Consider the following 144,179-nt stretch of genomic DNA (forward strand, 5'->3'; position numbering starts at 1 on the left):
TGATTAAGGTTAAATGACATCATGTGGGTGGGGTCCTAATCCAATAGGACTGGTGTCCTTATATGAAGAGACACCAGGAGCACATACACACAGGAGAAAGCCATGTGAAAACAAGGTTGCCATCTGCAAGCCAAGGACAGAGTCCTCACCAAAAAACAACCCTGCCAGCACCTAGATTTTGGACTTCCAGACTCCAGAACTGTGAGAAAACTAATTTCTGTTGTTTAATCCACCCAGTCCATGGTATTGTTATGGCAGCCCTAGCCAACTAATACAAAAGGGAAATTCGTATTTTAAGAGGGAATATTGTACCATGTTTATTTTCTGAAGTAAGCAATCTGGGAGAGGGGGAAATTACTGAAGCAATGTTTTTAGGCAGTGACTACAGAATGGGATTTAGTACATGGGATAGGAGTTGGCTCTTGATGATAGGAATTTAGGTAGATGTGTACATGTGGTAGGGATGCTAGGGAAATTCTCCTCTGAATCCTTTTATATTCTTGGTGAAACAGGAAGCAAGGTCATAAGTGCAGAGTAGAGGTGGGGTAGAAATTGGAGTTTGAGGGGAAGAAAGTATGAATTGTCTAGAAGCATGGGAGAATAAATGGACTGGGGAGATGTTTCAGGTTATTGGGCAATGCTAAGAGCCCACTGAAATTAGTGGTCATAAATTTAAAGTGAGACTAGTCATCACGCTTTTGTTTTTTTTGCAGGATCATTCAGTTGGGTTAGATGGAAGGTTGGATCTAACCTGGGTTGGAGTTTTGCCAGGCAAGAATGAGAGGGAGACTATGCAATAGAGTGACTATAGTGATGGTCTATAGAATCTAAGCTGGGAAGGATGAAGGGAAGGACCTGAGGTGGGTGAGAGAAACAACAGGAAGGTGGCAGAATCACTGCATTGTGGGTTCCAAAGAGGTAGAATTAGTAGTCAGGTTATTACAGTGGGTGAGCTGGAAAGGTGGGAGGTTGTGGTTGCAGGATGCCTGAAATTGAGACTATGCAGAGGGTGAAGTTGGAATCAAGATCTAGGGTATGTAAGGCTAAGTAGGGAAAAAATAATACTGGGGAAATGATCACAGAACTAAGAAGTCTGTGTAGACAATGAGTTATCCCAAGATTGATAAGGAGTTGTACCAGAGTCACAGCAAGCTCAATGCTGTAATCTTCAAGGAACGAAGGGGAACGATTTGGGGCTCAGTAGATGGCTGACCATGGAGGAATAGCAAGCTGTATAGCTGAAAGGCATGAGCTCCAAGGCTGGCCATTTTCAGAAAAAAAAGTAGGGCTAATGCTCTAGAACAGGGTTTCTCAACAGCGGAACCACTGACATTTTGGATTGGATACTTCTTTGTTTCAGGAAGCTGTCCTGAGCATTGTAAAATGCCTAGCAGCATCTCTGACCTTTACCCACAAGATGCTAGTAGCACCTTGCCCCGGTAGTGGCAACTAAAAATGTCTCTGAGACTTTGCCAGATGTCCTCTTAGGGGCAAAGTCACTCCTGGTTAAGAACCACTCATCTTGGCCAGTCACGGTGGCTCACACCTGTAGTCACAGAACTTTGGCAGGCCAAGGTGGGCGGATCATGAGGTCAGGAGTTCGAGACCAGCCTGGCCAACCTGGTGAAACCCCGTCTCTGCTAAAAATACAAAAATTTGCCGGGCGTAATGGCACATGCCTGTAATCTCAGCTTACTCTCGGGAGGCTGAGGCAGGAGAATCACTTGAATCTGGGAGGCGGAGGTTGCAGTGAGCTGAGATCGTGCCACTGCACTCCAGCCTACGTAACAGAGCAAGACTCTGTGTCAAAAAAAAAAAAAAAAAAAAAACCACTCATCTCAAAGCAGCAGTAATAAGCTAAAAGGACATATACTTCTGGGCTGAGTGACAGGAGTGAGGAAGAGCAAATAGCAAATAATTTGAGAGGGTGACAGGCAGGAATGTGTTTTGGGAAGATCAGATTTGGGTTACAGAAAGAGGCTGAAGGGAATGTTTCCAGAAAAGGGTGAGAACGCAGAGAACATCTTAGTATTTATGGCTATAATGTAGCACATGTCTGTCAGCCTCAAGGAGGAAATGTATTCCACAATGATCTGACAGTCATCATCTAGTTATTTCACTTCCTTTGCCTGACCCAATTCGCCAAATGAGTCATCCACTTCTTAAGGGATCTTACATTGCAGATTTCAATAATCATATTTAATACATGCTGAGTTTATTGCCATATAAGAAATCAAGAGTTTCAGAAGAACACACAAAATATATACAGTGAAGACCTTGGCAGGGCTGAGGCACCAGTGCTGTGTACATCCTCTCCCCAAATTCTCCAGCAGCTAAGAAGGCACACTATGAGTGAAGGCACAGTAAGAGTCAAAGCTCCCAGTTAACTTTCTAGGTATATAGATAACAGTGAAGACTACTCTAAAGACTACTCTACTAAAAAACAGAGCTGTGAGAAGGATGAAGGTGTCTAGATTTTCTGTATAAGTAGAACTGTAATAAATGTATGAGGTTCTATTTCAACACCATTCCCCTTTATTAACTTTCTATTTGTATGCGCTTGACCAAAGAGTAATCTTCCAGGCTTTGGGGCAGAAGGCTGACATGGCATAGAGACGGAGGAGGGGGACACCACCAAAACAAGATCACATTATCATGATCACAAAACATGTACCAGTAAATCCACTGAAAGTATGCTAACAAAAAGTGGACAGGATGAAAGGAGGTTTCTAAATATCTAAATATCTAAATAATGTGTAGCTCAGAGAAAAATTAAAAAGGTCATAATAGGCCAGGTGTGGTGGCTCATGCCTGTAACCCCAGCACTTTGGGAGGCCGAGGCAGGTGGATCACGAGGTCAGGAGTTTGAGACCAGCCTGGCCAACATGGTGAAACCCCGTCTCTACTAAAAACACAAAAATTAGCTGGGCGTGGGGTGGGGGGCACCTGTAATCCCAGCTACTCGGGACACCAAGGCAGGAGAATCATTTGAACCGGGAGGCAGAGGTTGCAGTGAGCCGAGATCATGCCACTGCACTCCAGCCTGGGTGACAGAGTGAGACTCTGTCTTTAAAAAAAAAAAAAAAAGAGAAAAAAAGGGTTATATCAGAAAGGAACTAAACTACCTAGACCCTTCAGTTCCAATGGAATAGATACCTCCATACTGTACAAAATGAAAAGGAGTATCCTGTGGTAGAAAAAGAACGTTGCCAACCTACCTTTAAGAGAAATGTAGAGGTGGTTTTTTGTGCTCAACCATCCACAAGTACAATCAGTGAGTAACAAAAGAGCACTTGAACTCCAGTGCAAGATAAGGCACTTTGTTTTTAATTCTATCAGTGTCTTTAGAATGAACGAAGGTCTGGGTCCTCTGGAAATCTCAAGTGGTGCTGCCTGCAGCTTTAAAAGGCTGAGCACAAACCCATCAGAGAGCCACAGTCCTAAGTAGACTCCTCGGTGCGCTCTGCCCACCTGTCCATGTGCATTCAGATTTCTCATTAAATTTTCCACAGCATGACCAGTGGGGATGACCTGGGTGGCCTTTGTGTCCATGGCCACAGCCTAGGTACCCACCTACATGCGACAAAGAGGAAAGAACAAAAATCAACCATTAGAGTGGAGTCCAGCAGTTACCATTATCATGGAAATTAGACCTCCTGGCAACATGCAGATTCATGGGAGTGAAAATATCTAAGAAAATCTTGGCAAGAGGAACAAGCTATCTGACCGTTGTGCAGTCAGGAGGACCCTGAGAATTGATCACAGCAAATCAACTCATGTTAGCCGGAGTTCTAAGAATGCTGTAGTGTTACCACCTGAAGGAGGCGAACTAGTTTGCACATTAACTGTAAAATAAATTGGTTTGGATTTTAACTGTAAAATCATTGAAATAAAAAAGGATAGGTTGGTGGACATTAAAAAAATAGAGGTAGATCCTCAAGTGTTTATACAGAAGGATGCAAAAGCCCATTTTATGGCCCATTATTAGAGTAAGGACACAGTAATTTTTTTTAAAGTAATTAGATCCCTTACCTAAACTGACTCCCTATCCTTTCTGTCCCCCTGAAAGACCCAGACCTTGTCCAATTGGTTTAATCATCCACTCCCCCAGCCATGCCTCATTTGGAATTTATTTAAGGTTCTAAAAGGAATAAGATGGGTCCATAGTTTTCACACTGCTTAGGCCCCTGGAAAAGGACAGACAAACTGAGAATCCTACATAGAAGCACAGGGCTCATAGGAGCTGTACCAAAACTAACAGAACTGAGAGCTTTTAAGTCTGCTATTTCAATTCAGAACAAGGAAGCTTTAAGTGACACTTTTAGAACAGTGGTGTCTCTACAATCACAGACTGTGCTTCCTAGAAACAGAACCTAAGTCCAAATGTCTAGTGGCTGTGTGGTAGGGAAGGGCCCGTCACTTGATTCCCACTGCTGGCAGAAAGGCCCAGAGGGTAGTGCTTTCTCCTTACCTGGCATGGTGCCTCCACAGGCGCAGCGAGCGGTTTTCTGGCCCCCGCTGGAGCAGAAGGTGCAGCAGTGAAACACGCCTGAGTGTGGGCGGTGCTTTCTCCTCACGGTCACAGTGAATGGCGAGCCCTGCAGTGTTCAGACCAAAAGCAATGAAGAGCATCTTATGAGTTAACAGGATGTGCTGAGCATCACTATGTGCTAAACAGAGTCTGAGGCACAGGGCCTGTCCTTGGACGGACAAGGACAACAGGAAAGAAACAGATTAGAGGACAAGAACCCTGCTCAGCTGAGAGGGGGCAGACACAGATGCAGTGGAAGCATCACAGGGTCTGTGCAGCCCTCCTACCATGCTTTTCACCGCAGATGCTAAGTACTAGACGTAGGTACTGATTTATTCCATGTAGCTGAACCTGCTGGACACTGACAGGAGTCACACGGTCAGCTCCATTTTCAGTGACATCTGTCTTAGCTGGGAATTGTTCTGGCAAGATGGCAGCAAAAGCAGAAGCCCATGCCACAATAAGCTTAAGCTTTTCTTAATGGATTCTGCCTCACTCTATCCTTGTATGAAGTATAAGTACCTAGGTCATTCAATACATTAGTAATCTCAGACTGACTTTTCTCTGGGATTCTCAATCTCAATTCTTAAGGAACCTCAGGTATAATAAGTAGAATGTCACAACCACAAAGATAGGACATTCTGTGGTCCCTTCTCCAATTTCTCAGCCATGTACCTCTTCTCACATACCAAGCTAGCCTCTTTCCTTCCATCCTGGACATGACTTATCTGTTTACTCACCCACTTATTCTGGGATTGTAAAGACATACGGAAGGGAGAAAGGTTAAAATGTGTACAGCTAATAATTCTCAAATTAGTAACTCTCCCATCTGCCCCCTTTCCTTTAAGGATAACTTTCATTCTCTAATTTATATCCCATGTTAAACAAAAAATATTTATTTATTTTTTTAAAGATGGGATCTCACTCTGTCACCAGGCGGGAGTGCACTGGCACATCCATAGCTCACTGCAGCCTTGAGCTCCTGGGCTCAGGCAATCCTCCCAAGTAGCTGGGACTACAGGTGCACACCATCATGCCCAATTTAAATATTTAATAAGTTGCAATGTGCCTATCCTTATGTGAGAGCCACATTGTTTGCGAAAATGCAAAACAGAGAACCTAGCACCTTAGAAGTCTTTCAGATGTTAAATTTCCCATCTTAAAGAGTTTACAATCCAGTTAAAAAACAACTTGGCATTCAAAGAAATGGGTTCAAATTCCTATTTTGCTACATTTGCTGTGTATTTTAATGCAAGTTTGGTCTCTCAGTCTAATTGGACACTGATCCCTGTGCCTGAAGGGTTTTGAGGAAAATTGAAATAATGTATGTAAAAACACCTAACCTGTTCCTGACATACCATAATTAGGTAAGCAATAAATGGCTATTAAATATGAGTGTTCCTTAGTGCACAAATCATAAGCCTAATATATCATGATGCTATATGGTATTTTACTGTCCCTGTCAGTGTTGATTTCTGTGGAGGGAAACCTCTGACTACTCCAATGTCAGCAGAGAGATTCTGCTCGACCTGTTAGTATCACCCAATTTTTAAAAACTCATACTCTCTAAAGCAGAAAGTGCTCTACTTGTGTTATACTTGTTTGTAGAAACCATGGTAACGTAACTTGTTTGGTATATTTGTTTGTTTATAGGAACCATAGTAACAGAAAAACCTATATGTAAAACAGAGTAGAAAATTACATGAGCAGATGGTTAGGCAGATAGATGACTAGTCAATTGTGAGGAGGGGGCATAACCCTCTCAACTGTGTTCATGTCCAGACACAGTCTGGACAAAACTGGAAAATCCTGAGCTAGATTATATTTTTTGAATATGCATGGTTGTCTGCTGGCAGATCACCCCCTGTGATCAAGACATCTTCTCCATGTTAAGAATCCTAAGAAACCGACTGGGAGAATGATAAACTATAAGCATAAATGCCTGGAGATGACACAGGGATACAGGGTTCTTATGGTCAACAGCATCCTCCAGGAAGAATAAGAGTAGCAAAATCTGGGCTGTTTCTAAAGTGAAGAAGATGACATGGGGATTCTATTCAATCTCTCTGTATAGCTGATCCTATGTGAAATGTCTCCAGATCCTAAGACAGTAGAATCCAGGGAGCTCAGGGAAGCACATGCACCAGTCTTACCTGCACATGCTGTTCTTTGATGCAGACCCACACAGTATAGACGCCAGGTTCCTTGGGGGTATAGGAAATGTAGTATGTCCCATCCTTGTTATCCTGGACCACTGTTCTGACTGGGCTGAATGGAGATAAGAGTCAAAACACCACTCACTCCCACAAGCTGGCTTCAGTTGCTACTATTTCAGAATGTAAACTCTACACCATCCCATTCAGTATTAATGTTAAATATACCCAAACAGGATGCTTCTTCCATTTGCTTCAGAAGTTAATTTTACAACAGAAGGTAAACAGCATAAATTCCAATTTAGTCTGATATTCAGACCAATTCCTTGAATATATTATTGTGTCCTTTTCAACAGGCTTCTGTTGAACCCTCTTGCTCTGTTGTCCCTCCTCCATTCTCCAATTCCAGAGAAATATAAACATGCTCCAGGCATAATTTAGTACCAAAGGGAGACTGAATTTTGAAAAGGGTACCACTCAGTCTAACACAGAATATTTTTCAACTTATTCTAAAGCTTGAGATGAAAACAATCTGAGGGGCAGACCATAGCTTTGAGAGAGAACTGAATACAAAACCCACACAAGAAAACACATTTGGTCACATAACGTTTCATAGTATTATGGGGAGGTAAGACGTAACTAGTGAGTTACACTCCAATATCTTTTTTTTTTTTTGGACCTGGGGTCTTGCTCTGTTGCCCAGGCTGGAGTGCACTGGCACAATCACAGCTCACTGCAACCTCGACCTCCTGGGCTCAAGGGATCCTCCCATCTCAGCGTCCTGAAAAGCTGGGATTATAGGCATATGCCTCCACTCCCAGCTAATTTTTTTTTTTTAATTTTGTAGAGACAGGGTGTCCCTATGTTGCCCAGGCTGGTCTTGAACTCTTGGGCTTAAGCGATCCTCCTGCCTCCACTTCCCAAAGTGCTGGGATTACAGGCATGAGCCACTGTGCCCAGCTCCAATATCTTAAAGGACCTCATGTTTCCAGTTTTCTCACTGCCTGTTATCCATGACACCTAATTGTGTCATACAAACCTGTCTTTCTTATCTTTAGGGACAATGGCAACTTGAACGTTGTCTCCTCCCCTGCCCATGATTTCTCCTGCGGCATCCTTACAAAGCAGGGTGAAAGAGGCTGTCTGTTTCTCCCGGGCTCTGTGGAGGTCTGAAAAAGATAAACACTCGGTCCTCACGTCAAATGTAAACTGCAGTGACTACATCTCCATCTTGCTTTTTCTCTTCAGAACAAAGGGTTGTACTTTCCTGTTTACTGTAACCACCCTGGCTCCCTTTCTTTTCTCTTCCCCTTCTGCCTCCCAGAGTACGCCTCTTGGGAGTCCTTCCTGGTTAGCCTGGTTCTCCCAGCTAGCAGCTGCTTTGGATCACACAGGATCCTGGACCTTACCTTCAGTCCTAGGATGCTTTAAAAATACTCAGGACTGACCGAGGTATTTAAAGAAAACCTCTAGACCCTGTGAGAGAGGATAGTAACCCCAAAACCACCCTCCCTAAGCTCCAGATCCTGCTGGGCTAGGCAGGGAGTACAGCTGACCAGCCTCACGACCCTCCATGTTTTGAGATCCTCTGCAACTTGGTAGCTCATGCCAAGGTACTGGGGGGATATCCAGTAGCTACAGCCCCTACTCCAGCATTCAGATGAAACAGGGTTTCTTAACCTGGGGTTCATGAACTACTATGAGTTCTATGGAAAGGCTTATGAAGAGTCTAAAAATCTGGAATTGTATGCACAAGTTACTGGGTGTTTCCGTAGGAGAGAACATTCTCAAAGAGATCTATGGCTTCCAAACAGTTAAGAATGCCTGTGTCATTAAGATGCAATCTTCCTATCAGGACTGACCTACTGACCTGTGAAACATATGTTTTAATAACATGCTTCCATTAGAAAGGGAACACTCGTTAAAAGAAACCATTTTTTCCCCCAATTAAATGAAACACCTACCATATCCTTTTAAATGCCAGTAAGGTTGATGTGAACCAAAAAGGGCCTAAAGGAAAGGAAACCGTAATCTCGTCTTCCTCATTCCTCTGAAACTTCCTTCAGAACTTGATCTAGGAATCCAGGGCCTGCCATGCTCCTCTCTGAGCAGGCAGAATTTCACCTGACCCTAGTCACTGCTGTTAACCTCCAACAGGCACTGTCTCTGTTCTGCCATCTGATAGAAACAAAACATGATCTGTGTGTTTCTCAGCCATTATTACTTCTCTGAACTGGAAAAGGGTCAAGTCTCACTCCTGTATTAACTGTACCCTAGCCAGAACAAACCACAAAGGGCAAAGGTGGGGGTCACTGTCTTTCAGATCAGTTTATCTCCCCACCTTTGGTAACCTGGTCAGTAGGGCATGCTTCCTAGCAGAACAAGCCACCAATCTTCACACACCATCTCCCTGTCCACTGCCCTCTCAATGTCAATGGGAAATGCCTTCCTACCTTCTCCTTGTAGGACACATTTGGCTGGATCAAGCTCTTTGGTATTAATGGTACCATAAATTTCATAGCCATGGCACTGGCCTGCTTTCTCCTGAGGACAGAAGCGTATCTCATCATTTACTCCAGGACGGGCGCTATATTGAACTTTGTTCAGCTTCCTGAGCCGTTCTACCACCACCCCCTTGGTGATGAGGATCTCCAAGTCTGAGCCGCTGGTCAGCAAGTGCTCGGTGAACTCCACTCCAGTCCGCATGTCTGCCAGTAACTGTTCCAGCTGGGCCTTCTGCAGCTGCAGGGAATTTTCCTTCTGGGCCCGTATGTCTTCTAGCTGCTTCAGCAGCTTGTCCCGATGCTCCTCAATGGCCTTAATGTAGCCCTCCGAGAATGTCCGGACATCAGCTGCCACTGCCTCCACTCGCTTCTGGAGGGCACTGTTCATTATGTGGATCTGAGCCAGGGCTTCCTCCAGGGCCTCCACGTGGGGCTGAGTACCTTTGAGGAGCTCCCGCACAGAGTCCCCATGCTTGTGGATGACATTGCTGGTGAAGTCGCAGGGGTGTTCCCGATGCTCCCCCACCACACAATCCCGGCACACGGGCCGGTCACAGAACTCACAGAACAGCCTCAGTTCCTCTGCAGGGTGAACAGGACACAGGATGGGCTTCCCAATCCGGCTGTAGCCTTTCAAGTCTTTTAGGTCCACCATGGTGTGGTAAGTCGTTTTCTTCTGCCGCCTAGGGGCAAACAGAAGCAATAACAGGAAATAAGGGGATAATTCTGTTGGGAATAGTTGGGCAGAAAGATTTTAGAGCACAGGATCTGAAGTTAAACAAACCTGATTTCAATTCCTTGCTCTAATCTCTACTTGCATGATCCTCTCTGATTCCAGTTTCTCGTCTGTACAGTGGGGACAATACCTACCTGAAAGAGCTGTTGTATAGAATAATGTGTGAACAGACTAAGGCTCTGGCTGGCTACATGCCTATGCAGAAGGTTGCAAGACTATGACTGCATGCTAGAACTTTCCCAAAGAGTTTAGACAAGAGTCACAGTCGGCTTCCTAAGGTAAGCTAGCAGTGAGGGCATGGCAGAAAACTAGCACCAAGAAACAGAAACCATGCCAGATAACACAGCAATAAAGTCCAAGCAATTAAAAAGCAGACACCAAGTCTCATCTAGCTTGCATCTAAGATTTTGGTGAAGCATTTCTGTTGACCTGTATCACCCAAATCAGCAAGCTAGAATTTTTTTCAAGAGACATCGTCAACATCATTAGAAAGCGTGAAACCGGACGGGCGCGGTAGCTCACGCCTGTAACCCCAGCATTTTGGGAGGCTGAGGTGGGCGGATCAACTGAGGTCAGGAGTTTGAGACCAGCCTGGCCAACATGGTGAAACCCCGTCTCTACTAAAAATACAAAAAATTAGCCAGGCATGGTGGCATGTGCCTGTAATCCCAGCTACTGGGGAGGCTGAGGCAGGAGAATCGCTTGAACCTAGGAGGTGGAGGTTGCAGTGAGCGGAAATTGCGTTATTGCACTCCAGCCTGGGCGACTAGAGCCAGACTCCATCTCAGAAAAAAAAAAAAAAAAAGAGAAAAGAAAGTGTGAAACCAATGGTTAATAGAATCAAAGCTCTCTTTCTAATTCCTTTCCTATAGTAGCCCTCTAGAGATGCAGGGAAATCCTTAGGAAAACATGGTGACTGTTCAGAGTTCCTCCATTAGCATTATATCAATTTGAAGCTTATATGCCTATTCTGGCACCAGAAGGGTGGCTGCAGAGAAAATAGGGTTAGCTGGTTTGGCTGGCAGCAAGACAGTCGCAGGGACTATCACATAATTACAAGTTAAAAATAGAGTGAAGTCTACAAACTTGTTCTGTTAGTGTAGCCAGAAAACAAATGGAAGTAGAACCCGAAATCTATTTTAGGCTAATCCTAAAACTGTGGTCATTTTATATTCTGGTGTCCTAGGATGGGGTAAGGTAGAGTAGGAAGGGACAAAAGTGATCCATCTGACAAACTATTCACCAAATGCCATAAAAGACATAGTCTGCACCCCCATTAACACCTACCAGCCCACCTCACCAAGCTCCAGAGTAACTCTAAGGTACAAAGCAACAGCTGAGGTCCGGCCAATCATCATCACCTATTCTAGGAGCATAGCATGGGTTACTGGAATGTAGTCAAAATGATCTGGATTTAATACTCAGTTCTGTTACACACTTACCAACTGTAGGACCTTGGCAAATCACATAATATTGCTGAGCTTGTTTTCCCAATTAATAAATGGGGGCGAAAACAGGGCCTGCTTTTCTGTAAGAGTTGCAAGATCGAAGGAGATCAAGAACAGGATCTATGCTGTTATATTCATTCTCCTGTTTCTCCAGCACCCAGTACAATTATTCACTACACGAATGACTGAAGGAAACTGTAGCTGCACTTTGTAAATTGAAAGGGTTTATTGCTATTGCTATATTAGGCACCATATTAGGCTAACCGGGTTAACTGTTGTACTAGAGTATTTGCTATTGCATCGTTATATTGCTCTTTGACCTTCCAAGGTATTTGAGAAGGCTTTCCTTTTCATCTGCTCACCGAGGGATTTGTCTTGACACCTCTTTGTAATCTGCTCTCAAGCTACACCTGATGGAGTGTCCCATCTTTACCTATGAGCCTGGCAGCAGAAGTGGCAGAGGTTGGCTTTGCAGGTCTGACACCTCTTCTCTACTTCCCTGTCGTTGCACAGGTCACACACCAGGCCCTGGCCTTCCCCACGTAGGCTCTCCAGCATCACATCATTCACGGCCAGGTGGTCTATGGTTAAAGCCTTCACTCCACCCATGGGCAGGTCCACCTGAGCATCACATACCGGACAAAGGATGCCGATCTGCGACTGCAGACTTCGTGGCTTGAGTTCCTGGAATATTGACCCCTCAGAGCTTGTGTCAGAGTCTCCCCCTCGGATGTCCACTACTGAGAAGGGCTCCAGCTGCTCCAGACACGTGGTGCAAACTGTATGCAAACAAGGCAAGAGCCTGGGGGCTTTGAAAAGCCCCAAGCACAAGGGGCAGTGAGTCTTGCCTGAGTTCCCAAGTGCAGTCCCACTAGGGAGTTTGCTTACAATGCCCAGCAGCGGTTTTCTGTTTTCTGACATACTCCTCACGTTTGTGACCAATATTAGAAAGGGCCCTGGGCAGTTCTACGATGTAGTAGCAGGTGATTAAGTGCACCCAAAGAGAAAGTTTCCAGAACTTGAACAGAGACCATGGGGACTCCCTCGCTGACAAATAAAAGGGCAGACGGGAAGACGAGGCTTCCTCGAAGGAATCACCCACAGATCTCCTCAGGACGGCCCCCTCCTTTCCACTGCATCCCATACCAGACACGCCCACGCCCTCCTCTGCCCCGCAAGTCCTCCCCGGATGCGCTTCCAGGTCTAGCTCTCCAGCTAGTCCTGCTGCCAACAAAGTCACCCCTGCACCTCTCGCTCCCTCCACTGCCACCCCCCTCCCGCCGCCCGCCGCCCGCCCCACTGCGCGCCACACGCGACAAGCGCCGACCCTGCCCGCGCACGATGAGGTAGGGGCCCTGTTGCTCCTTCCCTCTGCGAAAGGCGCGCGCCGGGTGAAGGAATTGCAAGCCGCCGGCGGGCTTCTGGGTGTCCACCGCCTCCCCCTCGCCTCGGCCCGGGACGCCCGCGGGCTCTGGCCCCTCCTCACACCAATCCCAGCCCGGTCTACTCCGGCGAGTCCAATCACCGTCCGAGAGGGGCGGCCCTCGCCTCTCCGGGCCCCGCCGCCCTCCAGAGTGACGCCACTAAGCATCCAATAAGTTTTGGTAATTCCACATCTTCGCCAGTCCACTCACGCGGGGGGCGGGACCTGACAAGGCCGTGGGCGGGGCGGCCGAAGGGCTTAGAGTGCGGCGGGAGGAAAAGGCCAAGGCTCGGAGCGAGCGGCATAGTGTAGTCAGCGTCACCGTTTCACAGGGACTGTCCCTCTTTCTGTGGTGACCAGAGAGGCCTCAGGACCTCTTAAAAAGCCACGCTGATTTGGCGCCGGGACGGCCTTCTTTCTGCCCTCGGACTCGTCCCACGAACGCAGACTGGGTTCTCCCATTGGTGGATGGCACTGTCAGTTGGCTCTGCGCTGGGCGTGGGAGACGTTTTTCGGGCTCCCGAGGCCTCGGCCGCTCGGGGGCGCCAGACGTTTCTCCTCCACGCGGGTTTGAGGCTGCGAGGCTCCCCTCTGTCCTCAGGCGCTTACTGTAGCTCACAGGTCCCTCAGGCCTAGCGTGCTGGGTACAAGTACTCCCGCGGCTCCCCGACTTTGGATATTTTTCGGGGGTGAGGGCATCTCAGGCTCGCGTTACGGGGACCGGTTCGGGAGACCGTGGAGCCGAGGTGTCGAATGGAGGGCTTACTTCGGCCGGGCCAGGGAGCGCCACCCTCCTTGTCGGGCTCGGGAAGGCTTTGTTTTCCGGTCCGGGGAGAGTGCAGATGACCTAAGGAGTTGAATGTCACCCGGGATTCCACAGTCCTGTGTAACAGAAACGAGCTGAGCGAGTTGGACCCGCTGTTTTTATCAGTCAATGACGGAGGGCTCCTGCCTGGTCACAATGGGACAATGGACGGTGGCAATGAGGGACAAGCCCTTTGTGGGCTCAAAACTAATTGGGAAGATGAACACGTCCGAACCCTTTAACTTTATAATTACACGGCCGCCTTCTCTGGTCTTACCAGGCGTCTCCTGATTCTCCAAAATTCCAAAAATGGAAACAGCTGCTCCCTTCACCTCCACCTGCTCTTATCTCCAGTTGCGTCAGCCTGTCTACTGGGCCCTCACTGCTTTCTTTGTTCATGACCTTCCCTACTTAATTTGGACCCAGTGGGCGACTGTTTCACTTGATTCCTTCATTATCTGTTTCATGCTATAGGCATAGTGTCTGGAGCCTAAGCTTTTAAAAGTATGGAATCTGAAAAAAAGTTAACCCCAAAATATGAAAAAAAACCACTATAAAATATAAAAATGAAATGTTTGGTCATTTCCAAAATATAACACGCCAATGAGTCAAATGCCACCTTTATATAAAATGTGCAAGTAATTTCCAAATGTTAAGCATATCTCCAAAGATTTTTAAATAGTCCTTACCTAGATTTTTTTCAGCCTCTTGTCCTTCTTGCATCTACCCTCAAAATCTGCATTCGCCTCTCCAGTAGGCTGGAGGAAGTCACAAAAACTGTGTGGACTTGGGTTTGCTATATATTCTTGCTTTGAACTTCACCTTTACCCTCCCTGCTGCTTGGCTGTGCTTTACTTCATCTCTTGTTCATGCTGTATCACATTTCTTGTGGTAGTAGTTTCAAGCTTCTCTTGTTTCAGAAGTACTTTATAATTTACACGTGCAATATCTCATTTAGCAGTATCTCGTTTAACCTTTAACAATATTGTAAGGAAATGGCCTTAAAGAGGTCTTGCCAGGTCTTGGATGGCCAGCCCAAGTTAACATATCTGGAACTTGAACACAACCTTATGATGCCATATCTAAGATTATATCCGGGCTACCTCTACCTTTCCCTTTTTTTTTTTTTTTTTTTTGAGATTGAGTTTTGCTCTTGTTGCCTAGGCTGGAATGCAATGGCAGGATCTTGGCACACTGCAACCTCCACCTCCAGGGTTCAAGCGATTCTCCTGCCTCAGGCTCCCAGGTAGCTGGAATTACAGGCATGCACCACCACACCTGGCTAATTTTTTGTATTTTTAGTAGAGACTGGATTTCACCATGTTGGGCAGGCTCCTCTTGAACTCCTGACCTCAGCTGATCCACCCGCGTCTGCCTCCCAAAGCGCTGGGATTACAGGCGTGAGCCACCGCGCCTGGCCACCTCTACCTTTCCTTTCTCAGTTTCTTAAGCATCAAATCCCTCACACATGCTGCAGCTAATTCCCTTCCATTGATGAGAAAAACAAGGTTGTCTGAAGAACTGCCTCGCCTTTCTACTTAAAAAATCCATGATTCCTCACACCTCCTCTCGTACCTCTCCTGACTGCCATTCTTTAGTGCCAAGATTAGTTCCTCAAGATTTTTGTTTTTTATCCCAACCTCTCCCGCTTCCTGAAAACCTTATTCCTATGTTTCAGTCAGTCAGTTTTTCTGCCAAGAGTTCTGATGAAGTCCTGAAAGGGGAAGCAAATCGTCTTTTGATCTAGCTCCCCTTCAACGTATTAATAGTGGTGGTTCTCGCCCCTATATTTCTCAGAAGGGTGGTCTCACTGTCTGCTTTCATCATCTTTTTATAACCATCACCACCCATTTATTCCTCCCCTCTTTCCTATTGAGACTTTCTTGTAGATCATGAGTGACCATATTGCTGGCCTTTTCTCAATAGGCAATCTCTTTAGTATTTACAATTTTTTGTACTTCCTCATCCTTAAAACTTGCCTCCTCCTTGACTTCTGAAATACTCTACTCTCCTAACCTTCTATCTCTTGGGCTGCTTCTCACACCCTCCATCCTCACTAGTTCCCCTTCCTCCACTTTATCTCCTACCTTTGTGTCTACATTTCCTCATGTGGATGATTCCCAGACCAATGCTTCCAGTACTGATGTCTCCCCTGAGCTTTTGACATAGATTTCTAAATCTGCACTCAAATATGTTCCTATCACCAAGTCCCACATAGCTTAAACTTCACTGAACTTCTTTGCTCACTGAACTGCACTCTCTGAATTTTCCTATTTGATTCTCTCCAGAGTATCATCATTCTCCTTTCCCTCCTGCATGAAACCTTATAGTGCTGCTGGCCTCCTTTCTCTTGTTCCATATGCAGGCAGACACCGATTTCTTTCCATCCCCACTGCCAACACCTCACTGCATACACTTTTTAAGATGCTATAGCTCTTTATCACCCTCACCTTAAGTATCACAATAGTGTCTGAATTATCCCTGCCCTTTATTTTTTTTGATCTACACAGTTCTTCCAAATTAATTGTAAAAACATATAAAAACATGATACAAGTCAGTCTTCATTCTAAAACTTTCAGTAGCTCCCCATTTTTGTAGGATAATATCTGCATTCTTCAATAGATTCATAAAACTGCTTGTTTAGTTATTCCCTAAACATTGCCAAGCACGTTTCTTGGTGTTTGCCAAGTTGTCGGCAACATTCTCCTTCCTTTATTATTTAAACCTACCCTTCCTTCTATGAAAGGCCTACTTCACACTACCCCCTTGAAGCTTTCTCTTATTTCAAGGCTCCAGATTCAAGCCTAATGCTGTTTTGCCTATATTATTCACTTTGCAGTTTGTGCTACCTTGTGGTATTGTTTTTATTTATTATGTGTGTATATATATGCATGTGTATATATTTACATATGTGTATATATTTACATACTATATGTATCACATACATACATGTATACTCTCTCTGTTAAGATGGAAAATCTTGGCAACCTAGACAGTAGTCATTTAATAAAGACCTGTTATTGATGAAGGAGAGAATGGTGATCTCAAGTAATGGGAGGACAAACAGGACCACCTTCAACCAAGAGTTTTATGGATAGTGCAGACCATAAGTGATATGGGGTGACATCACAGGACGAGAGAGGATTTGTTAAGGATGCTCCCTTCTCAGAATTAGTTCGGTATCTTCTTCCATGCTCACACATTGCTTCATCTGTCTGGGGAAGCAATAGTCATGGGATGAGAGGAACAGGACTGATGAAAGTGACCAGGGTTCATGAAAGTGTCTATAAGACTTTCAGCCCACCCCTGTTTGCCCAAGACAGGGAAGATACTGAAGGCAAGAAAGCCAGGAAGGGAGAATGACCCATCAGGAAATCAGGCAAGCCTGGTTTGGGCACTATGCTTGATCATTACCATCAGACATTGAGTGGATATATGGAAAGGGACCAGAGAGTTCTGTCAGACTTATCTTTCACCATTCCATCTGTCTCTGTCGCCATCCTTCCTTCTTTCCTTCAAAGGAAGGAGACTCCTTTCTCCTGCGACCTGTGCTCTGAAGTTTAGCCCTGCCTGCCTCCTCTCTCTCTTCTGTCTTTATCTTCTTTCTGGTGGATCTTTCTTTCCGCTCATGTCCATGCTTCAGTCTCTCCTTCTACCCTATGCCCCTCTCTAGCTCCCAATCTCTCTCTACTTCTTTATAGCCAAGCTGCTTGACAAGAATAGTCTACATTTGCATCTCTTCTTCTCCTTGCATTTTACTCCTAAACACAGTGCAATCTGGCATTTGCTCTCACCATTCCTCTGAACTTGCCTTTGCCAAAGTTACCAATAACTTCATATTTGCTAAATCCATTGGATACTTTTCAGTTTTTAACTAACTGAATTCACTATAGCTTTTAACACTGACAGTTTTTTGTTTCAGTTTGTTTTCTTGTTTGAGACAGGGTCTCACTCTATTGCCCAGGCTGCAGTGCAGTGGTGTGACCACAGCTCACTGCAGCCTCAATCTCCTGGACTCAAGCGATCCTCCCACCTTAGCTTCCCAAGTAGCTGGGATTATATGTGTGTGCCACTATGCCCAGCTAATATTTTTATTTTTGTAGCAATGAGGTCTCACCATGTTGCCCAGGCTAGTCTTGAACTCCTGGGCTCAAGTGATCCTCCAGCCTTCCTTAGCCTTCCAAAGTGCTCGGATTATAGGCATTAGCCACTGCGCCTGGTCTGACACTGACAACTTTCTTCTTGAAACTTTCTTCTTCCTCAGTTACCATGTGCTATTCTTGATTTTTCTTCTACCTCCTGCCGCTCTGACCACTTCTCTTTTTCTCTACAGGACACTGCTTCACTATGTTGGTCAGGGTGGTCTTGAACTCCCAACCTCTGGTGATCCACCTGCCTTGGCCTCCCAAAGTGCTGGGATTACAGGCATGAGCTACTACGCTGGTGGCTTCTTCTTCCTCTTCCTCGTCTTCCTCCTCTTCTTCTTCTTCCCCTTCTTCTTCTTCTTCTTCTTCCTCTTCCTCGTCTTCCTCCTCCTCTTCTTCTTCTTCTTCTTCTTCTTCTTCTTCTTCTTCTTCTTCTTCTTCTTCTTCTTTTCTTCTCCTTCTCCTTCTTCCTCTTCTTCTTCTTCTTCTTCTCCTTCTCCTTCTCCTTCTTCTTCTTCTTTTTTAACCTTTTCATCCTCCCTTGATTGATGTGGGATTTGGAGGTGATTTATAAAGCATGAGCCCACTTGTTACATGGGGGCTCTTTTTACTGTATTATTACCTCCATCATCTCTGAATTCACTCCCTGTTTTCAATTCATTCTCTATAATCCTGTTAGTGATCTTTCTGCAATTCCAGTTTGATCATGCTCTTTGGTAGCTCTTCCATGCCTATGTTTACTCATTTAATATCCTTTGAGTATCTGGAATATGATTTTCCCAAATGTCTTCACAACTTACTCCCTACTAAAATAATAAGTTCCTTGACAGCAAGGACTTTTGACTATGTGCCAGGCACCAGAGATGTATTGTTAAAACAAGCAAAAATTCCTGCTCTCATGGAACTTACCTTCTAGTAAGGGAAAGCAGCCAATAAACAATAAATATGCTGGGCACGGTGGCTCATGCCTGTAATCCCAGCACTTTGGGAGACTGAGGTGGGCGAATCACTTGAGATCACTGGCCAACATGGCGAAACCCCGTCTCTACTAAAAATACAAAAATTAGCTGGGCATGGTGGTGCATGTTTGTAATCCCAGCTACTCGGGATGCTGAGGCAGGAGAATCACTTGAGCCCGGGAGACGGAGGCTGCAGTGAGCGGAGATCATACCACTGTACTCCAGCTTGGGTGACAAAGCGAGACTCTGTCTCAAAAAAAAAAAAAGAATAAATATAATAACTGCAGAAACTATACAGTATGTTAGAATGTGAGAATGCTATGGAGAAAAATTAAGCAGAGTGAGGAGCATCCAGTACAGGATGAGGGTGTTGCAATATAACTGGAGTGGTCAGGATAAGTATTATTGAGAAGGTGATATTTGAGCAAATACTTAAAGGTGAAGGAGGGACCCATGGGGAAAAGGTAGTTCAGATGAGGGAAGAGTTAGTGCTTGCTGAGAGAGGAATGTGCCTACTCATGTTTGAGCAACAGTGAGGAGGCCAGTGTGACAAAATCAGAATGAACTAGGGGGAGAGGAGTAGGAGGTGCCTTCAGGAGAAAACTCCATATGTCTTAGAGTGATATATATAATCTCATATGTATATATGGTTTCCCATGACCGTGCCTCTGCCAGCCCAGTCAACCTCATTTCTTGCACTGCCCCATCCAAACCCAAGCATGCACACTGGGCTTCAGCCTTCTTTTATGATTATACAAGCTACTACTTATTCTGCTTCGGACACTCTGCCCACTCTTCTTTGCCTAATGAATTCCAACCCATTCTTGAAAGCTCAGTTTAGACATCAACTTCTTTAGGAATCCTCCATTCACCAAGTCTTCATTAGGCATCCCTCTGTGTGTTACCCATGGTACTGTGATGATCTCTATCAAGTCTTTAACATTCTGCATTTCAATTTTCTACTCGCTTGTCTGATTCAGCCCTCTGTTCTCACTGTTCCCCTCCTCTTCCACACTGGGAACTCTTAAGCACAAGGGACCTTGTCCTGTTTCTGCATCCTTAATACTGGGCACAGTGTCTGAAACTTAATATGGTTTAATAAATGTTTGATAGTGAATAAATGGCCAAGATTCATGTTTCATTTCTAAGAAACTGATCATTAGGACAGATGACTGGAGAAATTTATTGTTTATTTCAGACAGATCATTTTTGTCTTCTGATTTTCTTTTTTAAAAGGGCCTGATTCCTGAAACACAGAATCTTTAGTGCCATCTAGTGGAAACAGCTCAATAAAAATGCTATACTATGAATAAAACTCAGTTTCCTTTGTTCTATTTTATTTATTTTGAACCAAGACGGACAGAGAAGGGAGGACTAGGTTGCATAGACTCCAGGGCACACTGCATGGTGGGCGTTTTTATTTTTATCTAAAAGTTCACTTTACCCGAGAGGACTCTAGTTGTGAGATCTAACAAGTATAAATAGTCCCTTATCATTGACATTTTGTGAAAATGGGCAACTCTTCAACTTTGAGAAGGTAAGAAGGAAACAGCTAGAATAATGTGAGCTTTGGAAGTCTCCTTGTGTAACTGCTTTTAGGTCAAACTAGAAGTACACAAGATATCAGTTCCATTATTAACAACTATCCTTTTAGAAAAAAATTCTGTACTGTTTTATCCAAGACAGACTCCTTAGCTCTTCTCAATTGACTCCTAGTTGTCTGATCAATTGTCTGTCATGACCCCAAACAATCTGTAGTTGATGTAGTCAGGACAGGAAGCTGCACCCAATCTTAGTTGGTCTGATATAAATATAAGCGTTTCTTAGACATTTACACTTTATTCCTCTGTTTCTCTGAGCTCCCTTGTTTATGTTTATTACATAATAGAGCTCAATATTAATGTTGTTTGAAATACATGTTTTAAACATTACCTGCTACATTCTGTTAATGTATTTTATTTTTAAAATGTGGATAAATGTGTTGTGATTATATTATTTTTACATAAATTTATCTTCCATATAAAATATTCATAAGTAAAATGAGTAACAGTAAGAAAATGGCACATTTTAGAGATTGAGTTTCGTGCTGCATTTGGCAATGATGCTTGTGATTAAAATTAGTACAGTGCTCATGCTGCTGTGTTAGAGAATTGATCATAAATGCTCTTGATAATATTGCATTATAATTTAACACTTTTTTCCTTTTAGGATTCTTTCATTACTAGTACTTATTAAACATGACAACTTTAAAGATTGATTTTGAATGGAAAGTTTTGGTTTAGAAGGGGCCCTTTGTTTGGAATATGTTTGCCCCAGTTATCTTGCTCTCTGTCAGAATGCTAAGTCAATGAGGGCAATCTGTTGAGTTTTCTGTATATCCTCAGTGTCTAGTTGGATGTCTGGCTCATAGTTGGAGCTCAATAAATATTTATTAAATGAATATATGAGAAAATTGAGGTGCAGCAAGGTAAAGACACTGATTTAAGGTCACGTATGACATTACTGGCAGAATTAGGGCAAGAATCCATGTCTTATGACTCCCACTCCATTGAGTGGTTCAATATAATACTTTGTCTTGAATCAGTACTGCTTTTCGATTCAGATGCCTGTGGCACTTGCCCTGGACCCTTTGCTTTGAAAGAACCCATCCTGGCCCTTCTCCAGCCACACCTCTTCCCATGGGCCAAGGAATTCCAAGAGTACATCTCTCCCCTCACCACCCCACCCTCACCTCCTTCAGACTAGGTTCCAGCCACCTACAAGCCCGAAATTCTTTGACAAATAGCCAGAAGCCCACTCCCAGGCCCATGCAGTTGTAGACTGCAGGGTAAGTGTGCACACACTTAGGCCTCAGGAGTGGTCAAAGGACAGCTTTTGGGGATGGTGGAACTTGATCAAGCCTGTTGGAGTGTCCATGCACATATGCAAGGGCCTCTGGTAGGATGGAGAAAGATGATAACAGGCCATGGGCTGGATACCCCTGTTTGTCCTCTTGCTCATGGCCACTCAAATATTAGGGGTAGGCCTGCCTCCTATATTAAATCTAGTTTCTCCACATATTTAATATCATTTAAACCAGCACTAAGTGAACGCCAGTATTATGCCAGACACTGTGCTGGATATTTTCAAATGCATTACCTCATTTAAGTGTTATTCTTCCATAAGAATGCTCAGAAGTAACTTACCCAACTTACCTAAGGGCAAGCAACTGAGAAGTTAAATGCATAACCCGTATCCTCAGGCAGTAAGTACAGTACCAAAATACTGGTGTGTGTGTGTGTGTGTGTGTGTGTGTGTATGGTATGTGTGTGTATACATACATATATACACATACTTTTTCTTGAGTAAATAATGTATCTGATAAAAACATGCAAACAATTTACAAGAATATAAGTAAATAGTAAATCTCTCATGCCAGGCCTCGAGTCAGAGACAACCAGTTAATAATTTTTTTTTAATTAAAAATACCCACATATTTTAAAATTTATCATCAATAGTTTTTAAACTTTTTTATTTGGGAAACTTCAGATATATGATATATACAAGCATAGGGAAAAGTATAAATAACCCCTAAGTACCCCTCACTCAACATCACCAGTTACAGCATTCTGTCACTCTTGTTTAATATACTTCCCCAACTTTTATGATGTTTTCTCTGCTGGGGGTTTTCAAAGGAAATACCAGATATCATGTCATATTATTAAGTTATATTAAAATATTAGATACTTAATTTATAAAGGTTTTGATGTAAAGATGGAAAATATTTTGAATTTTCCATGAAGACCTCTTAATTTAAAAAATGCCACATAAGATTATATATGCCATATAACATTTTACCAATGTTATTTAAATTTATTTATGTATTTATTTAGAGATGGAGTCTTGCACTGTTGCCCAGGCTGGAAGGCAGTGGCGCAGTCTTGGCTCACTGCAACCTCTGCTGAGTTCAAGCAAGTCTCCTGTCTCAGCCTCCCAAGTAGCTGGAGCTACAGGCACACACCACCACACCTGGCTAAATTTTTGCATTTTTAGTAGAGACAGGGTTTTGCCATGTTGGTCAGGCTGCTCTCGAATTCCTGACCTCAGGTGATCCACCTGCCTCAACCTCCCAAAGTGCTGGGATTACAGGCCTGAGCCACCATGCCCAGCCCTAATTTTTAAATATTTAATATTTCCTCCTTTGTTCCAAAGGACTCAGGTGGGAGTTAGGCAATAAATAATAATTTTGTGACTATAAATTAAACATGTGCATTCCACCTCATGCCATGCAGTTTTCTTTGCAGAATTCTGTGAGACTGTGTCTCTTTTTATTTTATAGCCCGTCCACTTTTTATCTTTCTTTCCCTCTTTTGGAAGAGCTGTTGAAAATGGTAAGCAAATAAATGCCCTTTTTTCCTCACTTCTCTGAGTGATAAAACCTGAAAATGATGAATATATAAGGGCAGACTATGATTTAAAGTAGTGCCTTTTCTAATTCAAATGACAACTAACTTTTCTGAGCTAAAGTGTGCCCACGTCGTGATAATAATATTTAGAGGATGAGTAGGTTATAATATATCATGGCATACAGAGAGGTCTATACATTAGTTCCAGGAATGTTGCTAGGAAATATAAAAAAAAAATGTTCCTAGATGCAAGGAAATATAAATAATCCCCACCAACTAGGGCAAAGCCTAGGTATTTATTTCTATATTGATAGCAACTACTTTTTTCTTAAGTACCTATTTTCTAGATGGCATTTAAATCTGCACTGCATTTTAATAAATTTTTCACTTTTTTGCACAGTGTTCAGGACCTGAAAGCTCCTTCTCCTATTATTAATGAGGAGTATATGATATCTTCAGGAAATTCTGAAGTAATAAAAGCCCTTCTATTCTTCAGTGTTCTGTGCCCCTCTTTTAGACAGAATCCCATCAAGAAAATCTTTGGAACAGTACTGTCTGGAGCACTGGACTGGGGAGGGCTGGGTGAATCTCTGTGTTTGAGGAGCTGAGAGGCAACACTCTGGGTGGAAAAAAGGCTCAGAGACTTGTTTGGAAGCTGCGTTTGCAGAGTAAAGCACTTTTTCATATATGCATCTAGTGTGGCCTGGAGCAATGCTGATAGAGATTGTGAGGTAGGAAGAGTCGAGGTGTATAAAGTCCCTCCAAGCCACCTTTGGTACTGCCATTGCTCTAGACCTGTGTTGTCCAATATGAGGACTTCAAATGTAGTTGGTCCAAATTAAGATAATGCTGTAAGTGGAAAATGCACACTGGTTTTGGAAGATTCGTTATGGAAAAAAAAGAATGTAAAATATCTCGTTAATAATGTTTTATATGAATTGCATGTTGAAATGATAATATATATGATATATTTTTATTTTTGTAGTTTTTAAGGTATAGACTATTTTTAGAGCAGTTTTAGGCTCACAGCAAAATCAAGCAGTTTTCCGTTAGAAAATTTACAACTTATCTTACTTTACATTTATATGTTATTACTATATTAATATTCTTTCTAAAAACTAATTGTAATAGGAGTTTACTCTATTATATTCTGATTTATTCCTTCTTTATGTTAGATCTGTTTATCTCAGACATTCTAAGTGGGAGCAATATTGCCCCTAAATGGACAGAACTTGGTTCTTGGATTGTTAAAAAAATCCTACTTTTAAAAAACATTTTTTATTTTAGATGGGAGGTTACTGTGTCACTCAGGCTGGAGTGCAGTGGCACAATTATAGCTCACTGCAGCCTTGAACTCCTGGGCTCAAGCAATTCTCCTGCCTCAGCCTCCCAAGTAGCTGGGACTACAGGTGCACACCACTATCCCCAGCTCTTTCTCTTTCAGTGTACAAAGCACAGATATATATGTAGCACAAAACCAGAGATAGATGATAGATAGATAGATAGATAGATAGATAGATAGATAGATAGATAGATAGACAGCTAAATAGATAGATAGATAGATAGATAGATAGATAGACAGACAGCTAGATAGATAGATGATAGATAGATTAAAGTTTCCTGAGGGGTGATTAGGAAAAAAAAGAGTCTAAAATTGTTCCTTGGGGGTGGGTCATGAAAGGCTGACTAACACTGGTTTATCTACACTAGATATTCTTAGAGTGTGTGCACATAACAATGGAACTTTTTAATGAACTATCAATCTCCAAAGTTTCCTAAGGAGGGAGAAAAGAATGAAATAGATGAAAGATATAGAAAGATTTACATTTGCAGATTAGTGGGAAGGAAGTATCTGAGGAGTGTTAGAAATCTCTACCACTGGCCGGGTGCAGTGGCTCTTGCCTGTAATCCCACCATTTTGGGAGGCTGAGGTGGGTGGATCACCTGAGGTCAGGAGTATGAGACCAGCCTGGCCAACATGGTGAAACCCTGTCTCTACTGATAACACAAAAATCAGCCAGGTGTGGTGGCATGCACCTGTAATCCCAGCTACTCGGGTGACTGAGGCAAGAGAATTGCTTGAACCCAGGAGGTGGAGTTTGCAGTGAGCCAAGAGTGTGCCATTGCACTCCAGCCTGGGCAACAAGAGTGAAACTCCTTCTCAAAAAAAAAAAAAAAAGAAAAGAAAAAGAAAAAAGAAAAAAAGAAATCTCTACCACCAACTAATCACCAGATGTTAACCTTTTTGCCAATTCATTTCTCTCTCTCTCTCTCTCTCTCTGTGTGTGTGTGTGTGTGTGTGTGTGTGTATGTATGTGTGTGTGTTATCTAGGTGAAGCAAACATAAATGTTCTTTGCATTTATTTTTTCAAATGTTTTCTAGGTGTGAAATTTTTCCAAATGATAGTTGGGGAAAGGCTGGGCACGGTGGCTCACGCCTGTAATCCCAGCACTTTGGGAGGCTGAGGTGGGTGGATCACAAGGTCAGGAGTTTGAGACCAGCCTGGCCAACATGGTGAAATCCCGTCTCTACTAAAAATACAAAAATTAGGTGACCGTGGTAGCTGGCGCCTGTAATCCCAGTTACTCGGGAGGCTGAGGTGGGAGAATCGCTTGAACCCGGGAGGTGGAGGTTACAGTGAGCTGAGATCGCACCGCTGCACTCCAGCCTGGGCGACAGAGCGAGACTCTGTCTCAAAAAAAAAAAGGGAAAATGCCATACTTCCCCACACCCTCTCTCTCTACCCATTCCTGTACTCCAGTTCTATACTGGGGTCCTATGGAACCACAGTTTCTTGGTAACATGTTTTCTTTCACTTCTAGATATTTGCATATATTTCTCCCTCTGCAGGGAACATATTGTCTGGCCTCCCACTTTGTCCTTCACACACAGCCTTTGCCTAGATAACTCCCAGGGGTCTTTTAAAGTTTCACTCCCTCCAGGAAGCCTTTCATGATCACCTAACCCCACTAAAGTCTACGTTAAGACTCTCATATATATTTCCTTTATTGTAATTTTTCTTATTATTGTCCTTGTCATACAATATTATACGTGTACATTAAACTTGTCTGTTTTCACTGCACTATGAGTTCCTTAAAAGCAAGGATTATGATTTATCTTATTCACTCTTTGTCCTCTGAAACTATGACAGGGCATCTCACAATATTTATTAAAGTAATAATTGATTTTTCAATAAAATGCATAGTTGCTTTATATAACCCCATTCGAAAGGAAGAAAAAAAACAAGAAAAAGCGGGGGGGGGAAGAAAACTTTGATGTTTTATTTGGTTTGTAAAGCTTTACTGATGACAACAGCATAATTTCAGGTTAGACTTTTATAAAATATTGAAAATAGCTCCTAGATCCCATTAGCCATGTAAAACTCTGGGTGAAATATCCCTGACGGTCCTAGAAAAAATTGGTTGGTTGTTTCTCTCAGCTCCAACAGAGCTGTTTCTGCCTCTGTCTTACTCTGCAGGAGGTGCGGTGGGAGGTGGGAAGTCGGGGAGAGTGGGGATGGTACAAAGATGAAAAGTAAGGGAATGGTTTTTCAGGAATTTGGAGTTTAGCAAGAGAAACAGACTCATGAGTGATACTAACAGTTCTACCTTACATATGTATCATGTTTTTTGTTTTTTTTTTTTTTTTTTTTTTTTTTTTTTTTTTGCAGTTTACAGTGCAATTTCCCATCATTTATTCTTCAAAAAGCCCTTTAAAGTAGGCATTATTAGCCCCATTTTAAGGGTGATTTTAATATAAGCCAGGATGTGCCATGAAAGTAAGATGTTCTTTTTTTTTTCGTTTTCCAGAGTCCAGGCATTTCTCCTGTATCTAGCGTCCATCATTTAAAATCTACCACTCCTTACCATATTCTGCACCTTTCCTTTTGTATAAAAGTGTGAGGTATAACCCAGGCTGCAACTTCAGCCTTCAACAGCAGGAACTATTGTCTAATGAAAGATGTACTCCAGATGGAAAATTTCTCAAGTGAAATGGATGGAATTGGTAAATCCATTGTTTCCTAAATTAGCAAATATTTGGGTATGTAATAATATACATTTATTCAAGACAAAGGCTATGATCACAGCTTTTCAAAATATGTATGCAAACGGATGAGGACTAAAGCATACACATTTTGATCATTATTAGGGAGGTGGATTTAGGAGTAATTATTTTCTCCATAAATTAAAAATCGTCAATAATTTTTAGCTTGTGTACATACCCAAGTTCTTTTGCCCATTAATTAAAGAAAGCTGAGAATCACCTATGTTCAGTCCTAAAGGATTCTTGGCTTATTTGACCCAGTAGGTGAGTGGCCATTTTCCCTCTGTCTTCCCAGCTCCAATCAAGACAATCTTCCCACCTTCTCTCAAGAACATGCATAGGACTTTGCCAGAATTATTGGATCAAACCACCGCACCATGACACATTGACCTGGGAAAGAATTGTCTATTTCTCAACTTCATCACTCTTCTGTTTTGAACCTGCAGGCGTAATGAATGCTTGCTCTCCCCTTCTTGAAGCAAATTACTTGTATTTTTGTATTATCTCTTAAAGGGGTGGTTCTCGGGCCAGGGGTGGTGGCTCATGCCTCTAATCCCAGCACTTTGGGAGGCTGAGGCAGGCGGATCACCTGAGGTCAGGAGTTTGAGACCAGCCTGGCCAACATGGTGAAACCCCCGCCTCTACTAAAAATACAAAAAATTAGCCAGGCATGGCAGTGGACGCCTGTAATCCCAGCTACTTGGGAGGCTGAGGCAGGAGAATCGCTTGAACCCGGGAGGCGGAGGTTGCGGTGAGCCGAGATCGCGCCATTGCACTCCAGCCTGGGCAACAAGAGCAAAACTCCGTCTCAAAGAAAAAAAAAAAGAGCGGGGGGGTAGCGGGTAGTTCCTGGATCACTAATTGGAAGTATGAAGGCAGGAAGACTAGTTGAGAGTCTGGGGCAATTGTTCACCTGAGTGATAATGCAAATCTGGGCAGAGTCCTGCAGGCCTCTTCTTCCCATACCTGGCAGGGGAGCTGGCAACGTGCACATGTGGCCACACCCATGTGGTCACCCTTTGTGTTGCAGTTTCAGCTGATCAATAGTTCAATGACATTTGTATGTAGGGAGGATTACCTGACCCTCCTACAATGGCTGTTCGGGAGGTCTGATTATTCCTTTTCTTTATCTGAGCAGATATACATCTGAAAGGCCCTGGAAGTCCTTGGAAGAACAACCTAATAACAGCTTCTGAGCATTGGGGGTTCCAATTTCCAACAGGGCTATTTCTTCAACTGAGGGCTTGCATAGCATCATGGTTGCCTACTTTTCCTGCAGATGTAATATAGACAATTACTGTGGGGAAGGGTCACTCTCTACTGGAACACTTGAACCTGATGAGTCCAGTACAGCTATACCCAGCCTAAGTGCTATAAGGGCCCAGAGATTACCCTGCTCCTTGAAATCTGATTGTGTTTCCCCAGAAAAGCTCTCTTTTATGTTTACACTACTTAGCTCTAGAAGTAAATGTGTCTGTATCCCTTTTGCCTGACTGGCCAGCACACAGGTGTTTTCAGTCTTCAAGGACTACAAAAAGTTAAGGGTGAAGGAAAGAAAACACACACACACACACACACACACACACACACACACACACACACACACACACACACACCGGTTTCTATCCTGAGAGCCCCAGGACAGAAAAGATTGTAATCTACCTCTAGCCTAAAAACATCCCTAGCACTCAGCAATTTAGTTTAGTCACATGGAGACAAACTGCCCCTTTATCACTCAATTCTCCTCCTTTGAAGATTGGACCCACACTGGTTTATTTTTTATCTTTTCATGATCTACGGTCTTTTGTAACATTTAAAATAGTAACCTGTGGTTTGGGGAGGCCATTAGCCAATTCTGTTCCCTTAACAGCATCTACCTGCTGAGCTATTGTGCTCTAGTTTTCAAGTGTCCTCTGACCTGGTTTGCTATCAGTAGCTATTTGGACAAGACTTTCTGTTGTGCCCCAGCTGTTCAAGCATTAAACATCTATTCTTGGTCAAATGGAGGGAAAAAAGCAAAGTTCATGTCTTTTCTTTTGTGGTTCCTTGATATTCATTCGCTCTGACCACCACACGTACTTAATAATAGCTAATTTTTATTAGTTCCTTCATATATGCCCATGTTATGGATGGAACTGTGCCCCCCCACCCCGCCCCAGATTTATATGTTAAATTCCTGACCTCCAGGATACCTCAGAACGTGACTCTATTTGAAGATACAGCCTTTAAAAAGGCAATTAGGGTCAAATGAGGTCATTTGGGTGGGCCCAAATCCAGTACGATGGGTGTCCTCAAAAGGGGAACTCCATGTGCCCTCCCTTCCCATCCTCCTTCTGCCATCTCTCCATGCTGCCATAATGAAATGTATGAACGCCCTGGCTGATGCTCTCAAGAACATCAACACTGGAAAAGGAGGCAAATGCCAGGTTCTTATTAGGCTATGTTCCAAAGTCATCATCTGATTTCTAACTGTGTTGATGAAGCATGGTTACATTGGCAAATTTGAAATCGCTGATGATCACAGAGCTGGGAAAACTGCTGTGAACCTCATGGGCAGGTTAAACAAGTATGGAGTGATCAGGCCCAGATTTGATGTGCAACTCAAAGATCTAGAAAAATGGCAGACAAATCTGCTCCCATCTCGCCAGTTTGGTGTCATTGTACTGACAATCTAAGCTGGCATCATGGACCACAAATAAGTAAGACAAAAACATACAGGAGGGAAAATCTTGGGATTCTTTTTCTAAGGATGTGATACATACTTACAAATAAAATGTCTCAGTGGAAAAAAACAAAAAGAAAAGGGAGCGACATCAGGAGTGCACACACACAGAGAAAATGCTGTGAGTACACAGCAAGAAGGCAGCTGTCTACAAGACAGAGAGGCCTCAGGAGAAGCCAAATCTGCTGACACTTGATCCTAGACTTCCAGGCTCCAGAACTGTGAGAAATAAATGTCTATTGTTTAAGCCACCCAATGTGTGATATTTTGTGATGGTAGCCCTAGCGGACTAATACAGGCAGGCAATGTAATAACTGCTTTTTATGAATTATCTCAATTGTCACAGTTACTAGATGAAGTAAGTACTATTTAGACAGGCACTGCTAATATAAATTTTGCCCACAGCAGGAACTCTGTTCAGAGTATGCTCAGGCTTGACCCTGAAAGTAGGTAAGTAGAATACTCTGGCTCATAAATGGATGAGGTGGGGAGAGAAGATTAATGGACACAAGAATTCCCTGACACTTGTGTATCTTTATCCAGATTGTATCTACCTGTTTGCTCCTTGTTCATTAAAGGAGAATAGTAATACCCTAATTTACACCAGGAAGACTTCTTACAAGGGTTTATTTATTAAACTGAGAAGTCCTTTTTGATTATTCACTAATAATTTCTAATTTTTTCCTCTATTTTGTTCTTTCTTACCCATCTCCAGGGAACGGCTGGGTGAATGTATGTGCACATAGCATTTTCCTTTCTGTATATGCTGGCTAAAACTGTAGGTCTCAAAGGTTATCAAAAGTTCAGAAACAGATACAAGTATATCTAAGAAAAATACATATAATAAAATATTTTAAAAAGTCAGTGAGGGTAAGGATAAATTAACAAATGGTATTATAAAATCACTTGAAAAAATAATAGTTAATTCTTCTCAGAATATACAAAAAATTAATTTCAGATTGGATTAAATATTTAAATGTTAAAAATAAAAAATGGAAGCATTAAAATGTAAAGATTAATTTTTTGTATAATTGAGGGCTACAGAAGGCATAAGTACTAAAGGAAGTACTTAAATATAAAGAAAGAAACCAAAATAGAAATTATTGATAGATTTGACTATATAAAAGCAGTGTGGTGGGTCATGGCAAAGAGGCTAGAACCATATGTAATCTATTCTCAACATTAGTGGACTCAGGAGGATTTAATAATTAAATCTGTTCTTTCCAGGTATACTTGAGGCCAACAACAAGGAACACATAATCTGGTCTCAGGAAACATTTTGCATCATCTGGTAAAGGGATTTCTGCCTCATCAGATTACAGACTACGTGTGAAGCCTTGAAGATAGCTCCAAGGAGCTGTGTGAGCACAAGGCAGTGTCCTCACAGTGAGCTAGGAAGAGGCTTGCACTGTCACTGCCAGTCCCTTTGTGCATCAGAGAAGGCCTGAGCATAATTGAGCAGTCACTGCTGTCTCCTCCAGGGAGAGGAACCATCCTCCTCACAGATGGCTGAAGATCTTATGAAGCTGAACCTCCCAACAAATCCTCATATTTTGATACAAATAAGAATATGATTGTCAATATTCATACAATGTTTTAAACCTTATGTAGCAATTTTGCACATTCTTGTACTCTTTCAGAAATAGTGTGGGTTGTGATGATAGATTTGGGTTTGAATTCTGGTTAACCTGTTGGCTATGTGATCCTGGGTGAGTTACGTAACCTCTCAGAACATATTTTCTCCTCTGTAAAATGGTGATGGTGATGGTGCTAGGGTCAAAATGATACCACCTTATAGGATAAGGATTGGATGAGAGAAATACCTAGTTTGACCCATAAGAGGCACTCCATTTCCTTCCCTTTTATAAAGGTGGTTATTTGCATCAGTAGACCTCAGATTTCCACAATAGTTACATGTTTATATAGGTGATGTGTTCTCTTCAAACATTCTCATGTTACATGGTGAATTTTTTTTTAAGAGATAGGGTCTCACCCTGTCACCTAGGCTGGAGTGCAGCAGCATGATCCTAGCTCACTGCAGCCTTGAACTCCTGGGTTTAAAATATCCTGCCGCCTTAGCCTCCTGAGTAGCTGGGACTACAGGTGCATGCCACCACACTTGGTTAATTAAAAAAATTTTTTTTGTAAGGACAGGGTCTTGCTATGTTGCCCAGTCTGGTCTTGAACTCCTGGCCTCAAGTGATCCTCCTGGCTTGGCATCCCAAAGCACTGGGATTACAGGCATAAGCCACCACACCTGGCCTCCCAGTGATTCTTAACTCAGCAATGGGGCATGGAGGCATTAATATCTATATAGCTATAAAGCACCCCTGAGCCTCCAGACTGAGAATTGTCAGTCTACAGTATGATACCCCAAGTATCTCTCACGAGTTTGATATTTTTGTGATACCTTATTCTTCACTCTTAGTAGCTTTATTTCAATAAAGTAAGGCTTTGCTTATATGGGAGGGCAGTGCATTAAGCTAATGCAAATTATAGTTGATAAACTACCTTATCATGTATAGCAGAATGCCAGGGAGCATTTTTGTTGGGGGCAGTGCTGGTGGGAGTTTTGATGGAAATAATAGTAGAGAGATGGAGAGTACACAAGACCTAGAGGAGGGTTGGTTGAACCATAAGGAAAAACAGATAAAAGGGAAGGTGAGAGGAATTGAAGGCAATTATCATTTTTCTCATACAGCCTCATTTAGCAGGCTGAGACTTGGCTGTTTCGGGAGTACCTGCTGCCTCTCACTAGAAACTGCCATCTTTATGCTATCACCCTGTCTCTCATCCAGTCCTACCTACCTGAGGTATAAGACCTGGACTCACCACTTGAGTTATACATGGCTACCTGATCCATCTCTTCAAAGTCATATTAAATACTATAAGATTCTCAGATTTAATCTGTCAAAACCTAAATAGTTCTCCCTATAATGATACATGAATGGTTACAAATAAAGTTTCGAAACTGCAAATATAGAAAACTAGAGAGAAAGGAAGTGGTTCCGGTCTACCATGAGCAGCTCATAGGCTAGATGAACTGAACATAGCTTTTGGTTTGTTCTAAGGAAAGGATATAAGACCAAAGTGTCCATAAAGTTCTTATTTAAAGTAACTTTTAGAGTTTGGGGTAAGAGATCTTTCAATTGAAACTACTAAGAATACTTCTTAGGCCAGGCAATTTGAACTGATGAGATAAGATAAAGCTGAAGGTCAAAGTTATGACTTTGAGAAGAGTCAAGGCAATGCCATCATCAAGGGAGCCAATCTTCCAGTAGACAGGGGCTCCTGGAGTGATAACTACTGACCTGCTGTTTCCAGGCTGCAAATTAATTGCATTGGCCCAGCAGACACCATCAGTAAACAAGCCTGCCAGGGAATATCTACTTGATCCTCTTTCACAGAGCAAACTTCCAAGGGCTGCCTGGGTCCCATCCTTATTTTCTTATCATCTTCAAGTGAGTCCAAGTGCACAGCAATGAAAAAAATGCATGTGTAGACTAAAGAAAAGAGTAACATAACGGTGCATTGGATCATGAAGTGATAGATAGCTTCATGAGGAAAGAAGAATTTTGGAGGGAACTTGATTATGGGTAAAATTTAAAGAAAGATGGGAGACAGCAAATGTATCCATACTCCTGGAATGTTTTAGCTTTTGGCACTTAGGTTTGAGCATCCCCAGATGTCTGTGGTGTACCTCATAATCTGGTCCTTGCAGTTGGGCTGATGTGATAACATCTGTTATCTAAGGTATCTACTGTGTGCTCATGGACAAGGCATCTGTTTCTGTGACTCTGTTTATTTTCATTGATGACTCCCATATTGAAACTCCTGGGAATGATTCCATGAAAGATGAAATAAGCCAAGGTTCGAAGGAGCAAACAGTTCAAACACATAGTAATATAGTGGGAATTAGAGCAGCCTGATGGATGTGTAGAGACTTCACCAGCTGGAAGCAGACTGGGAATTACAAGTTTCATCAACAGAACCAAAGCGCATGACATATGCCACAAGGCAGAATCCTTATTATGTAATAATAACCCCTGCACACTTCTCTCCCCCAGTTAACAATGCACAGATTGAGGTCATTGTGTATTTACAACCTGGAGATAGCTGACAGCCCACACTTCACCTTGAAGTTTGACTTGTCTGTTCCCTCAAATGTGTCAACACTTCTGAAATGTTTTCTCCTTTGGCACATTGGTTTGAACATCCCCAGATGTCTATGGTGTGCCTCAAAATCTGGTCCTTGCAGTCGGGGTGATACGACACATCTGTTGTCTAATGTACCTACTGTGTGCTCACGGACAAAGCCAAATAATTAATCTGGGCCGGGATTGTTCATGCTTTCACAGTTTGCTTTCTCAGTTTGGTTCGGCATTGATCTCTTCTTGCAGAAGGCCTATATTGGGACCAAACTGGGAATGCAACAGGGCAAAGTTGGTCTAAAAATCCTCTGGGAATTTGCCATTTGGCAATTAAATTTTCTGTAGATTACATCTCTCTACCAATTACCAGTGTGGCTTTTATAATGTTATAAAATCTGAGCATAGCCAGTTACATTTCTTTTACCCTGAGTCTCTGGGTCTTTATCTGAAAAATTAAAAGACTAGAAAAGATGACTTTGAGTTTTTTACAGCTCTAATGTTTGAGAATTTAATAATTGCTCAGTAGTGAAAGTCAGATTTCTTGACACTAGAGCAATTAGTTTGTCCACCTGTATGTACTCTCCTACATGTATCTGCCTGAAGCCCATTGCTACTGGTATCTCCCAAGATGGAAATGTGCCAGGCTGGTATAAGCCCAGTGGAATTTCACTAAGAAACTAGACCCAGCCACTCAGCCCATACTCACAGTCTTATCTTTCCTCCCATTCATTTACCCATTCACTCAACAAACATTTATTGAAGGCCTGTTAAGTGTTAGGTACTAATCTTTAGAACCTGCTCTATGGCTTTTTAGTCCATCTTCCCTTCACTCACTTTTTTTGACAAACCAGGCAGACAATGGTGTAGGAAATGTATATTTAATCATTCTCTTGAACGATCAGAACTCTAAAATCAGTTTTCTATAACAACATGTAATACAGTCACCGTGGCTCCAAGGTCCAGGAAGGCAGTGGTTAACACATGAAAAGTGTGGGAAGGGGGCTGGAAACAAAGTATTCTTTTCCATCAAAGCTTCATTCCTCAAGCCCTCAATTCAAGCGGTCATTGTCCTTGCTTTCAAAAGTCTGTGTGTGCTTCATGGAAGGTATATGTTTGTTGCCTTAATTTGAATCGTGGCCAGGCAGGGTCTGGAGATCTAAATTCAGAGTAAGAAAACCTGAGCTAGAACTCAGGCATTTCTCTTACAGAACTTGGTTTGCAGGGTAGAATGAAGGGAAAGAAACTTAGAAGCTCAACAAGCTGAAGATAATCCTATCAGGCATTTCCCACAGGCCTTGTCAACTCTGTTCACTGAGAGATGTTATCCTGGTGCCCGATAGAGTTCTGGCTCTCTGTGCTGAGGCAGCAGCCAAAGAGACAGAATGCTTATTTGCCAGTGACTAATGTGAGGAAGCAGACAGATTTGTTGGCTCCCCTCTTTCCAGGCCCTTTTCTACTCAAAACCAGGGTTTCTTAGCCCTGACACAGTTGACGCTTCGGATTGGGTAATTGTAATGGGGAGACGTCCTGTACATGGTAGGAGGTTGAGCGGCATCCCTGGCCTCTATCCACTAGTTGGTGGTAGCACTGTATCCTCCTCCACTCCCTCATTGAGGTAACCAAAATTGTCTTCAGACATTCCCCTGGGGATGGGGGGCGAAATCACCCCAGCTGAGTCCCACTGCTCTAGATGCTATTGAAAACTGAGGTCTTAGCTGTCCACGCAGGATGGAAAGGAGAAGCCTCAGAGCTTGTGATGACATAATGCCATACAGTCAAGGTGAAAGGTCCTTCCCTGGACCATTCACGGATGAACATCATCTGAGAAATAAACCCGCATTTGTTTGTTTAAAAAGAAGGTGCTCAGTTTATTTATAAAATCGGTGTTGCCGACTGCTCTGTTTATGCTAAAATTATGATCATTTTTCTCAACTTTGGCATTTGTCAGTTGGGAAGAGAAGCCAAGGCACCTTTGGAAGCATCATAAAAAGTGAATCATTTGACCCATTACTAAAATGCAGCCGCCCCTGAGTTGTGAAGTGGCAGTCAATTAGCAGCGTCTTAGGGTACATACTACAGCTTAATTTGTGGAATATAAGATGTGGATATGTTGGGATAGACTTTCCAGGGGCTTCCTCAGAGCAACATTACAGCACATATAACTAAAAATTCAGAGACAAAGAACATGCACTATCCTGTCCTCTCGCTCCCCAGGTGACAGGCAGGGGGAGGTCCCTGAGATCTGGGGATGCACTTGTCTCCACGTGCATTTTACTTGTCACTCTTAACACACTTGTCTAGTTCACATGAATTATTTTCCCAACTTCTAATATGTCTTTGAAGATAGATTTATCTTGTTCATATTGGAGCCTTCTGCTTTTGGCTTCTTTCTGTTTCTTGCTCTTGTTTGTTCACTCCAGACTTCTAGATACGAATTCATTTCCTCCCAGAAATATAAAACTAGGTCAATATCTGCTGGTGAAATAGTTCTGTAGATCCCTGGGATTGTGGAAATAACAGCAATAAGATACCATTATAGCCATTCACAAAACAATTATTGAGAACTGAGAGCTTCCCTGCCACTGCGTGGTGTATCTCTTGTTTAGAAAGGGGCTTATTTTTCAGTATTTTGACGTTGTTCTATTGAGGCCACATGGTCCCATGGGTTGCTGGGGAAAAAGAGATGGCTTGAATCTCTCCTTAAGGGGGTATCATCCCAGTGGCAGTCTCAAGGAAGAGAAGAGATGGGTCCTTATAGTAAATGAGAACCGAGAGGAGTCTGGGCAGGCTCCTGAATAGAGGTGGAAAGGTGGTTTCTGCCTCAATTCCTAACCAGGGAGTGTGTGTGGCCTAAAATGCCATTACCCATTATAATGTGTGTCTCAAATAATGTTCTATTCATTTACTTTTATCATTATTTTTTTGAGACAGGGTCTCACTCTGTTGCCCAGGCTGGAGTGCAGTGGTGCAAACATTGGCTCACTGCAGCTGAAACCTCCTGGGCTCATGCAATCCTTCCACCTCAGCCTCCTGAGTAGCTGGGACCACAGGTGGACCTCCACGCCTGGCTAATTTTTAAATTTTTTTGTAGAGATGGGGGTCTCACCATATTGCCCAGGTTGGTTTTAAACTCCTGGGCTCAAGCAGTCCTCCCATCTTGGCCTCTCAAAGTGCTGGGGTTACAGGTGTGAGCCACCATGCCCAGCCTTATTCGTTTACTTTAAAAAATCTACTTGATTTATGGTTATTCCTCTATGGTGCCAGGGAGAAAGAGGTGGACTGCAGCTAACTGCGTAATTGTATATAAGCCTACGTCTGCTGCATGTGAACATTATCCATTAGATGTATGTTGTGGATATTTTTTTAAAGCTGTAAATTATTACTCTAAGGGAATACAAGGTAAAGATGAGTCAGCTGTGTTATATAGGACATATTATTTAGTTGCAGGTTATTAAACACTCATTTGCAGTGTTGTGGGGAATCAAGGAAAGAAAAAAGTGCTTTTCCCTCTACTAGTGAGATTCCCAAGGGACAGTTTCCTTAGGGAAATCTCTGCTGACAACTGTGGAGGATTGGAAATGATGAAAACTGGCGGGTTTCCTTACAAAGAATCTCCTTTGTTCACTGCACTATAGTGAAATCTTGGAGAACAAGAGAAAGAATGAAAAGAAGCAGATCAACAGATCTTTACCTGCCTCTGAGGACTTAGCAATGTAGGCAAGGAATACATGTACCCTGGAGAGTGTAAGATATAAATCATACATGCATGCCAAGAGGATATAAAATACAAAGACTCTTGGGAAGGTGGGATATAAGCTAGGAAGAATTTTCCTAAAATGGATAAAGGAAGTAGTGGGTATAAATTGCCATAGAGTAGAGAAGATTTCTAGGAAAAGACAGTGACGGAGGGAGCACGACCAGAAAGTAATGGTAGTTAGCAGGTAGTGGTAGGCAGCAGTAGTGGTAGGTAGTAATGGTGGGTAGGTATGCGTCTGTGACTTTGACTTCGATATAGTTATGCCCAGAGAGTCACTTTAGGCTCCGGAGCAAAGGAAGGCTATGATGAAATCGTGTTTCAGAATACTTTGATTCTGGCACCGTGTTTCCTATCAGCTAAAACAGGGAAAGGAAGGAGCAGGTACAGTGTTTCAAAACCAGTCTGGGTGTGAGATGATGAAGGCTGGATTAGGGTCAATCTGAGAGGCAACACAGGGGAAAATGTGATAGGTAGGGGTTGATAAGAAATTGACATGCGGGACAGAGGGGAGACAAAAATAGCTCTGAGGCTGTAACCAGGGAGGCTTGGTGGGGATGCCACTGAGTAATATGGGAGTATCGACTGGAACTTCATGATCTCAGCTTTATACACATTTCATATACAGAAGAATATTCAAAAGGAAATATCCTAATAATAGTTGGAGCCAGAGGACTGAAGTGAGAAGGAAATCTCAGCAGGAGGGCTAGTTGATGAGTCATCTGCCAACTGTCCACAGGGGCCGGCTGGAAGGGCAGGGAGGGGTTTTATGTGAATGATGATATGCTTTATAAATAACAGTAGAATCCAGGGTAATTAGTCAGGGCTAAATATCTCTTTCTCTTCAACAAGTTATTTTGCCTTCATTGATGACTGAGTAACTTAAAAGGTATTTGAATTTACATAAATACTTGAATTGTATGTTATTTTTCCTATGGGTCTGTCAATGAAGTCTATGCTGTTTGCTGACCTAACAAATGATTACCTTTCCCAGTACTAGTGGAAATAATGTCACAGCCCTGGTGTCATTAAATGTTTCTTTCTGTGGCTGATGCTGAAGGCTATCCGACTCTCATTAGGAGCACAAGCACCCACAGAACCAATATCCCACACTATTTGTGATTAATCTCACCTGTTGTAACAATGACTTTGCATGCTTTTTTGTGGCCGAGGCACATTATTTTAGCATCAGGTAAGGGCTGAGAGGCAGAAGTGCCCAGCTGATGGCAAAGAAAGAAGAGACACACAGAGAAGCCTTTGAGTTTAGCAGCTGTAGGTGACTCCGCCTTTTGATCTCAGATTCTGTGAAGTGAGAGAAAAAGTTTAGGGTCATACAGGAGAAGCTGGATGTCTTCTTCATATGACTGGTTAGCAAAGAAAAGTACCTGAAAAACAGAACAAGTTGTTCCTAATTCAGGCAATTTTTTACCCCTTTGCCCACCTCTCCGTAACTGGCTTAAAAGTAGAGCTCTCTCTCTCTTCAAAGAAAATTCCATTCTGTGGTCCACTCCAGTGAACACTCAGCCAAATGAAAAACTATACCAATAAGAGATTGTTATGGGTTACCAAATAAAGAATAGGCTAAACAAACAGCCATGGCCAGTTCTTGGCTTGAGACGCATTTTCCCTCCAGGCAGTGATCTTTACAGGATCCATGTCATTACATTAGCTTTCATCATACCACTATAAAGTGTCTAGGAAGTATTATTCTCATTCTGAAGCAGAGAATGGTAGATGTAAAGAAATGAAACCATACTTCTTTTGCTCAATTTCCTCCCTAGACAATCCTATCTCTTTTATTTCATTTCAGCTCTGTCAATTACCAGCTGTGTGACTTTAGGCAAGTTACTCAATGTATGTGCTCCAGTTTCTTCATCTATAAATAGGGCTAGAATACTAATAACCTACTTCATAGGGTTCTTATGAGGATTAATGAGTTAATGCATGCAAAGCACTTAGAACAGTATCTGGCCCATAATAAGCACTCCATAAGTATTGGCCGTAAAAACGACAATAAAGCCAACATCACTCAAGCCTAATAAATATCACTCTCATGCTGGTCATTTCCAAGTCTACCTCCTTAGTTTGAACTCTGTCCTGAGTTCCACATCTAGATTTCCAGTTGCTGCTAGATATGTCATTTAAAAACATAATTATTCAGTAAATATTTCTGAGTAAATAAATAAAACGACAATAAAGCCAACATCACTCAAGCCTAATAAATATCACTTTCATGCTGGTCATTTCCAAGTCTACCTCCTTAGTTTGAACTCTGTCCTGAGTTCCATATCTAGATTTCCAGTTGCTGCTAGATATGTCATTTAAAAACATAATTATTCAGTAAATATTTCTGAGTACCTACTATTGGGGTTCAAAGGAGTGCAATAAATAACAGCCTCTTCCCCAGCTTAGCTCTGAACCAATTAAAGAGAAGGTCAAAAAAATAAGGCAACTGGAAGATCAAAATATCACCTTTAGTGCTGAAAATATGTTAATAGAGAATGAAGCTTTGTAGGTAGGCAAGTGGGCTACAGCCGAGACTCCCCACTGTCAGACAGAACCAGACTGGTGCAAGTCTCCTGCAGGAGCAGATTCTACCCCTGAACAACTGACGGCCTGCAGGAGCACAGCAGAATGTACACGGGCTTCCTGAGAGTTAGCAAAAACAAAAAGAAAAAGAAGGAGCTGAGCTACTTATGTCCAGCTGCTCCTAATATACTTATCAATCAGATAAATTAATTCCTTGTTCTCTGGGGAAGAGTGAAAGAGGGAGGAAGAGAGAGGCTAAAAAGATGACACTGGTGGGGATCCCTTCTCATAAAAGGAAATATATGGAGTAAGGGTGTAGTGTTCTCCCCAAAACCTATCACACGCTGGCTATTGTGCTAAGCACTGGGCATCTCTACCTGGGTACACTATGGGCATTTCAAACTCCACATCTCTAAAACCCTTATCTACTCCCCACACATATTGCTCCTATGTTTTGGGGTGGGTTTTTTTTTTTCTGGTAGCATCACCAACCTCCTAAGTATCCTGGGTAGAAATATCAAACCCATTTTGACTTGTGATTTCTCTTGACTTTCACATTTGCATCACCAAGGACTGTACATTATTTTGTTTATGCAACTTTTGATTCTGCCCCCTTTTCTTTCCCATTGCCTCTGCTCCAGTTAATACTCTCATAATTTCTCCCCCAGACCATTACTGTAAGCTCCTGACTTCATGTCTTCCCATTTTATCCAAACCATTTTTTTTCTTCTTCAAAACCCAGCCTGAACTCTGCCTTATCTATGGATCCACTTCAGTCATAATTAACAACTCTTTCCCATAGGTACTAAATCTACACTGTGATTAACTTCTCTTTCGATACTTATGCTACTCATTTCAGTATCTCAGGGGGCTTAAAAAAGTACTCTGAACGTACTTGGCACACAATAGATATTTGTTAAATGAATGACCTAAATTAGCAGTACAGGTAGAGAACACAATATGTAAATCCCATGGCCCTACTCGTTTAAAAACATGCATGGAGCACCTACTTTGTCTATAACAATAAGAAATTCTGCTATTTTCTTAATTTTGAGCTACCAAAAGTTGTATTTCATCCTAGCCTGACACTTCGAACACTTGTTTTGATGTATCCAACAAACATGTAAAGAAGACAGATCTGTTAATTGAATAAAAGGTGTGCTCAATGTCTATGGTCTTGTTCAGTTGTGGCCCTTGCTACTAGAAGACATTATTTACACAGCTTGGAGCTTTTTACTGGGAACTGGACTGAGATACTGTTGTCAGCACCCATTGTTTTAAATGACCAATACTTCAGTCCCTCCTTCTCTTCTGGGAAGGCCTTTCATCAGATACTGCCTCATTGGCCTAGGTATGGGCAGCTGACCCAAGTTGAGTCGAAGTCCTTCCTGGGAATGTAGAATGAGACTGATGAATTGCGGTTCAGTCTCACCACTCTCTTGAGTAAAAGATTTTTAAATATAGGAATGCTTGGCAATCACGTCTTGCCATACGGACTAAAACAAGAGAGTAAAGAGAGAATTAAGTAGAAATGAGAGACAAAGAATCTCAATGGGATTTAAGTTCCTGGTTCCAGTTGATCCTGAAGTCAACTGAACTTCCTGTCTTTGGTTCCACAACATTCTAGTACACTTCCTACATTTCCCTTTCAGACTAGATTTATTTATAATGATTTCTGTTACAGGCAACTAATAATCCTAACCAGGATAGTTGCCAATTTGTTCCTCAAGATGGTGCAAGAGCTCTCGCTCTCATATGTAATTTTTTAATTACTTTTTAAAAATTGCAGTAAAAACAACAAAATTTACCACCTTAACCATTTTTAAGTGTACAGTTCAGTAGTGTTAAGTATATCCACATTGTTATAAAACAAATCATTAGAACTTTTTCATTTTGCAAATCTGAAACTCTATACTCATTAAACAAAAACCTTTCTCCTTCAACTCCTCCACCCTGCCCTCTGCTAACCACCATTCTACTTTCTGTTTCTGTGAATTTGACTGCTTTAGATGCTTTGTTTAAATCATATAGTATTTGTCTTTTTGTGACTGGCTTATTTCACATAGATAATGTCCTGAAAGTTCATTCATGTCATAGCATATGATAGGATTTCCTTCCTTTTTGAGCCTGAATGGTATTCTATTGCATGTGTATACCACATTTTGTTTATCTACTCATCTACTAACGGACATTTTGGGTTGATTCTATCTGTTGACTTTCGTGAATAGTGCTACTGTGACCATGGGTGTGCAAATATCTCATTCAGACTCCGAATTCTTTTGAAGGCATACCCAGAAGCAGGACTGTTAGATCATATGATAGTGTGTCCGGAATTCGTTCCTTCTGGTGGGTTCTTGGTCTCACTGACTTCAAGAATGAAGCCGCAGACCCTCGCGGTGAGTGTTACAGTTTTTTTTTTTTTTTTTTTTGAGATGGAGTCTTGCTCTGTTGCCCAGGCTGGAGTGCAGTGGCGCAATCTTGGCTCACTGCAAGCTCCGCCTCCCGGATTCACGCCATTCTCCTGCCTCAGCCTCCCGCGTAGCTGGGACTACAGGTGCCCGCCCTCACATCTGGCTAATTTTTTGTATTTTTTTTTTTTTTTTTAGTTGAGAGGCGGTTTCACCATGTTAGCCAGGATGGTCTCAATCTGCTGACTTCGTGAACCGCCAACCTCAGCCTCCCAAAGTGCTGGGATTACAAGTGTGAGCCACCGTGCCCGACCTGAGTGTTACAGTTCTTAAAGATAGTGTGTCCAGAGTTTGTTCCTTCAGATGTTCAGATATGGCTCATCTGGAGTTGTTCCTTCCTCCCAGTGGGTTCGTGGTCTCACTGACTTCAGGAATGAAGCTGCAGACCTTCGCAGTGAGTGTTACAGCTCTTAAAGCTAGTGTGGACCCAAAGAGTGAGCAGCAGCAAGATTTATTGTGAACAGCAAAAGAACAAACCTTCCACATCGCAGACAGCAGCCCTACCGCGTTGCTGCTGCTGGCTCGGGTGGCCAGCTTTTATTCCCTTATTTGGCCCCGCCCACTTCGTGCCTATTGGTCCATTTTACAGAGCGCTGATTGGTCCATTTTACAGAGTGCTGATTGGTTCATTTTTACAGACTGCTGATTGGTGCATTTACAATCCTTTAGCTAGACAGAGTGCTGATTGGTGCATTTGCAATCCTCTAGCTAGACAGAAAAGTTCTCCAAGTCCCCACTCGACCCACGAAGTCCGGCTGGCTTCATCTCTCAGTAGTTCTTTTTTTTAATTGTTTTGATGACACTTTATACTATTTTCTATAGAAGTTGCACCATTTTACAGTCCCACCAACAGTGCATGAGGGTTCCAATTTTTCCGCATCCTCACCAACATGTTATTTTCTGTTTTTGCCTTATTTTGTTTTTAGAGTAGCCACCCTAATGGGCATTAGGTGATATCTCATTGCGGTTTTGACTTGCATTTCTCCAATGATTAGTGATGTTGAGCATCTTTTCATTTGCCTTTTAGCTATTTTTATATCATCTTGGGTTGAATGTCTCTTCAAGTACTTTGCCCATTTTAAAATGAGGTTATTTGATTTTTGTTGTTGTTGAGTTGTAGGAGTTCTTAATATATTCTGGATTGAAACCCCTTAAAATGATTTACAAATATTTTCTCCCATTCCATAGGTTACTTTTGTGTGTGTGTGTGTAATTTATTTTTTAAATTGATATATCCGAGTTGTAGATAATTTTGGGTTCATATGTATAATTTTAAATTAAAAAATCATAAGAATATGATTTACTCAGTTAGATTCAGCAAACATTTATAGTGTACTTATAATGTGTAAGGTATTTTGTGCCCAGAGCTAGGCTTGATTTAAACGGCAGCCTCCTGACATACTTCTTTCACTACAGTTTGAATCCAATTTAGCCCCAGGAAGGATGGTCTTAAAAGTCAGAATTCAGTCTATGCATTTTCTTGATACTAGCTCAACCTAAGGTTTTGTATGCACTGAAGCACTGCAGGGAGACTAGGGTGCTGGGTCTTTTCAGCCAGCTCTCAGCTAGGGTGCTGGGAGACCAGTTCCATCTAGGGGTTTCAGATTAATCTTGAGCCAATATTAGTGGGATCATGAGTCAGTCCCATGAGGGATGAATAAAACTAAGTCAGACTCCAGACTTTTAGTCTTCAGATTCACAGCCTTCTCAAAGGCAGGGTGGAACCAAACCTTGGTTTCTAGCCTAAGTTTTGGAGGGCTTGAAGTCCAGCTGAACATATCAAAGATGTCAAGTAATTATCACTTCCTCACTGCTGTAGCAAGGTAGTCCTACTGAGTTACACAGAGCCTCAGAATCCTAAACAGTGTTCTCCAGACAACCAGTCAATGAGAAAGCATACAAGATGAAACCTAATTGCCATCTTTGACCTATATGCCATACATATTGTTTCGTGTTGGGCTTTCTCTTATGTAATACAATCTCAACGAGAATTGAGTGATCAAATTCTTAGTGAAGAGGACTCTAGAGATTTTTGTGCCTTGGTATATATCTATTAATGAAGTTAAATTTTAATTTAGATTTTACTCTTTCCCCAGTAAATCCATACAAAAGCATGGAGGAACCCACCTGTCACTTTGATATCCCCTGTTGCTTTGGCAATGTCATTTTCAATCATACAGGAGTATGTGTTGTTGATCGTAACATTGTAGAGCACAGACACAACCTTCATGGTCACATTCTCAGAGTTCAGCTCAAAGCTGGTATTGGAGACTTCCGAGAAGTTGGCTCCCTGGTCAACTTGGGATGCCCAGACAACTGTGGGCTGGGGGAACCATCGGGGAGCCTCACACCGCAAGGTCTCTGAGCTGGCATTATAGTCCACATTCACTTCCGGCATGCTGAAGGCTGCAGGGTCAAAAGTCAGAAAGGGCAGATGCCAAAATCAGACACATAAGACAATATAGCCTTTGAAGCACTAGATCTTAAAAATGCAGTCATTTTTTTTTTTTAATCATTGAAGCTACTCAGTACTTCCTCAGAGGTCCACCTGTGTATGGCCCATTGTATTACAGGTGCGAAAAATTATTTGCTCATAGTATTGCTATACATCACAACCCTTTGGCCAATCACAAACCCCAAGGACCTAAATTCTAGGTATATTATTGTTACAATAGAAAATTTTCTCCAAGTAAGAGGAACTTCAGTGGTCATAAAAAAGCTTATCCCTTAGGGAAATTAGGCATTTTCCTAGGGATCTGTGAAGCTTTTGGATTTTATGTATTTTTCTCCCTGGAGGATAAAGTTAGGGTGGGTAGGGAGAAGGAGAAAGAAGAAACAAACAGCATTCATCTATCACCCACAGAAATTCCATCCACAAGCTTTGTCATCACAGGGATTTGGAGTTTCCTTGGGTAGAGATTGTCCAGCTCTGGTATCCAGGGATAGAAACAGACATTTGTTTTCCTCCAAGGTAATTCTCCTCGCAGGAGAGTTAACTGCATTTTGAAATTAAGACTTAGCTTCCCCCATATCCAGGCAGAGAGACAGTTGTGGAAAAATGTTTAAGCCTGGACTTTTTATTGGGGTAAAATATAATTTATTAATTTATTTGGCGTCTTCCTTTACCTGGGACTGAGCTGGTGCTGAGTAAGTAGTAAAAGGAAAGCCCTTGCCTAACCCTTAAGGAGTCTGTTCTCTAGCAGGGGAGACAAGACTCATGCTCGGAGCAGGCAGGGAACACGCTCTTGGGTGATGATGTGGGAAACTAAGTTTACATGACAATGAACCAACATTTATTGAGGGTATATTCTGTGCCAGTACTGTATTCCAGACCTTATTTCATTTGATCCTCACAACACTCCTGTGAATACTATCATCCCCATTAAAAAAAACTCAACTTTTAATTTTGAAATAATTTCACGTGTACAGAAAAGTTGCATAGAAGGTATAGAGTTCTGGCATAGGCCTCACCCAGTTTCCTCTAACGTCAACATCTTAACCAATGTGCATTAGTCAAAACTGAGAAACTGGAGGCCAGGCGTGGTGGCTCATGCCTGCAATCCCAGCACTTTGGGAGGCTGAGGTGGGCAGATCACCTGAGGTCGGGAGTTTGAGACCAGCCTGACCAACATGAAGAAACCCAGTCTCTACTAAAAATACAAAATTAGCCGGCTGTGGAGGTGCATGCCTGTAATCCCAGCTACTTGGGAGGCTGAGGCAGGAGAACCACTTGAACTCGGGAGGTACAGGTTGCTGTGAGCTGAGATCGTGCTGTTGTACTCCAGCCTGGGCAACAAGAGCAAAACTCCATCTCAAAAAAAAAAAAAGAAAAGAAAAAAAAGAAAAAACGAAGAAACCACCAATGGTATATTACTATCAACTAAATTCCAGATTTGATTTGTATTTCAACAGTTTTTCCACTGATGTTCTTTTTCTGTTCCAAGATTCCTTCCAGAACACCACCATGCTTTTAGTCATCATGTTGCCTGAGTTTCTTCTAGTCTGTCATGTTTTCCCAATTTTCTGTATATTCCATGACCTTGACAGTTTTGAGGAGTACTGGTTAGGTATTTTGAGGAGTACTGGTTAGGTATTTTGAGGAGTACTGGTTAGGTATTTTCCATGACCTTGACAGTTCTGAGGAGTACTGGTTAGGTATTCTGTAGGTTGCCCCTCTGTTGGAATTCATCTGATGCTTTCTCCTGATTAGACTGAGGTTACAGGTTTTAGAGAGGAAGAGCACAGGAGGTAAAGTGCCCTTCCCATCACATTATATCAGAAGGTACATGCTGTTAACATGACTTATTAATGATGTTAACCTGGATCACCTGGCTAAAGCAGTGTTTGCCGGATTTCTTTGGAAGCTGGACTTCACTAAGTCCAATATACCCTGAGTGGGGTAGGGAAGGTTTCAAGCTCCACTTTTTGGAGGGAAGAGATCTAAATAAATAATTTGGAATTCATCTGTAAGGGGAATTTGTTTCATATCCCTCATTTATTTAAATAAGTATGAAGTCATATGTATTTATTCTATACCTTTGAGTTATAATTCAATACTATGTTACTTATTTTGTTGCTTAAATTGTTCCAGCTTTGCCATTGGAACCTCTTTCAGTTGGCTCCAGTATCCCTTTGACATGACCCCATTTTAAGATGAAGAAACTGAGGCTCAGAGAGGTTGCTTTGCCCAGGCCACTGTACTTACACAGGTCTGATTCTAGATCTGAGCTTCGAGTCATTGCATATACATGTTATGAGGTGTGCAAGAAAGACCTGTGCATACTAGTTTAGGCTGGAAAGGCCCGGTTTCTGTCTATCCTTCAAGGCTCCCCTCAAATGCCAGCTTCTCCAGGGGGCTTTCCCATCCCTTCCCTCCTATGCATTTGAACGGGATCTCTCTCTTCTTCTCAATCACTCCATTTATATTTCTCTTAAAGCATTTGATACACTTTACTAATTATTATCATTTACAGACTTTTATTATCTTTGTCCTGACCCCTAACTCTGTGAGATCTATATTATGAGCTCTGTAAGGGTAGGGGAAATCTGTTTAATCATCTTTGTACTCCTCACAGTACCTGAGTCCCTTGTATATACATTCAGAAAACATATGTTAAATTGGGTTGGCAACAAAGGGTGGATTTCATTGTTGCAGGGGAAGGGGAATTAATGAGTTTATAGGACAATGTTGTTTTTGTTTTGGTTAGTTCCCTTTGAACTTCTAAAATGCACTCACTGCCATGAGTCTCTGAAGATACTGATTTCAGGATTGGGCTTGGGTCTACTTAGCATGGAAATGTCCCAGGCTAGGCTGCTCTTATTAGCTGTACCAGGGGCTACCACAAAAGAAACTACATTTATTTTGTTGAATAGAGAACACACCTGGAAATTCTGAAGCAGAGAGAACCCAGAACAAAAGATTTTTAAGGCCTCTCTTATAGTTGGCTACTTTTGGGGTTGGTGTGGGCCTTGGCCATAAAATGGCAAAAATAGCTGTTAGCAGAATTGGGAGCATCATTGTCTGATATTGGTCACAACATATTTCATAAGCAACTCATAATCTTTAGCCTCAAATACTTTTGGTGCTTTAAAAAATCTCTCTCCAAAAGTAACTCACCTCCAGTTTTATACTCAAGGTTAGCATTCCCCTTGCCTTTAGAAGTGATGATATAACATTTGTAGGTGCCAGCATCTGTGAGTTGCACGTTTTTCAGCCGCAAAGAGGCATTGCCAACTATCACTTGATCAGCAAACACTGCTGTCCGGCCTCTGAACAGTTCATCCTGCTCCGACAGCTCATCTTTGCCTTCTTTGAACTCATGGACCAAGCCTAAAACACCTTCCTTCAGCCATTGTATAACGATATCAGAAAGTTTGATGTCAGGTTCAAAAGTGCAGCTCAGGATTCCATCCTCCCCAATGTTCCCAGCTGAGGCGACAGTAGTGACTGTGATGGAGTGTCTCCCTGCAGTTCAGGAAGCAAAGATCAATGCTAAGGGAAGCCTTGGAACTTCTACAACCAAACCCTTCATTGCTGAAAGCCAGACAGAGACTTCTGTGATAAATTAAAAATACAGAAGAACATGAGAGGCAATAAGAAGACAAGAAGAGAAAGAGCAGGAAGACAATCATTTTGATATATATATATATATATATATATATAGCAGATCTGTCATATATAATGGCTTATGTAAGACCAAGTAACCCAAACCTTGAGAACACATTGGACTTGGGGTTTGAAGATGAAAATTCAAGTCTTGGCTTTGTCACTTAATAGCCATGTAACCTTCAATAAGTCATGTAACCTCCTTGGATCTTAGAAAATTGGAGGTAACAATGTCTGTCTTACCTACTATATTAGTCCATTTTCATGCTGCTGATAAAGACACACCTGAGACTGGGAAGAAAAAGAGGTTTAATTGGACTTACAGTTCCACATGGCTGGGGAGGCCTCAGAATCATGGAGGGAGGCAAAAGGCACTTCTTACATGGTGGTGGCAAGAGAAAAATGAGAAAGATGCAAAAGCAGAAACCCCTGATAAACCCACCAGATCTCATTAGACTTACTCACTACCACAAGAACAGTATAGGGAAACTGCCCCCATGATTCAAATTATCTCCCACTAGGTGCCTCCCACAACACATGGGAATTATGAGAGTATAATTCAAGATGAGATTTGGGTGGGGACACAGCCAAACCATATCATTCCATCCCTGGCCCCTCCAAATCTCATGTTCTCACATTTCAAAACCAATCATGCCTTCCCAACAGTCCCCCAAAGTCTTAATTTGTTTGAGCATTAACTCAAAAGTCCACAGTCCAAAGTCACATCTGAGGCAAGGCAAGTCCCTTTCACCTATAATCCTGTAAAATCAAAATCAAGCTAGTTACTTCCTAGATACAATGGGGGTACAGGTATTGGGTAAATACAGTCATTCCAAATGGGAGAAATTGGCCAAAACAAAGTAGTTACAGGGCCTATGCAAGTCCAAAATTTTAAAGCTCCAAATGATCTCCTTTGACTTCAGGTCTCACATCCAGGTCATGCTGATGCAAGAGGTGGGTTCCCATGGTCTTGGGCAGCTCCACCCCTGTGGCTTTGCAGGGTGCAGCCTCCCTCCCAGCTGCTTTCATAGGCTGGCATTGAGTGTCTGTTGCTTTTCCAGAAGAACAGTGCAAGCTGTCAGTGGATCTACCATTCTGTGGTCTGGAGGACAGTGGCTGTCTTCTCACAGCTCCACTAAGTGGTGCCCCAGGGGGGACTTTGTGTTGGGGCTCCGACCCCATATTTTCCTTCTGCACTGCCCTAGCAGAAGTTCTCCATGAGAGCCCCACTCCTGCAGCAATCTTCTGCCTGGGCATCCAGGCATTTCCAGACATCTTTTGAAATCTAGGTGGAGGTTCGCAAACCCCAATTCTTGACTTCTGTGCACTCACAGGCTCAACACCACATAGAAGCTGCTGAGACTTGGGGTTTGCACCCTCTGAAGCCATGGCCCAAGACCCTTTTGGGCACAGCTGGAGCAGCTGGGATACAGGGAACCAAGTCCCTAGGCTGCACACAGCATGGGGACCCTGGGCCCGGCCCACAAAACTATTTTCTCCTAGGCCCCCAGGCCTGTGATGGGAGGGGCAGCCATGAAGACCTCTGACATACCCTGCAGACATTTTCCCCATTGTCTTGGGGATTAACATTCAGCTCCTCATTACTTATGCAAATTTCTGCAGCCAGCTTGAATTTCTCCTCAGAAAATGGGTTTTTCTTTTCTTTCACATTGTCAGGCTGCAAATTTTCCGAACTTTTATGCTCTGCTTCCCTTATAAAACTGAATACCTTTAACAGCACCCAAGTTACCTCTTGAATACATTGCTGCTTAGAAATTTCTTCCACCAGATACCCCAAATCATCTCTCTCAAGTTCAAAGTTCCACAAATCTCCAGGGCAGGGGCAAAACATCATCAGTCTCTTTGTTAAAACATAACAAGAGTCACCTTTGCTCCAGTTCTCAACAGGTTCCTCATCTCCATCTGAGACCACTTCAGTCTGGACCTTATTGTCCATATCACTATTAGGCTTTTGGTCAAAGCCATTCAACAAGTCTATAGGAAGTTTCAAATTTTCCCACATTTTCCTGTCTTCTTCTGAGCTCTCCAAACTGTTCCAACCTCTGCCTGTTACCCAGTTCCAAAGTTGCTTCCACATTTTTGGGTATCTTTTCAGCAGTGCCCCACTCTACTGGTACCAGTTTACTGTATTAGTCCATTTTCACAGTGCTGATAAAGAAATACCCGAGACTTGGAAGAAAAAGAGGTTTAATTGAACTTAACAGTTTCACATGGCTGGGGAGGCCTCAGAGTCATGGCTGGAGGTGAAAGGCACTTCTTACATGGCAGTGGCAAGAGAAAATGAGAAAGATGCAAAAGCAGAAACCCCTGATAAAACCATAAGATCTTGTGAGACTTATTTACTACCATGAGAACAGTATGGGGGGAACCACACCCATGATTCAAATGATCTCCCACCAGGTCCCTCCCACAACACATGGGAATTATGGGAGTATAATTTAAGATGAGATTTGGGTGGGGATACAGAGCCAAACTATATCACCTACTTTAAAGGTTTCTTGTGAGGATCAGATCAAATGGATATTAACCTGATTTGCAAACTGTAATTACACATATAAGGTATTGTTATTCTCAGTTAACCATAAGTGGCACAGAAGTGAAATCTCATGTTAACTAAATGTGGCCTAGTCATTCTGAAGAATGCTGAATTCTAAAGTGCTGTAACTTTTATTTCTGTTTGAATGACAAAGAAACTAACGCATTGAGAAAATAAGTGATTTGATCAAGTTTACAGTGCTAGCTATAGCATAATGAGGAACTGTATTTAATTCAGTTGATTTTTGGTTTAAAATGAAAGCCACCCTCTCCTCTACTGACATACCACCAGTAGAAATATTAATTATGTGCCAGCTGTATCCAACTGCTTCCTCCTCACTTGGCCAGCCTACAGCCTACCCAGTCAAGGAAGGATCAATCAGCTGTTCATTGTACACTGGGGGCTGCTGACTGAGGACACCTATTGGGGTGATTTAATTAACTGAATCTTCTTGAGAGGCTCTTTCTGTGGCTTGGATATGAAACTAAGGGCAGATGGCCTTGGAGCCCAAGAGGAGAGTGGAGGAGACACAAAGAAGTATGGGGGAGAGACCATGGGAGAGAAAAATGGAAAGAGTCTTTCATCCCCAGAGCTGTCTTGGATCCTGGGGTGTTCAGGTCTAGTTCCTGTCCTAATCTCTGCACATCCTTTAAACAACACCTGATATTAAAGTGGCCTGCACAAGTCTCTCTTTCTTATAGCCAAAAAAGCCCAACATAACGGGTCCTGAGCACTTCTTAACTGGACTTATCAGCTTCTTTATTGGTATTTCTACCTTTCATCTTCGCCTCCATCCAATCCATTTTACATGCATTAATCCTACAGGTAGACCTTCTTACAGTACAATTTGAACATACCTGTTTTCTAATCACTCATCTTTAATGGTTCCTAAGAGCTGTGGAATGGATTTCAGATTTTCCAGCCTGGACTTCAAAGCCAAACACTGCCTGGTACATAGTAAATGCTCCATACATATTAGCCCTTATTGCTGTCTTTGCAGCCTTCTCTCCAACTACATCCTTTCATAGTCCATTCTGTCTATCTGTATCAAATTATTTGTTGATTTTCTGCCTTAAATAAAAAACATACAAACAAAGCAGACGTGTTTGTTGTTGTTGTTGTTGTTGTTTTAATGTGAGAGGTAAACATTATCAACATAAGGATATCCTTGGCTCTTCTCCTCTTCCAGCCTATTAGGGGTTGGAATCATCTCATTGACTCCTAGACCTCTACAAAGTAAATGAGGGTAATGAATAAGGAAGAGAACTGGAGAAGCTAATCTAGATGGATTTGCAGCAGAAAGAACAGAAAGCTACTGATGGAAGAAAAATTATAGCTACAAAAGGAGGAAGAGGAGACAAAAACAAGTACATAGCCTGGTTTGGAAGGATGTTTTGGAGGCTTGAGAGCGTGAGAAAAGACACTTTGGAAGCATCTGCCATGCATGGCCATTCCTGTGGGAGATCTGGGAGACAAATTATGAAAGAGGACAAAATGAAGTTTTTGCTATGTAATAAGAACACAACACACCTCCATTCCCTGCATTGGTATTTTCTTGAACATTGATTTAAAGATTCAGTTTGCTTTGCAAGTATTGTTACTTAGAGAATGATATCCAAGGCATCCCAGGCTAGCATGGGTTACACAATTACACTATGCACCTTCACACCCCTGTTCATCTTGTACCTATTAATTCATAGCTCACACTTCTTTATCACCAGTTATGCAAATTCTACTTACATTCAAAGTCTGTTCAGATGGCAGCCCTCCCATGAAACCTTCTTTTAATTCACCAAAGGAAAAATTAGTAGATTCTCTCTTTACTTTCCCGTAACTTCTTTTCTTTTTGGCCTTTATTATAGCAGCTGTCTCCCTCTACCTGGTCTCTAGTCTATCTCTGGAACTAGTTTGTGAGCTTTTCAAGAGCAGAAACTGTCTTAGTCCTATCTGTAAGTCCTGTAGTGCCCAGAGCTATGTTTCTGCAGAGAAAAATAATGTTTGCTGAGTTTATGAATGAATGAATAAATAAATGGAAATCAGTAGAAATCAAAGCATTGTTTGAGATAGGCTAAAATTATTGTAGGAGTAAGGGACGTTTGGCAGGATTACCACACCTAAATTTTGGGGAAATGTGATCCAATGAAAAGGAAGGCAATAAAAATACTGAGAGGTTCACAATAAAACCATGAATCAAATACAACTATGTTAGAGCAAGGGTAAATTCGATGGTTGTTGATAAAGTGCCATTAAAGTTGAATTGAAAAATTACTTCTCAGAAAAAATACATGATTAGCACAGTTTATGGAAAGAATGAAATGGTAATGACATACCTTAGTTCAGTAATTGTATTACTGAACTAATTTTAATATGTTGGCCTTGAGCTCACAGTTAGGGAATCCGTGGAAATATCTCCCAGAGAAGTTAATGATTAAAAGAAGGCAGCTGTGGAATGCCCTCGGGACCTGCTGCAGGTTCTAGTCATTTAAGGTTGCATTAATGATGTGGCAGATGGAATGAGTGTAATGTTGATTAAATCCCCTCCACCCCAATGTCAAATAAAGAAGAGAAATAAGAGCCAGTGAGAACTTAAAAAAAACACAGGGACTTAGCCATTGCTTTGCACCCGGAAAGCAGTCAATAAAATACTTGTTTGTTAAGTGAATAAATGACTGTTAAAAGTGATAAAATTTAATTTGCAAGCAACCACATGTAAGTATTACTTCTCACAAGAAAAGAAACTATTCAGACTTGCAAACAAACATAGGCTCAAGGAGGATTATGCCGTCTGGCCTCCTATGACTCTCCAGGCCTACTGACCACCAGAGATTCTTTTTTTTTATTTTTTGGAGATGGAGACTCACTCCACCAGAGATTCTTGTGTGACTTGTTGAGTCAAAGGACGAAAGGGCCCCATGGAGATGGGCTAGAGGCAGGTACCTATTGATAGAGAATGCTATTAAATGGGCACAGATTTTAAGCATTTCATTTACCTCTAAGATTTCATTAAACCCCTTTAAAATTGGAAGACTGAGCCACTTACTGAAAATTAATTATCCAGCTTGTGAGGGCTAATTAACTACCACAGCTCCTGTCTGCATGAGGAAAGTGGGGCTGTTAAAGCAGGGGCAAGACGAAACCTGAGCAGCTCTGGGTTCACACAGTGGGAGTACTATTCAATCAGCGCTCCGTTGTAGGAGCAGGAATATCTTGAAGTGGGGGTATAGGTAACACAAGACAAGGATTCTTTACAGAAACTATGATGCTGGGGCAGCCTACAGCACTGGATAAAACCTGGAAAATGAGCTATCCTTTGAAATGACTCAGAAAGACAGGTTCGTACATTCCAGTAGCATAGAGAGCATGCTAGATGTCTTCAGCAGATGGTCATCAGCATCTGCTAAAACTCAGCTGTCCAGATGGGCACCACAGTACATGGTTTACAAGGTCGAAATGCAAAGCTTAACCTTGGGGTCAAACCTGTGAGTGTCACTCTTGCCAAAGAAGATGGTGGGGTGGGGAGAACAGTTGCTTCCGTGAGAAGAAATTTAAAAGGACACTGGGCAAGGCCAGATACGGGAACAATGTAGGAAAGCAGCAGAACATGGTGTTTGAGAACATGGCACAGGTACAGGCTGCCTGGGTTGAAGTCCCAGCTCTGCCACTTATTGGATATGTGACCTTCGTCAAGTTTTCTAACCCTTTATTTCATCATTTTTTAAAATCTGTAAAATGGGGATGCTCCCTTAGAGGGTTCCTGAAAGGACTTAATGATACAATGCAGGTAAAGTGCTAAATATAGTACCTGAATTGCCACATGCTAAACCTTAAATCAGTATTGATATTGATAACCATTATTAACTACAATCATTTGGAAAGATTGCAGATCAGAGCCCCAGGAGGTAAGGAAAACAACATTTCATTAAATGTTTGCTTACAGTGACTCATTTTAAGCCATGAGAGAGTAAGAATGACCATTATACCCATTTATGGATGAGGATAGAGACTCCATGAGGTTAAATGGCTTGCCGAATGCCTTGGATCTAGCTGTTAGGAGAGTCAGGGTCAAACACAACCTGGTCTGGCCCTGAGCCTATGCCCTTTCTACCATACTTTGCTGATACCCAGGGCCAGATTGAGACATGTAGAGTGCCAACCCAATAAGAAGATATCCCTACTTCACTTAAAAATCAAAACAACTAAAAACCAGAAAATACGTGTAAGAAAGGACCACAGCTGTTTATTTTCTCAGATGACTCGAAGGTTTTTTTGGACAGATCAAATATTTTCTAAATAAACTGTGCAATGTTTCCATTTTGGTGTCATCAGCACACACCTAGTCGGTTTATCCAGTGTCTGAAGCTGGAGCATTATTGTAGTGTGATGGGTCACTCACCAGGTTATTTAAGGGTGTATGTCTGCTGCTTGAACCCCAACAGCTGGGTGGTAAGCCAAGGCCTTGGTGCCCAGCTGAGGAGCAGATGTCCCTGAGAACCTAAACATCCCAGACAGTATCTGAGAACACACCAAGAAAAACAGTCTCATTGCAAACACACAGCAGGCAAAGAGCCAGAAAACCAGCTTAAAAGCAGTTTAGATATGGGAGATGGCACAGATCTCTAGGGCTGTCTTGCTGCCACCCAGGAGTGCCCTGTATGTAAGTCCTAATAAACTCATTTACTCACCAAACTGGACTTGTCTAAGTCATTCTTTGGTCTTTCAACAGCTTCCCAGTTCTGGCAGGGGGGTGGGGGTTGCGGGGGCGATACGGGACACATGTTAGAGTTCCAGGTTTTGTTTGTAACAATTATTAGGAGGCGGCATCCTGTGGCTTCAAAGGAGGCCTTTCCTGGTTGACCAGGAAATTGTGCAGTTCCTAGGAGGTGCTATATGAATGCGTTAATAATAGCACATTTTTACTAAAAGCATTGATGGCATCAACATAAATAACAATGGCAGCTGTTTATCACACACAGGTGTGTGAGTGGACTCTCCTTTAATTCTCACAATGACCCTGCCTATTTTACCAATGAGGAAACATTTAAGTTGTATCCCAAAGGATATACAGTTAGTGTGAGCTCTGAGATTGGAATGGCTCTGATTCTGAGATTCTTCCATTATACAGAGCTGTTCAAAGACAGAGAGTGCGTGATAGCGCAGGGACTGGGCTGGGTATGGTTAGGGGCCTTTCCATCATGTCTCCTTCCTTCTCGAAGGCTTATCCACAAGGGCTGTCCTTTAACCAGGGGCTGATTGGAACCCCTCAACCTCTCTTTCAAATGGTCCACCGCAAATGCATTTTATGTTTTCTGGGGTTTTTATTTAGAATTTGTAAGGAGCAGGATGGCTATGAGAAGGTGGCATATACAGCATCAGGAGAGTTACAAAGAAATAGAATTTCTTTCTGTATTGGGGAAAAGTTTTATGTTTTCAAAAGCTGTGGTCTCAGGAATCATGCCTGCAAGGCAAACCATAAAACACCCTTCTCCACTACAACTCTGTGTGAATGTTGTCATTGGTATGGGGTGATGGGTAGGAGTGTAGGTTCGGGAAACAAATTCCCAAGGCTTGAAATACAGCCATGCTCACTTGCTGACTGTTGTGTGTCCTTCCACACATTTCTCATCTCATCATAGTAATAACATCTACCTCCTATTTGTTGTGTGTAGTAAGGCAAATCGTGCATGCAGAGTTATTTAGTACAGTGAAGTGCATGAAGAAAGGATTCAAAAGATATTATCATCATGATAAAGTTTAGATATTTGTCTTCACCCACATCTCATGTTGAAATATAATCCCCAATTATATTATACTGGAGGAGGGGCCTGGTGGGAGGTGTGTGGGTCATGGGGGCAGATCCCTTATAAATGGCTTGGGCCATCCCCTTGGTGATAAGTGAGCTCTCAGGCCCTGAGTTCACATGAGATCTGGTCGTTTAAACTTACGTGGCACCTCCCCACCACTCTCTCTCCCTCTTGCTCCTGCTTTCGACATATGACATGCCTGTTTCCCCTCGCCGTCCATCATGACTGAAAGCTCCCTGAGGCTTCACCAGAAGCCAGGCAGATGCCAGCACCATGCTTCCTGTAAAGCCTGCAGAATCGTGAGCCAATTAAACTTCTTTTCTTTATAAATTACCCAGTCTCAGGAATTTCTTTATAGCAGTGCAAGAACGGCCTAATACATATCATCATCTGCTTAATGCTATTTGCTTAATTTCAATGTCTTATATATTAAACCAGCTAACATTTTATTGAATTCATTTAAAATGTGATAATATGATCTCTGATAAAGGTTATAGTCCTTTTAATAGAGGCAATTGAAAAAATCCAACTAAACAGTATTAAACTAACAAACTGCCCATTTTATCCAAATAACCAGCTGTTACCCTGTGAAATGGGAAGGAGGCAGAACACCTTTTTATTGGCAGTAGTAGAGTTTTAAATTTTTGATGGTACATTACTGGATTCAGCAGACTATTACTTCCATCTATTCACACCTCCATGCATCCATCCAACTGTCCATTCAAAAAGCACTTACGGAGCACCCTGTGCATTCAAGGAGCTGAGTACAGTTCTTGAGGTGGCTGTCGCTATGCAACAGGAAAAGATATAAGTAGCAAACCTGCTGACTAACACAGGGAAGTTATGATATTGTGAAAATTCTTGCTAGGGGAGTCAACACCACTAACAACCAAAAGATAAACAACTCTCTAAGAGTTCTGATGCAAAGCCAGTGAGCCTTAGGTCCAAGAAAGTTTAGTCATCAAGATTTAGAGTGACAAATAAATACTAGGGTTTTAGTTGAAGGTGATGTATAAGATCAGGAATAGGGTAAATTATAATTAACAGTTAAGCCTTAGTGGCCTGGAGCGGTGGCTCACACCTGTAATCCCAGCACTTTGGAAGGCTGAGGCGGGTGGATCACAAGGTCAGGAGATCTAGACCATCCTGGCTACACATGGTGAAACCCTGTCTCTACTAAAAATACAAAAAATTAGCCAGGTGTGGTGGTGCGCGCCTGTAATCCCAGCTACTCTGTCTCAAAAAAAAAAAAAAAAGAAAGAAAGAAAAAGAAAAAAAGAGTTAAGCCTTAGTGAGGAAGGTACCAAAATGTACTTTAGCATTACTATCTTTAAAAGTTATTCCAAAATATTTGGTTTATCAGTCTATATTTTATTTCCTTGTAAAGAATATATATGTAAATCAGAAAGCAGTGGCTCACACCTGTAATCCCAGCACCATGGGAGGTCGAGGTGGGCGGATCACTTGAGGTCAGGAGTTCGAGACCAGCCTGGCTAACATGGCAAAATCCCATCTCTACTAAAAGTACAAAAAATTAGCCAGGTGTGGTGGTGCACGTCTGTAATCCCAGCTACTCAGGAGACTGAGGCAGAAGAATAACCTGAAGCTGGGAGGTAGAGGCTGCAGTGAGCCGAGATTATGACACTGTACTCCAGCCTGAGCGACAGAGCAAGACTGTCTCAAAAAAAAAAAGAATATATATGTATGTAAACATAAAATGTATATATACATACATGACATTATATGCATTTTATGTTTTTATATATACATTTACAAATGTTTTTGTATGTCTGTACTGAAGTATACAAACATAAAAATCCACACATCATAACTGTACAGCTTGAAGAATGATTATAACTTTATTCCATGTAACCATCATCACACCAAGAAATAGAACCTTACTGCCCTCCCAGCAGTGCCCTCATGCCCCTCCTCACTGCTACCTGCTTAGTTGTCCCCAAAGGTAATAAGAACCATTATTCTACCTTTGACCAGCAGAGATCCATTTGCCTGTTTTTGAACTTCATATGCATAGAATCATACAGAACTTACTCTTTTGTGCTCTTCTGTAGTTCCACATTATGTTTTGCATATGAAAATGTACTCAGTCTCTGTCACCAGGAAACAGAAATTAAAACCACAAAATTCCACAACACCCAGTATTGGTGAGGGTGTGGAGAGCTTGATCTCTCATGCATTGCTGGTGAAGAGTAGATTGACTCATCACTTTGGAAAACTGAATGGCAGTATCTACTAAAAGCTATTTATTGGCCTTTTGGACATACTCCTTGTGAGCTGCTTTTTTAAGCACTCACACTCCTTGTGAGCTGCTTTATTTTGAGACAGTAGAAAAAGAATTGAAAGATGGCCAAGTAAAGCAGGAAGAGGAATATTAACAAAGATAAAAGCCAAAATTAGTAAAATAGGAATACAGATCAGAGAAAATATAAATAAGCTAAAAGCTGGTTCTTTCAAAACTACTATAAAGCTAACAATACCTTATAAATCTATTTTAATATATGAGAGAGAGAGAAAGAGCAGAAGAAAGAAAAAGAGAAAGAGAGAAGAATAGAGAGAAAGAAAGAGAGAAAAAAAACCGAAATTATGAACAGGAAAAGAAATAAATTAACATAGGAAATCAATATTAGAATGAAACAGGCTAGTGAATTCAGAAACAGATCAGAAACAGAAACATAGGAAATCAATATTACAATGAAACAGGCTAGTGATTTCAGAAACTTGGTTGAGAGAAAACAACCAAGATTATGAACAGGAAAATAAATAAATTAACATAGGAAATCAGTATTAGAATGAAACAGGCTAGTGAATTCAGAAACAGATCCCCACACATTTGGATACGTGATTTACGACCATGATGGTACTGAAGGGAAGTGGGGGAAGGACAGTGTGTTCAGTAATGGTGCTGGGTTTATTGGATACCATAAGGAAAAAATGAATCTTGACCCCTCTCTTGTACTACATATAAAATTAACTTGAGATGGTTTACAGATATAAATGTGAAAGACAAAACAATAAAGCTTCTACAGGATAATCTAGAAGAACATCTTCACGACCTTGGAATAGGCAAAGATTTCTTAAACAGGTTACAAAAAGCTCCAAGTATAAAGAAAAGGATCAATAAAAATTAAAAGTAAGAACTTCTGCTCATTGAAAAACATCATTAAGAGAGTAAAAAAGCAAAGTGTAGAGTAGAAGAGATTTGGTGATACCTGTAACTAGTTTGCATCCATGATATACAAGGAATTACCTACAAATCAAAAAGAGAAAGACAAATACCCCAATAGAAAAAAATGAATGGAAGATAAAATACACATGTTATTTACTTTTTTTATTTTTAATGTAGAGACAGGGTCTCTTTTTGTTGCCCAGGCTGGTCTTGAACCCTGGCCTTAAGCAGTACTCCCACCTCAGCCTCCCATAGTGCTGGGATTATAGGCATGAACCACCACAACTCACCTAAAATATATATGATTGATGACAAAGAAAGTGGGGAAGGGATGAATGTCTTTTCTAGCAAACACAACTCTAGCAAGTTTTCTTAGCTTCGACTTTGTGACAGTATTGAGTGGCAGCATGTCTACGCTGGAGAAGCGTGGCAGAAAGGCCACTGGAATATAGAAAATAAAGTTACGGAGCTTTGGTCACAGACTGAGTTAAAATGAATGTGTTGGACTGAGTCAGGTGGTTTATGAAAAAAAGAGCAGTCAATTTGCCTCAGAGAAGAAAGCTGCCAGCCTTAACTCATTCAGTGTCAAAATTAAAGCAGCATCCATAAAAGATGCTTCAGAGCAGTGGCCTATGCAGAAGAGGAAAGTGAAGAGACTCTTCTGCAACTGACATTGGCTAGATACGTTCAGAAACTAACCATCTGTGCTACAGTGGTATCTGTTTCCTACATGGTACAGTAGTCATGACCAGTTGTCTCTTTACCTAAGACCCCTGTGTACAAAGACTTGATATTCTTTAACACTACAGCTGAAGCTTCGTTGCAAAGAAATCATCTACCCAGGCCAACCACTGACAGAATGGCTCAGAGGCAGCACTTTACCTATGATCCCAGAATGACATCTTCAGCACTGACTGATAGGTAGACTACTGATAAACATCTCATTTGATTATCTCAACTAACTGGTGATGTTGACAGTATCTCCCCACTCAAAAATGAGGAAACTAGCCTGGGCACGGTGGCTCAGGCTGGCAATCCCAGCACTTTGGGAGGCCGAGGCAGGTGGATTGCTTGAGCTCAGGAGTTTGAGACCAGCCTGAGCAACATGGTGAAACCCCATCTCTACTAAAAATAAAAAAATTAGCCTGGCATGGTGGTGCACATGCCTGTAGTCCTAGCTACTTGGGAGGCTGAGGTGAGAAGGTGGCTTGAACTCAGGAGGTGGAGGTTGCAGTAAGCTGAGATCATGCCACTGCACTCCAACCTGGGCAACAGAGCCAGACCCTGTCTCAAAATAAATAAATAAATAATAAAAAATGAGGACACTGAAGTCGAGGACTTAACTGACTAATGTAGAGAAAGTACAAGAAGTAGAAGAATGAATGCTATACTCTGAGGTTTTCTGGGTCAAAGCTCTGGGCTCTTTCCATGCTAACGCACTGAGTGATTAGGAGTTTAATGGTGAGGGGTGAATAGATTGTAGTAATGCAAGAAATCACATACCTGAAATACCAAAGCCAATGATGAGTGCAATTGCTCCAGCCAGAATAATGATGATGCTAATTATGCTATGGGAAGAGAGAGAGAAACAGAAAATTACCTCTCCATTCCTCTTGATGTGCTGCTTTGCAACTGGGGTACAAATCTGTTGTGGATAAGATGAGTTACATAAAGCATCTCAACTTTTTCTTCCACATAAACTTCTTCCTAGAAACAGGTACCTTAGAAAGGAATTTCAGCAATTCCATCCCCATCCCCCTGGGGCTCTGGGATCAATGAAAAGAGTGACCCTTGCCTCTGACTGTGCCATTTACTGTCCTATTTCCAGATTAGGGAAGACCCTATATGGAGACTGTTGGGGCAAGAATGATGAAAACACTTCTTTAATGCCAGGTGCCACTTGAGAAGGACTGGTCCTGTTCCCAGCCTTCCCTGAGCATCACTGTCCACTCTCTTGTGTCATTTGTCTCCCTGTCTTATCTCCTTCCATAGACTTTAAACTCCATTAAGGACAATGGTCACATCTTCACTTTGTACCCACTCACACCTCATCTACTGCACTCCGTAAGTCATCAGTGGGAGTCTGTTTTCTATTAAAAAAACAAAAACAAAAACATATTTACTACAGAAAGTTTAGAAAATATAAACAAGCAAAAATGAGACAAATAAATCACCTGTAATCCCATCATCTAAATACAACCACTGTGTTTTGATATAATCCTCACCAATTATTTTTTATTTTATTTTACTTTAAGTTCTGGGATACATGTGCAGAACGTGCAGGTTTGTTACATAGGTACACATGTGTCATGGTGGTTTGCTGCACCTATCAACCCGTCTTCTAGGTTTTAAGACCTGCATGCATTATTTGTCCTAATGCTCTCCCTCCCCTTGCCCCCAGCCCCCCGACAGGCCTCAGTGTGTAATGTTCCCCTTCCTGTATCCATGTGTTCTCATTGTTCAACTCCCATTTATGAGTGAGAACATGTGGTGTTTGGTTTTCTGTTCCTGTGTTAGTTTGCTGAGAATGATGGTTTCCAGCTTCATCCATGTTCCTGCAAAGGACATGAACTCATTCTTTTTTATGGCTGCATAGTATTCTATGGTGTATACGTGCCACATTTTCTTTATCCAGCCTATCATTGATGGACATTTGGGTTGGTTCCAAGTCTTTGCTATTGTAAATAGTGCTGCAGTAACCACATGTGTGCATGTATCTCTATAGTAGAATGATTTATAATCCTTTGGGTATATACCCAGTAATGGGATTGCTGGGTCAAATGGTACTTCTGGTTCTAGATCCTTAAGGAATCACCACACTGTCTTCTACAATGGTTGAGCTAATTTACACTCCTACCAACAGTGTAAAAGCGTTCCTATTTCTCCACAGCCTCGCCTGCATGTGTTGTTTCCTGACTTTTTAATTATCAGCATTCTAACTGGTGGATCCTCACCAATTTTTAATGAACAGATTAACAAATAACACCTGGGAAACTAAATAAACAAATAAGGAAGTATTGCTTACATGTACTAAGTGCTAGAATTATATGGCAGACATGTTGTTCCAGCCAAGCAGCATGTATAACTTATATCAATTATCCATTTAGTAACCTTAGGAGGAGAACAAATTTTATTGTCTCCATTTTATAGATGGGGAAGTGACACAGGGAGATTAAGCATCTTCCCTAAAGTCACACAGTTGGTAAGTGGCAGAGCAGAGATTAGAATTTGTCTCTTAAATCTGTACTCAACTCCCTCCAAGTGTACCAAGGGTAGGAGCTCACCGATGGGGCGTGTCCCTTTTCTTTGCCAAGGGGAACAAGCACTCCATGAGGGGTCACCTGCTTTAGCTCGTGAGAGTGACTCAGGCAGAGCAGAAGGCATAGGTCAAAGTGGTTCCTGGGAAGCTCGCCCGTTGCTGCCTGTCCTGGCGCATACATCATCGGTCAGACGTCCTCAGCCGCCCTCTCACACGGCTGCCAATTCACACGCTCCCAACACCCACGCTGATGTTACTCAATAGGCAGGACAAAAGAAAGGCACAGGGAGGCAAAGAACGATGCTATAGAGAGAAAAATGAAACGCGGGGCTTTGCACTTTCTGCCCTGAATAGGCTCATTGTTCCCAGCCTCCTATGGCTCAGGAATGGGCCCACCAGACAGAAACAACAGTTCCCCTGCAGGCCAAGCCCTCACAAGGTGCAGCCACAAGGCAGCAAGCGAAGCTTTAAATAATAGGGCATCTGCTAAATTGATTCCAAGGGGAGACCATATTTGGCCACTGCTCCTCTTTTTCCACACCTCAGTGTAGCCTCAGTTCTTACTGGTCCAAGAGAGTGAGAACAGCTAGATAAAGTCATAGCGAGAGGCACCATCTGCTGTCTTTGACTACTGACACAGGCAGCCGACTTGTGTGTGGCCTAGGGTTTTCATTTACTTTGGATAAAATACTTCATCGCTCTGAGGCTTATTTTCTTTTTTTGTAAAGTGGGAAACAGAGTAATTCCTGCTTTACCTATTATAAAGGTTGCATGTGTCCCCCCCCACATTCACATGTTGAAGTCCTAACCCCAAGTACCTCAGAGTGTGCCTTTACTTACTAATGGGGTCATTGTGAGAGGTGAAGCCAGCTGGACTTCCTAGGTCGAGTGGAGACTTGGAGAACTTTTCTGTCTGAAGGATTGTAAATGCACCAATCAGCACTCTGTAAAAATGCACCAATCAGCACTCTGTATTTAGCTAAAGGATTGTAAACGCACGGATCAGCACTCTGTAAAATGGACCAATCAGCAGGACGTGGGTGAGGCCAAATAAGGGAATAAAAGCTGGGCACCCCAGACAGCAGCGGCAAACTCCTCCCGTCCCCTTCCATGCTGTGGAAGCTTTGTTCTTTCGCTCTTCACAGTAAATCTTGCTGCTGCTCCCTCTTTGGGTCTGCACTACCTTTATGAGCTGTAACACTTACCGTGAAGGTCCGCAGCTTCATTCCTGAAGTCAGAGAGACCACGAACCCACCGGGAGGAACAAACAACTCCGGAACAAACAACTCTGGACGCGCCACCTTTAAGAGCTGTAACACTCACCGCGAGGTCAGCGGCTTCATTCTTGAAGTCAGCAAGACCATGAACCCACCAGAAGGAATAAATTCCAGACACTATTGCAGATGTAATTAGTTAAGGTCATACCAGAGTAGGGTAGTGGTTAATTCTTAATCCAATATGGCTGGTGTACTTATAAAAAGGGGAAATTTGGACACAGATGAACACACACACACACACACACACACACAAAACACCATGTAAAGATGAAAGCAGAGATCTACAACTCAAGGAACACCAAAGGTTGCCAGCAAAACTCCAGAATCTGGGAGAGAGATGCAATGGATTCTCTTTCACTGCTCTCACAGGTAACAAATCCTGCAGACATGTCCATCCTGGCCTCCAGCCTCTAGAGCTGTGAGATAATACATTTCCATTTCTAAGCCACCTGGTTTTCAGTACTTGGTTACAACAGCACTAGCAAACTAATACAAAAAGGTTGTTTCAGGATCAAATTACATAATAAATGTGGCATTATTCAGAAAGGGCTATTCATACACTACTTTTAACTATAAATAAATTTTACGTATAAACTATTGCTGTAAGTTTATTATTAAAAGCTGTGACTTTTACGGGAGGGGACCTGAACAGCGACGCTGAACAGATACTTGGGCCCTTGCCAAGAAGAGGGGGGGACAGTGGAAGTTGTGTATTTCGGCCAAAGCTCCTGAGCCCCTCCATCACACCAGGCCCACGTTTCCCTCACTGTGAAAACAGAACCCTGCCATCTGTCACCAAATTCCCTATTGGAGCAGGAATCACCGTGAGGTTTGTTCTGAGCTAGTATTCCCTTGGGAAACAATTCAACTTCCAGAGCCTTGGAAAGAGAAGCAGGAACTACCAGAGCAGCCAAATTAATTCTTGTCTATTGCTTATTAATTTTTTAGAAAGATGAAAAAATATTTCACTTCAGGGGCTCTTACATTGCTTTCTGATCTTTGCTTTCCCCTCAATGGTTTCCAATAACTATGCTGCAGGAAATTTTTAATGCAAAACTATGTCTTCTAACCACTGCACTGGGATTCACAGTGTACTTTTGGTACCCACTCATTACAAAAGGGCCCAAATAAAAATCAATGCTTTTGGAGGACTTGCTCATTCAGTAAACATTTATTAAGTACTTACTATGTGAAAGACATAGTGCTAGTCAATATGAAAGAAATGGAGAGATGATATAAACAAGGTCCCTGCCCTCAAGAAGCTTATAGTTAAACTGACGTGACATACACACAAACCTTTGTAATAATCTGAGGCAGAATGTGATCAGGGCTTTAGTAAAGAAACGAACAGGCCAGGCGCGGTGACTCACGGCTGTAATCCCAGCACTTTGGGAGGCAGAGGCGAGCGGATTACCTGAGGTCAGGAGTTCAAGACCAGCCTGGCCAACATGGTGAAACCCTGTCTCTACTAAAGATACAAAAATTAGCTGGGTGTGGTGGCATGTGCCTATAATCCCAGCTACTCGGGAGGCTGGGGCAGGAGAATTGCTTGAGCCCGGGAGGTGGGGATTACAATGAGCCAAGATCTAGGGAGGTAGGAAGAATTTAAACCCAGGGGAAACGGAGATAATCAAAGTGCATTTACATGAACAAATTTCAAAGAAAGTGAAGAGAAAGGCTTTATTCAGAAATATATTGAGCTGATCCATGCTGTTACACACTCTCTGTCCAAGGCAGAAACACACAGAAAAGGTATTATTTCTGCTGCACTGGGGGTGCAGGGGGTCAGGATCTAAGCATTGCACTTTAGTGCTCTGGGCTGTGGGCTGGGAAGGTGCTTTCAGAGGCTGCAGAACCCAGAGCCTTCCAGGTGAAGGAGCAGTTTGCAGCCTGGAATTCTGTCTCCATTCCTGAGGAGGGCCTGGTTCGATTCCCTCACATGCCTGCTTCAGCTGCTGCCGCCTTCTGCAGCATGTGAAAGAAATTGGGCCTTTGTTAAAACATATGCACATTCCTGAAAAGCCTCACATTCACAATAAAGGTAACAGGACTTATGGGGGAAAATAGGCTTAAAGGCAGAGCGCTCGAAACCTATGAGACTTTGTAATTAGTTTACTAACAGAAACAATAACTAGTACCTCGGGAGATAACTTAGACAGACAAGGCAGGCACTCAGTAGGGCCAGAAACTACTTCAGGGGATATAAAAAATGCACAGATATAATAAAATAAACACTCCTGCTGCTGGGTGCTGTGAGCCGGCGTGGTCGCTGTGAAGGTGGGTGCAGCGGATGTGCAGCCTAGGACATGCAAGGGTAGGATGTACTTCTCTGGAGAGGGAGCCCCGTGTGCAGATGTTCATTCAAAAAAATTCTTTTTCATAAAATAAAAATAGAACTGAAAGCCATGCTAAGCTTTTCCCACCGAAGTTCTCATTCTATTCTGCTATTTCAACTCTCCTTGCTTTGAAAGAAAAGGCATGTGAACCAACACAACATCCATGTTGTCCTGCCATCATTCCCGTTTTTCAACCACACATGAGCTCATTGATGCTATAGAAACATATACTGCAGCAGACAGGCTGTATTACTGTATCACACACCAAAAAATAAACCAGAAGAGAGATACCTATCTCTCTTTTTTTTTTTTTTTTTTTTTGAGATGGAGTTTCACTCTGTTGCCCAGGCTGGAGTGCGCTGGCATGATCTCAGTTCACTGCAACCTCCGCCTCCCAGGTTCAAGCGATTCTCCTGTCTCAGCTTCCCTAGTAGCTGGGATTACAGGCACGTGCCACCACGCCCGGCTAATTTTTTATTTTTAGTAGAGACAGGGTTTCACCATGTTGGCCAGGCTGGTCTTGAACTCCTGACTTCAGGTGATCCACCTGCCTCTGCCTCCCAAAGTGCTGGGATTACAGGTGTGAGCCACCATGCCTGGCCAGAGACACCTATCTCTTAAACAACCTTTCATTTATCAGAGGTCCATGGCATGGCATAACAAGAGCCGATGCTTATCAGGCATAATGCTTCATTATATTGTTTCTCGTTCAACCCTACAGCAACCCCATGAGGTAAGTACTACTCTCATTACCTTTTTACATGTGGGGAAACTGAGGCTTAGCTTAAGTAACAGATGAAGCTGTCACAGCTGGAAGGTGGGAATGTCAGGTTTCAATTTGAGGGAGTATGACTTACAGACTTGAGGTCTTAACTACATGCTATACTTCTAGAAAAAGTGGCAGGAGGCCTCATGTTTGGAAGGCTCCTGTCACCTCCTCGAGCACCTTTTCTAAAAACAAGAGCTTTCTGGATCTGCTACACAGTGTGGAAAGCTCAAAATGCTCAGTCTGGAAAACATAAAATGCTTTTTGTTTTATTCAAACATGAATGGTTTCTATGTTCTTGAGTTTCTGCCTCCTTCTCAAATACTAACAGAACTCGGAGATACCACATTCCTTTTAGATCATTAGTTTAGCTCCACTCGTGTGATTGATAAATGTTTAAAACCCTGAAAACTAGACTAGTTTTGCAAATGTGTGATTTATTTGAATATACCAAGCAGGATATTTGAGTAAATCAAGTTGCAGCGAACATATTACATTGTTCACAAACCAACGAGGTGACTAGGTTTATAAAGAATGCTGAAATTAAAGACATTTACTTCAGCCTATCCAAAGAGGAGATTAAGGCTGGGTGTGGTGGCTCATGCTTGTAATCCCAGCACTTTGGGAGGCCGAGGAGGGCAGAGCACTTGAGGTCAGGAATTTGATACCAGCCTGGCCAACATGGTGAAAGCCCGTCTCTACTAAAAATGCAAAAAGTAGCCGAGCGTGGTGGTGTGCATGCGTAGTCCCAGCTACTCGGGAGGCTGAGGCAGGATAATCGTTTGAACCCAGGAGGCGAAGGCTGCCGTGAGCCGAGATCGTGACATTGCACTCCAGCCTGGGCAACAGAGCAAGACTCCATTTCAAAAAAACCAAAAAAACAAAAAAGCAAAAAGGAGATTAAAAGCGGGAAAGGAAATTTCTTTATGGGGAAAAAGTATTTCCTATAAAGGGGAAAAGGAATTATTTTAAATGCTATATGGAATAAAGCATTGGGCTTCAAGGTAAAACTAACCATTTCCTAGATATTGATTAGCATAGGTTTCAGGTTTCTGAGAAGCTTAGATTGTTGTCTACTCCAGTTTTTGTTTTGCTGAAGAATTCAAGGTGTAGAGTATGTTTCCTGGCCTCTACCCCTCTCCCTGTATCTCTTTATACTGGTAAAGTCAAGGCTGGCTTTGGTCCAGGAAACCGAGAACAGAAGCATCAGGAATGGTGAGTGCAGGCTTGAGGAGAACTTGGCAATGAGGAGGAGTCGTTATGTGGGGCTTGAGGGGTGTGTGTGGAAGAGACAGGGCATCCTTTCTGGGCAGCCCCTGCTCCATCAACATGGCAGCAGATGGCCAGGCTTTGTATTTGGGAAAGGAATTTTGGGGAATTGCATATAAGAGACTTGGCTGCTGTTGAGTATCAGGTTGAAGCATCCTCTTTTCTTTCTAGCTACCCCCAAGAATCACAGCACAGTTTAGTGGATTCTTCCAAAGCACAGGCCCCAGAATTAAATCATGACCTGGGTCCCAACACTGCAAAACTAGGGTAACATGGCTGGCAGAAAGATTTCATCTTGTATGCCAACGATCATTTGAATGACTGGTAGTGGTGGCTTAGAATATTGTGTTGAAAAAGACTGCAAGATTGCCTCTGTGCTCACAGGGAAGAGTGCCACCACTAATGAGTGTTTTCTTTTCTTTTTTTTTTTTTGGTGGGGTGGGCGGGGGGTGGTGACAGCCTCATTTTGTTGCCCATGCTGGAGTGCAGTGGTGCGATGATGGGTCACTGCAGCCTTGGCCTCCCACACTCAAGCAATCCTTCCACTACACCTCCCCCAAGTAGCTGGGACTACAGGTGTACACCACCACAGGTGCATACCACCCAGCTAATTAAAAAAAAAAAATTGTAGAGACAAGTTCTCACTATGTTGCCCAGGCTGGTCTCAAACTCCTAGCCTCAAGTGATCCTCCCATTTTGGTCTCCCAAAATGTGGGGATTACAGGCACACCTGGCTGCGTGTTTTTGTTCTTTTTTTTTTTTTTTTTTTTTTTTTTGAGATGGAGTCTCTCTCTGTGACCCAGGCTGGAGTGCAGTGTCGTGATCTTGGCTCACTGCAACCTCCGCCTCCTGGGTTCAAGCAATTCTCCTGCCTTAGCCTCCTGAGTAGCTGGGATTACAGGCATGTGCCACCATGCCTGGCTAATTTTTTGTATTTTTAGTAGAGATGGGATTTCACTGTGTTGGCCAGTCTGGTCTCAAATTCCTGACCTCAAGTGATCCACCCACCTCAGCCTCCCAAAGTGCTGGGATTGCAGGCGTGAGCCACTGCACCGCACCTGGCCTTCAGTGTTTTCTTTTCTTTCTTTCGTTTTTTTTTTTTTTTTTTTTTTTCAGAGACAGGGCCCGGCTCTATTCCCCTGACTGCAGTGCAGTTGCACAATCATATCTCACTGTAGCCTTGAACTCCTAGGCTCAAGCAATCCTCTCGCTTTAGCCTCTTGAGTAGCTGGGACTACAGACATGTGCCACGACGCTCAGCTAATTTTATTTCATGTAGAGACAGGGTTTCACTATGTGGCCCAAGCTGGTCTCAAACTCCTGGCATCAAGCAATCCTCCCACCTTGGCCTCTAAAGTATTAGGATTATAGGCATGAGCCACCACACCCAGCCTTATGAATGTTTTCTAAGTGAGCACATGGGCCCTGTGTATTCCATCCCTGGGTTAGCAGAAACACATGAAAGGAGGCTTTAATTCACTGCTAGCTACAAAACCACGGGAATCTCAGGCTAATTTAATAGCAATGTAGTGGCAGTACAATAGCAATGTTAGCTGACACTCATCCATGCACATTTTTGGCCCACACTTTAAAAAGAACACTGATTAACATGCATACTTAGAAGAGGGTTTCTCAAACTCCGTACTACGAACTATTTGTGCTAGATAATTCTTTGTTATTGGGGGTCATCCTGTGCACTGTAGCATGTTTAGCAGCATTCCTGGCCTGTAATTTCCAGATACCAGTACCAACACTACCCTTGTTGTGTCGACCAAAAATGTTTCCAGACGTGTCACCCCAGCTGAGAACCACTGATTTAGAAGAAGTGAAATCAGGGCGGTGATATGACTAGAAATCATGTTTTTTGAAAAATAGTTGAAGGAACTAGGGTGGTTTAATTTAAAGAAGACTAAATATAGTGATATAATTTCAGTATTTGAAAGGTGGTGTTTGGCCTGTTCTCCATCACTCTGGAGGAAGAAACAGAGGCACTGAGTGAAAGTTCTAGGAGATTAGATTTAGACTCAAAATACGGAGGAACTTTCCAACAGAGCTCGCTGAGACTGGCCTGCAAATGCATGTGCAAGCAGGGACTGGGTAAACACACAGGGGGTGGGAAAAGTTTCTAGTACCAGATAAAGCTTCAAACAATTTTGAAAGGCCCTTCCAAATAATTAGTTACATGATTCTGTAATTTGATATTCCCTGGGATTTGCTGTGGCCTTGGCTTTGTCTGCACATGCCTCCTAAAACCTTTGTTAATCATATAAGAATGAGAGCTAATATTTATTTGAGTACATTGCCTCATCTATCTAATCTAATCCCTATGACAACCTACGGAGATAGATACTATTATCTTTGTTTTATAGATGAGGAAGCTGAGGCCTAATGTTAAGTAATTCCCCTGAGGACTCAGTCCTGGGAAATTAAAGAGAGCAGGATTAGACTCAGGTCTCAGATGCCATCATCATTGGTCTTAACCATTATCCCATATTTTATATTAATCAAAAGATTTGTAAATCTTGGGATTTGAATCAGTGGCTAGGCTTGTGTTTGTACAGTTGTAACTGATGGAAGGACAGCACATACAATCTTACATAGATTGAAAAAAATTTCTCTCCCCCCCAGGAAGTGTCTTTCATTTGGGACTCTGGAAGGAAAACTGGAAGGGGCATGAGCATCAGGTGGAAAATTTCACACTGTTAACAAATAGACACCTTTCCTTAAACCATATTTGAGTTTGCAGCAAAGCCATTCTATTTTATTCTTAAGCCTGTCCTATTTATAGCATCACCCTGATTGCCATAAGCATGCATTAGCATTTCTTCATCATCATTGTGCACACTATTTGTCACTGGCACAAGCAGAGCGAGACAAAAGGCAATGTAAGGTTGATTACCAGTCCTTTTCGTAATCATACCTGTATTTCCTGCTCCTCCTTATTCTCACTGCAGAGAAAAAAACATTTCCACAAGATTCCTTCAGCAGCATAACTGATCCCATTGTATTGAATAACAAACACACTCCAAACCTTTCATGACCCTCCCACAAAGGGCCTGTACTGTTAGAAAAGCTGAGTATCCCATAAGCAGTCTCTGCCACGTGAACAAAAACAGCCTAATTGTGTGTCTTCCAAAGTGGAGGTTAAGAGAGATTACAGGGGTGCTCACAGCACCTGGGTGGGGTCTGGCTGCTAATGAACACTTCTTTTCATGGTTGGCTGTTGTCCTGGCTGCTGTCCATTCACCAACTCCTCCCCACCATAATCTTGGCATCCCCTTGCTCTCCCCGCCTCTCTCCACTTCTGCTCACCTCTCCTCCTCCAGCCCAGCCATAGATAAGGGCAGGAGCACTGCTCAGGGACAGCCTGATCATTTCTGGAATGGATGCAACAAAAAGAAGCTGCTGCTATTCCTCCCCTTATCCACTCTACAGAGAACCCGGCATTTCCTAATGGGGGCTCCACAGGAGCAGGAGACATGAACAGTTGGGCAACACTGCAATTCATCCTATACCTGCCTCCAGATTCAACATGACTTTTTCCACAGGGCTATCATGAGGCTCCAAAGAAACAAACTCTTCCTTACAAAATGTAAATATTAGCTGTTATTTTAAAACTATAAATGTTAATTCTTGGCTAGGAGTGGTGGTTCATGCCTGTAGTCCTAACACTTTGGGAGGCCAAGGTGGGAGAATTGCTTGAGGCCAGGAGTTGGAAACCAGCCTGGGCAACATAGTGAGACCCTGTCTTTACAAAAAAAAAAAAAAAAAAAGTAAATGCTTATTTTTACTTTTCACTATTCCCAAATTTAAGTAACTCCTGATTGCTTATGAAAGTTCAAACTGTTCTTGACTGGTGGTCATGGAAAAGGAAAAGGAAAGTTGAAACTGATCCTAGAATTTAAGACCACACTTAAATGCACCAAGCTATTTTTCTAACCCTTCTCCCTTTAGGAATCCCTGTATTCTCATCAGACTGTTCACTGCCCAGTTGCTCTCTGCTTAGAACCCCCTTCCACCTCTTCCCAGGTAATGAGAAGCAGGCCCATCCAGAGCCTAGCTCAGCTCTGACCTGCCTCAGGCTCCTTCCTGAGGGCCAGCCCAGAACGTGCCCTCCCTTCTCTTTTTTAAATGGATTTAAGGGAGTGGGAAGGCAGGTGAACCTCAGGAGGCTGAACCTGTGCGAAGGGAAGAGGAGGAAGTGCTTGAGTGGCACTAAGGTTTGAGACAGGAGCTGGGAGGGGGAACTAGGCCCCAAAAGAGCTGAGAGGAAGAACAGGGCAGGCTCCCTGTGAGGGACGTGCATTTCAGCGAGATCATCAGTCAGTGTGGTCATCAGTCAGCGTGGTCATCAGTCACCCTGGTCATCAGTCACCATGATCTGGGCCTCAGGCAGATGGATGGCCTGACAGGGAGAGTGAGCTGTAATCTAGATTACCTTTGCAACACCCTAAAGCCACCGTGACTGTTTTGAATTTCATTCCTTTTCTTGACTTCAGGAAACCTGTGCCTGTCACTGAAGAGATTCAGAGAAGCACTTGGGCTGGCTGCTTCTCAGAAAGCCTAGCCCTGGGATCAGTGCACTGTTTATTCATTAATAAAGCTGGAAACAAGTACATCTATTACCCTCAGAGCTTCTCTGTACGAAAGCCCATACACCTGTCTTAGGCAGTCTGATTTGTCTATGTACAATGTCATATTTGTACACTCCAAGTCTTCTGTCATCCACTGTCTTTATTTTATAATGGCAGAAAGTCTTCCCAGTGAAAAGCAGACCACTGTATCCTAGAAGTAAGTAGAGGATGTACTGTTCAGTCTTCCAAAAGATCTACCAGGAGTTCCAATGCAAATCCTTGCCTGCTGGGACCCACATTCTCATATTTTAGACTGGGCCCCTGTTCTGCAGGTGTAGCCATGTAGAGCTTGTGAGAATTTAGGTATGAAAATCAGGCTGCCAGACCCACCCCTTGAGGGCCTGGCTTGCCTGAGCAATTTCCCGGCTGCAGCCCCTGCGGCTGCTCTGGTACCATAACAACCCTTGCCTGCCTATGTCAAGGGGCATTCTGAAATCCAAGGCAGGGAGACACTCCCTGTCCTAGGGTGGAGGCAACCTTATGTAGAACCCTTCCGTGGTCCTGACCATCTGTAGCAGACACAAAGGAAGCTTCCCAGGCCTTCCAGCCTGGAATCTGTAGTTTTCTTACTCCCTGGAGCTGCCTTCAACACAGGGCCTGCCTCGTGATTTCAGATTCTGTTACTTGGTCTTTTCTCTCTGGTCCAGCCTGACTTCCAGGGCACCAATCTTAGTTTTCTTCTATAGATTTCAACATTCCCCTGGTAGAGACTCCCAACCTGATGCTATGTGCTGTGTCCTGTACCTACCCCACCTTTGGTTGCCATTCTGACCCACTGAAGCCCAGGGCCTGACACTGACCTGGAGATGGGCTACGGGGCTCTTATGAATCACAAGATGTCTGTTTTATTTTCTAAGCCTTCTATACATTCTGATACCATTTTTTAAAGAAAAAGAATAAGATTAAAATATACAGTATTGATTTAAGCATAGAAAGCGAAGAAAGCATACTAAACCTGAAAGTTTGAATAAAAATATAAGCTCAAGAAGAGTTTATATAAACCTGTGACTACTTTCTCCCATCTCCCGTCACCTCCACACTCCATCCATTCTAAACCACTCTGGGTCCCTGACTACGCCAGGCTGCTTCTTGCCTCCATGCCTTCGTTCCTATTATTTTTCAAGTTCTTGGAACATGCGAGGAACTTACCAAATGCTTGTTGAATAAATGCCCCACCTTACAGACTGCTTCCCTTGGAGCGTCTAGCACATAGTCTTTAAAATATGTTGAATTAATGAATAAATAAATATCCATGCTGTGCTACTGAGAGAAACTAACACATTCTTAACTTTTGAGAAACCATTTATGGGAGAAATTATCATGTATCTTTCTCTTTAAACAGTCTTTTAAAAAATTGTGGTATCGGAAATCTTGCTGATGCTATAAATTGTAACAAAATGCCTTGGAGGGTTGTACATGGAAGACCTGGTTGGCTGTGACTAAGAAGGGAACCTAGAGATTCATAATAGCTGTGCTTGAATACTTGTTAAACTTGAGCCCTCTTGGATGTTTCTCTCCACAAACAAGGTGCAAAATAGAAGTGTTTCTCTAAAAGAGAAAGGACATTGTAGGGAATGAAGAGTTAAATTTCCAGAATAGTGCATACTAAATAGCCTTTTAAAAAATCCTTGATAAAAATACTTGAAATGCTGAATAAAAAGAAAAAAATAAAAGACAAAACCACACACACATTTTTGAGTACTTCATTTTTGCCAGCAACAAAAATGAGGGAGATTTGCAGAGGCTAAAAATGAAACCAGCACATGAGTCCAGATCAGTAAGAGAGTGCTGGGCACACTGGCTATGCATTCCAGGGACCAAAAGCTTCTGTCTTCAGAGCCATGCCAAATACCAGAGACAAAGCTAAGGGGCCATTCAAGCTGGGGACTCACTGCCAAGTAGGAGCCCTTTAAAATGAAATCTTGGTTTCAGGGGTTTTGGGAAATGGAGATGTTATGAATTCAGGCCTCAAATCTGCATGATGACTGGCTTATATATACACAATTTCAGGGAATATATATTTTTTTCTTTACCCAGCACCAAGACCAAGTGAGGTTGTTGCCTTCTGGTACTCCCCCTGCCCCAGCTTTGCTGTGCAGCAGTCCAAGCTATCAAGAACCTTAAGATATGGAAGGCATTTATTAGGCCAGTCCAGAGTCACCTGAAGTCTGGGCAGCACTGGGCTATCTGCGAGGCTGACTGAGCTTGTCCTTCCAGCATTAGCCAAGCAGGAGTGGCAACCTGTCTCTCCCATCCCTGACCAACACACACACAAAAAGGGACCAGAGGGAAAAGTTAAGCTTCAATGGACTTATCTAGAAATTTATAATCAGGAAAACTAGAAAGAAGTGACTTTAAGCAATTTTTTTTACCTTGTGTGTATTTTTATAGTTCAGTGTTCTTTATACTTTGAATTCTATGCTGGCTGGTAGGGGTGTCAGTGGGCAGTACTACCATCTTTTTAATACTTACAGCATATTTCTGAGCTTCAGGGAAGAATATTTAAAGTTCAGGGAGGAAGCTCCTTTCTTCACTTGGTGCCCTTCTTCATGATGTGTGTATGTAGCGTTGGGAGGATAGTGCCTGGCATGGAGCAAAGGCACTAAAGATGTTGGCTCCCTTTCCTGCTACTCAGAGGCTAAGGACCACAGCAAGAGCCAGGGTGACTGTGGATACCAAGCGTGTTGTGTTTCAAGGCCAAAGGGGTGAAGGATAGAGTTAGGAGAAGAATGTTTCATCCAGAGACACTTAGAGGCAGATTCTGTTAGGGACTGAGAATCCTACTAGGCCTGGAAGCAACGCCCAGCCAGTTTTCCCTTGGTCTAGAAACTAATTAGCTTTGCTTCTTGCTAACCCAGAGGTAAGAAAAGGAACAAATGCTGGTACCTCTAATGCTGCCACAGCTAAGTCAGATCTTGACTTAGACTTAAGAAGTTAGGATAAATAACTAGCTCTGTTAGTTTTATATTTATAATGTTTCTTAGTTTCTTCCATCTTTTAGGCATATCTTACCCAAACCAAGGGCAGAGACATTTTTTCATATTTCAGTCAAATACAACAGTTCCAAGTGGTCACTTCAAGTCTCAGGTTTCTTCCTGAGAAACCCAGGAAAGACCAAGTTGTGGCAGCAGAAACCAGGGCCCTATGGGAAAAGAGGCAGGAATGACTAGGGTCTTGGTCCTTTGTCATCTAGGCAATTTTTCTGCTACTTCATGGAAACCAACCACATTCCACCAGAAAAAGTTTCCATGGGCTGCCATCAGAATCAAAATATACCTAGGCTAGGGATGTCCTGATCAATGCCAAAGTGGCATTTGTAAGCAAAAAGTAAAATTCTGAGGCCCCCCAACCACCTGAATGGACCCTCCTCTTGGCCAAGGGCATTCCAAAGTTAATCAGCAAAAGTAGTTCAGGCCGTGATAGGAAGCAGGGGAGGGGTCAGACATGCTCCATTATATCCTCCTCTCTTTTAGAATTCAAGAAAAGCCCACCAGCATTACAATCAACACAGGCTTTACCCAATAAGAAACACTTACAATGTATTCTCTCTGAAGCCTACTTGGAGGCTTCATCTGCGTGATAAAATCTTGGTCTCCACAAGCTCTTATCATAACCTAGAAATTCATTTCTATTGATAGTAACTCTTTCAACCATTTGTGAGTCAGAAAATTTTTAAATCTACCTGTGACCTTGAAGCCCCCCAACCCCCACTTCAAGTTGTCCCACCTTTCCAGGTTGAACCAATGTAAAGCTTACATGTACTGATTGATGTCTTATGTCTTCCTAAAATGTGTCAAAGCAAGCTGTACCCTAACCACCTTGGGCACATACCGTCAAGACCTCTGGAGGCTGTGTCACGGGCACATGCTTAACTTTAGCAAAATAAACTTTTAATTGATTAAGACCTGTCTCAGATACTTTTAGTTTCACATCTTCCTTGCATGAAATTCTGCTTCACTGTTCTGAAATATGGTCCCTAGTTATAGGAGCCATCTTTTCCAGAAACTGGAAATGTAGTTCAACAATGGTCATGAGAGCTACTTCCAGGCATGAGAGATCTGAAAGGCATAGTTTGGCTTCATAGCTATTTGAATTTCTGGAACATGTCAATGGTTGGAGAGACAATAAGTAATACAGCTGAAATTAGAACAATCGTATTAAATCTGAGTCATGTAGCTATGGTGTGGTTGGACCCCCAAGGAGGCATTTTCTTAGTGTATATAGTGGATTGTACCTGCTTAGACAGCCAAATGAAGCGTCTTCAAGATGCTGGGGCTCAGAAGCATAAACCAGGCAAGGCCCTTAACTGGTTACAGCTTCCTCCATGCCTGCCTCAGCAGTATTAGAGAAGCAAGTTCATTCTTATGCTTTTTAAGTATTTTGTGATTTTATAATGTCGTGTTTTATGTTGGAACTGGGGCTTAGAAAGTGAAATGAACTAGTTATTGTGAAGGAAAAGAAATAATTGGATAAGAGATAGAATGCAGGGAATGAGAGGGTAGGTATAATGGATGGGGCCCCTTATTTTCCCTCTCCACTTCAAGCCCAGATATTCTCTGTACATTCACTGATGTCCATGAAGCCATGGGCACTGTAGGAAGACACATCTGAATTATCCAGGCCAGTGGTTGCTCACATCTGGAATCCCAGCACCTTGAGAGGCTGGGGCGGGAGGATTGCTTGAGGCCAGGAGTTCGAGACCAGCCTGGGCAACATACCTGGTCTCCATAAAACAAATTAAACAGTGTTATTCAGGCCCCAGAATTGACCCTGTTCTTGAATTCCTTAGGGCAGATTCAGAGGGGATTACTATTTTTACAGGTGGCTGCTAAGATTTCTGGGCCCTTTTACAAACCTTTAAAAAAGGAGCTTTTTGGCTGGGAGCAGTGGCTCATGCCTGTAATCCCAGCACTTTAGGAGGCCAAGGCAGGTGGATTGCTTGAGCCCAGGAGTTCAAGACCAGCCTGGGCAACAAGGTGAAACCCTGCCTCAGCAACAAGGTGAAACCCTGCCTCTACAAAAAATACAAAAATTAGTTAGGTGTGGTGGTGCGCACCTGCAGTCCCAGCTACTCGGGAGGCTGAGGTGTGAGGATTGCTTGAGCCCAGGAGGCAGAGGTTGCAGTGAGCTAGATCATGCCACTGCATTCCAGCCTGGGTAACAGAGCAAGACCTTGTCTCAAAAAAAAAAAAAAAAAAAAGGAGCTTTTTCCTACCCACTTTACCAATTTAACAGTATTACCAAGAACCTATAATTTCATTATTGTTCCTTCAGGCACTTGAGGAACTAGGGGACAAAGCAATAGCATGAAGTCCCCAATGACATACAGGATCCTGTCAGTGCATTTGTGAGATACACAGACTCCTCCTTCTTTAGTATATAGCTTCCCTCCAGATAATTTTTCAGGGAAACTACTAGCCATATGCATCAGAAACTGTCTCTGTGTCCTCATTATACCAGATACATTCCTCTAACACAAATGTGTTACATTGTATTGAAATTATCTGGTCACACATTTGTGTCTCCTTTAGTCTCCTCTAAGTTTCTCAAGAACAGGGACCATATCTTTTCATTTTTGTGTAACAGGATGTTACATTTAAAGTTTCAACAGAGGTTCCAAGATAAAATAGATGCTGCATACCAAAGTGAGGTGCCACATCACTATGCAGAGTTTAAAAAGGGAACCTTTAAAGAACAAAACAAAAAATAAAAAATAAAAGAAATTATAAAATGAAAAAAAGAAAAGAAAAAAACTAAAAAAAAGGGGGGGATCTTTGACAATCATTTCCTTAATTCTTACCCACTTCACTCACTTTGACAATTATTTCCATAAAGCTTAGCTGCCTCACTCAGATGAAGGGTATTAAAAGGGCCTAGGGTAGGAAAAGATTTGGGAAGATATTTCTTCGGGGATTTTTTTTTCTTCTGTGCTATGTGAACATCCTCCTCCCCCTCTCTAACACACAAATACAAAGGTTAACTTGAAGAGCTTGTAATGTGTTCTTGATGGGGTAAGGTGGGGAACACCATGGATTAGAATTTAAATCATACTTGAGAAATTCAATATGATCTAGAACAGATCAGAGAGCGAGAGAGAGAAGGAGAGAGACGGACAGATAGAGACAGAGAGAGGGAACACAGAGAGCTGCGAGAGTCACCACTCTTTTAGGAAGCAAGGAATGTGTACCCTTCCAGCAGGGCAGATGTCCTAGAACTATGTGGAGTCCTCACCAATAGGAATAACCGGGAGAGGGAACTGAGCAGTGAGAGTCATGTGTGAAGTAGACTTTTGGGGAATAAGGGACTGAGGCAATATCAGGCAATTGAAGGTGAAACCAGGTTTTCATCAGAGGCTTCAGAAGTTTCATCATGTATTTCTATATATGCACTTTAAAAGGTCAGATATAAAAAGAAATTATTCCTTTGATTATAACTACTGGTCATGCTGAATCAATTCACCAATCACATTTACTTCTCTAAGTGTCAGACATCATGACTGACTCATCCTAGGCATCTGATAAATGCTAAACTGAGCTCATCTGATTTTGGGACATATTCTACTACTATACCAAAATATGTCCATGACACAGCCCAGCTGAATGGCAGCCCATTTTTTTCCCCCAAGATCCTTCAGGCCATTGAAAGCAGTTCATATTTTTATTTCAGGGTAATAACTCCTTAAATTATACTTTTGGGTAGGTTTTATGCGAACAATTTTAGGTAGTTTTATGTGAACAATTACAATTAACTAAATATAAACACACATTTAGAAATCTGCTCTTAATTATTATATATAAGTAAAAAATAGTTTTCTAACTCCAGAGAAACAATGTTATTATAACCCATATAAAGTCCAGATGTCTGTGGTCTAGGTTTTGGCAGTGTCACGGTAAACAAAATATCAGCCTGGCAGAAAAGTTTAGGTGAAACCAATGAATATCTAGAAAAATATCAAAGGCATTACATGGATAACGCATAGCAAAACTTCCTCTTAAAAAGATCCTCATTACCAACTTCTACCCTTCTTATTAGTTCCCCCAAACTTTTCCTTTCCTAGAATTTCCTCAAAACTCTCTCTGAAGTTCACTTCCTCATCTCTTCTCCCTCTGTGCCTACCCTGCTGCCTATTTTCTTGTCTCGCACCTGCAGGTCTACTATCCTCTGCCCTTTCTCTCATTTCCTTTTCAGTTTTCTCTGCATGATTTACTCCATTGAACTCATAATTGTGAGTTGGAGAATGTGGAGATTTAGCAAAAAATGCCAAGATTTTCATGAGAAGTTGGGTAGAGAAAGAAAAGTCTGTGAGTATTTAACTGTTTTTCCTTGTCGTTCCACGAAAGGGAGACTTGGCAAAAGTCAGCATCAGGAACAAGAGGAACAGATGACCTGCTTTACCTGATCTGAAGCCCTGCAGAGGTGGACTTTCTTCACCCCAAAATAACTCTCATCTTTAGCTTGATAATAAAGTGAAACTTTAGAACAAGGAAGTTATTTCTTTGTTTTTGTTCCGGATTAAAATATTTAGTATAACATTTCACTCATTAGTTATCGATAGCTAGGTAAATGAATGTATTAGTTACCTTACTGGAAGTAGAGCTGGGTGGTAAATTAAGAGGAAGGCAGCTAAGAAGAGGGACATCAGTAAAATGGGATAGGAGATCCCCCACTCCTATTCCCCCATAGCAATGTTAATTTGGCAACCACTGGTGGATACCAGTGCCTTTGTGGGAGCTTTGGAATCCACGTACAAGGTTGCAAAACCCCAGTGAAGCCCAAGACCAAGGAGGTAGGCTCATGCCTTGGTGGCAGACTCACCCACCACAAGCTACAGATCCAGAAACAGCTTCATCCTCTGTGGATTCAGCTACAACCCGATTTGGTCTTGGTCCTGCCACCAGAACCATTGGCTAAGGAGCCCAGGAGGAGTCACACATCACACACAAGTGCCTCAGGTAACAGGCCCATTGATCTTGTTCCCATCTTTGGACTGCAGATCAGCCTATGACCCAGTGCTAGTCCCTCTCTGCTGTGCTTATGGAACAGTCCTGTTCACTCAAGACTTGATGGGAGACATAGCTGTCTGTGCCCACGGAGACAGACTTGCCAATCTCAGTCCAACTGAGGATTGTGAAGCAGCCCTATGACCTACCTTCAGCATTTTTCAGGCTGTGGCCTCAGCAGTCCTAACCACCCAAGAACTTGGCAGGAGCCATGCCCATCCATGTCTGCAGAGGTAGGCCTGAAAACCTTGGTCTCAATTGTGGATCCTGAAGGAACTCTGTGACTTGGTTTCAGCCCCTTTTAGCCACAGACCAGAGCCAGTATTTCCTGCTTACTAACTCAGCAGGTATTCTCCCAGAGACTTGGCAGGAGCCATAGCCATACACATACCTGATAACAAGCCCACTGTCCACAGACCCAACTGCAGACCCTGAAGCAGACCTTTGGTTCAGTATCAGCCCTACTGACCAAAATCTAGGACTCCTCCAGACAGGATCCATATCTGCCCAAGCCACTGGTAATGGGCCCACCAACAGTAGACCCTGCTGCAGACCCAGGAGCAGTTATGTAACCCCACTCCAACCTTGCTTAACTACAATCCTGGGGGCAATACCATCACTCCAGGGAACTGACAGGCAAATGTCCTTACCTGCCAAAACCAATCTATAAAGTGTAAAACAGATGTTTGGTCCTTACAATATGTAAACACTAATGCAAGTCTACGCACATTAAGAAGGATCAGGCAAACGTGACACCACCAAAGAAACTAGTAAAATTTCAGCAACCAACCCAAAATATGAAAGTCTATTAATTGCCTGACAAAAATTTAAAACAATCATCTTAAAGAAGCTCAATGAGATGCACAAAAGAACACAGACAGATGATTAAACAAAAATCAGAAAAACAGTACATAAAAAAGAAGAGTTCAATAAAGAAACAAAAACCATAAAGAAGAACTAAACAGAAATTTTGGAGCTGAAGAATGCAATCACAGAACAGAAACATTTGATAGAGAGCTTCAACAGCAGACTTGATCATGCAAGAAAAAAAATCAATGAACTTAAATACAGGTCATTTGCAATCAGTCATTTAGAGGATCAAAAAGAAAAACAATGAAAAATAGTAAAGAAAGCACATAAGACCTTTGGGCCACCATCAAGTGATCAAATATATCCATTATGGGAGCCTTAGAAGGAGAAGTGAGAGAGAAAGGGGAAAACATACTATTTAAAGATGTAATAGGCCAGGCGTGGTGGCCTATGCCTGTAATCTCAGCACTTTGGGAGGCCAAGGTGGGAGGATTGCCTGCAGCCAGGAGTTTGAGACCAGCCTGGGCAACATAGCCAGACAGCCAGACACTATTTCTATAAAAAATAAAAAACAGACTGGTTGCTGTAATCCCAGCACTTTGGGAGGCCAAGGTGGGCAGATCACCTGAGGTCGGGAGTTTGAGACCAGCCTGACCAACATGGAGAAACCCTGTCTCTACTAAAAGTACAAAATTAGCCGGGCATGGTGGCACATGCCTGTAATCCCAGCTACTCGGGAGGCTGAGGCAGGAGAATCGCTTGAACCCAGGTGGCAGAAGGTGTGGTGAGCTGATATGTGCCATTGCACTTTAGGTTGGGCAACAAGAGTGAAACTCCATCTCAATAAATAAATAAATAAAATAAAAAATAAGCTAGGCATGGTGAAAAACACCTGTAGTCCTAGCTACTTCAGAGGCTAAGGTGGAAGGATCTCTTGAGCCCAGAGTTTGAGGCTGTAGTGAGCTATGATCATGCCACTGAACTCCTGTACTCCAGCTTGGGCAACCAAGCAAGACCCTGTGGGGTGGGAGGGAAATGCAGTAGTTGAAAACTTCCCAATTCTTAGGATATATGTATATATATATACACACACATATACACATATATATATACACATATATATATACACATATATATATACACATATATATATACACATATATATATACACACACATATATATATACATACATATATACACACACATATATACACATATATATACATATATATATACACATATATATATAGACATCCAAATTTACAGAGCTCAAAAGATTTTAAGCAGGGTCCCCAAAGAATATTACTCCAAGACACATTATAATAAAATAAAATCCAAAGACAAAGACAGAATTTTGAAAGCAGCAGGAAAAAACAGGCTTGTCACATATAAGGGAAACTTTGTGAAGCTACTGGTGTATTTTTCAGCAGAAGCCTTACAGGCCAGAAGAAATGGGATGATATATTCAAAGTGCTGGAAGAAAACAACTGTCAACCCAAAATACTAAACCTAACAAAACTGTCCTTCAGAAATGAAGGACAGATGAAGATATTCACAAACAAAAGCTGAGAGATTTCATTACTACTAGACCTGCCTTATGAGAGATGCTAAAGAAGGTTTCTCAAGTTGAAATTAAAGGATGCTAAGTAACAATATGAAAGCATATAAAAGTATAAAATTCACTGGAAAAAGTAAATATACAGTCAAATTGAGAATACTCTAGTTCTGTAACTGTGGTACAGGAATCACATTAAATTGTAGTATAAAAGTTAAAAGACAACAGTATTAAATATAACTATAGCTATAATTTCTTAATGGGTATACACTATTAAAAATGTAAAGTGTGACATTAATATCATAAGATGTGTGTGTTGGGGGTAAGATTGTAGAGTTTCATGTGCAATTGAAGTTAAGTTGTTAGCTTAAAATAGACTGTTATAGGTATTTTACGTAAGCCTCAGGATAACTCAAAAAAAATTCTAGTAGACAAAAGATAAAGAGAAATGAATCAAAGAATAACACTACAAAAAAGTAATCAAATCACAAAGGAAGACAGAAAGACAGAAGGAAAGAAACTTCAGACCACTTAGAAAACAATTAACAAAATGAAATAGTAAGTACAGTTAGCCGTTAGTATTCATGGGTTCTACATCTGTGGATTCAACCAACTATGTATCAAATATTAATATATTAGGAAGAAAACAAAATAACAACACAGCAATAACAATGGAAATAAGAATAACAATACAGCATAACAACTATTTACATAGCATTTACATTGTATTAGGTATTTTAAGTAATCTAGAGATGATTCAAAGTATATGGGGGATGTGCATAAATTATATGCAAATACTACACCATTTTATATAAGGAACTTGAGCATCTGTGGATTTTTTATCAGGCATTTTGGGGTGGGGGAGTGGTTCCTGGAACCAATTCCCCACAGATACTTACGGATGACTGTATTTACCTATCAATAACTACTTTAAATGTAAATGGATTACATTTTTCAGTCAAAAGACAGAATGATTGAACAGATTTTTTAAAAAGATCCTACAATATGCTGTCTACAAGAAATTCATTTTACCCTTAGGACACAGAATGAAAGTGAAGAAATGGAAAGATATTCCACGCAAATGGTAACCAAAAGAGAAGAGAAATGGCTATGTTTATATCAGACAAAGTAGACTTTCAGTCAAAATTTGTTGTGAAGACAAAGATAGTAACAAAGATAATGACAAAGGGGTCAATTCATCAAGAGGGTATAACAATTGAAAATACATCTATGCATCCAACCTTGGAGCATCTAAATATATAAAGCAAATATTAACAGAACTGAAGGGAGAAAATACAGCAAAACCAAAATAGTAGGGGACTTTAATATCCTACTTTCAATAATGGACAGATCGTTTAGACAGAAAATCCATAAAGAAACGGTAGGCCTCAATAATTCTACAGACAAAATGGACCTAATAGACATAGAACATTCCATCCATCAGCAGCAGCAATAAATGGTACTGGGAAAACCAGAGTCCACATGCAAAAGAAAGAAATTGGATCTTATCTTACACCACACACCAAACATTAACTCAAAATGTATTGAAGACTAAATATAAGACTCAAAACTCAAACTACCAGAAGAAAATATAGGAAAAAATCTCCCTTTGATGTTGGTTTTGGCAATGACTTTTTGGATATGACACCAAAAACACAAGCAAATAGCAAAAATAAATAAGTGGAATACTTCAAACTAGAAATCTTCTGCACAGCGAAGAAAACAATCAACAAAATGAACAGGCAACCTAAAGAATAGAAGAAAATATTTGCAAACCATATATCTGATAAGGAGTTAATGTCAAAATATATAAGGAACTCATATAACTCAATAGCAAGAAACCAAATAACCCAAGTTTTAAAAATGAGCAAAGACTTGAATATACATTTTTTACAAAGAAGATACGTAAATGGCTAACGGGCAAATGAAAAGGTGGTCAACATCACTAATCATCAGGGAACTATAAATCAAAACCACAGTGAGATATCACTTCACACCTGTTAGGATAGCCCTTATCAAAAAGACAAGTGATAAAAATGTTGGTGTGGATGCAGAGAAAAAGGAACATTTGTATAGTATTGGTGGGAATGTAAATTGGTATAGTTATTGTGGAAAACAGTATGAAGGTTCTTCAAAAAATTAAAAATGGAACTACCATATGATCTATCAATCTCACTGCTGGGTATATATCCAAAGGAAATGTAATCAATGTCTAGAAGGCAAATCTGCACCCCCACGTTCATTGCAGCATTATTCACAAGAGCCATCATATGGAAACAAACTGTGTCCATCAATACATGAGTTGACAAAGAAATTGTGTCCCATATTTACAATGAACTATTATTCAGCCTATGAGAGGCAGGAAATCCTGCCATTTGTGGTAACACAGATGAACCTGGAGGTCATTATGCTAAGTGAAATATATCAGACACAAAAAGACAAATATTATACCATCTCATTTACATATGGAATCTTAAAAAGTTATACTCATTGAAGCAGAGAGATGAATGATGGTTGCCAGGGGATGGGGGTTAGGGAAAATGGAGAGGTGTTAGTCAAAGGGTACAAATTTTCAGGTATAAGAGTAATAAGTTCTGGGGATCTAATATACAGCATGGGGCCTGTAGTTAATAATATTGTTTTGTAGGCTGGGCACAGTGGCTCATGCCTATAATCCCAGCACTTTGGGAGGCCGAGGTGGGTGGATCACCTGAGGTCAGGAGTTCGAGACCAGCCTGACTAATATAGTGAAACCCTATCTCTAGTAAAAATACAAAAATTAGCCAGGCATGGTAGAGGGCGCCTGTAGTACCAGCTACTAGGGAGGCTGAGACAGGAGAATTGTTTGAACCTGGTAGGCAGAGGTTGCAGTGAGCAGAGATCACGCCACTGTACTCCAGCCTGGAGAGAGAACAAGACTCTGTCTCAAAATAATAATAATAATAATAATAATAATATTGTATTGAACACTTGAAATTTGCTAACAGAGCAGGTCTTAAGTGTTTTCACTGCAAATACACACAAATAACTGAGGTGGTATGTGTTAACTGACTCGATTGTGGTAATCGTTTCACAATGTATATGTACATCAAATCATCACATTGTATGCCTTAAATATATAGAATTTTTGTCAATTATACCTCAATTAAGCTGTGGGGAAAAAAGAGAAGGGAGGCTAAGAAACGAGAAAGAAAACCTCAAATATTGAAGAAGATGGGAATGTTAAATTAAAATTTTGTGATTTTCTTTTTCAATATGTTGGCAGGGTTAGTGCTGGTTCTGGAAAAAGGCTTTAGTGAAAGTTATTACTTTAAGGCATATAAATAAATGGTTGGTAGAAGCGTAAGTTGGTATCAACTTTAGTGTGGGGAGAGGGGAAAAATTTGGCCACATATATCAGAAGGCTTATGATATGCACACCCAACTTGGATCCAGTAATTCTACTTCTAGGAATTTATTCTACAGAATCAACAGGATACATTTCTAAGTTTATCTATAGTGCTGACTAAAATTAATGTAATAGGATTGGGTGCGGTGGCTCACACCTGTAATCCTAGCACTTTAGGAGGATGAGTAGGGAGGATTGCCTGAGCCCAGGGGTTTGAGACCAATTTGGGCAACATAGGAAGGCCTTGCCTCTACAAACATTTAAAAAATTTAGTCAGGCATGTTGGCATGCACCTATAGTCCCGGCTACTTGGAAGGGTGAAGTGGGAGGATCACTTGATCCTGGGAAGTTGAGGCTGCAGTGAGCTATGATAGTACCACTGCACTCCAGGTGAGGCAACAAAGTGAGACTGTGTCTTGATGATAATAATAAAATAAAATAAATGTAATAATTTTGGCAAATAATTGAAGGCAATTAAATGTCCAACAATAGGGAACTTAGTGAGTGAATTAAGGTTCATCATTAGTGGCAATACTATGCATTTGTTAAAAAATCATATTATAGAAGAAGATTTATTTGAGAAATACTTATAAGGCCAATAAGTAGAAAGTCGTTTCCAAAATAATATGTACAGTATTTTACTATGTATTAAATACATATATATGGGGGGGGGGAAAGACTGGAAGGACATATAAATAGTGGTTATCTCTAGGTTAGGACTGATAGAGATTTTTTTCCTTTGTGCTTTTTTGTATTTTCCAAGTTTTCCACACTAATCCAATATTATTCTTATAAAACAAACAAGGAAAACATATTTTAAAAAAGAAAACTCTGCCTTTTTTTTTTAAGAGTACAGTCTAACTCTTTTAGATGTTGGGCAAACAGGCATCTCTCCATTTAATGCTCCCATAAAGCTGGTAACTTAAATACTTTCCTGGGTTAGTGGTTTGCATTTTCAGAAGAGCTCTCATAGAAAGAGCTAGTACCCAAGTGAATATATGCTATAAATTATAGATAACTTGTTTTTCTTCATTTAAGTGAGCAAGCATGTTCTTCATAAGTCGATACAAGGCTCACAAACTACCCCAGGCAATGATTAGAGAGCAGCCTCAGTTCCAGAGAGCTCAAGTCAGCAGCACCTGGAGCCCCTAGAATTTTCGGATAAACAGAATACTTCCTTCACAGTTTGACACCTTTGGGGAATGCTAATGAAAGCCACCATCTTGCAGCTCACTTCTTTACAACTTTATTTGCCTTAAGGGTAGAAAATTGTGAAGCTAGCAGGAGCCTCTACCCATATTAAAAAGATTCTCTTGCAGTTCACCTACTTTCTGCCTCAGAAAATCATCGTTTACTTTTAGACAACATGTTTATTAAGATAAGTACAATATGTTGGGGTCAGTATTAGTGAAACTATAAGTACTTATTCGCTAAGCCCATAAAAGTCAAGCATTTCATTGACCTAGTAATTTGTCTACTAGAAAATATCAATGTAGAAATATGAGAAAACAGATTTATCATGCACCTAAACAGAAGTAGCAATGTTCACACCCCTCCCCCTTCTCATTGCTCTCAGAGAACTCAGGATACATTATTAGGATATTTTTGACTTTTACAGAGGACAAATTTGAGGCAGGAGAATAGGGTCTGGAGACAGGGAACATAGGGGCCCATTCATGCTGACTTCCTAGAACTAAGTCAAACGGAAACACTTCAGCTATAATAGTAAATATTCTCTCCATTTACTTAGGGAGTATACTGAGTAAATGACTTTGAACCTTTACTTCATCCTCTTCATTTACATAGGGCGTACACCAAGTAACCAATGGAAACCTCTAGAGGGTATTTAAGCCCCTGAAAACTCTGTAACAGGGCTCTTGCGCCCCTATGCTTGGCCTGCTCCCACCCTGTGGAGCATAATTTCATTTTCAATACATCTCTGCTTTTGTTGCTTCATTCTTTCCTTGCTTTGTTTGTGCGTTTTGTTCAATTCTTTGTTCAAGACTCCGAGAACCTGGCCACCCTCCACCAGTAACATATTTATACCCTCCACTGGTAACAAAATGAGAGGTAAGGATCTGAAAGATGGCATGGCTTGTTCAAGGTTTGCCAGCGTTTGCTTCTTCAGTGAGTCTAAGTCAAGGGCTGTACTTCCATTTACATCATGAGAAAGCAAAAGGCTTGTTCTTATGCCTGCTGGTAACTGGGTGTTTGTACCAATGCCCCTGAAAGTCCAAGAATTTCTCCTGTAGGTACACTCACTCTGGGCACTGCCTTCTACTGCAGGGACACAAAACTGTTGGGGCCCCATTTAATGTCACTTCAACCTTACCCAGCTACAGTTAACCACTTTAATTAAATTAACGTGTGCTATCATAGGGAAGCCCCACCCTACCTTTCAACTCTCATCTTCCACTTCCCTGAAGTATCATGATTATTTCTACTCACATCTAACAACTGCTAGATAACCAGATCAGATCTGCACAGTGATGTCAAAATGCCTACTCACTCTCTAGAGAATTGGTCATACTAACATGTGAATGACAGACAGCCCTATTAAAGGCTTGTGTGTTATATGTGAATGACAGACAAGCCTGTTAAAGGATCTCTCATGGGAAGGATTCCAGATAGTGGGACAGTGGAGTAAAACAAGAAAAAAAAGCAGAAGCACTGGGGATTTAGTCCTGGCCAGCCATTGTTTCACTGTACTCTGATTCTACCCCCATCCAACATTTCCATTCCCTGTCTTAGACATTTGGCTCCAGTGGCTGCAGAAAAATTAATTCAAATTCTGGCTACGTGTGCCTTGAGCATCCACATTCTCTGTAGAGGCATAAGCAACCCAGGGCTGCATCGCCTCCTGCATCCACATCAGCATCACCCACCTGGTAGTTGTCAGCAAATGAAAGGAACACCTATAAACTAAGATGAGAATAATACACTGAAAGATAAAGTAATTAAAATTATAACAATGAGACGGCAGTCAAAACAATACCCACATTTATTTAATACCTGTCATTTGAGAAATACGGGGTGACCCATTCATATCACCTCATGAATCCTCCCTATACTTTTATGAGAGAGGAAAGAGCATAGGTCAGTTACAAAAAAAGCCAATGTGGGGCAAGGTTAATCAAGAAAGCACTGCTGTAGAAGGGGAAGACCTGAAAAATATGACTTTGGATATCAAATATGGGAGGGCATTCCTGGAAAGTAAAAATACCAGCCTGCCCTTTGGTTCCTGGGCATCTGCTCAGCCAGCATCTGCATCCAGTTTGGAAGGTGGGAGAAGGCCCTAGATGCTGCTCCTGGGCTCCCACATTCGCATACTTTTGTCTCCTCGTGGCTTCTATTCTTTTGTAATTACCCCAGTGCCTAGTTTTTGAAGGTGTCCTAATGTACATTAACAAGTATTATTTTTAAAGGGATTACATTGTCATAATGTTGGGTGAATCACAATTAAACAGACTTCTTTAAGTCTATAGGATTTTTTAAAGCCTTTAATATGCTAATATGGATAATGAATGTCCTAGAAGAATATATATTAGGTCAAATCCCTTGAAATTACCATTTTTCTTTTTCTTTCTTTTTGAGACTGAGTCTCACTCTGTCTCCCAGGCTGGAGTGCAATGGCGCGATCTCTGCTCACTGCAAACTCTGCCTCCCAGGCTCAAGCAATTCTCCTGCCTCAGCCTCCCGAGTAGCTGGGATTACAGGTGCCCACCACCACGCCAAGCAAATTTTTATATTTTTAGTAGAGACGGGGTTTCGCCATGTTGGCCAGACTGGTCTCGAACACCTGACCTCAAGCGATCCACCCACCTCAGCCTCCCAAAGTGCATTACAGGCGTGGGCCACTGTGCCTGGCCACAAGGAATTTTTTTTTTTTTTTTTTTTGAGATGGAGTCTTGCTCTGTTGCCCAGGCTGAAGTACAGTGGTGCAGTCTTGGCTCACTGCAACCTCTGCCTTCTGGGTTCAAGCGATTCTCCTGCCTCAGCCTCCCCAGTAGCTGGGACTACAGGCATGTGCCACCACGCCTGGCTAATTTTTGTATTTTTAGTAGAGATGGGGTTTCACCATGTTGGCCAAGATGGTCTCCATCTCTTGACCTTGTGATCTGCCCACCTTGGCCTCCCAAAGTCCTGGGATTACAGGCTTGAGCCACCACGCCCCGCCTGCAGGGATTCTTTTAACTGTAAAATTGCTTTAAAATTTTGTTTTAATGCAAAAAGTTTTCATGGAAAAAGCAGAGCATAAAAGCACACACATTGTATTAATAACTATGTAAAAACTATTCACAGTTGGGCTTTAAAAGGGCAAAAACAAAAAAGAAAAGAGTCATTTATAAGGATACAACTATGGGCCAGTCACGGTGGCTTATGCCTGTAATTCCAGTAATTTGGGAGGCTGAAGTGGGAGGATTGCTTGAGCCCAGGAGTTTTTGAGACCAACCTGGACAACATAGGGAGACTCTGTCTCTATAATAAATAAAGTGGCTGGGCATGGTGGTGAGTACCTGTAATCCTAGCTACCTGGGAGGCTGAGTTGGGAGGTTACTGGAGCCTGGGAGGTCAGGGCTACAATGAGCCATGATCTCACTGCTGCCTTCCAGCCTGGAAAACAGAATTCTGAGAAAAATCCCAGTGCACCCCCTCCCCATTCTTTCCAAGATTGCAGAGTAGTGTCAAGGAGAAGATGACCTCCAGCCAGGACTTCAGTATTAAGTTCCTCTGGCCTCCTCATTGAGCTAGGTGGACTCCAAGACCTAAGGGACAGGTAAACATTACCCTTTGAATAGCTTCTCTGCCTCCTTACCCAGATGAAGCCCGCCTACATAGATCCCCAAATCTTCAGGTATTCCTACCACCCAGTGGCTCTTTTCCAAAGTTTGTGTTTAAGTTGGTTATTTGAAGTTCTGTACAGGATCTTACAGCAACACTATTTACAAATGATGGTTAGCTTTTCCAGCAAGGCCCCAGATGTCTGTTGGATTCCAGTGTTTTAGATGTTCTGCACATCTATTTACTTTGAGGCAGGATCTCACTTTGTCACCCAGGCTGGAGTGCAGTGGTGTGATCTCAGCTCAGTGCAACCTCCAACCTCCCATGTCAGCCTCCTGAGTAGCTGGGACTATAGGCGTAATCCCAGCTACTACGCCAGGCTAATTTTTTTGGTTTGTTTTTTGTTTGGTGGGGTGCAGCAGGTAGAGACGAGGTTTCTGCACGTTGCCTAGTCTGGTCTCAAATTCCTGGACTGAAGTGATCTGCCCCCCTTGGCCTCCCAAAGTGTTTGGATTATAAGTATAAACCACCCTGCCCAGACAATTCTATACATTGATAATGGGAAAGGAAAATAGTAGAAAAATAATCCTATCATAAATGCACAACTACAGTATAGAATGCACTCTTGAGGGTTAACTTAGGGAATAAGCTCCAACTTATAAAGCTGTGTCCACCGGAAAATGTCTTCCTGGGCTTGCTTAGGTCACTGTCCCAAAAGCCCCTCAGCAGCCTCTTGGTGGAGAATGAGACTGTCATTGCCCAAGAGAATTCCTCTGTCCGGGCCATTAGACAAAGCCTGGCCTGTGGGAGGGAGTCCCAGTGCCGCAGCATCACAGAGCTGCCAACCAGAAAGGCACAGTAACTCGGGATTATGGCTTTCTCTCCAGGGCTCTGTGGGGGAATCCCTCTGTGTAGGGGAAATTCTGGAATCCTGATCTCCCCCTTCCCCTGCATGCATCCCACTCCCAAATGCAGCCTTGTTCCTAGGTTCTGAGCCAGCAGCAATTTGCAAGCCTGCCCCTAATATTCCTTGCATACTGTCCTTCTGGAGGACCTGGCATGAGTAAGTACCCAAGAGATATAGCCCCTTTATGGGGAAGCACCCACAGAGCTGGCCCCAAGGTGAAGGTGACCACTGTGGGGTGGGGTGGGGGGGAGCTTAAAAACTTGGCTTGTTTTGCTAAATTGCTATGACCCTACATTACGGTCATTAGACAAAGATCCCCTGGCCTAAGGCCAGTAAAATGACACCATGACTTTCCCATCAAATCTGGCTGCTTCTCTCTTGGCTGCAGAGAATCATTAATATTTGGTCTCTCTTTAACAAATGGAAGAAAGAAGGAAGAGGCTAGAAGGCAGTTTCCTTGGATGAGCAGAAGTGAAATCAAATCTCAGCTTCTTGCCTCCCTCATCTAACTCTCTCCTGCCTCAGGGCTTTCCACCAGGACCTGTCTGGAAACCTTATCTCAAGCTTTAAGGGCTTATGCCTGGGGCTCCTCTGGACGTGAAAAGAAATTCCCTCCCACACAGTACCTGCTATTACATGACTTACCCTACCATGCCTCGTAAGACTTTAAGAAGCTTCTGCCAACCACTTTAAAGGATAATTGTTCCCATACTGTTATATTCTGTTCCTGAACACTTAGGTATTTTGGCAAAAAGTAGGGTCAATCATCAAATATAGGAAATGGATGAAAGGGTATGTCCTTGTACCTGACTACAGAGCTTGGTGGCTTTGAGTTGTGGGGGCAGCAGAGGAGAAAAGCTGCCACCAGCAACCGGGTATAGAGAAACGGAGGCTGAGAGACCAGCTTGATGTCAGGAGTGAGGGGGAGAGCAGCAAATCAGGGGAGTGTAGTGTCATGGAAACCAAGAGAAGAAAGAGCTTCAGGGAGGTGGTGAGGACATCTGTGTTGAATGCTGAAGTGAAGACAAGATAAGAACAGAGGTGTAAACATTAGACTCAGCAATGTGGAGGTGATTAGAGGCATTGACCGGAACGGTATCTTGGTATAGTGGGGACAAAATCCATCCAGAGTAAGTTGAAAAGGAAATAAGAATATGTTGCTAAATGCTTTATGTCTTAGCTCATGTAATTCTTATAACAATCTTATGATGTAGATTCTAATATTATCCCCATTTTACAGATAAGGAATCCAGGCACAGAGAGGATAACTAAATGTCCCAAAGTCACACAGTTAGAAAGTGGCAGAGTTGGATGGACCCAGACAACCTGGCTCCAGCCTGTGCTTGAAACCTCTACCTCACTCTCCTTTCACAATGCCACGAAACCAGGATGAACACTCACTCCACAGACAACACTAGCAACAAGTGCTGAAAAGGAAAAAAAGAGAGATGGGGTGGGTAGCTGGAGAGGTTGTGGGGCTGAGAGAGAGTTTTCTTTTAAGACAGAAAATCCTGATACACGGGTTGCATGCTGATGGGGATAATAGAGGTGCAGAGGAGAGATTGATGATGTCTGCTGGAGGAGGTGTTTGTGAGCTGGGAGATGAGATGAATCCAGAGCACAGAGGGGCTGACCTTTGATAGGAGCTCAGCAAATCCTCTGGTACCAGGAGGGGAGGCAGAGAAAAAGGGCACCCAGTGAGTGTAGCGGGTAGTTTTGGATGTGAAAAGATGAAGGAGTACCTGCCTGCTGGTTTCTCTTTTCTCAGTGAAGGGTAGAGCAAGATAATCATCCGAGGCTGGGGTGGGGAGAAGGGATGGGGGTTGTAAGAGGGTTGAAGAGGGAAGAGAGGTATGAAATGGCCATTCTGGGGGTGGAGGTGCCAAGAAAACACAATGAGGAGGTGAGGCAGGGAGCTACAAGAGACAATTCCTAAATTTTATGGATGCACTGTCTGTCTCTCAAATCTTTCATGGTTTTTATCTATGAAATTTTTCATTTTAAATTGCAGAAAAAGAAAGAGGAAAAACTGCCTGCCCTCTTTCCCATGACCGCTGTGCTGGCAGCAGCAGGAACACATCTGAAGTGATGTGATAGGAAATCAGAAGCATTGCAGGCAGATGGTTTGGGATTGTGAAAAGCGCACACAGAGAGAAATGTAGCCTGGGTTTCTTACCTGTAGAAACTTCATGGCTTTTCCTTTGTTTTCATCAAGACCCATCTGTGGCTCTTTAGCACATTTCTTAAAGAAGAATGTGGAATGATAAATGACCCCAGGTGAAATTTATATCTATTTGGATTAAATCCTTGTGCTTTTCTGGAGGAATCAGGGAGCACAGAGAGGCTGCTAATACAGAGAATCACCTGGAGATCTTGTAACGCCACAGATTACCAGGCCCTGCCCCCAGAATTTCTGATTCTTTGCAGGATGGGGGGAATGAAAATTTGCATCTCTAATAGTTCCCAGGTGATGTGGATGCTGCTGGTTGGAAGACCATACTTTGAACATTGAGTTTGGATGGGGAAGGCCTTAGGGTTCATCTAGTTCACCACCTCAGGTGGCAGAGGATTTCTCACACCTCACAGAACAAGGACTAGAAAGACGATATCTGAGTCCATTGAAATCCCAAAAGATTCCAGACACAAAATGTTCTTAAGTCCAGCTGCTATTGTTGGACTTGTCATTCCTCTCCCTCCCTGCAAGTCTCTGTTTTTCTGCAAAAACATCGGAGGGAATAATTTGAGAGTAATTAACACATGAAGTGCTAACTATACACAAGACGCTGCTCTGAGCTCTTTACTTGTATTAACTCACTTAGTCTTTATAACAGCCCTGTGACCTAGGTGCTACTATTATTAATGCCCAATTTACTGATAAGGTAATGAAGACACAGAGAGGTTAAGTAACTTCCTTGAGGTCACCCAGCTAGGAAGTGGAGAGCTGGAATACATCCACAGATCAGACTAACTCCAGTTTCCACATTATTTCCACACTTTCATATGGCAAAAGTAAGTATGTATGAAGTCCTGGTCTCTCAGATTTGTGGATTCTTGGTGCTTGGGTAAAATGTGGTCTGCTAGGGCCCAACAGTTCTTAGCTAGGGTCCCTGGGCAATATAGGATCTTGAAAAAACCCTGTTTTGGCCAGTTGCAGTGGCTCACGCCTGTAATCCCAGCACTTTGGGAGGCTGAGGTGGGTGGATCATGAGGTCAGGAGATTGAGACCATCCTGGCTAACACGGTGAAACCTCGTCTCTACTAAAAATACAAAAAATTAGCTGGGCGCGGTGGCATGCACCTGTAGTCCCAGCTACTCAGGAGGCTGAGGCAGGAGAATCACTTGAACATGGGAGGTGAAAGTTGCAGTGAGCCGAGATCACACCACTGCACTCCAGCCTGGGCAACAGAGCGAGACTCTGTCTCACAAAAAAGAAAAAAGAAAAAACCCTGTTCTACCATTTTTAATGCATGGCCCTTGGACAAGCTGCATACTTTATTCTGATTATCCCATTGATAAAATGAGGTGTACTGACTTTCTGAATTTTTAAGCTCTGAAAGCATATATATATATATATATATATATGCGTATATATGTGTATATATATATATGCGTATATATGTGTGTATATATATACGCATATATATGTGTATATATATGCGTATATATGTGTGTATATATATATATGCGTATATATGTGTGTGTATATACACGCATATATATACGTGTCTTGTATATGTATATATATGTGTATATGTATATGTATATGTACCTGTATATGTATGTATGTATATGTATGTATATGTATAGGTATATATACGTGTCATATATATATTTATATATATATATATAGATGGGGGGGGTCTCGCTCTGTTACCCAGGCTGGAGTGCAGTAACACCAAGGTTGCTCACTGCAACCTTAACCTCACAGGCTCAAGCAATTCTCCCACCTCTGTCCCGAGTAGCTGGGACTACAGGCATGTACCACCACACCTTGTTGATTTTTGTATTTTTTGTAGAGATGGGGTTTCACCATGTTGCCCAGGCTTGTCTCAAACTCCTGAACTCCTGGACTCAAGTGATCCACCTGCCTCAGCCTTCCAAAGTGCTGAGATTACAGGTGTGAGCCACCATGCCTGGCCAGCATATAATCCTTACTGAGTTTCAGTAACTCCTTACTCCTGCACTCATTCATCTAGAGCAGCTGCCTGAAGCAACACAGACCAACAATCCACAGGCTGCAGCTAATTCTGGGAGCAGCTCTTCCCGTGGCCAGCTAAGAATTCTTCTGCCATGACAGTCACTGAGTAGGTGTGTTTTTGCCAGTGATGAAGGGTTCTGCTTAACTAGCAAGAGAATAAGCACAGCTGATTAGAAAGGTAATTTTTCAATAAAAGTAGGTATAGAGGACTAGGTAGTAACGTGTTGGTTCCTGCCATTGGCTGCGTAGGAGATATTGAGCAAGGTAACTTGCCTCAACATTTGCATCTATGAAATGGAGATGATTAGGACTATGAGACAGTTTAGCTAATTAAGCATTACCACGTGCTTGGTCATAGTCGCATCGCTCCAATTGGCCCCTGAGGTTGTTGTTCTTGGTGTCAGCAGTGCCTCATCAGAGATCTAGACGCTGAGCTTGTACACACTAGGACCTCCCAGATGCATCTCACCCACCCTGAAGCTCTTCACCACCAACTTTTAATGCTCTATACTGGCATTAAAAGAGACAGACATTTAATAAGTCTAAATCCTAGCATCCTCAGGTCTCAGATTCACGACAACAAAAGGTGTGGTGGACTTTATTATTATCATTTTTTTTTTTGGTAGAATAAGAATCTGGAGAACTCTATGGGTACTCTTCAGAGTTCTTTTAGAGCTAACTGAATTTAAGAGATCCCTGGGGCAATTAATCCAAAGTATACCCTCACTGCAACATCTATTTCAGGATCAGAAGTGCCAGTGGAGTCGTGAAATTGAAGTTAACAAATTTTTATGGAGAGCCAACCAAGAACCATGGATTGTAGAGGGAGTTGCAAGTAATGAGTATAGCAATAGCTAACATTTATGGAGTTCTTAGGATGTGCCAGGAACATAATTATCACATATCATTCATACAGCCCTAGGAGTTAGGTACTATTATCTGCCCCATTTCATAGATAGGGCAATTGAAGCTCTTGGAGGGTAAATGTTCATGGTGGCACAGGGATTTGAATCCAGATGCATAGCCTTAGTGCTACATTGCCTCCCTACAACAAGGTGCAAGACAGAGTCCCAACCCTCAAGGAGCGAACCCTGGTGAGGGAAACAGGCACAGGAACAGATATTCATAAACATGGCTGACTAAGAACATAAGATGGGCAATTGATGGCAACTAGAAAGATCCTGTAAGACTTCAAAGTGGAGGTGGCATTTGAGCTGAATATTGAAAGAAATGAGTAGCATTGCAACAGGTGGAGATGGGGGAAAAGCATAACACTCAGAAAATCATCTACCCCCAATGGGGGCAGGAACACAGGTGCCACCTATTTAAGTCTTTCTTCCAATGTACAATTTATCTCATTTTGCAGATTCCTGTCCTGTTCACGGGATGGACTCAGAAGGTTCTGAAGGCTCAGATTTTATAGGCTCAGGGAAGCTGAAAGTTGGACACAAATACGGCCTGTGCTGAGATCTCCTCAGCCCAGGCTCAAGCAAGATTTTCTTACCAGACAAGCTTCCATGGTGTTGCAAGGCACTGTTTTCTCTGACCTTCAAGGTCTGAGATGTCTGAGCCAGGCACCAGCTTGCAAACTTAGGAGAAATGGGAAACAAAAATTCCAAAGCAAACTCCCTGAGCCTCCTTGTTCCAGGATCCCTCATTCTCTACTTCATCTTCCTTCCTATGGTAGAAAAATCCCTGCTCCTTCTCTACTCAGTAGCTTCCTTCCTGTGACATGTTTTTATCAATCCCATTGTCACTAGTGATTTCAGATGAAACAGGGTAAAGGTTTATGGATCACTAGCCTTGTGTGTTCCATGAAACTCCGCTCTGTTGACATCCATTAATCTCTATCCTGGCCTCTTGCTACCTGTCTTGCCATTTATTCTCAGCTCTTTCCCTGACCCCCCTCTTCCTCTGCCCACCCTTGAATGTTGGTGTTCTTCAGCCATCCGTCCTGGCCCCTTGCTTCTCTCCCTCCACATGCTCTCCGTAGGAGCCACCCCCTATGACTATTCCTTGCCCTTGAGCTATTGACACTAGATGTCTATCCCCAGCCCTGACCTCTCCTAGTTTTAGCCTCATGCCCTCTGCTGCCCAGGGAGCATCCCCATCTGAAGGTCCCAGGGGAATCTCAAGCTCAACACATTAACTAGCTCTCCTCTCTCTTCCTTGTCCCCAACTCACTGCACCCAATCCAGAAACATGGTAGTCATTCCAGGATCTGCCCCTTGCCTCACCTACTCTTATTCTGCAGCATCCTACCTGCCCCTCCAATCATTGATCAAATATCACCAGTTTTAAGTCCAGTGTTTCCTGAATCCATTTTCCTCCTGTAGTTCTTTACTCTCACTCTCATCTATGCCAGGTCCCTGTCATCCTGTATACTCTGACCACAACTGTTTCCCAACTCTTCTTCTGGCCTCCAGGCTTGCTGCCCACCTGGGATGAAAACCACCTTGACCCCCCTCTGAAGGCTCTGAAGGCTGAGATTTTATAGGCTCAGAGAAGCTGAAAGTTGGACACCAATATGGCCTGTGCCTGTAAGGTCTCCTCATCACCACAAATCCCAGTTCTGAGTCTAGCAAAGAAGGCCCAGTGTGACCTGGTGTGACCTCTCAGCCTCATCTCCCAGCATTCCCTGCCTCAAACTTCATGTTATGATGATAATACAGAGTAGTGTGCAGCTTTCCAACACACCATGCTCATTCATGAGTTTTATTGTATTTGATTTAATTCTGTTTCCTCTACCTAGACAGCCTTTTCCACCCTTCTTCACCTGGGTCATATGAACTCATTTTTCAAGACACAGCCCACCCATTCTCTGGCTCAGAAACCCTCCCCAAAAGCCTTGGGTGAGGGAAGTGCTCCCCTTGCAACCTGTGCTTATTGTCTGAGGACTTAAGGGTGGCGCGTTAGAGTTGTTATGTGGGAGTCTTTCTCCTCCATTAGGTTATGACCTTGACAGCATCTTAGTCACTTTGGCCCCATTGTCTAGTGCAATATTCAGGACACAGTAAGTGCTCAGTTAGCATTGTTGACTGGAACTTAACCCCCTCAGAGCAAGGGTTTTCTACCCCTGTCCTCCTAGCAGGCATTCTGCAAATGTTTCATGAGCGAATGCTGCTGCTGTCAACAGCCATGATGGGGAGAGGGGAGGAGGGTTCTAGTCACACAGTTCCTAAATGTGCACGGAGGCCAGGCACGGTAAAATCTGCACATCAGCATTCCATCCCTGAGCAGCATGCATGCTAAGAGTGAGATCTGAAGGAATTAGGCTCTCTGGCAATTATGAATACTTAGGAGAATAACTCACTGGGTCTGCAGAGGATGGCAGGCCCTTTCATGAGTGTTCCCACATCACCACTGTCATGATCACCTCCAGGAGAGGTATTTTTATGAATTAAGGCCATTATGACAAAGGGAGAGGGTTATTAGGGTCAAGAGTTACCCCAGGCAGGCTCCACCTGCATCCCTGAGATGAGCTTTCATGATCCTGCTCCCCACTGAAGCTGCTCATTGGCCCTCTTCCTGGAGGCCCCTTGCACAAAGGATCTGCCACCCTCATGGACAGTCGCTGCTTCTGAAACTGCAGAGCGTGAATAGCTAACAAGGCATGCAGAAGCCAACAAGAGGAGTCTCTGTTGATTCCAGTGGGTTTCTGAAGGGTGGGGGATCCGAATTTTGAACACCCACCTCCTGCTAATCCTCCAGCAAAACCAGTCAGACTGGATGCAAAGCATTATGAGAGAGCCCACACATCCCATCTGACCTCCGAACAACGGAGCCACTTGTTGCAGGAGGAGTGTTTCATGTCCTTGGGATCAAGGCTGGAGGAATGGGGGCATGGGGAACTGGGACTGGCAGGAGCAGGGGCAAGGGTGGCAGGGGGAGAGAGCTTGGGATTTCAGAGCAAGATCCCCTCATGCACAGTTTCACAGTCACCTGGCCTTAACTTCTCTGAGGTGATAACGAGCCTTCACAAGGCAGTGGTGGACACACTGCTCTAAGACACCTAGTGCAGGGCAGGGAAGGAGTCACTCACAAAATGCTGGCTCCTCTGACATAGGTGCTTCTTAGGGACATCCTCTCAGGGCAGAAGGGTCTAGAGGGAAGCCTCCGCCACCCACTGCTTCTCCTGGAGCACAGTGCTGTAGCCAGGCACAGGGGCGGGGGCAGAAGTGCCGCTGCAGCCACCCCCACCAGCCCTGCAGAGTCCTTCACCCCTGCTACCCAGCAGGTGATTTCAGATAAACGTGAGTTGAGTCAGGGGAGCTGATATTTTGTTTCAAGGAAAAGAACTTTCTAGGCTGCCTCTGGGAAGTAACATTACTCTCGTAGTCTCTTCACAAACTTTTCACTGTTGACCTGAGGATTCCTTTCCTCTCTCCTTCCCTCTCTTCTTTTCTTCCTTTTGTGGGAAAAAGAAACAAACTGGAGGACTGGTCCTTCAAACAACCTCTAGAACCAACAAGTATCAGCCTCCCTAAACACTGTCCTGAGTTGTGACTGACGCTGAATCAATCATTTCAAGAAAACCCTGCACTTTCCATCTCTTTCCTTCCAGGAGGGTAAATGCTGTTCTGTGGGAAAAAGAGGCAACTAGAATGTAGCTCAGGGGAGAAGCAAAATGTAGGGGAGGGAACTTGCTTCCCTCTTCCTCTCTGGGGATTTCAGCAGCAGCAGCAGCAGCAGCAGCAGCAGCAGCAGCAGCAGCAGCAAGTTCTCCTCTCCAAGGAGCTCCTAGGAAAACTAGGGACCCAACCTTTGAGCTGGGGGGGGTCTGGGGAGGGGTGTTGGTGTGAATTGCTCAAGAGTAGCAAGAAATCACACCCACAGAGAATGAAAGCACATTCTCCTCCGTCCCCCTGGGGGCTGCATAAAGGGTCCTCCTGCATCCCCTCCACCGTCGCAGTCATGGATTCCCTGCCATCCCACCATGCAACCCACACCAGCCTGCTCAGTGTCCCCATGGTGCTCACAGCCTTGACATCTCAGGGGAATGCCCAGCTTGGCACACACTCCCCTCAGTCCAAGCTGCCTAGCAAGCGCCAGCCCTCCATGGCAGGCCACCAACCAAAAACCTCCCTAACCCTGAACAGGTGCCTTGAGCAGCTGAGGTGGGATGTTACGTCAAATCCAGTTAGGCTCTTTTCTGGCCAGGCTCCCGCTGGCCCAATGCTGGATCAGATAAAATTATAGGTGGGGTCCTATTGGACAGCCCAGCAGTGCTCAGCATCCCCAAAAGACCTCACTGCTGTTCCCTTCACCCATAAGGATAGAGAGAAGAGTATATACTACCTCCAGAAGAGGATCTGCCCCAGGGAAGCCATGGCTGGGGAAGGTTCCCAGCGTATCTGGGTACTGGCTGAGTGGAGCTGCCGCTGCCCTCCTTGGTGACTCACAACCAGCTCCCGTGCACTGGCCTTAAATAGTGTGTTGAGGCCGGGAGTGGTGCGTGCAGCTGTAGACGGCTCAGGTATGAGGAAACCGGCTGTGCAGAATTCCCTGCAGGCACAGTGGCTGCCTGCTCCGGCCAGCCAGCCAAGCCAGGGGCTCAGAGCTGCCTTTCCAAGCCTTGACTTTGGGAGGGTGACGAGGAAAAGCTTCCCTGGCCCTTGCTTCAGGGCCTGCATTCAGCAGGACTTTCCTCCTGACTGTGGAAGGGAGCTGTAGGGAGGGAGATTTAATCTCAAAATAAGAAAAGACTGGAATAGCTCAAAGTGTCAGGCTATGCTGGGAGCCTTGGGGCCAGGGGTCCCCATCTCTGCTGGTAGATGATGCTCAAACAGAGGCTGGGTCACCAGTGGTCAGGTCTCTCGTGGAGGAGACTCACGCTGGGGGACCTCAGGAAGGCCATGAGCTGAAGTGACAAGACCACTGAGTTTATCACTCAAGACTGAACTTGCCTAGGTCTCCTGAGATGCCCAGCTGGGTGTGCAATTCTCTTCCAGCTTCATTTCAGTGGGAGCAGGAGAGGGCCAGCACTTCCCACCTTGCAATTTTTTTGAGACTCCAAAAAGTCACTGAATGTGCTCTGCTTCAACTGCCCCTCTCTCTGGAGATCCCAATACCCAGAAGCTATTGCTGTCAAAGGTGAGTGGGTTAGCAAAAATCTGTGACATTTCATCCAGCAGATTGCCAACTAGGCAAGATTCTTGTTAAAGCCTAAACCTCGCTCTCTCTCTCTCTTATTCTCTCTCTCTCTCCTTATTGTTTCCTCCAGCCCCCAGAAGTACCTTGGATGGGAAAGTTTCATGACTGGTTGCCTGGCTTACTGCTGCTGCTGACTGACTATGTTTGCAGTGAAGGTGCTCCAGGCCTTCAGCAGCATCCTCCTAGTGTTGGTGTATGGGCAGGTGGAGCAACCATTGAGTAAAGATGGAGCAGGGAGAACTGAGTGGTGAAAATAAGGCAGCAGGAGAGGGCAAGGTCACAGTGGAAAGACCGTTAGAGTCAAACAGCTAGGTTCAATTCCTGGGTTCCTAATTAATCATGTGGCTTTGAGAACATCACTTTACTTCAATGTGTGTCTCACTGGGTTGGAGTGAGGGATAAATGAGAGGCGGGTCTATGTGCTTTCCCTTCCCCAGAATAAGTAAAGGGCGATGCCCTGGAATCTATGCAGTGCCGGTGCTGAATGGTCACTTCCCGGGTCTGGGGAAGCTGAGGGCAGTGGGAGCAGTGGTTTCTGTAATTCCAACCAAAGGCACAGGGATTCTGCCCTACCCCTCAATGAGCCTTAAGAAGAGCTGGTTGAGCTGGGCACAGTGGCTTAAGCTTATAATCCCAATATTTTGGGAGGCCAAGGTAGGAGGAATTTTTTTTTTTTGAGACTGAGTCTCGCTCTGTTGTCTAGGCTGGAGTGCAATGGTGCAATCTTGGCTCTGTAACTGTAACCTCTGCCTCCTGGGTTAAAGCGATTCTCCTGCCTCAGCATCCCGAGTAGATGGGATTATAGGTGTACCACCGCACTCAGCTAATTTTTGTATTTTTAGTAGAGACGGGGTTTCTCCATATTGGCCAAGCTGGTCTTGAACTCCCAACCTCAAGTGATCCACCCACCTCGACCTCCCCAAGTACTGGAATTACAGGCACGAGCCACTGCGCCTGGCTGGTAGGAGGAATTCTTGAGCCTAGCAGTTTGAAACTAGCCTGAGCAGCATACTGAGACTTCGTCTCTACAAAATTAAAAAAAAAAAAAAAAAAAGAATTCTTCTAGTAAGAAGCAAACAAACAAAAAATTAGCTGGGCATATAGTCCCAGCTGCTCAGGAGGCTGGGGTGGGAGGATCACTTGAGTGGGGCTTGAAGCTGCAGTGAGCCATGATCATGCCAGTGCACTCCACGATGGGCAACAAAGCAAGATGCTGTCTTAAAAAAAAAAAAAAAAAAGCAGCCCCACCTCAAACACCCTGGGGCAGAGCCATGGAGTTTCTCTCTTCTAGCCATGCATCATCACTAAAGGGACAGCTAAGGATGACCCTGGAGGGAAAATCAAGACAACCAAGCAGAGACACCTCCGAGTGAGAGGGAAAATGTAGCTGAAGTGGCCCACCTGTTAGAGGGCAGGCATTACCTGGCAGGGATGTGGAGCTGAAAAGCATTCTGCTGCCTCTGGAGAAGCAAATCGACAGTACTCTAGTTCTGACTCCAAAACCTGAAGAGTATCACACACAAAATAATGAGGGAAATCATTACAAAGCAACAGCCCAAATGTGTGTGTGTGTGCATGTGCACGCGCGTGCATGTGTAAAGAGAGAGTCTTGGAAACATTGAACTCTCCAGCATTTGAAAGCCTCTCTTGGCTCCCCTGACACTGTTCTCTGAGACTCTCACTAATGCCCCTCACTGTCTTGTGCCCAGGCCCTTTTCCTTCGCCTCTCCCATAAGTGATAGGGGTCCCTGTGGTCCTGTCCTCTGCCTTTTCTTCTCATAGCACACATGTGCCCTGGGCGACCTTGTCCACTGCTCTGCTTCGACTGCTCTGGAGATCACAATATCTGCATCCTCAGCTCCCTTCCCTTGACCAAGCCCCAACCCCATATACCCAGCTGCTTAGTGGACATCTCCACTCGGCTGTCTAGAAGGTCCCATCTCCCATCTCTAACCCGGCTGCTCCCCCTAGGTCACACCTTTCGGAACACAACAGCATCCCACACTAGGCTGCACAGTCAGAAACCTCAAAGTCACCCTTTATTCCGCCTGCCTGGCTCCCTACATCCCTGATTCCTCCTCCTTGGGTTAGTCTACTAAGGCTGCCATAAAAAAGTACCATAGACTGGTGGTTGAAACAATGGAAATGTATTTTCTCACAATTCTGGAGGCTGCAAGGCTGAGATCAAGGTGTCAGCGGAGTTGGTTTCTCCTGAGGCCTCTCTCCTTGGCTTGTAGATGGTTTCTACTCCCTGTGTCTTCACGTGGCCTTCCCTCTGTGTGTGTTTGTCCTGATCTCTTCTTCTTCTTCTTCTTCTTTTTTTTTTGAGACGGAGTTTCACTCTTGTCGCCCAGGCTGGAGTGCAATGGCGTGATCTCGGCTCACTGCAACCTCCACCTCCCAGGTTCAAGCAATTCTCCTGCCTCAGCCTCCCAAGTAGCTGGGATTACAGGTGCCCACTAACGTGCCCAGCTAATTTTTTGTATTTTTAGTAGATGTAGGGTTTCACCACGTTGGCCAGGCTGGTCTCGAACTCCTGACCTCAGGTGATCCACACACCTTGGCCTCCCAAAGTGCTGGGATTATAGTGCCAGCCCTAATCTCCTGTTATAAGAACACCAGTCATATTGGATTAGGGCCCATCCTGATGACCTCATTTTAACTTAATTACTTCTTTGGAGGCCTTATCACCAAATACAGGGGGTTAGGACTTTATGAATTTTGAGGAGAGACATAATTCAGCCCGTAAAACTCCTCTATGCCTCCTAAGTCCATCCCTTCTCTCTATCCCGAATACTATTGCCCAGATTTCCTCCCTCATCATTTCCAATTTGAATTAAACTATTAAATAGTGTCCTTTTCCTAGTCTGCCTCTACTTGTGCTGATCCACCCACTTCCACTAGAGTGATCTTTCTAAAATGCAAATCTGATGAGGCACTTGCCTGCTTGAAATGACCAATGCCTCTCCAGAGCCTGTGGTCTGGCCTCTGCCTACCTCTCCAGATTTTTCCCTCATGTCTCCTCTTGGTCCTCTGTGGACCAGCCGTATTGCACTGCTTCAGGTTGCTCTAAAATGCCAGCGTGCTCTCCCAAGCCATCCTGCCTTTACACGAGTTGCTCTTTCTACCTGGAATCCATCCCTACCTTTTTCTTGTTTTATATAAAATTTATGGGAAACTTTCCCAACAACTACCATCTGGCAGGTGCCATGCTTCGGGCTCCCATGTGAACCTGGTGCCACTTACTATGCTCCTAAACTGGGACCACTGAATTGTCTGTCTCCTTCACTAGACACACCTTAGAAATAGAAAGGTGTCTTATTCATTTTTGTATTTCACACCAGCATAAGGCATGCACAGAGTAAGCAATCATTAAATGTTTGTTGGATAAATGTACATTTTTCTTTCACAGCACACAGTAATGGTACTATTTTCCATTTATGCATCTATCTCATTGCTAGTCTGTGAGCTCCTGGAGGGTAAAAACTAGGCCTCGTTCATCTTTTTTTGTTATCAGGTCCTAGCACCGTGCCAGGCATAAAAAGCACTCAGTAACATTTGATGGATGAGTAAGCAGGGATCAACTTGGGGTGTGATCAGTCATTTTCTGGAGGAGATGTCTTGTGAGCTGAATTGACACTATTAGAGGCAGCAGAGAACAAGTTGCATTTGAGATAGAGGAACAATTTATGATTAGGACAAAGGTAAAGCAGATGTAGGAGATAAGCACAAAATCTATTCTCTCCTTGTTGATCTTGGGGAAAGAGAGAGACAGAGATTACTTAATGTATCTGGAACCAAAATGTCTTATGAATTTTTTTAAAAAATTATTTAAATAGCCCAGTCACCTGGAGCTCTGTTTTCTCATTGTGTAGCTGCATATTTTCCTGTGTATAAGGCTTACATTTCCTTGGAATCACACCACATTCTGGCTCTGATAGGAAGAGCACCCGCCCATGAGTGAATGTGGATCTAGCCGGTTGTTCCAAGTGCTGGCACAGAAGCAGGCTCTGTGCTGTGCTTGCGACTGGACCAGGCATGTTGCAAGCCACTCCCCTGGTGGTCTCTGGCATCCAGACAAGGGGAATGCAGTGGCACCTAGGCAGGGTTGTCCATGACCCCAAAGCCCCAGAGGGGGTGTTACAGCATGCTAATTAGCTCTTATAGTCCCAGCTTCTGCTGCCTAGTGGACAGTGGCATGTTAACAGCTCTGTCATTTCCTTGCCCCACTCTGGCCGGCAGCTCTGGGGCAAACTTGGCACCACCACTGCTTTCCGTTGCATGGGGCAGCTGCCCTTCACCAGTCCCATGTCCAAGAAAAATGAGGTCATGCTGACAATCAAAGGGTTGGGCCTGAACAAGGCCTGGGCAGGGGCATTGCTGGCAGGAGCTCTCCAACTGGCAGAGTGATCAAGAAAAATCCTGTGTCATTGTGACTTCTGGAGTAATGGCTGGCAATTGTTTATGTCTACACCTTAGCAGAATTCAGGCTCCCCTATCCTCCTAGCCTGGTGGTCTCTCATTAGCTTTACAAAGGCAGTTAAGTTTGGCAGAAGGGCTATTCTCACTTAAACTATAAACTAAATGTCTCCCAAAATTAGCTTGGCCCAAGCCCAGTAATAATTAAGTATAGCTTGAAGGCTAAAGGCCAGAAGTGAGTTGGCTAGATCAGATCTCCCCAACTGCCATAATTTTCTCACTGTTATAATTTTTGCAAAGGTAGTTTCAATTCTGAGAAACACCTTGTCATTAGCAGGAATTTGGAATCCTGCTAAAGGAGAAGAGATCTTATAATATTTTGCAGAGCTGGGAAGAGCAGACCTTGTAGTCTTAATATAGCAAACTTCAAAAGGCTAATTGAAAGGGATGCTGACATCTGGTGAAATATTAAGGAGCTATCACTTTGTCTGAGACCTTGACTTTCTTCCACTAGTTACTAGGGCCTCCATATAACGGAAGGGCTGATTGCTTCATCACTGGCCAGGCAGAGCACCAGTATCTAAGGCAGATGCTATGCTTCCTCTCCATTCCTCCTTCCTCATCCTTCAACCAGAAGCCCTCAGGCATCGATTCCTAGCAGCCCTGCCTATTGATTTACCAGTTCACAAATTTGTGTGACCCCTACTGTTATCACTAAGTCAAAATGTCCTGGGGCCTGAGTGGAATCCCTGGTCAGCAGAACCCACATTGATTTATTTATTTGAGACAGGGTCTCACTCTGTTGCCCAGGCTGCAGTGCAGTGGCATGATCTCAGCTCACTGCAACCTCCACCTTCTGGGATCAGGTGATCCTCTCATCTCAGTCTCCTGAGTAGCTGGCACTACAGGTGTGCATGACCACGCCCAGCTAATTTTCGTATTTTTAGTAGAGACTGGTTTTCACCACATTTCACAGGTTTTGGTCAGGTTGTCTTGAACTCCTGGCCTCAAGTGATCTGCCCGCCTCAGCCTCCCAAAGTGCTTGGATTACAGGCATGAGCCTGCGAGAAAGGATCTGTTCCACACCTCTCTCTTTGGCTTGTAGATGGCCATCTTCTCTTTATGTCTCTTCATATCATCTTTCCTCTGTGCATCTGCCTCTGTGTCCAAACTTTTTCTTTTTATAAGGACACCATTTGGGGTGGAGCCAAGATGGCCAAATAGGAACAGCTCCAGTCTACAGCTCCCAGTGTGAGCGACACAGAAGACGGGTGATTTCTGCATTTCCAACTGAGGTACCGGGTTCATCGCACTGGGGATTGTTGGACAGTGGGTGCAGGACAGTGGGTGCAGTGCACTGAGCGTGAGCCAAAGCAGGGCAAGGCATTGCCTCACCCAGGAAGCACAAGGGGTCAGGGAATTCCCTTTCCTAGTCAAGCAAAGAGGTGACAGATGGCACCTGGAAAATCGGGTCACTCCCATCCTAATACTGTGCTTTTCCAATGGTCTTAGCAAACGGCACACCAGGAGATTATATCCTGTGCATGGCTCGGAGGGTCCTACGCCCACGGAGCCTCGCTCATTGCTAGCACAGCAGTCTGAGATCAAACTGCAAGGAAGCAGCAAGGCTGGGGGAGGGGCACCCTCCATTGCCAAGGCTTGAGTAGGTAAACAAAGTGGCTGGGAAGCTCCCACTGGGTGGAGCCTACCACAGCTCAAGGAGGCCTGCCTGCCTCTGTAGACTCCACCTCTGGGGGCAGGGCACAGCCAAACAAAAGGCAGCAGAAACCTCTGCAGACTTAAATGTCCCTGTCTGACAGCTTTGAAGAGAGTAGTGGTTCTCCCAGCACGCAGCTTGAGATCTGAGAATGGACAGACTGTCTCCTCAAGTGGGTCCCAGATTCCCGAGTAGCCTAACTGGGAGGCACCCCCCAGTAGGGGCAGACTGACACCTCACACGGCTGGGTACTCCTATGGAACAAAACTTCCAGAGGAACGATCAGGCAGCAACATTTGCTGTTCACCAATATCCGCTGTTCTGCAGCCTCTGCTGCTGATACCCAGGCAAATGGGGTCTGGAGTAGACCTCCAGAAAACTCCAACAGACCTGCAGCTGAGGGTCCTGACTGTTAGAAGGAAAACTAACAAACAGAAAGGACATCCACATCAAAACCCCATCTGTATGTCACCATCATCAAAGACCAAAGGTAGATAAAATCACAAAGATGGGGAAAAAACAGAGCAGAAAAACTGGAAACTCTAAAAATCAGAGTACCTCTCCTCCTCCAAAGGAATGCAGCTCCTCACCAGCAATGGAACAAAGCTGGATGGAGAATGACTTTGAGTTGAGAGCTGACTTTGAGTTGAATTGAGGGAAGAAGGCTTCAGACGATCAAACTACTCCGAGCTAAAGGAGGAAGTTTGAACCCATGGCAAAGAAGTTAAAACCTTGAAAAAAGATTAGACGAATAGCTGACTAAAATAACCAATGCAGAGAAGTCTTTAAAGGACCTGATGGAGCTGAAAACCAAGGCATGAGAATTACATGATGAATGCACAAGCCTCAGGAGCCAATTTGATCAACTGGAAGAAAGGGTATCAGTGATGGAAGATGAAATGAATGAAATGAAGTGAAAAGAGAAGTTTAGAGAAAAAAGAATAAAAAGAAACAAACAAAACCTCCAAGAAGTATGGGACTATGTGAAAAGACCAAATCTACATCTGACTGGTGTACCTAAAAGTGACGGGGAGAATGGAACCAAGTTGGAAAACACTCTGCAGGATATTATCCAGGAGAACTTCCCCAATCTAGCAAGGCAGGCCAACATTCAAATTCAGGAAATACAGAGAACGCCACAAAGATACTCCTTGAGAAGAGAAACTCCAAGATACATAATTGTCAGATTCACCAAAGTTGAAATGAAGGAAAAAATGTTAAGGGCAGCCAGAGAGAAAGGTTGGGTTACCCACAAAGGGAAGCCCATCAGACTAACAGCTGATCTCTCAGCAGAAACTCTACGAGCCAGAAGAGAGTGGGGGCCAATATTCAACATTCTTAAAGAAAAGAATTTTCAGCCCAGAACTGCATATCCAGCCAAACTAAGCTTCATAAGTGAAGGAGAAATAAAATACTTTACAGACAAGCAAATGCTGAGAGATTTTGTCACCACCAGGCCTGCCCTACAAGAGCTCCTGAAGGAAGCACTAAACATGGAAAGGAGCAACTGGTACCAGCCACTGCAAAAACATGCCAAATTGTAAAGACCATCGAGGCTAGGAAGAAACTGCATCAACTAATGAGCAAAATCACCAGCTAACATCATAATGACAGGATAAAATTCACACATAACAATATTAACCTTAAATGTAAATGGGCTAAATGCTCCAATTAAAAGATAGAGATTGGCAAATTGGATAAAGAGTCAAGACCCATCAGTGTGCTGTATTCAGGAAACCCATCTCACGTGCAGAGACACACATAGGCTCAAAATAAAGGGATGGAGGAAGATCTACCAAGCAAATGGAAAACAAAAAAAGGCAGGGGTTGCAATCCTAGTCTCTGATAAAACAGACTTTAAACCAACAAAGATCAAAAGAGACAAAGAAGACCATTACATAATGGTAAAGAGATCAATTCAACAAGAAGAGCTAACTATCCTAAATATAAATGCACCCAATACAGGAGCACCCAGATTCATAAAGCAAGTCCTTAGAGACCTACAAAGAGACTTAGACTCCCACACAATAATAATGGGAGACTTTAACACCCCACTGTTAACATTAGACAGATCAATGAGACAGAAAGTTAACAAGGATATTCAGGAATTGAACTCAGTTCTGCACCAAGCCAACCTAATAGACATCTACAGAACGCTCCACCCCAAATCAACAGAATATACATTCTTTTCAGCCCCACACCACACCTATTCCAAAATTGACCACATAGTTGGAAGTAAAGCACTCCTCAGCAAAAGTAAAAGAACAGAAATTATAGCAAACTGTCTCTCAGACCACAGTGCAATCAAACTAGAACTCAGCATTAAGAAACTAACTCAAAACCACTCAACTACATGGAAACTGAACAACCTGCTCCTGAATGACTATTGGATACATAACGAAAAGAAGGCAGAAGTAAATATGTTCTTTGAAACCAATGAGAACAAAGACACAACATACCAGAATCTCTGGGACACATTCAAAGCAGTGTGTAGAGGGAAATTTATAGCACTAAATGCTCACAAGAGAAAGCAGGAAATATCTAAAATTGACACCCTAACATCACAATTAAAAGAACTAGAAAAGCAAGAGCAAACACATTCAAAAGCTAGCGGAAGGCAAGAAATAACTAAGATCAGAGCAGAACTGAAGGAAAAAGAGACACAAAAAACCTTTCAAAAAATCAATGAATCCAGGAGCTGGTTTTTTGAAAAGATCAACAAAATTGATAGACTGCTAGCAAGACTAATAAAGAAGAAAAGACAGAAGAATCAAATAGACGCAATAAAAAATGATAAAGGGGATATCACCACTGATCCCACAGAAATACAAACTACCATCAGAGACTTCTATAAACACCTCTATGCAAATAAACTAGAAAATCTAGAAGAAATGGATAAATTCCTCGACACATACACCCTCCCAAGACTAAACCAGGAAGAAGTTGAATCTCTGAATAGACCAATAACAAGCTCTGAAATTGAGGCAATAATTAATAGCTTACCAACAAAAAAAGTCCAGGACCAGATGGATTCACAGCCAAATTCTACCAGAGGTACAAGGAGGAGCTGGTACCATTCCTTCTGAAACAATTCCAATCAATAGAAAAAGAGGGAATCCTCCCTAACTCATTTTATGAGGCCAGCATCATCCTGATACCAAAGACTGGCAGAGACACAACAAAAAAAGAGAATTTTAGACCAATATCCCTGATGAACATCGATGCAAAAATCCTCAATAAAATAATGGCAAACCGAATCCAGCAGCACATTAAAAAGCTTACCCACCATGATCAAATGGGCTTCATCCCTGGAATGCAAGGCTGGTTCAACATATGCAATCAATAAACATAATCCAGCATATAAACAGAACCAAAGACAAAAACCACATGATTATCTCAATAGATGGAGAAAAGGCCTTTGACAAAATTCAACAGTCCTTCATGCTAAAAACTCTCAATAAATTAGGTATTGATGGGATGTATCTCAAAATAATAAGAGCTATTTATGACAAACCCACAGCCAATATCATACTGAATGGGCAAAAACTGGAAGCATTCCCTTTGAAAACTGGCACAAGACAGGGATGCCCTCTCTCACCACTCCTATTCAACATAGTGTTGGAAGTTCTGGCTAGGGCAATCAGGCAGGAGAAGGAAATAAAGGGTATTCAATTAGGAAAAGAGGAAGTCAAATTGTCCCTGTTTGCAGATGACCTGATTGTATATCTAGAAAACCCCATCGTCTCAGCCCAAAATCTCCTTAAGCTGATAAGCAACTTCAGCAAAGTCTCAGGATACAAAATCAAAGTACAAAAATCACAAGCATTCTTATACACCAATAACAGACAAACAGAGAGCCAAATCATGAGTGAACTCCCATTCACAATTGCTTCAAAGAGAATAAAATACCTAGGAATCCAACTTACAAGGGATGTGAAGGACCTCTTCAAGGAGAACTACAAACCACTGCTCAACGAAATAAAAGAGGATACAAACAAATGGAAGAACATTCCATGCTCACGGGTAGGAAGAATCAATATTGTGAAAATGGCCATACTGCCCAAGGTAATTTATAGATTCAATGCCATCCCCATCAAGCTACCAGGGACTTTCTTCACAGAATTGGAAAAAACTACTTTAAAGTTCATATGGAACCAAAAGAGAGTCCACATTGCCAAGTGAATCCTAAGCCAAAAGAACAAAGCTGGAGGCATCTCGCCACCTGACTTCAAACTATACTACAATGCTACAGTAACTGAAACAGCATGGTACTGGTACCAAAACAGAGATATAGACCAATGGAAAAGAACGGAGCCCTCAGAAATAATGCTGCATATCTACAACCATCTGATCTTTAACAAACCTGACAAAAACAAGAAATGGGGAAAGGATTCCCTGTTTAATAAATGGTGCTGGGAAAACTGGCTAGCCATATGTAGAAAGCTGAAACTGGATCCATTCCTTACACCTTATACAAAAATTAATTCAAGATGGATTAAAGACTTAAATGTTAGACCTAAAACCATAAAAACCCTAGAAGAAAACCTAGGCAATACCATTCAGGACATAGGCATGGGCAAGGGCTTCATGTCTAAAACACCAAAAGCAATGGCAAGAAAAGCCAAAATTGACAAATGGGATCTCATTAAACTAAAGAGCTTCTGCATAGCAAAAGAAACTGCCATCAGAGTGAACAGGCAACCTACAGAATGGGAGAAAATTTTTGCAATCTGCTTGTCTGACAAATGGCTAATATCCAGAATCTACAATGAACTCAAACAAATTTACAAGAAAAAAACAAACAACCGCATCAAAAAGTGGGTGAAGGATATGAACAGACACTTCTCAAAAGAAGACATTCATGCAGCCAAAAGACACGTGAAAAAATGCTCATCATCACTGGCCATCAGAGAAATGCAAATCAAAACCACAATGAGATATCATCTGACACCAGTGAGAATGGCAATCATTAAAAAGTCAGGAAACAACAGGTGCTGGAGAGGATGTGGAGAAATAGGAACACTTTTACACCATTGGTGGGACTCTAAACTAGTTCAACCATTGTGGAAGTCAGTGTGGCAATTCCTCAGGGATCTAGAACTAGAAATACCATTTGACCAAGCCATCCCATTACTGGGTATATACCCAAAGGATTATAAATCATGCTGTTATAAAGACACACACACACGTATGTTTATTGCAGCACTATTCACAATAGCAAAGACTTGGAACCAGCCCAAATGTCCATCAGTGATAGACTGGATTAAGAAAATGTGGCACTTATATACCATGGAATACTATGCAGCCATAAAAACGGATGAGTTCATGTCCTTTGTAGGGACATGGATGAAGCTGGAAACCATCATTCTCAGCAAACTGTCGCAAGGACAAACAACCGAACACCGTATGTTCTCACTCATAGGTGGGAATTGAACAAAGAGAACACATGGACACAGGAAGGGGAACATCACACACCGGGGCCTGTTGTGGGGTTGGGGGAGGGGGGAAGGCTAGCATTAGGAGATATACCTAATGTTAAATGACGAGTTAATGGGTGCAGCACACCAACATGGCACATGTATACATATGTAACTAACCTGCACGTTGTGCATATGTACCCTAAAACTTAAAGTATAGTAAAAAATAAAAAATAAAAAAATAAGGACAGCATTCATATTGGATTTAGACCCATCCTAATGACCTCATTGTAACTTGAATACCTCTCTAAAGATCCTAACTCCAGGCTGGGCGCGGTGGCTCATGCCTGTAATCCCAGCACTTTGGAAGGCCAAGGTGGGCAGATCATGAGGTCAGGAGTTCTAGACCAGCCTGGCCAACATGGTGAAACCCCATCTCTACTAAAAATACAAAAATTAGCTGGGTGTGGTGGTGCGCACCTGTAATCCTAGCTACTGGGGAGGCTGAGGCAGGAGAATTGCTGGAACCTGGGAGGCAGAGGTTGTAGGGAGCCAAGATCATGCCATTGCACTCCAGCCTGGGTGACAGAGCAAGACTTTGTCTCAAAAAAAAAAAAAAAATTCTAACTCCAAATGAAGTCACATTCTGAGGTACTAAAGGGGGATGTTTAGGACTCTAGTATATCTTTTTGGGAGGTGCGATGGACTGAATGTGTCCTTCCAAAATGCATATGTTGAAATCCTAATCCCTGATGTGATGGCATTGGGAGATGGGACCTCTGGGAGGTGATTAGATCATGAGGGAGGAGCCCTCATGAATGAGCTTTAGTGCCTTTATAAAAGGGACCCCTGGCTGGACACAGTGGCTCATGCCTGTAATCCCAGCATTTTGAGAGGCTGAGGTGGGCAGATTACCTGAGGTCAGGAGTTTGAGACCACCCTGGCCAACAAGGGGACACCTGGTCTCTACTAAAAAAATACAAAAATTAGCTGATCGTGGTGGTGGGTGCCTATAATCCCAGCTATACGAGAGGATGAGGCAGGAGAATCATTTGAACCTGGGAGGCAGAGGTTGCAGTGAGCTGAGATCGTGCCATTGCACTCCAGCCTGGTCAGCAGAGTGAAACTCCATCTCAACAACAACGAGAACAACATCAAAAAGCTGGGAGACCCCGGAGAGCTCTCTTACCTTCTTTCTTCCGTGTGAGGAAAAACAAAAGGTCAGCAGTCTGCATCCCAGAAGAGAGCCCTCACCACAACCTGACCATGTTGACACCCTGATCTTGAACTTTCAGCCTCAGAATTGTGAGAAATACATGTTGGCTGTTTAAACTACCCAGTTCATGGTACTCTGTTAGAGCAGCCCAAATGGATTAAGATAGTGGGACACAGTTTGATCCTAATGTTCCCTGGAGGATTCCCACTTTCCTCCCTATCTCCACTCTGCTGCTCCTGACTGCACACACGCTCTCTGCTCTGAGCAGGATGTAAGATCTTGGAGAGAAAGGTTGGGTGTGGGGTTAATTTGGCTCTGAGACACATCATCACAGGCCAGTGATGATGTGCCGGCCTACCTGGTGAGATGGGCTCCCCAGCCTGCTTCTGGCTCCAGGTGTGTGCTTTTTCAAAGCTGCACATCAACAGAAAGGACGATGATGGAGGATGAAATGTTCCCAAATATTTGCTGTCCCTAAGGTCTCGGGAGGATTGTACTTTGCTACCCTGTTGACAGCAGGATTGGTCATGTAACTTGCTTTAGCCAATGAAATATGAATGGGAGGGACATGGGCTATCTCCAAGGGGAGGCTGTGAGAGGCAGTGCATGCTTTGTTGTGCTTTCTCTCCCTCTGGGCGAGACTGGTAATGGAAGACTAGATGGAAGTGGTCCACTGGCCTGGGGCCTGGAGGAAGGTTCATATGGAACTGAGCTTATGCCAAACCACGATAGGCACGTAGAATGAGCCAGAAATAAACCATGCTGTTAAAAGCCACTGAGATTTAAAAGTTGTTTGTTATTGGTCATGACTTTGCCAATCCCGAAGGAAAAAACAACCTTCCCAAATAGAGGAGAACTAGGCTTTAGCTAAGAACATATATGTGGAGTGAACACAAAGGTGAATTCTAAATGGATCAAACTTTATATGTGATAAATGAAGCCATAAAAGTACTAGAAGAAAATAGGAATTACCTTTATAAGCTGAGAGTGGGGAAGGGCTTTCTAATTATTATTCAAAACTCAGAACCTTTGAAGGAAAAGATTGCATTACAAACTGCATTACTTAAAAATTTCATACTTGATAGAAAAATAAACTAACACCACTATCACCAAGAAAAGAAATAAAAACCAAGCAAACAAATGTCATAAGTGTGGTAGATTGTTTGCAAAAATAGCCACAAAATTCCTTCCTTTTATTCACATCTTTGGTATTCCCTTCCCATCCTAACTCTAGCCTTGCCATGTTACTTGCTTTAGCCACAGGGACAATAACAAATGTGATGCAAGCAGGGTCTTAAAGCACGTGGGTATTGGTGCTTGCTCTCTTGCTGTTTCCTGGAACCTGTGACCACCATACGAATACAGATGAACTGTCTCAGCAGAACCCAAACCATAGAATCTTGAGCAAACAAGTGACTGTTGCTTCTAGCCAAACAATTTTGGGATGGTTTGTACACAGAAAAAAATAACTGACGTAAGGAGCAAAATCAACATGAGAAAGTTATTTGCAACTCATACCACAAACAAACGGCTTAGGTTTCTAATACACACTTTTCCCTATGTAAATTTCCTTCTTATAAAATATGAAAGCCCAACAACTCAGTAGAAAAATGGGCAAAGATTATGAACATACAGTTCACAGTGAAGAAAATACAAATAGTTGTTTAAATACATGGACCTACGCTCAATCTCATTCATAGTAAGACAAATTCAGATTAAAACTCCCTCAAGATAGAATTCTTACCTGTCAGATTGGCAAAAATACAAGGGTTTGGTAACATGCTGAGCTGGTAAAGACATGAGGAAACAGGCACTCTCATATACTGTGGGTGGGAGTAAAACCTGATGGAGGACAATTTGGCAACAGCTATGAAAATTACAAATGCACAAATTGTTTCATCTAGTAACTGTATTTCTAGGAACTTATCCTACAGTGTACTCATATACAAAGTGACATATACACAAGGTTATTCAATGCAGTATTGTTTATAATAGCAAAAGATTGGCAATGACCTAAATGCCCATCAATAGGAGAATGCAGGCTGGGCACGGTGGCTCATGCCTGTAATCCCAGCATTTTGGGAGGCCGAGGCGGGTGGATCACCTGAGGTCAGGGGTTCGAGACCAGCCTGACCAACATGGAGAAACCCCATCTCTACTAAAAATACAAAATTAGCCGGGCATGGTGGCACATGCCTGTAATCCCAGCTACTCAGGAAGCTGAGGCAGGAGAATTGCTTAAACCCAGGAGGTGGAAGTTGTGATGAGCCAAGATTGCACCACTGCACTCCAGCCTGGGCAACAAGAGCAAAACTCTGTCTCAAAAAAAAAAAAAAAAAAAAAAAAAAGACTGCATGGATTGCAAAGCACTGTCACAAACACTACCTGAACAGAGACAGCCTCCCAATAATCCTGTGGGTAGGTAGAGGAGGTGTATAGTCATATAATGAAATACTATGCAACTGTGAAAAAAATATGGAAGCTGGAAGGTACTGATATGAAAAAATACCCAAGATGTATTGGTAAAAAATGATGTAAATTGCAGAAGTACATATATATATATACACACATACACACACACATTTGGATTTGCTTCTATATGCATAAAGAGACCAGAAAAGGATACACAGAAAACTAGCATAGGAGTCACAGATTACTCATAGGATGTGGTGGAACAGGGCACATAACGGACAGAAGTGGGAGGGAGACTTTCCATCATGTAGCTTTTTGTATTTTTTTAATTTTTGAAACTTGTATTATCTATTCAAGAATTGAAATAATAAAATTAAATATTTAGGAAATAATGGGGATGTAAAAAGTTGACCACAGGCCATAAAGAAGCTGAGGCTCAGAGAGGTTAAGTGTCCCTGCTGCTCACTGACAGAGTCAGCTTCTGAACTCAGGTCTGTCTGACCCTAAAGCCAGGAACTTGGGAAAGTCAAGGCTTCTCTAAACCTCAGATTTCCCAAATTTAAAATGGGAATCAGAGTCATGCCACCTCTACCTACCCACAGGATTATTGGGAGGCTATCTCTGTTGAGGTAGTGTTTGTGAGAGTGTTTTGCAAACCATGTGGGGCTCTAACACCAGAAGCTCAATCAATTTCCACATAGTACATGATGTACAACTGTTTTTCTGGTCTCACTATTGCCAGCATAAAGGGCTGGGTACTTTACATATAGTATAACTTGATCTAATCCTCTTGCAGACTCTGGGGATGAAACATTTTATTCCCATTTTAGAGATGAGGAAATTGAGACTCAGAAAGGTTTACTAATTTAGTTAGTGTGTGACACAAATGGGATTTGAGTCCAAGTTTGTTTGACACTGACGCTATTGTCTCTCAGTTATTGGAGGGGGTTATCCTACTCAGTCCTCAGGAGTGGGTTCCTCAATGCCTGATGGGCACAGAAATTCATCCCCATTTGTAGACTTGCTCATGCAGTGCTTCCAGTGGATGGCCTCCTTTTCTTTTCTTTTCTTCTTCTTCTTTTTTTTTTTTTTTTTTTTTGAGAGGGAGTCTCGCTCTGTCGCCCAGGCTGGAGTGCAGTGGCACGATCTCGGCTTACTGCAACTTCTGTCTCCCAGGTTCAAGTGATTCTCCTTCCTCAGCCTCCCAAGTAGCTGGGATTACAGGTGCCCACCACCATGCCTGCCTAATTTTTGTATTTTTAGTAGAGATGGGGTTTCACCGTGTTGGCCAGGCTGGTCTCGAACCCCTGACCTCAGGTGATCTGCCCGCCTCAGCCTCCCAAAGTGCTGGGATTACAGGCGTGAACCACCGCGTCCGGCCTGGCCTACTTTTCTTCTCTCTCCCTTCCCAAATGTTGCCGGTCCTTGCAAGCCCATATCAAATCCAACTTTTCATTTGCAGACTTTCATGACCACACCCTTAGCAGTGACTTCTTCCTTCTTCATTATCCTTTTGTGTCTATATGCTTATTTCCTTAAATAATATTTACCTCCTCATGGTGAGAAACTTTATTCATCTCTGTAAATGAAATAAGGTATATAAAAGGCCTAGCTCAGAGTTTGGTACACAGAAAACAATACTCAACAAATGGTGGTTCTGTGGGTCTCCCTCACAGCCCCTAACATAATGCCTTGTCCCTGGTAGCTGCTCCACAAATGATTGCTTATTAAAAGCATAGCTGTCTTCAGTGACCATGGGACACACAATAGAGAGGGAGAACTTAGCTTGGGGAGGCAAACTTCCAGGTAAGAAACTGACAATTATGAATTCAGAAATGCTGGTCCAATATAATCACTCCCAGAACTTATGGCCCTATCAGAAAATCATGTTGCCCCACTCTGCTGTGGCTTCCCATAATGAGAGATGTACCCATCTCCCAGTGGGCGGTCTTAGACAGAGATGACTAAGGCCACATCCACCCAATCCAAATAACTGATGATGGGTGTGGCCCAATGATTGTGGAAAGACCCCAGTTAATTCAGATTCATAGACTTATTGAAGAAGATTTACTGTGTGTCAGAGATGCTCATACATGCTGTCTAATTTGATCTTTCCAACAAGCCACGAAATCAGAATGCTTATCTCTGTCTCATAGATGAGAGACCTTGGCATCAATCATGCCAGGATCCATCAATATCTATGTAGCATGTACCAAGCACCTCAGGAGGTACAACTATAAGGTTCAATTGCTGTTCTTGGGAAGCTTCGATTTAGTAGGAAAGTGACTTATACACGTAAAAAGAAAATGACTATCGTGAAATCAGCTACATGACAGATCAAAAGCCTCTCAGGTTGGAAGGAAGGAAGGGAGGGAGAGAGAAAGAAAAAAATGAAGGGAGATATAAAGGGAGGAAAGGGGTTGGAATGGTAGTTAGGCAGAAGAATCTGCCACCCCAAACATTTATGAGGGACACAAAAGTGGGATGAAGTCCCAAACCCTCCTTTTACTGCTTCCATAGTCCCTGGATTGGTGGCATCATAAGAATCTTTGGTAAATGTGGGCAGTTTCTGTGACTTCCTTTCTTCTCCTTTCCTCTCTTTCACTGGTCATCGCAGCCAGCTTTTACTTCAATTTGTCTTTCATCATCATACCTCTTTCCCCATGTCCTCCCACACCCCGTAACTCCCTTCTTACCAAAACCAGAACCAAACCAAAGCAGGCTATCAAGCATCTTAGCCTTATGGGATATTCTTGGCTTGTGGCCTTCCTGAGGTAGAGCCATCAGTGTCACTGGGTCTGAAAGGGAAGAGGGCTTGACAGCAGTCAGTCCTGTTGAGTCTGCTTCCAACCACTCCACCCAAGGGGCACTTGAGCCCCAATGGGTGGAGGGGATGTGGGAGAAGAACCAGTATCTTGCTATCCTAGGCAGCACCAAAGCTTCCCTCACTTGCTTTCAGCCTGCTGGATGAGTGAAGATCAAGGATTAGCAATGGGCAACAGAAGCTATGAACTCTCTTCTGAAGTACCTCGCAGGCTCCTCGATACTCTTATCACCAAGTCTGTTGTTCACACAGTGGCAGCCACAGTGATCAAATGCATAAGGCAGATCACATCATGTACTTCCTAACAACCCTCCAGTCGTTTCCCACTTGAGCTAAACTGTCCTGGCCTATGAGGTCTGCATTCATCTGGCACCTGTTACCATGTCATTACTGCATCCTCTCATCTTGTCATCTGTAAAATGGGAATGAGCACGGCTGCTTTTAGAACGAAACAAGATGACATATGTCACACACAGACACACACACCATCACCACCACCAGGCCATCATGGTAGAATCTGAATAGTAAGAAATGATTAAATTGAGATTTGCAGCCATGTGGAGAACGATAGAATCAGGTACCTAGTAGATGTGAAAGGGTCAAGTTAATGGCATGGTTAATCCATCTTTGAACAAGACAACTGGACAAAAGTCTGGCATAGAGAAGTGAATGATGGAGAGAATGGAAACTTGAGGCACTAACAAGTGACATGTTGAACTGTAGTCTCCAAACTGTGACCCATAAGGAGTGGCTGGTCTAAGATTTTTAGAAAAGCAAAAACATTTTTACGAGTTGTCTAACCCTTAAGCTGGTGGGCCACTAGTATCTAATAAGCTCCATCACACAAGCACAACAGCTGTGTAACTGCTTGCTATGGTTTGGGTATTTGTCCCCACTCAAATCTCATGCTGAATTGTAATCCCCAGCGCTGGAGGTGGGGTCTGGTGGAGGCGTTTGATCATGGGGGAGAATCCCCCATGGCTTGGTGCTGTCCTTGTGATAGTGAGTTCCAGGGAGATCTGGTCACTTAAAAGTCTGTGGCACCTCCCCTCATTCTCTCTTGCTTGCTCCTGCTTTTCCATGTGATGTGTCTGCCCCCTCTTTCCGTCTGCCGTGAGTAAAAGCTCCCTGAGACCTTCCTAGAAGCCAAGCAGATGCCAGAGCTATGCTTCCTGTACAGTCTGCAGAACCATGAGCCAATTAAACCTCTTTTCTTATTAATTACCCAGTCTCAGGTATTTCTTTCTAGCAATGCAAGAATGGCCTAACACACTGCTTCTGCCTGGTCTAACACTAGCTGGCTTTTATATATTAATGATGATATTTGAGCCTGAGTGTAATTCTATAACCTTTCATCCTACCCAAGTTTCATCTTGAAACTGGGCATTGTGGGGGATCCTGACAAATAGAATAATTGGTATCAACTGAACATCTGTATGTACTTGGTCCCTGCCAGAACTTGTAGGGCAAGCATGGACCATTTGAATTCCCATAATTATGAATAAAGGATTCATGTGGTCCACACCCAGGTATCTGTGGTCATGTGGCTTGCTACTAAGAAAACCGGGTGTGCCTCTTCACTAGTTAAAAGCCATCACATTTGGAATAAATAATAAACATTTACCTGCTTCTAGATTTCTTGAGGTCTGATAACACATTTTGAATAATTTTGTATGTGGGCTCGTTCTATCTTTCAGGCCTAATTTCTAACAGTATCATTTCCCATCTGGGTTCTGATTCCAGGAAGGTCAAACCCTGAAGTAACTGCTATTGGCACCCAGTGTTCACCTTGGTCCCTGGTCTGATCACAAGATACTCCACACATTCCAAGCTAAAGTCTGAGATCACTATTCAATAGTCAAAGGAGTCTAGTTCCTTAAAAAATGCTGAGTGCCTTTCTAGTATGGGGAGTGGGGGAAGAGACTGTTTTAGAAGCACATGAGGAAGTTGCTACTCAGTTTGATTATGTTAGGCAAACAGAAATTAGTTCACTGGCAGGAAAACACAAAGCCAAGTTGGAATCTCAAGCTGAAACCATGGTTTCAAGTGACTATTTGTCACTCCCTGAAATTGCAGCCCCAGACTATTTCCTTCTTTCCATCAGAGCCAAGGCCGATGACCTGCCAGGGCCCTGTAAATCATTCTCTTACTCCAACAATAAAGCCCATAGTTTATTTCTGGGCTTGCCATCCATGAGCTACAAGAAAACACACTCCAAGCTGACTCCATTGCTGTCAGGCCTCTTTGCAGTGGTTACGATTAGATGAGAGGGGCCACTTGACCTGCAGCTGGATTGGCTGGCCAGGGGCTCTTGTTGCTGTTAATTCGAGAAGCAGGAAAGCAGACATCATACAAGGAGCTCTGACCAAAAGCTTTAGAGGGCTGTTCAAGGAACGCAGGGACTGTGTGTTTATGGTTGGATTTCACCTCAAACACTGATCTGTTGTGTGATTTTGAGGAAGTCCCTTCACCTTTCTGTGCCTCAGTTTCTTCATCTGTAACATTACCCTAGTGATGAGTTTTATACCACGTACTTGAGTCTAAACTAAAACCAGGGACCCAGCTAACATCCCATTGGTTTCTCTTCAGAAAGGTATGGTCTTTTCCATGCAGATTACACTCCATTTCCCAAATACAATGGACTGCTTTACAGTTTGGATGATTAGATTTACTGGCTCATTACAGTTTTAAAAATAGAACAAGTCACACAGAACTACAAATTTACCCCCTGAGGCTGATTGTGTTGGCAGACAATGAGGCAGCACTTTCCTCTTTCAGGATTTGACCTGAACACACGGGTTGTGTGGCATTTGAGGGATTCATATGTGGTCAAGCCTCCAACCTTTAAGTATCAGAGCATAGGAGGAGACAGGACTGTTGACCCCAAGCTTGGGATTTTCTACAACTGAACCCTTGTTCTACTACCTCGTTTCCTGCTGGCTGCCCTCTGTCCTCCTTTGTGCAACGAAATCTTAGTTCTCTTTCAGGGCTTCAAAAGCCTCCTCCATGTTGCCTTCCCTGGGCCTTCCTCCTCCTTCCCCCTGCGGGAAGGGCTCTCCCTTCTCTTTCCCCTCTATAAGCACCCATTTGTGCTATACACGTAAATTATATCACAATGCTTTGTACCATGGATGTTTGTGCCTATGTTTCATTCTCTTCCTTGAGGTCAGGGACATTGTCTGTGATGTTAGATCCCTTATAGTACCCAGACAGGGCTTTGTCTATAATAGGAAAATGGATAAACAAGAAAATGGAGGACTTTGGGCATGAGGATTCACTGACCTGGTTCTCCTTGTCTCTCTGTCTTGCATGTCATGAACCCTCACTGCATCCACTCTGTTTTTAGATCTCACTGAGTTCATGTGTTCAACCATCCACCTTATTGGGTGCCCTTATGGGCACTGTGATGTGCTGTCCATCTCCTGGGGGTGCTGCTGACAGCAAGCCCTCAGCCCTTATCACACAATACAATTGTCTACCTAAAAAGAGCCCCTTCTCCAAGGTCATGCCCCCTTTCTAGGACAACCTGCATGAATAACTAGTCTATGTGGGTTTATAAAGGTTCAGGCCCATACACTAATTTGGAACAACTTCAGAGCCTCCTATGAGATTGGCTGGGGCTATCGTCAAGACTGCATCACAGCTCAACTTCTTCCTCTGCCCCATCCTGTTTCCTTCTTTTCCCTTTTATAGCTGTTGATCCTAAGAGCACTCCCTAATAGAAGTCAGGCACATCAAACTATTGCAGAGTCTGCTTCCCAGAGAACCAACCTGCAACAAGTGGCTACCAAGTACCAGGTACTGTTTTAGCTTGTGGCTTAGAGTAGTGAATAAGAACAGGTCCCTGCCCTCACAGAGCATAGAATCTACTGGGAGAAGACAGACAATAAACAAATACACACATAATAAGTTAAAGGAGGTGATAATCAGAATAAGCAAATTGGAAAGTGACTTAGGAACTGTATGAGTCTGTTCTCATGCTGCTAATAAAGACATATCCGAGAGTGGGTAATTTATAAAGGAAAGAGGTTTAATTGACTCACAGTTCAGCATGGCTTCGGAGGCCTCAGGAAACTTACAATCATGGCAGAAGGGAATACAAACATGTCCTTCTTCACATGGTGGCAGCAAGGAGAAGTGCTGAGCAAAAGGGGCAAAAGCCCCTTATAAAACCATCAGATCTCGGCCAAGCATAGTGGCTCATGCCTATAATCCCAGCACTTTGGGAAGCTGAGGCAGGTGGATCACCTGAGGTCAGGAGTTCGAGAACAGTCTGGCCAACATGGTGAAACCCTGTCTCTACTAAAAATACAAAATATTAGCTGGGTGTGGTGGCAGATGCCTGTAATCCCAGCTACTCAGGAGGCTGAGGCAGGAGAATCGCTTGAACCTGGGAGGCAGAGGTTGCCGTGAGCCAAGATCGTGCCATTGCACTCCAGCCTGGGCAACAAGAGTGAAACTCCGTCTCAAATAAAACAAAACAAAACATCAGATCCTATAAGAATTCACTCACTATCATGAGAACAGCATGAGGGTAACCACCCCCATCATTCGATTACCTCCCACCAGGTCCCTCCCACGACACATGGGAAGTACGGGAATTATGGGAATTACAATTCAAGATGACATTTGGGTGTGGACACAGCCAAACTATATCAGGAGCCAAGCAAGAATATTATTTTTAATGAAGATGCTAAGGAGGCTTCACTGATAAGTAACAACGCAAATAAAATGAGGGAGAAAGACATAAAGATATCTCGGAAAAGAGTATTCTAGACAGTTGAAATAGCAACTTCAAAGACTATGCCAAAGGAACAGCAAGGAGAATGCTAGCAGATGAGGACGCAGATAGTTAGATCAGGTAGGGCCCTGTGGGCCTTGGGTCAATGTTCTATTTTCTGTATTGGGATGTGTGTTCACAGGTATTTATTGGATTATTTAAAACAATAAATAAACAAAATTTAGAAAGAGGGCCAAGCACTGACAAAAACAAGAGTGTCATCAACCACAGATTATGATTCTATGTGCCTGAAATTTAGAAGAGAGAAATGTCTATTCAAAATCCAAGAGGAGATGTTGAATACATGAGTCTTGTATCTAGGGCCTGGATGTACACTTGAGAGTCACCAGCACTCAGACAGGACATTAAGATGGAGAGGGTGATAGAAAAGAGCTGTCTGGGGGCAGAAGCTGGGAGATTCCAACATGAAGAGATTGGAGAGCTGAATAGGAAGCAGCAAATTCAACTGAGAAGAAGGGGCCAGTGAGGAAAAGGGAAGAAGAGGCGACTCACTTGTCAAATGGTGCCTGAAGGTCAAGTCAGAAGAGGTCTAAGAACTGGATTTGGCAAAATGGAGGTCACTGGTGATCTCAAAGGAGAAGTTTCAGTAGAGGAGTAAAGACAAAAGTCCAAACAAGTGACAGCAAGAGAGACTAAGAGGACAGGAGGAGAAGACAGTGAGTATATAAACAATGATCTCGTGGATTTTGCCATAAAAGGGTGCAGATAAATGGGATGGTAGCTGGAAGGGATGTGGAGTCAAGGAAGGGACAATTGAAGACGGGAGATATCCATTCTTCAGTGACAATTTATCGAGCACCTACTTATTTTCAGGTGTAAAATTATGTACGGGGAAAACTGTGTAAACTCCTTTAGCAGGTGTTGTGGGTGCCTGCAGCCCACCTCAAGGCAGCCCTGTGGACAGGTCTGTGCAAGTTGCTAGCATCCTACCTCAGACACACACCGAGGACCTCTTTGCTTTTCCACCTCAGGGATTCCTCCAGAACTTCTCTGTATACTGATGGGAATTATCCCATTGAGAGGCAAAACTGATCATGCAGGAGACAGAAGAGTCAACCAGTAGGAAGGGTAATGTCCATTGCACAGTTGGGAGGGTTAGCCTTAGACAGCAGCTGGGACAAGCTGAATTGTGATGAGTGGGAAGGAGCCCTGTGGATAAGGTTGCACGTGGGCTGGTTGACTTTGTTGTGGGAGTGTGTGGATGTTCTCTTCAGATTAATTCTATTTTCACAGTGGAACAAGTAGTAAGACCAACAGCTGAGTGCAAATTGTGGTAAATGAATTTGAGGTCTGAGGAAAGGCGAGAGAGTATGAAATGCCTAGCCATACACATTCACTGCACATGTCATGTACCAGGCACTCTTCCAGGCACCTGGGATAGCACAGAGATCTCTGTCCATGCAGAGCTCATACTCCAGTGAATCCACTAGAGAAATGTGCTCAGACTGCCAGGCAGCACTTGGGACGCACTTGAGGTTAGAACCAAAGCTATGAATGAGAGCAGTCCCATGACCGTGTGTTGATCAGCTAAGGGATTCTGATGTCCAACAGAGCAGTGTCTGGGGAAAATGAAGTAGGAACAGAGACATTAAAAATAAAACCCATCAATTTAAAATACCTACCTAAAACTAAAGAGACCCCCACTTAGGCCGGGCACGGTGGCTCACGCCTGTAATCCCAGCACTTTGGGAGGCCAAGGCGGGCAGATCACCTGAGTTTGAGAGTTCGAGACAAGCCTGACCAACGTGGAGAAACCCCATCTTTACTAAAAATACAAAATTAGCCTGGCATGGTGACATATGCCTGTAATCCCATCTACTCGGGAGGCTGAGGCAGGAGAATCTCTTGAACCCAGGAGGCGGAGGTTGCGGTGAGCCGAGATCACGCCATTGCACTCCAGCCTGGGCAACAAGAGCAAAACTCCATCTCGAAAGAAAAAAGAGACCCCAACTTTATTGATTGGGTCTACCTGCCCCCCCCATACCCTTCTTTATATCCCTATTCCCACCACTGTAGTTCAAGCTCTCTGTTCTCAGCTGTACTATTTCAATAGGCTCTTAGTTTATTTCTCTTTTCCATTATTTTCTCCAGTTAGGCCAGTCCACAAAACCTTGTTAGATTACTTTGCTGTAAATATAACTGTCAACGTATCATTCTCCCGCTCAGAAACCTAAACGCTTCTCACTCCCTACAGAAGAAAATCTGTGTAAACTTTTATTGATTGATTGATTGAGACGGAGTCTCACTCTGTCACCCAGGCTGGAATGCAGTGGCATGATCTCGGCTCACTGCAACCTCTGCCTCCTGGGTTCAAGTGATTCTCCTGCCTCAGCCTCCCAAACTGGAATTACAGTTACCTGCCACCATGCCTGGCTAATTTTTGTATTTTTAGTAGAGATGGGGATTCTCCATGTTGGTCAGGCTGGTCTCGAACTCCTGACCTTAGATGATCCACCCGCCTCGGCCTCCCAAAGTGCTGGGATTACAGGTGTGAGCTACCGTGCTTGGCCTTGTCTAAACTTATTTTTATTTTCAGTGCTCTTTTCAATCTGGTTCTCAATGTACCCATACCATTCTTGCATCAGCACATTTGAATGTCCTACTTGATTCAAACTAGATTACTCCATGGCCCTTGACCTTCACATGCTTTTCACAATCATCATGTTTTTCCTTTGGCACACAGCACCCTCTCTGCCTGTCTTAACGAACTTCTCCACAATTCAAGGACATGCTCAAGTGACATCTCTCTTCCCACCCAAGGCTGCAGTGAGCACTCGCCCCTTGACTTCCATCCCAACTAACGCCACTAATGCCAATTGTTTATATTATTCCTTTAGTTCTCTTACATGCTACCTACATTTATTATGATCTTTTGTGTCCCTTTCACACCTCTACAGCTAGATGATAAGCCCTTAGCAAGCAGAAAAGCAATGCCTTAGCTTCTCTGTCTGATCCTCAGCAATGATGCACTTGGAAAGCCAACCTTTCTTCAGCATTTCATTTTGTATGCTGACTCAGAGGCAAAAAAAAAAAAAAGGATTCCTTCAGGGAGCCCTCATGCCAACACCTCTGATTGGTGGTTCCAATTACAGGAAGTTCACGAGAGAAGCCACCTCCCATTTGTTTTCACTCCATTAGGAAATTCTTTGTGTTAATTCAACATTTTGTCCTATGACCCATTAAGTAAAGCTTTGCTGGAAGCAATTTAATTAAAACCGTTGTGATTTTTGCAAGATTACCAAAAATTTTAGCCTCCCTAGGCAGAACCACGGCATGCAGCATTTTCAGACATCTACATATCCAGCCAAGAGCCCAGCAACTCAGGCTTATGCAAAGTTGAAGTTCTGAGAAGTTCCTCCCACATTGGTTGAGGTCACTTGGCTGGTAGACAGATTTTGTAAATGTAGCTTACTGTCAAAAAGCTGTAGCGTACCAAATACAGCCTCCCTTTCCCCACACATACAGACACATACACCCTCTCTTTCTTGCCTAAATAAATATAATAGCAACCTTGGTGAGCCAGCATAGTCTCAGCAATTACAGATAAAAACAGCAATTACCACTTCACAACCTCTCAAGTTCTTGGTTCCCCAAATGAAAAGTCACCCTGTTTGAAGCTGAGTCTTTTCTGCACCCAAAACAGCCTTTCTATTATTTTGCCCAGTAAAGATTTATTGAGGGCTTACTACATCAAAGATAAATGGAGTTGAAGTAAACAATACAAAGGAAAATAAGGTCTGTAAGCTCTTAAGAGGTTTACAAACTACTGATAGGAGGCAGGTAATATAAGGTTATTAAACTCAAGTTCAAGTGCTAAGAGATGTGTAAATTGGAAACGGTGGGAATAGAAGGAGGGATAACTTGGGTGGAAGGGGAAAGGACAGTTCAAGAAAGTCTTCAGAGAGGATGCCGTAAAAGGTGCTCAGTTGACTGGTGGTTCCTCATTAAGTTAAACATAAAATTAGCATATGATCTAGCAATTCCACTCCTTTGTATATACCACCCAAAACTGAAGCAGGTGCAACAAAAACTTGTACACATATCTTTAAAAACAGGTGATATAGGCTGGGCATGGCGGCTCACGCCTGTAATCCTAGCACTTTCGGAGGCTGAGATGGGCGGATCACAAGGTCAGGAGATTGAGACCATCCTGGCTAACACGGTGAAACCCCGTCTCTGCTAAAAATAAAAAAAAAATTAGCCAGCCATGGTGGTGGGCGCCTGTAGTCCCAGCTACTCGGGAGGCTGAGGCAGGAGAATGGCATGAACCTGGGAGGCGGAGGTTGCAGTGAGCCGAGATCGTGCCACTGCACTCCAGCCTGGGTGACACAGCAAGATTGTCTCAAAAAAAAAAAAAAAAAAAAAAAAGCAGGTGGGGTATTAGCCCAATGTGGTATCAGTTTTGCTGTTGTAAGTTTGCATAGAATAGGCAGATTGTTTAACCAATTAAAAGTGATTACTTAGATATGGCAATTTTCTCAAATTCAGGAAGTTGTATTAAAATGGTAGTTTATTGTGTCAAGAGAAAAGGTCTTTATGATATTTTATTTAAAGATAATCTTATAGGAACACAAACTTGGAATATGGCCTTATTTTATGAGGTACTTAAAACTAATTTAATGGGCCTGTCTGGAAAAGATAAAATGTTATACATGTGAACTACTTCTCCAAGATTCTATCCGTTAAGTGATAATGGATGCTGTTTACTGGAATGGGGTAAGCCTTTTGCAACCATATTTTCTGACCAAAATAGTTCATAGGGTCACAGATGAAAGGACACCCAAAGTTTACCTATGCTTAGAAACACTTATACAAAGGGCAGTCCACTGACGTATTGTTTAGAAAGTAGCCTCAGGCTCTTTTGAAACACACTTTAAGTCACCAATTCAGCTTGGAAACACACCATCTACTCCCATTTGTCCTAGGGCCTTGTTAAAGTATGACATTGGTCATAAACCCTTTACTTCCTTCTTGTTTACGAGGATAGTTAAATTAGAACCTCTTTCCAAGGGAGTATCTTAGCTCATTGATTAAAGGTCTTTAAAGCAGGCAAGAACATTGCTGCTGAGTGTGAGGCTCCACAGCAGCGCTGACCCATGGAAAACAACACGAGCCACATCTGTGGCTTTACATTTCCTAGTAGCCACATTAAATAAGTTACAAGAAATGTGAAATTAATTTTACTTATATATTACTTAACCCAATATGTTCAAAATAGTATCACTTTAACATGTAATCAATATAAAATTATTAATGAAGAAAACCAGGTGGAAGAAAAAGGAAGAATGAAGGGAGAGAGATAAAAGAGAGAAAGGGAAGCATGGAAGAAAGTTCTTCTGCAATTTGCTGGCACAAAGATATATTTCTCGAGATATAAACACCTTTTCCTCTTAACAAACACCACTCTCATGGATCCAAATCTCCACAAATGTATAAGCACACTCATCTATACATACACACATGTCCCCACAGGAGAGGGTGAAGAATCATTTAGCACTTAATTATGGTGCTGCTTCAAGGTATCAGACATTATTCAGTTGGTCTAGGTTACCACTCTAGTTCAAACTCCTCTCCCTCATCGGTGTCAGCTCAGCCCTGCCAAGGCCCATTCGCCTCTGTTGATCTTCCTCATCACCTCTATAAACTGTTACCTTCTTGCCCGAAAACCGCAGCTTCCTCCATGTCCCTCATCTGGTTAGTAACATAACCGTCCACCTTGAACCACAACAGCATCTTAATTATACCATCTAATGGCTTTTTCAGTCCTTGCCTCCCTAGCTTAAATGCAGCATTGAGTCATCCAAACATTCATTCAAAACATATTTGTTAAGAGCTTGCCCTGCGCATCATGGCGCAAGGCATTAGCAATACCAAGACATAGAAGGCTCTGATGTCCTCTTTTCCTTTGCCTTCCATCCCATTACATCATCTTTATTTCTTAAATGTTCAATCATTCCTTCTACCAAAACACTAGAAAACCAGAAAGTTCTCTCACATACCACAGCTAATCCTTCAGCAGTTGTGTTGTTTCTGCCTTCAAAACTCATGTCAGGTTTGCCCGCCTCTGACCATCTCCCCTGCTCCCATCCATGGCCCAACCACTGTGATCTCTGGGCACCAGCTCAGTGGCCTGCTGGTGAGTCTTCCACTCCATACTTACTTTCTACCATCCACAGTAGACAAACTGGTCCTTTAAAAAGCAAGTCAGATCATGTCACTCTCCTCAGAGCTCCCAGTGAGGTCCCCAACACATCTAAGAATAAACTCCAAGACCTTTACCATGGCCTACAAGGCCACAGCCAAAAGTCCTCCTTCCCTGGCCCAGCTCCTGCTGGCTCCTCTGCCTTCCTCTCCTGCTCCCCTCCCCAGTACTCACTCTGCTACAGCCCCACTGGACCCTGCCTGGCCCTGCAGCCATTCCCCAGACACAACCAGCTGTTTCTCAACTCAGAATTGTTACGCATCTCATTCTCCGCCTGGAATGCTCTTCCTCCAGATCTTCTTATGGCCACCTCGTCTCAGGTTTCTACTCAGATGTCACTGCCTGAGAGGCTTCTCCTTATTCAATCAAAAAGTGCTCCTCCACCCCCACTCCCCTTCCCCCCTCCCCCACTTCCCCATGTCCCATCACTCTCAAGCCCTTATTCTGCTTTATTTTCTCCATGGCAGTATTTAAACCCATGTTATACATTTATGTGTTTGTCTATTGTATGTATTATTTTACATTAAAATGGAGGCTCCAAGAAGTCAAGGCCTTGCTATCCCAGGACATAGAAAAGCACGGGGCACACAGTAGGACATCCCAGGAAAAGCATGGGGTACACAGTAGGAGCTCCAGTGTGCAGATTCCCCTCCTCCTCCCACCTCCTGAGTGTAGGTGGTTCACAAAAGCTCTTCTCGGAGGCTTTTGTTCTTCCTAGGCACTCTGGGGGACCTCTACTTCCATCGCAGTGCTTTTCAAAGTGTGATCAGCCCAGCACCTGCATCCACATCTTCTGGGATGTTGCTTAAAAATAGATTCCTGGGCTCAACACTGAATCTTCTCTCGGCAGAGTGGAGCCTGAAACCTGCCATTAAATAAGCTCTCCAGGTAATTCTTGTGCTTGATAAGCTTAAGAACCACATTTTTAGATTTTAGTAATTACCTTTACTGATTGCCAGATCTGTGTTTCCACCTCTTGCTTCCAAAGCATCCCCAAGGTTTGTTGATTCTGCTTCTGAAGCATCTCTCAAATCTGTGTGTTCCATTCACATTTGTGGTCTCTTACCTGGCTCACAGCTTTATTTGAATCATTACAATAGCCACCGAGCTAGTATCTGTGATCTTTCTAAACCACACAGCTAACCCATGTCATTTTTCTTTCTAAAACCATCCGTGGTTTTCCATTCTCTCCCCTCGGGGTCCCGTTTCAACACTTTTTAAATCCTCCCTGTCTAACAAGAATCAGTTTATGTGCCAATTTCTCTGGAAAATTCTCAGCTGAATGTGGTCTCCGCTCCCACTTTGATGCCCGAAGAGCTCTGTCATCTCTTAAGGTATTTATTCACTTTACCTTTAGTAGAGCTATTTATTTATCTGTCTTATTTCCTCAAATCATGTTCCACGAGTTCAGGAAATGCAATTCATTCGTCTTTTTATACTCCAAAGCACTTAGCCCAATGATTGGTACTCAATAAATGTTTGTTGAATGAATGATTGAGCTCATGTTTGGTTCAAAATATACTTTTTCATTCTGTGTTTTTTCTCTTCCAGTAGTTAAAAATGAAACCCACAAGATACTAATTCAAAAAATGTTGTTCATTCATTTCTGCTAAAAGAAAAACACTGACAGCCAAGCACTGACACTCATTTGTGATAATCATCAATTTAGATATTGCAATGAATTTCAAAAACAAATGTATCATAATCAAGGAACATAAAACCATTTACTAAGTATGACAAAGGACAAAAAACCTTTGAGTCCTCAATCATGGTCACAAAACAGGATTCAAAATGAATGCAAAGACAAGCAGCCCTTTGTGAATATTCAATGTGTAATATAATTTAAATATAGCAAGGGGGAGAGTTGACACTCAGAACTCCACTCCTCAAGGTAACTTTTCCTTGTTCTCCAGTTTGCAACAATTTTGCCTTCTCTTAGGCAGATATAAAGCTTGGGTGTACTGAGTGGATTTGATCACCTACACCGATCCCTGCCCATAGACTGTCTTCACACTGCAAGTCTGTTTCTACTGCTGGGCTGGGGGAGATACGTCTATGGCATTACAGCTGGGAGTGTGGACTTTTTTTCCTAAGAAAAAGATGCTATACATGAGGCTAAATAAATCAAAATAAAATTTTGAAGAATCCTATTTATTTATTTATTTATTGAGGTGGGGTCTTGCTATGTTGCCCAGGCAAGAGTGCAATGGCTATTCACAGGTGTGATTCCACTACTGATCTGCACAGGAGTTTTGAATTACTCCGCTTTTAAACTGAGCTAGTTCACCCCTCCTTAGGCAACCCTGTGGTCTCCCATTCCCGGGAAGTCACTATATTGGTGATGAACTTAATGCAGATGCCTGATCAGCACACAGCACTGCAGCCCAGGAGCAAGCTCAAGCGATCCTCCTGCCTCAGCCTCCCCAAGTAGCTGGGACTACAGGCATGAACCACCATGTCTGCCTTAATAATCTTTTTATATTTAGGGTTAAACAGGCTCTTAGAATCTAGCCTGGTAACCTAACCATATAGTCTCAATGGTTTGGGCAAAGGCATTTTGAATTTCTACCAAGAGATGAACTTTTGAAAAACTCTCTTTCTGCACACATAAACAACTGGATAATGTTCTCCCCTTTTCTCACTTAGTCCCATTGACCTTGCAAAATGGCTCTTGGTCCTGTGGCTTCTGTCCTGGGAATATGGAAGAAATTACAATTAGACATACCATTTGCTGAATTACGCTTGAAACCCCACAATAGTGGCATTTCTTACAAAGTAAGAAAACCAAAAAATGAAGCTGTACAATAATAAAGCATTTAAGATAATTTTGGAAATGTTCTTCCTGATATTTGTTGCCGTTATGTTCTATTCATCTGTGCAAAGACGATATACTTCTCACACAATTCATCTGAAACCTATGCTGTTGTTCTCATTTGCCCTAAAATCATAAACTCACAAGGTTGGAAGAGCCCTTGGTGAACATCTGGCTAAATGCCCTCGTTTTGCCTACAAACACAATGAAATTGCTTTAGTTTTATCTTTGTCATAAATTTGATATGTCACAAATATTCTGAATGCTTCTCGTGGGTTACAGATGTAGCCCATTGGGTTCTATATTGAACGAGTTTTGTTTATAAAATTGCAGGAAGAATTAATACATGGTATCTCTTTAGATAATACAGGACAAAAAACAATGTCAGAATCAATTTTATAAAGCGGTATTCTGGAAATAAAAGACAACAGACTCAAAATTTTAAATTAAAACTCTGCTTGTAGGAAGAATAAATAGGAGAAGCACTCCTATTATTATTATTTAACCTCAGGAGGAATGAATGACTTAACTAGTGGCTTCACTCCCAGACTCCTTGGTACTTTAGAGACACATTTAAGCTTGCATTTAACTTGTTTGGAAACTAGCTTAGTAACTTGAGCAAACAGAAGCCTCTTTATGAGAACTGTCTTTCTCTGTGGTCAGAGACAGCTTTGTCCAAAAACTTGTTCATTTGGTTTTTTCATGACTGGGAATTTTTGACGATACATCAAAGCTGTGAGCAGGGGTGCCTGGTAGCACAAAGAGTTGTTCTGGGGGATATTTCATGATACAGAAGGGTTACAGATACTTCTATCTAAAAAGGGTGAGTGGAGTCTTCATCACGTGATGGAGAAGATGAGGAAATTGAGGAAAGTGGCAGAAAAGCAAACCTCTTTTATATATGGATGCAGACAGAAAGAAAACTATGAAATACCGGAATAGTATCTGCATCAAATACATTAATTTACTCTTCAACAAGATCAGTTCCACCTTCATCTGAATTACGCGTTGAGATTCCTTGTAACATTTCGTTTTTAAAGAGTTGTACTGAGGGGTATTCAAAAAGCCTTGAAAACCATTGATCTATTTCAATTCCCTCGATTTAAATCAATTACACAGACATTAATTAAGCACCTGCTACATTTTGTGAAGTATCCTTGTTTCTAGGGATATAAAAATAAATAAGACACACTTTCTGCTCTTTAGAAGTTTATCGTCTTATGGGAGAAACAGACTCATTAATCACCACAACAGAGAGGATAAGAGCTATGGGAACACAGATGAAGGAACAATTAATTCAGCCGGAGAGAGCCAAATAAAGATATAAAAAGGCAACACTTGAGTTGGGCCTTTAAATATGTTGGAAGTTTGTCAGGTGGACAAATAGGATAAGAGCACTCAAGGGTAAATATACCTGGCATGGCTGAGGTTCAATGCTTGCCAGAGTGGTGGGTCTGCTGGAGATTTTTGGGAGGGGACGCTGGGGGTTGGCTCAGTGAGCACCATACCATGTTAAGTGGTCACCAATTGCCAATATTATTTTTTTAAGAAGGGGGATGAAAGAATCAGATCTATGCTCTAAATATGTAACTTTGGAAACAACATGGCAGATAGAAGATGGGGGAGAGCCCCCTTGGGAGGCCTTAAAAGAGTCGAAGTAGAAGAGGATGGGAGCCTGGACTCTGCACATCTGGAAGGGAAAGAACAAATGCAAGAAATATTTTGAGGTAGAGTTGGTTGTACTGGGTGATAAACTGAGTGAGACAGATAAGGAGGAAGAACAGTCAAAATGGACTCTGATTCTTTCTTGGGAAGAGTGTGGGTAAATATTGGTCTTATTCTGTCTGCAAAAGTCAGAAACTCAGCTTGGGCAAAATGATAACTATATTATCCTCATAATCCAAATTTAGGTTAAGAAAACAAATTGGAGACGCAGCTGGGCATCTATAACTAAAGAACAAATGTAATCTAAATCCATTCTTCCTCTTGCCTGCTCTCTCTCCTACTCACAACCCTCATTTCTGCTTCTTTCCACTAGTTTCCCTCCCATCTCTGCTTTTTTTTTTAAAAAAAAACAGCTTTGTTGAGGTATTATTGAATTAAAATGATAAAATAAACTGCATATTTAAAGCATACAGTTGCATAAGCTTTGAAATACGCACACACCCTGAAACCCTCATTATATCCATCACCCCCAATCTCCCCATGTCTCTTTGTAATTTCCCCCTCCCATACCTGCCTCACCTCTCCTCTCCTCCCTTCCCAGCTGTGACTGACCTGATTTCTGTCATTACAAATTAGTTTCCATTTTCAAGGGTTTTATATAAATGGAATCATCTGGTAAGTATTTATTTTTGTCTGATTTCACTCAGATTGATTAATGCTGTTGTGTGATCTGTAGTTCATTCCTTTTGATTGCTGAAGAGTAGTCCATCATCTCTGCTTTTTTCTCTGTATTGTTTTATTCTTTCTCTGCTGCCTATTTCATGCAGAAAAAACCTGGTTCATGGTAGTTCCGAGGTTTACATTTTATGATTACCTCCACCAAGAACTGCCTGATTCTCTTTCTGGTCTCAAGTTCAGAAATTCCTGGAAAGGTTTTTGATTGGCTCTCTGTTGGGTCAGAGCCTCAACCCTGGGCCAGATATCTATGGCTGGACGGGCAAGGCTTTGTGGAGAACATAGCAAAGCCATGAGTATCATCTGGATGTTTGTGCCCAGCCTTCAGATCACACAGGACCATCCTTCTGACCTTTTTCCTGGCCCCACTCCTCAGATTCACACTGAAATTGTGAAAAGCAAGTATTCCCTGTAGAAGGCTTCAGTTTAGTATTATTTTCATTTCCCAAATTTCTCTGTCCTTTAGGATATATTTCTGTTTTGGCTGATAGCTCAGTGATTTACACAGTTTTAAACATTCTGTTATTTGACAGATCAGTACAACAGAATCAAAAATTCAGAAATAGGTTCAAATACATATAGGGATTTATGATAGAGTTGCTATCTCAAATCAGTGAGGAAAATAATAGACTATTCAATATATGATGTTGGAACAACTCTGGGTCCATTTGGAAAAAATAGAGTTGGATTTATGCCTGATGCATTACACCAGGATCCATTCCAAATGAATCAAATATTATAAGTAAAAAGTAAGTCCTAAAAGAAACATTCCTGTATAAATTCAGAGCAGGAAGACCTTTCTAACTATGAGAGATAAAATCTAGAAGGCATAAAGGAAAAGGTTTTAAAAATTAAATTCCATGAAAATCAAAATTTTTCTTGGCAAAAACTACTTGAGCAATGTCAAAAGACAAATGGGAGCAAGTTGTTTGCAACTCATTTCACAGACAACGTTTAATGTCCTTAATATTTTAAGCACTCCTACAGGCCAACAAAAAAAGACCAATTATCCAAAAGAAAATTGGGCAAAGAATATAAAGAGACAGTTCAAAGAAAAAAGGAAGTACATATAGCTTTTACATATATGAATGTCAACCTTACTCATGTTACTCGAGCTACCATGAGATACCATTTTCACTATCAAATTAGTAAAATTGAAGTGTACTAATGCACACTGTCATCATGGAAGAAGGAAATAAGCACTATCCTACCCGCTGTTGCAAATGGCATTTGGTGTCTCATGTAGGTGGGCAACTTAGCAACAACTATCAAAAGTGGTTATTCAAGGCAGAGTGTGGTGGCTCATGCCTGTAATCCTTGCACTTTGGGAGGCTGAGGCAGGCAGATTGCTTGAGCTCAGGAGTTTGAGACCAGCCTGGGAAGCACGGTGAAACCTTGTCTCTACAAAAAATACAGAAAATTTGCCAGGCATGGTGGCATGCACCTATAGTCCTATCTACTTCGAGGGCTAAGGTTGGAGGATCACTTGAGCCCAGGAGGTTGAGGCTGCAGTGAGCTGTGATCACACCACTGCTCTCCTGCCTATGTGACAAAGTGAGACCCTGTATATATATATATATAAAAAAAAAATTAGTTATCCATTGCAGTAAATACTGGTTACTGTAGCAAGAAATTTGACAACAACCTAAATGTCCACCAATAGGGGATTGGTTAAACATATTATAGTACATCCATATAATAGACTATTGTACTGTTGTATAGTCGTATTAATATAAAGAGAATGAAGACACTTTTTATGAATAGATATTGAAAGATTGCTAAGATGAATTATAAAGAGAAAAAAGTAAGATACAGAATAATATGCATAGTTTTCTAATTTGTGTGGAAAGGAAGAGATTGAATTGTAAATTTGCATTTGCTTGTATATAAATGTAAAATCTCTAGAAGAATTCAAGGAAGCCAGGCGCAGTGGCTCACACCTGTAATCCCAGCATTTTGGGAGTCCGAGGCAGGCAGATTATGAGGTCAGAAGATTGAGGTCATCCAGACTAACATGATGAAACCTGTCTCTACTAAAAATATAAAAAATTAGCCGGGTGTGGTGGCACGCACCTGTAGTCCCAGTTACTCAGGAGGCTGAGGCAGGAGAATTGCTTGAACCCGGGAGGCAGAAGTTGCAGTGAGTAGAGATTGCACGACTACACTCCAGCCTGGGCAACAGAGCAAGACTCCATCTCAAAAAAAAAAAAAAAAAAAGAATTCAAGGAAAACATTGACAGGTTACTGGTTTGCAAAGGTGAATAAACATATGCAGGACAAGGGTGGAAAAAGGAAATATAGGTGTATAAGTTTATTTAATTTTGAATCATATAAACATTTTATCTACTTTAAAAATTAAACAATTTTTTAAAAAATTATTCTTTGTCTTAAATCAAATTAAGCCCTTTTTTTCTAAGCTTTGGTTCAAGGTAAGCTTAACTTCTAGATTTACCTTAGTTCAGCAAACCAGTATGTTTCCTTTAGGATTTAGCTTCATGGTTTTGGCTTAAGTTCCTGACCCTAAATATCTATGTCACACCAACACACACATTCACATGCACAGTGCAGTGAACACTGTACGTAGACAGGCATAGACACTCATCAAGACAGTGTGGTCTATGCAGAGGATCATGCATATATAAAACTCAGTAACAGAGTTGAGTGAGTAGACATCTGCATACAGGATGTCAAAGGAAAATAAATCTTGGGACCCCAAAATCACTAAGCTAAGCTGGGAACTGCTTAGAGCAAACCTGCCTCCCATTCTATTCAAAGTCATCCCTCTGCTCAATGAGATAAATGCATATCTGATTGCTTCCTTTAGAGAGGCTGATCAGAAACTCAAAAGAATGCAACCTTTGTATCTCATCTACTTATAACCAGGAAGCCCCACCACCCCACTTGTCCCACCTTTCCATACTGAATCCATATACATTGTACATATATTGATTGATGTCTCACGTCTTTCTAAAATGTATAAAACCAAGCTGTGCCCTGACCACCCTGGGCACATATCATCAGGACTTCCTGAGGCTGTGTCACAGGTGCGCATCCTTAACATTGGCAAAATAAACTTCCTAAATTGACTGAGACCTGTCTCAGTTATTAGAGGTTCACAAGGAAGAAGGTGGGGTCGGAGTAAGCGCAATGTGGGAGGTAACTGGAGGGGGAAAGAGAAAATAAGTAGGAGGAATGGAGGATAGAATCAACAGAAACAGAATGTAGTTCTTTTATGTCTCTTGCTGCAAATGCTACACGTGCCTGTAAGAAGACCATTATCTCTGACTTAGCAGGAGATCTCAGAGCTGAATCATGCATCCTACAGCATCATGGATGCTGATCAAAGAGGCCCAAGCTGGCCCCACTTCTTGACTCCCTGTATTGCATTTTCTTTAATTTAGGGCATGGGCAGCAGAGCTGTGAGGACAGCCAAGGGCTCTCTGGGCACATTAAGGCCCATTATGACTTCCCTACTGGCTTTCATTCCTGATGGTGAGAAAGAAGCTTAGTGGAGAATGCCCACTTAATGTACTCATTTAGGGGAGTGACAGAATCTCTGTGTCACTGTGCCAGATTCAAATAGAGTCCTTCCTCCACGGGAAAGGGTTTGCTGGCTTTAAGGCCTCTGGGACTAGAATCTTCATTTTTGGCTCAGGTACAAGGTTTGCCTTCTGAAAGCCTCCAGCTCATTTCCTGAGACACTTTCTGTGTCAGCCTGTTTTGTATTGCTCTAAAGAACACTTGAGAACGGATAGTTTACAAAGAAAAGAGGTTTATTTGGCTCATGGTTCTACAGGCTGTACAAGCATAGCATTGGCATTGGCTCAGCTTCTGGTGGGGCCTCAGGAAGTTTTCCTCATGGCAGAAGGCAAAGGGGGAGCAGATGTATCACATGGCAAGAGAGGGAGCAAGAGAGAGAGGCAGGAGGTCCCAGACTCTTTCACAACCAGATCTCATGTGAAATAGTAGAGTGAGAACTCCCTCATTACTGTGAGGATGGCACCAAGCCATTCATGAGGGATCTTCTGCCATGACCCAAACACCTCCCACTAGGCCCCACCTATAACATGGGAATCACATTTTAATGTAAGATTTGGAGGGGGCAAACATCCAAACTATATCACCTCCCTTATGTCATCACTGGAAAATGTTCTCAGGCAAGGGCTCCACATGCACTAGAGTTTGATCTCAGTCCTGCTCTGGAATGCTTCCAGCTCTGAGTCTTAGGCTCCTCAGAACAGACCTCTGAGAATAAATAGGAAGATAAACAATTGCTAACATTTACGGAACACTTACTATACACTAAGCAAACTTACACACATTATTCAATTTAACATTCAGAACTGCTTTATACACTTTATGTACCTGTAACCATAATAGGCTTATTATGGTTACATAAAAGTTATACTTTATGTACTTGTAACCATAATAGGTTCATTGCCCAATGTGTAGCAAGTCAATATGCCAAGATGCCAGGTTGCAGCAGAGAAAGAGGTTTAATTGTAGGGCTTCTGACTGAGGAGACAGAAGAAAACCTCAAATCCATCCCCCTGAGGAGTCTGGGGTTAGGGTTTTTAAGGGTTTTGGAGTGGGCCAAAGTGTGGAGATGGATGATTGGTTGAAGAGTACAGGGTGACGTCATGAGCAGGAGGATAAAGAAACTGTATTCCAATGCTGATTGGGTTCCTCTGTGGGGGTCTTCAAACTGGTTGGCATCAGCTATTCAACCAGAATTCAGGATCTGCTTTAGCAATTCTTAAACAAAAGCTTTATGATTCTAATGTCAGATATTCTATCTATCTTAAACAAAAGCCTTATGATGCTAACACTAGAAATCCTATCTATAGGAACAATGGGGATGCAAGTGGTCAGTATCTAGTGCTCCCTGACTTTTGGTTGCAAAAAAAAGTGAGTCAAAGTTCAGCCTGATTAATGCTTAATTATAACTATATTTCTGTCCAGAATTAACTATGTTTCTGTCTTCTCGTTAGCCTTGTGAGGACAGCTTCGTACTGTTATCATCCCATTTTACAGATGAAGAAACTGCAGCTTAAAGGTTAACAAACTTGGCCACGTTTGCAAAGTTGGTGAGAAGGGAACCAGTATCTAAACTCAGACCTGTAAGATCCCACCCCAGAACACGCATGAGAAAACACTTTGCAAACTAAGGTTCTACACACATTACCTCTTGTTGTAATGTATAATTGTATAGCTGTTGCTGTTCATAGCCAGCAGTTCTTGAGTACTTATGATGTCTTTACATATATTGTCTCAATTAATCTTAACATTAGCCCTTTGAATATATTACTGCCCACATAAGGTGTTTTTTTTTGTTTGTTTGTTTTCCCAGAGTAACACAGCTGGTAAGTTTTGAACCCTGGCAATCTGGCACCTGCTTTTCTCATCACTAAATTATGCTGTCTTCCCAAAGGCTCAAAGATTCATGAAAAATATATGATGAGGTGTTACTATTTCTTTTTTTTCTTTTCTTTCTTTTTTTTTTTTTTGAGATGGAGGCTCACTCTGTTGCGCAGGCTGGAATGCAGTGGTGCGATCTCAGGTTACTGCAACTTCCTCCACTCGGGTTCAAGCAATTCTCCTGCCTCAGCCTCCTAAGTAGCTGGGACTACAGGCACATGCCACCATGCCTGGCTAATTTTTTTTTTTTTTATTTTAGTAGAGATGGGGTTTCACCGTGTTGCCCAGGCTGGTCGCAAACTCCTGAGCTCAGGCAATCCGTCCACCTCAGCCTCCCAAAGTGCTGGGATTACAAGCGTGAGCCACTGCTCCTGGCCGAGGTATTATTATTTCTAAACAGAATTGCAACATTCCCATTCTGTGTGAGCTCAGAACTTTAATGCTTGTGCAGATCCTCTTTGAGTGAGACACAGTGTGAACGTCACAAATTTTCTCCCACAAGTACCTTTCTAACTCCACCCTAGTTTTGTGTCAGTTATTTAGTGCTCTATGCCCTTTTTATGAAGACCATTAATGATCAGGGAGCCAGCACAATTTTTTTTTTTTTTTTGAGATGGAGTCTCGCTCTGTCGCCCAGGCTGGAGTGCAGTGGCGCAATCTTGGCTCGCTACAATCTCTGCCTCCCGGGTTCAAGTGATTCTTCTGCCTCAGCCTCCCGAGTAGCTGTCATTACAGGCGCCCACCACCACACCCAGCTAATTTTTGTGTTTTCAGTAGAGACGGGGTTTCACCATGT

The 144,179-nt window shown here is 42.7% G+C and overlaps 2 protein-coding genes and 1 pseudogene across 6 annotated transcripts; 1 reads left to right on the forward strand and 2 right to left on the reverse strand.

Moving 5' to 3' along the window:
• Positions 1 to 2,196: 2,196 nt before the first annotated feature.
• TRIM45 (tripartite motif containing 45) lies at positions 2,197 to 12,963 on the reverse strand. Of its 2 annotated transcripts, XM_055355843.2 has the most exons (7): positions 12,700 to 12,963; positions 11,806 to 11,993; positions 9,138 to 9,871; positions 7,724 to 7,853; positions 6,685 to 6,799; positions 4,472 to 4,598; positions 2,197 to 3,573 (listed from the first exon to the last, which is right to left on the reverse strand). In XM_055355843.2, the coding sequence occupies exons 1-7, from the start codon at positions 12,961 to 12,963 to the stop codon at positions 3,425 to 3,427; spliced, it is 1,707 nt and encodes a 568-aa protein (XP_055211818.1). In that variant the 3' UTR covers positions 2,197 to 3,424. The 2 variants fall into 2 exon arrangements, with proteins under 2 accessions (XP_055211818.1, XP_004026475.2); XM_004026426.4 differs by having other exon boundaries at positions 11,806 to 12,845.
• Positions 12,964 to 29,491: 16,528 nt separating this feature from the next.
• Positions 29,492 to 29,881, forward strand: LOC101131032 (small ribosomal subunit protein uS8-like; annotated as a pseudogene).
• Positions 29,882 to 34,871: 4,990 nt separating this feature from the next.
• VTCN1 (V-set domain containing T cell activation inhibitor 1) lies at positions 34,872 to 102,994 on the reverse strand. Of its 4 annotated transcripts, none has more exons than XM_004026434.5 (6): positions 102,891 to 102,994; positions 61,913 to 61,977; positions 48,376 to 48,723; positions 44,886 to 45,164; positions 38,894 to 39,063; positions 34,872 to 36,506 (listed from the first exon to the last, which is right to left on the reverse strand). In XM_004026434.5, the coding sequence occupies exons 1-5, from the start codon at positions 102,920 to 102,922 to the stop codon at positions 38,939 to 38,941; spliced, it is 849 nt and encodes a 282-aa protein (XP_004026483.2). In that variant the 5' UTR covers positions 102,923 to 102,994; the 3' UTR covers positions 34,872 to 36,506; positions 38,894 to 38,938. The 4 variants fall into 4 exon arrangements, with proteins under 4 accessions (XP_004026483.2, XP_055211826.1, XP_055211824.2 ...); XM_055355851.2 differs by lacking the exon at positions 102,891 to 102,994 and adding an exon at positions 101,635 to 101,738; XM_055355849.2 differs by lacking the exon at positions 102,891 to 102,994 and adding an exon at positions 72,237 to 72,552.
• Between the last annotated feature and the right edge of the window lie 41,185 nt (positions 102,995 to 144,179).

Source organism: Gorilla gorilla, chromosome 1 (assembly GCF_029281585.2).
Source record: "Gorilla gorilla gorilla isolate KB3781 chromosome 1, NHGRI_mGorGor1-v2.1_pri, whole genome shotgun sequence".
Lineage (NCBI taxonomy): Eukaryota > Metazoa > Chordata > Mammalia > Primates > Hominidae > Gorilla > Gorilla gorilla.

What these genes read in the sequence shown, in the direction of transcription:
- TRIM45 (XM_004026426.4), bottom strand. Translation starts at nt 12,293, where the DNA reads ATGTCAGAAAACAGAAAACCGCTGCTGGGCATTGTAAGCAAACTCCCT. An exon ending in ATGTGTCCTACAAGGAGAAG is followed by an intron (nt 7,854 to 9,137) that starts GTAGGAAGGCAT and finishes TATCTTTTTCAG; the next exon opens with ACCTCCACAGAGCCCGGGAG. An exon ending in CTGTGGAGGCACCATGCCAG is followed by an intron (nt 3,574 to 4,471) that starts GTAAGGAGAAAG and finishes TGTCGCATGTAG; the next exon opens with GTGGGTACCTAGGCTGTGGC.
- VTCN1 (XM_055355849.2), bottom strand. Translation starts at nt 72,319, where the DNA reads ATGGGATCAGTTATGCTGCTGAAGGAATCTTGTGGAAATGTTTTTTTC. An exon ending in AGGAGGAGCAGGAAATACAG is followed by an intron (nt 61,978 to 72,236) that starts GTATGATTACGA and finishes CTCTTCCCATAG; the next exon opens with CATAATTAGCATCATCATTA. An exon ending in AGGGGATATCAAAGTGACAG is followed by an intron (nt 39,064 to 44,885) that starts GTGGGTTCCTCC and finishes CTCACTTCACAG; the next exon opens with AATCTGAGATCAAAAGGCGG.